The following is a 125,338-nucleotide window of genomic DNA, read 5'->3' as shown; positions in this document are numbered from 1 at the left end:
CATTGCCGCTTGTCGCTGTAGTTTCATCAGGTGGTGACTTGGAATCCACCTTCTGGTCGCACGGCGTACCGCAGGTGACTTTGGTTTGTTTAGGCGCTATTACCTTTCCAGCTGGTACGTCAGTTATCTCGTCACCCTTGTCATCGCTGTTACTACTATGTCTCGAGTTTGAGTCATTGTTAGTGAATGTTTTATTCTTCACCTGCACATCAGTGTCGCCCGTGGACTCTGGACCTGCATGTACGGTAACGCCATTGTGACCTACCTGGTGTCGACCCAAGTCCCCAGGTTGTCTCCAAGTCTCACTCTTGGCAGTATATTTGCCAGTGGGTGTTGCTGGGTCGGATTTGGCGGTTCTTCTTCTCGTGCGTTTTGCGATTGGTTCATTATCCACACTACCACTCATATTGTCGTATTGCGTCCAGGTCAAGGATTCCCAACGTATGACAAACCCGAACAGCCGAGCAACATCCACTTCCTCAGCTGGAATTGTAACGCTAACCACGGATTCGGATTGGCATTCTAATTCACTACACGATTTTGCTTGCTTGCCTGTGTGTGCATGCCCCGGGATGTGTGTGATTCTAATATAAAAACAACATACGTCATCCACTTACTGAGTATATTCAAAATAATATGAATTCAATTATTTTAAAACTCTCACATTTCAAACAAATGTGTCAACACCAATCTTCTTGGAATATATATAGAAATAAAAATATTTTATTGGTTTGAAGAAAAGAACACGAGTCAGAATTCAATTGGAATTGATTTGGACAATGCCATTTGCGCGACCGGTATTCCTTGGTGCGTAAAAATTGCTTTCTGAGTACAATTAACGGTGGGCCCTCCATTGATACCTAATACGCAATGCGCCGTCCGTGACGTAAGTGTAAACGTGCCAATTACGACAAAAGCTATTTCTCTCGAATACGCAACAATCGTGGACCACGGAAAGTACGTAGATTCGTCGTTCACTTTGAGATATCGTTGATACCACCCCTGTGGACCTGAATAAAAGTTCTCTGTTTAATAGGCAAACACAGCAACATTTACACATACATGGCGTCGACATTACGCACTACGCATTGCACAGACGGAGACGCGTGACGTTAACGGACCACGTATAGCGTAATACTGAAACTCACAATTGAGTGATAGGTTTAAAAAACATGTTTATTTATTTACAAATGGGCAGAACCTTGAAAAAATGACAAAATAATTTTAGCATTAATTAATTAATAGATCAATTAATTACACAAAAAAATTACACAAATAAGCTAAAACTAACTTTGGTTACGATTAATTTATAACAAATCATTTCATAGCTCAGCGTTGTCCAAATCTCAGACTAGTAATGTATTACTAGTCTGAGACCAAATTAAGGATAAGCAACCATGTTCTCAAAGTCGAAATGTTTGATATAAACATATCACCACCCCCCCAATAGAAAGTAAGATTAAAGCAAGAAAAACGAGAAATATTTAAAATGTGAACCACCTCGCTATCATCCTAAATATACACGGAAAACCACATTGAAAATGCGTTTTAATGTTCAAACCAGGATATTACTTGAATTTCTTTCTTTAATGTGGCCTGAGATACCCTTACTACATCGTATAACATGTCACTAAGCGTGGAAATATCCCTAAAATTCTTCCCCGTTTTGTGGAATCCCGTGTTTTGACGCAACTATGCCATTGTCTGTTCTGTTTCTATCCAATTTCACGCACTAAGCGGGATCTCGCAGTGATTAAAAACTGGTACTGTTTATTGGACAATGGCACTTCATCGGAGTAGTACCTGATACAACTACTAGGTGGTATATTGCCTTTACTGTAACCTCGACTGTTGTCTGACCTGACCTAAGTATGAATCAACATTTTGATATAGTAACGTTGGCATGTTTGTTTGTACTTTACTCTAATTATATGTAAAAATTATATGTAATGTAAAAAAAACACCTTCAATCACGCTGATCTGTCTACTGTCTAACCCCCCCCCCCAACTTTCATAACATTGGTTACATTGCTGCCTGTCAAGTTTCCGCAGATAAAGTCATTCCGGGGGGGGGGGCAAATACATAGAACTTGCCTAATGGGGACGTGCCCCTGAAATGGGTCTCGCTTTTTAGATTTATCGGTCTTATTTCTGGTCAAGATAGGTATAAATATCGGTAATACTTTTCCGATTTGGTATACTTATGGGTTCGTATATGAGCGAATATCTCGACCTCAGAGACATATATACACCAACCCGGAATTTAAACAAGGCAATCTAGTTGGTGGGAAAAACCTTTTTGAATAAAAGTAATACTAGTAATAATTTTGTTTGATATCTCATCTTGATTAAAGCATTATCTTGTGATTAATCGTAAAAAAAGTAATGTTTTGCTGGTTTGGCTTAGTTCACCATGTTATTGGTGTTTGTAAATGTTTTTTTTTTTTTTTTTTTTTTTTTTTTGCTTCTGCTCGGCTTTCTAAACATTTTTTTGCCAAAAATGAAGGCCAACGTTGACGCGATCGCGACATTGCCACATATGGAACGAAAATCTAATTCCGAGTATTGTTAACACAACTCTGATAGTGCAGGTGTGTGAAAGTATAAAAACAAAATTTTCCAAGCTGCCACCGTTACTACTAACTAGTTATTACCGCGTGTTCAAAAGATTTGAATAGACTAATAGCAAATCACGTGGCTCCATTATTTACATTTTTCTTGAAATTATTCATTTTCCTTCAAAAAATAACATAACAATAACTAGGCCCGGTTTCAGTATCACCACTACGCTATTTTATCGAATTATATGCTTGCAAACTAGCTAAACATTAATATGAATGAATTATTATAGTAATATGGTAATAATTTTCTCAATTTCTGACAACAGATTCTATGATGTCATACTTTACCCATAATCCTTTGCTTGAAAATCAAGATGGCTGACTACGTAATACTGATGAAAAGTGGAATATCTAGAGAATGAAAAGTGATACAACAAAACTGTAAATTTCATTCTCCTACATTTGTTGAGCTTTTTCTTTAGGGGTCAATATGTTGTTTGGATTGAGGTTCCCTTTAAGCTTGTTGCTAGGAATGGATATCTTCCCAACTCTAGCAGGCTTGCGCAATTACTTGCTTTGCTATTTCACTTTTAGAAGGTATGCAGAAATGTATATGTACTTTTTCCACCATTGACAGATTTGCTATGAGACATGATTTGTTGATGTCCCCGCTCGTCTAAATTTCACTGCAGTAAAGCATAATTGGTTTTACAATTGCATCGAACATTTTTAAGTATGTTTTGATTGGAATTAGTTTTTCTGAGAATAGCATTTGTTTTTGAGCTCCGATGGATTTTCCTGATTTGTGTAGTTTAATACCGAGGTATGTGTAGGTTTTTGTATTTTCAAGTTTCCTCCCATCAACGAAAAATTTGAAAATAAACATGACGATATTTGACTTAGAGATATTTATATTGAGTTTCCATTTCTGACAATATGTTTCAAGAGAATTTATGGCATTTTGTAAGCCGGTATGTGATTGGGATAATACTACAAGGTCGTCATAACAGACATGGGAGACTTGTCTTTAAGAAACTTGGTGGGTCATTACGAGCCAAGTCTAATGACGTTTTAATGTCATTTACATGGATGTTGAAAATATGTGGGCCAATCCCTAATGAGCCTAATGCCTCTATTAATTGTGAAACTGTCTGTTAGACCATTTTAGGTTTGAAACGTTCTGTTGAATTCAGATAAATGGATGAATGATGTTGTAGAATTTCCTTGTAATTTCATTTTGGATAAGTTTCCAGAAGAGACCTAGATGAAAGATGGAATCGAAGGCTTTCTGGAAGTCAATGAAACAAGCAAACAAATTCTTTTTGTTGCTTAGGTATTTTGTGGTTTAGTTGTTTGAGGACAAATAAATGGTCTTTGGTGCTACAGTTTGGCATGAATCCTATTTGTTCTCTGATAATTGTGTTGTTTTCCTTTAGATGTTTTAAAGCGCAGTGGTCGTGGCGCAGCGCGTGTTCGAATTTCATGTAAATAAACAATGTATTTTACACGCGTTGTACGTCGCTATGAGTCCCATATCGAACAGGACGCGGCACGACGACTGCCGCCCTTTTACCTTTTTTGAAAATAGGGGGGTTTCTAATTTTGAGATGTGCTTGTCTAAGTTGGCTTTTGGTAGAGAGAGTGATTCATGCTTTTTAAGTTGTAGCTTCAGTGAGTTTTCACTCATTGTATTACTCGTTTCTTTACTCAGGTTCCTGAATTGTATCTGGATAAAAGTGCTTAGAGGGCGCTGTGAAGATTCTCGTGACCTTCGTTTCATCACATGATACATCATGTGATTGCGTCTCCACAAATTAGTGAACATGTACGTCAAAGGAGCGCCCTGTGTTGTCTTCGTTGTCCTGACGTTTTGGTGCGGGTTTCCAGTGTTTTCAGCTGGATTCACCACATTTCGGAATGTAAGTACATGTATTTAGTATCGGAACACGATAGGGTTTATAGTCCGATAGCATAAACGACACGAACCAGCGACTGGAAGCTGAACTGTCTTCGCGTTCTCTTTCTATTTTAGCATGGGCTTGTACCACAGGGGCTAGCCCCGAGTACATTCCTGTAGGTTGGCCTTCTTCCGCTGGTCATTCGGCCCCCACTGTCCTGAGAAGTCCTGGAGTCCAACCTACAGGACTGTACTCGGGGCTACACAGGAGCTAGCTGTGGAATAATAGCCCTATGTTTCCAACTGCATTATTTACGTGACTGAATCTGACCGGCCCATAGGCCCATGTTCTACATACAAGCACACAAGAAGACGTCCAAATAAAATTGTTAGGGCGTGATTCGATTGTAGGTCGCACCAAAGAGCTACGGAACCGCAGCTACACAGGGGCCTGACGTTCTATTCGTGTCAAAACATGGATGTCTATGGGACGGAACGACTATGTCCTGGTACAGGATCCTCCTCCTTATCAAAATAATAAAAAATATAGAATTAAAAAAGACACATGCTTGCTTTACATTACCAAACTGTTTTAATTCTACCGTGACATTGTCGTTCGGTCTCATAGACGTCCATGTATTGACACAAATAGATTGTTTGACCCCTGTAACTTGTATATCACACATATTAATATAACTATGGGAGTAGTTTAATCTGCCAAACGAAACTGCAACTTTGGACATTATTAAGTTCATGGCATTTATTTAAAAGGGAATTTCAACTGTGTCCACCCATGGAGCTAAAAAAAGAGCTTTTTTTTAGCTCCAAGGTCTAACCACTCTACATGTACCTCAAGACCATTCAATGGTTTTCGATATCGTTGGTGTAGAATATTGATGTGTAGTAATCTCTTGAAAATACAATTTTCGTCATACAAATTGTATATACCAAATAATTCAAACTTCGCACCTAGATTGCTTAAATACTTTAGTATGAAGAAAATGCAGCATGCCAAATTTGCGAATTAGTAAACACAGTATTTCCGTGATTCAATATGGCTGTCATGTCAAGTTATTTTTTGATAATTTTGAATTGCGTGTCTTGGCATTAGGTTTAATGGGGCAGGTGTAGGGTATGGCATTAAAATAGTAAATGGAGGAAATTCTCAACATTCAATGTTCCATATCTAACCCTAACCCACTATTTTGTAATATGCATTGCACATTGAACAAAAAGCAAAACAAAGAAATAACACAATCTTGTCGTAAAAGGGTGAAAAACATTTCAACATCATTGTTGCCATATTGTAAATTTTTCTGTGTTCTTGAGAAAATCTGACTCCCATATCTTGATTTTTGATTGTCAGGTGACACCGAAAGTTGTTCAGGAAAAATTGATATGGATCAAAGGTCAAGAAGAGGTGTCACTTTACCGCATTCCTATTATATCGTACACTTCACAAGGTAGCTTGATAGCGGCGAGTGAAGCAAGGAAATATTCTGGTAGCGATCATGGTCCAAAGTTTCTTGCTGTGAAACGATCTACAGACAAAGGTAAGTTGCGTACCATGTGGTTGGTGTACTCCTTGCTGCAATCAGTGGGAAGTGACTGTAGTTCTGTAACCAAGAACAAACTCAACCATTGTATTTGAGAAATGTAGAATTTCTCTGCTGAAAAGTTGCTTTGTTCCCGACTTAATCCGTGGCTCTTTATGATCATCATTATGGATCATCCTTTTTATATTCACTACGAGAAGAATCAACTTACTAAGTTTAGTCCATACTGCTTCACATCACCAGCTGAAATGTTACCCATAATCCTGTGCAGTAAATTCTGTCGCAAAATTAAATCGCTTTACAATATTTTCAGCCAGAACACTGCCACTATATTTTAAAAATCACAAACCCAAATAAATAGATGCTTTGCGATTAAAAAAACACTTACAATACAGCCCAGGAAAAAAACACTAACCATTTATTTTGGGAAATTTACGCACCCATAAACACAATCATGAATTCTTTTATTATTTTCTAGGCTACACATGGGAACCCCAACAATTTGTGTCAGATGACGGAAGCATTGTTAAAGATGGATTAAACTTAGGAGCAATTTTATCAGATGATGAGAAAGGGATTATGTTTATATTTTACACCATGTGTGCGCACTACGACCATTGTGATACATCAACTACTCACGTCATCAGAAGTTACGATGATGGCGTGACATGGACGAATTCATTCAATGTGTCTGAACAGATTGGTACGAGAATGTTTGCGCCAGGTCCTGGGTATGGTATACAGGTGAGAAAACTGCCCACTTTTCCCCATTAAATTTGTATTGTTACTGCTCTCAGTATAATGTGAACATAGATTTTCAACCGTCAAACGTTTGAAAACATTGCAACTATATGTCTTTGAGGTAAGAACTGTGAACTGATTATACTTTGGGAATGATTTCAATATTTTGTACAGACCGACCTATGTCGAGGCAGATGCTCTGTGTCGATCTCTGTGCTGTACATTGAAGGAACGAACGAACGCATGGAATCTACTGCCGTATCTGCATCAAGTACGCATTGCAACCGAATCAAGTGATAGTCTATGTAATAAGCTCGACCAACTGTAGCTGTTGTTCACTACTTAGGCATCATACCAAAGACAATCCTGTCTCGTGTTTAGCCAACCTTGATTGAACACATTCTTTAGGCGCCTCCAATCAGATCTATGAATTTTACCGAATTATCAGTGCAATCCCACACAAGTGCGTGGAAGAGTATTCCAGCGAAAATAAAGTGTTATACAATATTGAAGTTTAGCTGCAAGCTCCCCATTTGAAATGAGAATTCACATTTTTCCACCCTGTAAAAAAAATTACCACCATGTGTGGGTCGTTAGTCGTTAAAATTTGCGCCCTATGTTGGTGTTTCCCATTGACACAAACAATTCATATTATTCACATTGTAGAAAAAGTTACCACCGCATGTTGGTCGTTTAGTGGTTTGTGGACATACCTCAAAAAGAGGAATGGTGTGCGTAATCAGTGACGATCATGGAGAAACATGGAAAAATGGTGGATACATAAAATCTATTCCATTCAAACAACCAACGAAAGCCGGTGACTTCAATCCAAATGAATGCCAGGTAAACTAATCAAATTTTTTAAAAATTCATTCTAGAAAAAATTAAACCCAAACAAAGGAAGACTGGTAGTTTGCGGACACAGCACGCTTTCTGGTGATGGCATGTTCACTGTCATTAGCGACGACCATGGCAACACGTGGCGATATGGCGGGATGGTTAAAAGTATACCGTACAATGCTCCAAAGAAGAGTGGAGATTTTCAACCAGATGAATGTCAGGTGATTGTAACTGACTTTTTGATTGGGTGAATCTGAATCAATGGCTGTCTTGATGGTCTCAACAGCCAATCATCAGCTTGCTAGTTAATAATACATTTCACCACCATAAAAGTGTAGTTCAAAATATTTTATTGTATTCTATAAAAATAGTAATGTAAAACCATTTATTTTTACTGACATTAAATTTCACTATTTAGATGTTTTGAGCATATTCACTGGGTTTTAAATTCACCATCTACAGTATCCATTGCTTTACATGTCCATCAGTGTTAAAATGAGGATACGTCTGTATATGCTGTGCACGCTTGTAATCTAGTAACGTTACAATGACAAAAATGGATTATTATGTTTGTTATTTGGATTATTGTATTCTCTCAAAAATATTTGTTGTCGGATGACTACAAAACCTACCGGTAATCAACCTCAACCCTTCACCCGTTTACATTGACGAATTACTTGGTATCTAGAGGGCGCTTTTTAAAATTTGATGTAGCTATTGACTCTGGTTGCTCTATGCATGTATTGATCATATGATTATATTTTCAGCCAGTGGAACTACCTGATGGATCTATAATGATTAATATGCGTAACCAAGGTCATTATCACTGTAGTTGTCGTATTATAACAAGAAGTTTTGATGGAGCAGAGACGTTTTCATTTGATAATCTGTACTTTGATGAAGCTTTGATTGACCCGGCCTGTGCTGCTTCAACATTGTACCATAATGGTGTACTATTCTTTGTTAATGCAATGAGTACAAATAAGCGTAAGTAATGATTCACAACCAGTACCATAATGGCGTGTAATTCTCTGATATTGAAAGTTCATGTGAGAGATGATTACAAACAGAACTGTAATGATGTGCAAATATCAGTAATTATTGATGACACCCTGTCCAGTTTTTAGTTTCATTCAATTACAAACAGTTAAATCTAGTGATTATAATTTAATATTGTGTATTACATGTTAACATGAGTAAAAACATCTTTCCTGAAAAAAATCAGTCAAAGAAATGGTTAAGGGTATATTAAAATAAAACTAACATGGTCACTAGTCAACTATTTTGAATAAAATCACACAGCAAACTGAGGTCCATCAAAACCATTTGTAATGTGAAAACAAAGTTAGAATAAAATTGCTCAAATATTTATTGGCCTAATATTCCAGCCAATCAGTTAGTCATATGATATTCCGTCAGACCCTTGCTGATGCGCACGATAACACTCAGATTGAACTTGGTAACTGAATGTTTACAGGTCATACATTGTCAAGAACAAAATCAACATGCATATGAAGTACCTATTTTGGGCCAAATCTGTTGAAGCATGTCACGGAATTGATTAAAGTTTTGTTTTTTAGGTACGATTGAATTTCATAGAAATCCCAAAAAGATATTAAAAGAACGTGCATGTCTTGCCTTTGTACTGGATTTAAATTTAAAAAAACCTGTATCTAGAAACATGGAGAAATGCATTTGTATGTCTCCCATCATGACTTTGTTCTAACTTTCAAACAAAATCAGTCCAGGCGTGTCAAAGAAATGATGTTGGTTGGACACATGAAAAAAGAAAAGAAAGAAAGATCTAACAGACGATTGGAACCAAAAATATTCATCAGACAGAAAAAAAAGTGGTGTAGTTTCTGCTAGTGTTTGTAATGATCAACTTTTAAAAGCATTCCTTATTTTACAGGCGAGAACCTAACTTTACAATGGAGTTACAACAACGGTACAACATGGTCTGGCAAACTGAATATCTTCCCTGGCTACAGTGCATACAGCGCTATGACAGCATTCTCAAACAGCCTGAAATACGGAGATGAGTTATATATCCTTTACGAGAAAGGTCAAAACTCGGCTAACAGTATGGATTCATTATCATTTGTAAGAGTCGCTCTCTATGGGTAAAATGTTAATCATGTCATCTACAAATCACACATCCTGATAGGTTTTGATTTTGGAATTTCAGCCTTGTAGAATTAGGTCATAAGTACATACCAGGATGTATGACTCTTAGGGGTCATGAATACATACCAGGATGTATGACCTTTAGGGGTCATGAATACATACCAGGATGTATGACCTTTAGGGGTCATGAATACATACCAGGATGTATGACCTTTAGGGGTCATGAATACATACCAGGATGTATGACCTTTAGGGGTCATGAATACATACCAGGATGTATGACCTTTAGGGGTCTTGAATACATACCAGGATGTATGACCTTTATGGGTCATGAATACATACCAGGATGTATGACCTTTAGGGGTTATGAATACATACCAGGATGTATGGCCTTTAAGGGTCATGAATATGTACCAGGATGTATGTATGACCTTTGGGGGTCATGAATATGTACCAGGATGTATGTATGACCTTTAGGAGTTATGAATACATACCAGGATGTATGACCTTTAGGGGTCATGAAAAAAGACCAGGGTGTATGACCTTCAGGGGTCATGAAAAAAAGACCAGGGTGTATGACCTTCAGGGGTCATGAAAAAAAGACCAGGGTGTATGACCTTCAGGGGTCATGAATACATACCAGGATGTATGACCTTCAGGGGTCATGAATACATACCAGGATGTATGAACTTTAGGGGTTGTAAAAAAAGACCAGGATGTATTTAAGGGGTCATGCAGTGACATTGATTGTCTATAATTTTTGAAAGCGCTGTGTATTTTATTCACATGGCTGAAATCAAACTAACCACAATAATTGTTTGATTAAAAATTAATTTTGTTTATATGCAGATGGTCAGTGACCAATATTTACTTTATTTCATTGTTATTGTAATTGAACAATCAAAAAATTATTATGCAATGCGTTTTGTACATGAATTGAGAATTTATATTTAGTTTTAATGAATCATTTTTGTTGTACAATGTACGTGTCAATATCTGTAGCTGCCAGCAGTTTAATTTCACAGCAACATTTCCATTGTGACAATATTCCTTTTTCTGTTACCGGTATTTGGCGTAGATTAGATTTTCTTCCAACTTTTTATGACAATAATTTTTCAAAAGGTTTCAAAATTGTATGCCAATAAGTCTGTAACTTGCCTCCTATATTAAGTTTATTACTATGTTTTGTGATTATTGAGCACTGAGAAAAATAATATATATTGGTGCTATATTTACCTTTATCAGTTTACTTCATCAACATCCAATCAGGACTAGAGTTACAAACTACATCTGTAAAACTTGTTTTGATTGGCTGACAAATTATACATATACCAAATAGGTAACAATGGCGCTGAACTTAAGATATGAAATTTTTTCAAGAATGACAAATCAGGTTTTATTCAGTAATGAACAATATGATCCACAGTAGGTGGGCTAGCGTTCATAATCATGTATATACAGACACTTCCGATTTATTGAAGTCACTGGTTGTGAATCACTATGTATTTGTATATTTTGAAACAATGTCTGATACCAAGTGGCAATAGACGTTATTTAATTGTGATGCGGCTTTGAGCTTTTTTGAAATTGTTTATATAAATAAAAATCCAATTTTACATTAAATACTGTTCATTTATTTCTTGTCCATTATGTGGTGAACTGTAGTGTTGTAAACTGGAAAAGTAGATGTTGATGTATTTGGCTTGACGTGCCCCAAGGTATGAATTTTTGTGGTTGTTGAAATGCAGGATTGGCTTCAAATTTTCTTCAGACATTGTGCGTGTGTGGTATTTAATAGATTTTACGTACCAGATAATTGACAACACTTCCCCAGCCTCCATGTAAATGAAAACTAAATATATAATTCATGAAGTACTGCAAAACCATTTATTTTTTAATGTTTTGAGCATAGTTTTAATTTCACAAATTTGTTAAGCAACAAGATTTAATCTAATGGATTTTACTTGTCAACGATAGCTAAATTAAAAATCCAGTGAATAAGTAGAATAGAATAAAATCTTTATTGCTATCGTATTACATATTTGAGGTTTTGTACAAATAAACGTATAAATTAATGAACTCGCCAGTGTTCCTCAAATGTGTCAACCCTTGTCAATTCAGTCACATGACAATTGACCCATGACCTTTAACACAAACAATTGATTCAGTAAAATATTTTAAATACGATTTTTTTATATTTAAAGAAAAGTAGTGATTAGTCTGTGTGGTTGTAGGAACAACACAAAAACACACCATGATCAATTTATTAATGTGATAAAAAACAAATACATTAGGCCACACAGTAAAAATATTCCAGCAACAGAGAGCCAATCAAAATAAAATGTGCGTGTTGTAGAGTTTTGTGAAGCTGTTTCCGCCAAAAGTTCCTTGCAAAAATGTTGACATTTGTAAAATTTTAGCTAAATTTCATCATCATTTTGGACCAGACAGTTTTAGATATTGCTTTTAATTTTAGATCAAAAGATTTGTCAATGTTTATCAACATTTCACTTTCGGAAGAGCAGACTATACAAAACCATTTTGAGAATGGCACTCAAAAAGTAAATTATGCGTGTTGCATCAATCACCTTGCAACAAGAATGATGACATATTTCTAACACATTATACAACTAAACCAGACTAGACATTTACACACTGCACTCAGATGTGCACCACCAGGAAAGATGAGAAGAGTCAGACCATAGGGCACCTGGCGAAGGACATGGAAATGTTAGAAATGGGGATAACCTGGAACGAATTTCATTGGCTTGCTCAGGATCGTGAAGGCTGGAGGAGTTATACTGGCGCCTTATGCTCCAGTGGGAGTGAAGAGGATTAAGCTAAAACGACTAAACCTGTCACATTGAACTTGGCAAGCTATTGAAGGTACGGGGGGGGGGGGGGGGGGGGGGCTTACTCACAAAGATAAAATTTGTCTAGTGATTTTGTTAACTTGCATGTAATAAAGTGAAGAGTTTATCTTAATTTATATTGCAACTCTTCTACATCAACACAGAATAGTTAAAAACACCTTTCTTCATTTTTTTTTTTTTATTATAAAATATAAATATATACATTTACCAGTTATTTAAATATAACAGTATGAACAGCTTTATTCTGTCGTCTTAGAGACAGTGGATCTAAAGCAAAATTGAAACCTGAATACTGTAATTATTCACTGGGTTTTAATTTAGCTTATTTGGCTGACTGGAAAATGCACTAAATTATAACCCAGTGAATATGTAAAATTTAGCACAAAACACATTATCTAAATGATAAAACTGTGAATTTAAAACCCTCTGAAAATGCCTGAAATGGTAAATCAGCGAAATTTAAACCCAGTGAAAATTAGCCATTTTACAGTAACTGTGAAAACAATGAAAAAAAAATGATGACATTGGAGGAAGAATGTACAAAACCAATGTTTAGATTATGCCATGCATTGGTCGATGCAATTAGCGCATTGCCTTTGTGGATACTTTGTAGTGAAAGTCTCAAATGCAGACACTGTACAATTTTACCAAAGTATGCTTGAAAAATCATTTTCACAAATAATCTAATATCTCAGTAGTCATTTCGTTTTCACTACTGTCATCATCATCATCATCATCATCACCAACTACTGTATCATCTGCCACTTCATCATCTTCATCGTCATCATCACTGTTATCATTATCACCCTCGTCAGCTTGAGCACTCTGTACATCTGTAACATGGGAATGCACACAAAGTGCTCAAAGTTAAAACTGCACAGTTTTGTTGTTTCTGCAGAACACTTAAGACTGTTTTTACAATCATTTTGTATCCATGACAACTGCACCTTGGACGCAAGATTTAGCAGAGAGTAAGAGAGCCGTAAAACTTGTTTTTACCTAAAATAATTCTTTCCTGCCATCCTGTTCATGTCAACACCTTAATCATGGTACTTGACTATTGATCTGATTTGCATTTCAATCAGTATGTTGTTACAGTATAAATTAATAACATATCAACAAATTCTGATGTTTTTTTCAGTTTAAGCATGGCACTGTCCAAATACAGTAAAAGTGCCATGCTGTAACCCATTTTCCTGCCTCATTGAGGGTGCCAGATTTTAAAGTTTTATTTTATAATTACTTTTTTTAATTTAGGACCAAGTGGACATGATGAACCATCAGCTATCTCAAAGTCTTGAATATATAAAAGAAATTATGCAAATTTATAAATTAACTGAACACCTGGGATAAACACTGGGAATGAACATATTGGATGGACACCTGGGGATGAAAACCAGAGCTAAATCTGGGATGAAAAATGGGGCTGAACAAACATTTGGAATGAATACTGGCGACGAACAACTGTGATGAACACTGGGGAGAAACACTAGGGACAACCACCAGGGATGAACACTGGGGACGAACACCAGGGATGAACACTGGGGATGAACACTGAGACAAACACCTGGATGAACACTAGGGACAAAATCCTGGGAAAAACTCTGGAAATGAGCACGTTGGATGAAAACCAGAGCTAAACACAGGATGAAAAATGAGGCTGAATACCTGGAATGAACAATAGGGATGAACACCTGGTATAAATATTAGGAATGAAAACTGGGGGCGAACACCTGGGGATGAACACTTGGGACAAACACCTGGAACAAACACCTGGAATGAACACTGGGGAAGAAGACTGGGTTGAACACCTGGGATAAACACTAGGGACAAACACCTGGGATAAACACTAGGGACAAACACCTGGGATGAACACTGGGGATAAACACTAGGGACAAACACCTGGGATAAACACTAGGGACAAACACCTGGGATGAACACTGGGGATAAACACTAGGGACAAACACCTGGGATGAACACTGGGGACAAACATTTGGGATAAACACTGGAGACGAACATCTGGAATGAACACTGGGGATGAACACCTGGGACAAACACCTGGGATAAACACTAGGGACAAACACCTGGGATGAACACTGGGGATAAACACTAGGGACAAACACCTGGGATAAACACTAGGGACAAACACCTGGGATGAACACTGGGGATAAACACTAGGGACAAACACCTGGGATAAACACTAGGGACAAACACCTGGGATGAACACTGGGGACAAACATTTGGGATAAACACTGGAGACGAACATCTGGAATGAACACTGGGGATGAACACCTGGGATGAACACTAGGGACGAACACCAGAAATGAACACCAGGGTTAATTTTATTTCCACCAAAATAAAGTACATGTATACCTTTTTCTTGCACATTTGTTTCCTTGTTTTTTGCGGTTTTTCGCACCATATCAGACATGACATCTCTTAGTTTACTGAGGGTTTCTGATCGGCACCACCCCTCTTTTTCATCACAACATTCATCCTGTGAATTGGCCGAGATAATACTCTGCAGTTGGTCATTCTCAAGATCAGCAAACTGGTAAAACATCTGTCGATGTGGTGGCAAAGAGCCTTCCTTGAAAATATACTGTGATTCCTGAGAAACAAATAAAAGAAAATATCATGTCCTTGATGAGGCACTGTGTAGTACCTGCATGCCAAATTGAACTCGATCAGTAATTTTTAAGATACAAGTCGTAGAATGCAAAATATGGCAAGTGTAATTAATACGAGACATTTTCTTTGTCCACTCATGTGAATAACTGAAATCACTGTACCCCACGTTTGTTTCTTTTTGTCGTAGCATCCCCAGAACCGTCAGCGTGTTCACCAGTTTCATCAGTGCAGTCTTTGATGTGTACAACTTGTGGTCCTGGTCGGTGAATACTCAGCGGCAAGGCATAGTTGAATGTGCTACGTTTGGCTTTGACGGGTAAATCAGCAGCAGCAGCACCTAGTGAAAACGTCAAGCATAATTAATACTAAACTGTGCCTAGATTTTTCAGTTTAGCCTAGAATTTTGGCAATGTTCAATTCTACTAGCTACTACCCATAACACTAGTAACATAATCTAAACTGATTTCTTCATTATATTCTCATCCATTTTGAGTCTTGAAAGATCTGGTTTCAGACATAAAAATACATGATTTTATTGTTAGTATTTTCACAACAAAAATGGCCCCCGCAACCATTTTGGATGTTGTTCAGTTACCACCAGGGAGTAATACATATACAGATGGAGGGACAATCTCCCAGGCAGAGTTCTTGTTTTCCAGTAGCAATGAATCAACACGATATCTCTCTCATAACAAAAATACGCAAATGATACGCATAGTAAAAAATCTTGTGGTGTTTCACCACAAAATGGTGGTGGCAGAGATACTTTCGGTGATCTAACCGCAAGGAACTCTGGAAAGGAGAATGATGGAGGGGCACAGAAAAAACATCATCAACTCACAATAACATATACTGTAAAATACTTTATTTTTGCTTGGAATTAATTTTCGCTATTTTCACTGAAGGAATGATTCAGTGCAAATAAAATCCAGCAAATATACTATTTTTTTAGCTCCGCTGTCGACTTTGAGCAGAGCTTATCATATGAGTGATTGTCCGTCGTCCGTGTCAATGTTTTACTTTTTCGACTTCTTCTTGAAAACTACAAGCCTGAATGCTTTGATACTTGGTGTATATGTACCTTTGGTAGACCTCTCTCAGATTTGTTCATTTCATGATGATATCTTCAATTCTCTAATTTTGGTGAATATTTTTGTCATGTTTTGTAAAAAGTGATATTTTCGACTTCTTGTTAAAAACCGCAAGTCCAATTGCTTTGCTATTACATATATAGGTACTACATGTGGACCTCTCTTAGATTTGTTCTTTTTGTAATGATATCTTTAATTCTCTAATTTTGGTGAATATTTTTGTCATTTTTGGTAAAAAGTGATATTTTCGACTTCTTGTTAAAAACCGCAAGTCCAATTGCTTTGATGTTACATATATAGGTACTACATGTGGAACTCTCTCAGATTTGTTCATTTTGTAATGATGTCTTTAATTCTCTAATTTTGGTGAATATTTTTGTCATTTTTGGTAAAAAGTGATATTTTCAACTTCTTGTTGAAAACCGCGAGTCCAATTGCTTTGATATTACATACATAGGTACTACATATGGACCTCTCTCAGATTTGTTCATTTTGTAATGATATCTTCAATTTTAGTGAATATTTTTGTCATTTTTGGTAAAAAGTGATATTTTCGACTTCTTGTTAAAAACCGCAAGTCTGGTTGCTTTTATATTACATATATAGGTATTACATGTGGACCTTGTTAATTTCGTGGTGATATCTTCAATTACTTAATTTTGATGATTATTTTTGTCATTTTTGGTGAAAAGTGATATTTTTGAATTCTTGTTGAAAACAGCAAGGTCCGTTGCTTTGATACTATACATATTGTTCATTTTCTAATGATATCTTCAGTTCTTTAATTGAAATGTGCATTGCTAACAGCGGAGCTATCTCAGCCGACAGGCTACTTGTTTATATATTACATACAACTCATCAAAAATCAGTGAAAAGAAATTCCATACAAAACACCCAAAAGTCATTTCAGCAAAAATTATTTTACACTAGCTGACCCAAAATTAAAACATATTCTAAAATTCGGGAAAGGACCACCTCTAATAACATACTGGAAGTGGTACTTTTATGCAGTATATACCCTAAAAGGATTAATTCTTACTTTGCCTTAATCTGAAGTCCAATACTTGATATGAAATGGCAGCCGGGTCTTTCCTTGGATCGTATCCCAATCTGACCCACAATGACCTCCATGGTCCAGTCACAAAATAATAAGCTACAACAGGTAGAAGTACTTTGAGTTTTTCAATATGGATGTCAATATGACTCTTCAGGGCATTTTTAGACCACACTGGTCGCTTTTTGAACAACTAGATAAAAAAAGAAGAAAAACTGAAATACAATGAATTGTGCAGGTGTGTAATCTATTGGAGATGGAACGTCATGGAACTATTTGTGTGATAAGATAAAATAAATAAATTATCAATTTCTCAAACTTTCTAATCAGATCTTACTGCTAGAAAACACTGATGCAAATTAAGATTTAGGAAGCATGCATACTATATAATGTACAGTATTAACACAATATGAGAGCCCTTCACACCTGAGGTGGGGGAAGGGAGGTTGATGTTGAGTGGAGGGTGTCATCGACTCTCCTGCGAAGCCAAAGCCACTAGCCAAGATTCATTCACTAAGGTATTTGCTTAACCCTTTGAGCAGCAAAGGTATCTTCAGGCACCATCCACCAAATATTTCCAATTATAATCTGCTATTTTCCACATGAACATTTTTTTTCGCCAAAAACTAGAAGCAATGTCATGTTTTGCCTGTTTTGTTTAAAAATCAAGATAGAATTCACTGAAAATTACAGAAACTGTGAACAATTTAGCCAAATATCAGTGAGAAAACACATTTGGTTAATGTTCAATGAGGCCAGGATAATGCATTCATACAATGCCATATATGGGAACATACACATGACACACTAATTTGCATATGCATGTACTAATCTGAAGTGGGCCAAACAAACAGACGATGAGTCGCAATAAAATATGTACATCAAGCATAAAAATGACAGATAAAAAGTAAAACCTCTCTGATTTCGTCTTCTCCTGTGGGTTCTGGCATTTTCTTGAGTGAAACCAACGCAGCATCTAATGGCGTGTCAGGAACATCTTTATCGTCAAAATTCAAGAACCTAGCATTATGAGGACGCCTGGCTCTAGCAATACCAATTAGATGTGACGACCTATTAATGTCTCTGTGCTGATCTGGTCTGTAGTAATAGTCTATTGGAATGTCGATTCTCGAAAAACTTGGCGGTGGAATGAATAGTGATATATTTCTGTTCAGATATTCACAAGATTCTTCTACTTTGGTGATAAAAAGCTTCTGATGAAGTGACTCCATTTTGCCATCTTGTTGCCGAGCAACAGGAAGATACTGGTAATCGGCAAGTCCTATAAATAGTAAACACAGAACAATTGTTTACATTTATTGTCAAATTTTGCATGACTTTCCTTGTGAACAAGTCCTGTGTGATCTTGACATAATTTCATTCTTAAATAAAATGATTGATAATTGTACAAATATATAATAAATGTAAACACAATCTTCTAATCCATCAAATACACAGACCTTTCGAAAATGTCCGGAAATTGAAAAATAGCTCTCCAAAAAAACCCCCAAAACCCTGAGACAAGTTATAGGAATGAATTCAATTTAATTTGTTTGTGTGTTTATTATAAAAAAAAAAATAGTAATTTTTTTGTAGGAGAGTTTAGTTAGCTTCCCTCAGCGAAATTTTATGTGAGCAAACTGCTCAAGAGTGACGCTCACCTTAAAAGGAAAAGTCCATATATAGTATATGTAATTTAGAATAAATTTCCCAGGAGAGTATGCTACATGTACGCAATTTGTGCGTTTTGGGGTGTGAACTGCAAAAACTCATATATATAATTAAGGGTAAAAATGGCTGGGCTAAAACAATAATTACAATGTTTGGAAAATGCATTTTTCTAACTATACTTTATTTCTTTTTTGTAACGATTTAGGAATAATTTCAAAATAAATTTCAAGAGCGTATTTCAAGGATTTATAAGATACGGATAAGCAAATTAAATATTTATATACAGTAATATACGCTGAAAATCTTAGATGTGTTAATCAAACGCATTTCTTACCAAATATAACATCACGCAGAGGATTCTTGAGAAGGTATGAATTTATTTAAAAATGCAAAATGCATGCAAAACACGCTTTGGGATAATTTTCACCTAACTTCATCTTTTGATCTCCACCTCATATCACACCAGTTGCATGAAACTGACCAATACGTGGTTGATCATTACAAACTCTGGGGTAGCATTTGATACAGGGGAAATGATAGAAAAAAATTCTACATAAACAAAAATTACAGCAACTAAATCGAAAAAAAAAATCCGGTTTGATTCACCCAATAGCTTAAATATATGCTTAACTACTTTATATTAAAAAAAGGATTGTTTGTAGTTCAGTGATGGTTTCATTTGGAAATGTAATTTTTGAAAGAATCTCCTTTCGATGGGTTTGGTATTTTAAACATTATGAAAGCAAGTGTATTTCATCTTCTATGTCATGCAATGAACAATGTCTACAAATCATATATTTTAACAGTTTTGTTGGCTTAGGTGTGGTTACTTTTTCAATGGCTAAATTATACTTGGTCTGAAACTATCTATATACAATTGTTTTTGTTTTGTATTCAACAAGTTCCTGACACAAGTCAGAATACCTTGTTCTTACCTTGAAATCGGTACGTCGTGTCCACACTTCCTAAAATCTCACTTTTATATTGAGTCTCTACTGCGCTATCCGTCTGCCCAGCTTTCGGTTTTCGTGTTCTTTTTGTGACTTTCAGGAGTACGCTGGTCGTTGCATATCTGTTTCCACATGCAGGGTGACAGTACGGATCATCTGGACGAAAGCGTAATTCTAATCGCCTGCTTGGATCGCAATGAATCTATCAAAAGTGTTTCATATATTTTAGTACTCTGACATGCATAGGACTGTCAATTCTACAACAATTCTATTTTTAACACTTTTAGACAATTATAGTAATGCTCATGTGATATTTTCTCAGTGTTGAATTACATGACCCAGTATCGTCTGTACCCGGCTCATGCCACCAATTACCCCTGCGTACAGTGCTGTATGTACGGGGACACGTTCGGTTGATAGATGTCCCCACCACAGCCCTGCGTACCTCCATAGACAAAGTCCGGGAGCGTACCGTAATTGGTGCGCAAGTTAAAAATAAGTAGTTTCCCAGCCAAAATCGGTTGAAATGACGATAGTTATCCGTAACAACCATCATAAAGTTATCTGAAACTGAAATGTCTTTAAAAAAACGACTAGTAAAGACGGACAAATTGTAAACGCATACATGTAGGTACCGGAGGAATTATCCACCAAACGCCGCCATTTTTAATTTCATTCACGCGAGAGAATGCGTTTGTTTTTAGGGCAAAGTAGCCGATTTCATCCACAATTGGACTCCGAACTGGGAGTTCTCGATATATCTGATAATCGATCATCATTTTTGGTACCTGGGCATGTTATTCCATTAAAAAAGTTATATTTTTCAAAGTCCCGGACTTTGTCTATGGAAGTTCACAGGGCTGTGGTGGGGACATCTATCAACCGAACGCGTCCCCGTACACACAGCACTGTACGCAGGGCTAGCCACCAATTAGCACTGATTACCGACGGTGACTCCTTCGATACCTTCCAATCCCATGAAAATTGCCTAAAAACGTCTCAGTTCATACTCGTTGATCTGCGCAACAGTCAAAGTCGCCATCTTTGTTTATATAAGACCCATATATCTCGCACATGCGCAGAGCGACGACTACCGCGCTTTAACCGTCTATCAACGAAATATACTAGTACTCAAGTTTAAAAGTACTGCCATCGAATAATTTCTTACCTTTGATATTATGTCTTCACCACCAAGAGTTGACAGCATTTTGTCAACATTTTTCACAAAGCCTGGATATTCAATACAAACAAATCTTTTACGATGGAACGGCACATGCTCATCTTTGTTTTCATCTGCCATTTTGATATATCACCTCGATCGGGAAGAATGTTTGAAATGAATAATAATTATTGCACTCTGTTTTGCATATTATACATATCTGACTACAATATCAGTTTCAAACTAATATATTAGATATTTTTGTAAGTTGTTAGTTTTATGGTTTGTATTACAATTTGTCTATCATCATCCAAGACTATTCACGAACGAGGCTCATTTAACATAGTCTTATTTCAAAATGGCTGCGTCCATGTGAACATATGCGAGAGAAGAATTGTTATAACTTCCGTGGATACATCGATTGTCGTTGACACTTCCCGTTACATATTGCAACCGTAATAACGCAAATGTCGAAGGCACATAAGTCAAGAAAGAAAAAGGGTGATCCGGAAATAGATCCTAAAAGGTGTGAGTTTAAATAATAACGTCGTCGCATCGCATGTCCTGGTTTGTTGACAACATCAACTTCTGTGTCCATAATATAAATCAGCCAGTTGCACTGTACTATATTTTTGCATGACTGCTCGTCTAGACTGTAGGTGTGTCGGAAATTCACTCATATATCGAGTTATTATTCAACCAATACCACAAAATTATATATAGGAGAAGTAAAAAGTAATTTTTTTCCATAACTTGTATTTAATTTTGAAGTATCCGTTCTAAAAAAAGTGGTCTGACATTTCCCAAAACCTTTAATTTTTCTCTCCTATTTGTTATAAATTATTTGCTCTGCTAGTTGTGCTTAGATAAATGGCATTCGTTTATATAGGGCCACAAAGAAAATTAAATTTTATTTTATTTTAATGATTCAATATACAATTTATTGATTTTTTTTTTCTTTTGGAGACACACTTCAAATATAGTATTGAAGATGGTCTAGTTAGTGGCATCATGGACGTACTAATGGTAGTACATCCATGGTGTCATGTACAGCTATGGTTTACAAACAGACATCGGTTCAAGATTATCTCCTGTTTATGCTTTGCACACGCAGGAACCAAAATACCTTTTTGAAATGCCTGGCTACCCCATAGACCCTACCACATATTTACTCTCTCATCCCAATTCCATATGTTCCATAGTGCTCCACTCCTGTATGAAAGTATCTTTCATGTTAATAAAGGTTTTCAATGTGTCAAGATATTAGCAAAATAAATGTGACATAGTATATGATAATAACGCCAATCGATCAAAACAAAATGAAAAAAATAAATTAAAAACATACAGTGACTTAGCAAACTATTTTGCTTTGAAACCTACCTTGTTACCCTGCAAAATATTGAGTTGCGCCAAAATTTAACTAAATTCTGCCTCAGTGACCATAACTTGATAACTGAGACTGGCAGACATCTAATAGATTATGCAACCTTTGTGATCAAAACCAAGTAAAAGATGTGTATCACCTAATGATGTCATGCCAAAGATATACCCCCAAAATAAATTCATTCATAGCCTTGCTAGACAACAGTGGTCTAACACTCCCTGTAGCAAGGTAACAATCCTCTTTCAGTGTTTAAGTTTTGCATTTTGTTTTCTATCTATTGTAGTATTATAATTTAATCCTAATATTTTTTATTCTCTGTAATGTATTTGGTTAGTTTGTTTTATTTTATCTATTTACTTTTTTGTAACCTTTTATTCCTTCTTAAACTTTTGTAACCATTGCCAATCCCTCCGGGGAATGAGTAAGTGTTAATAAATTATTATTATTATTATTAACATATCAAATATTTTTGTTTTTACAAAGTATGGTAATGATATAAAGGTCTTACATTCTGCTTTAAATAACATAATAATTAGGAAATATAATATGACTGGTCATATTTTTTATCAACTCTTTTCTTCCAGGAAGGCATCTTTGGAAGCAAAAATCAGGAAGCAAGTTGCTTGTGAGGAAAGAGCTTTCAGAATTGTGGAAAAACTTCTGGATAATCCAATAACGGAGGAGTATTTAATTGACTGTGTAAGTATGGTTCACAAAGGACCATAGTTAGTGATCTGTTTAATTTTTGGATGACATTCTTCATCAGTTGCATTTATTGGCCGATAGCTGTCCACTATATAAAAATGGAACACATTTATTGGCCAATAGCTGTCCACTATATAAATAAAGGAGCACATTTATTGGCCAATAGCTGTCCACTATATAAAAATGGAACACGTTCATTGGCCGATAGCTGTCCACTATATAAAAATGGAGCACATTTATTGGCCGATAGCTGTCTGCTATATAAATATGGAACACATTTATTGGCCGATAACTGTCCACTATATAAAAATGGAACACATTTATTGGCCAATAGCTGTCCACTATATAAAAATGGAGCATATTTATTGGCCAATAGCTGTTCACTATATAAAAATGGAACACATTCCTTGGCCGATAGCTGTCCACTATATAATGATGGATCACATTTATTGGCCAATAGCTGTCCACTATATAAAGATGGAACACATTTATTTGCCGATAGCTGTCTGCTATATAAAGATGGAACACATTTATTGGCTGATAGCTGTCCACTATATAATGATGGATCACATTTATTGGCCAATAGCTGTCCACTTTATAAAAATGAAGCACATTTATTGGCTGATAGCTGTCCACTATATAATGATGGATCACATTTATTGGCCAATATCTGTCCACTATATAAAAATGGAGCACATTTATTGGTCGATAGCTGTCCACTATATAAAAATGGAGCACATTTATTGGCCGATAGCTGTCTGCTATATAAAGATGGAACACATTTATTGGCCAACAGCTCTCTGCTATATAAAGATGGAACACATTTATTGGCCGATAGCTGTCTGCTATATAAAGATGGAACACATTTATCGGCCAATAGCTGTCTGCTATATAAAAATGGAGCACATTTATTGGCCGATAGCTGTCTGCTATATAAAGATGAATCACATTTATTGGCCGATAGCTGTCTGCTATATAAAGATGGAACACATTTATTGGCTGATAGCTGTCTCCTATATAAAGATAGAACACATTTATTGGCCGATAGCTGTCCACTATATAAAAAATGGAGCACATTTATTGGCCAATAGCTGTCCACTATATAAAAAATGGAGCACATTTATTGGCCAATAGCTGTCCACTATATAATGATGGATCACATTTATTGGCCGATAGCTGTCCACTATATAAAGATGCATCACATTTATTGGCCAATAGCTGTCCACTATATAAAAATGGGTAATATTTATTGGCCGATAGCTGTTCACTATATAAAAATGGAGCACATTTATTGGCCGATAGCTGTCCACTATATAAAGATGGAGCACATTTATTGGCCGATAGCTGTCTGCTATATAAAGATGGAGCACATTTATTGGCCAAAAACTGTCCACTATATAAAAATGGAGCACATTTATTGGCCGATAGCTGTCCACTATATAAAAATGGAGCACATTTATTGGTCGATAGCTGTCCACTATATAAAAATGGAGCACATTTATTGGCCGATAGCTGTCTGCTATATAAAGATGGAACACATTTATTGGCCAACAGCTCTCTGCTATATAAAGATGGAACACATTTATTGGCCGATAGCTGTCTGCTATATAAAAATGGAACACATTTATTGGCTGATAGCTGTCCACTATATAAAAATGGAGCACATTTATTGGCCGATAGCTGTCCACTATATAAAGAAGGAGCACATTTATTGGCCGATAGCTGTCTGCTATATAAAGATGGAGCACATTTATTGGCCGAAAACTGTCCACTATATAAAAATGGAGCACATTTATTGGCCGATAGCTGTCCACTATATAAAGATGGAGCACATTTATTGGCCGATAGCTCTCTGCTATATAAAGATGGAGCACATTTATTGGCCGAAAAGTGTCCACTATATAAAAATGGAGCACATTTATTGGCCGATAGCTGTCTGCTATATAAAGATGGAACACATTTATCGGCCAATAGCTGTCTGCTATATAAAAATGGAGCACATTTATTGGCCGATAGCTGTCTGCTATATAAAGATAGATCACATTTATTGGCCGATAGCTGTCTGCTATATAAAGATGGAACACATTTATTGGCTGATAGCTGTCTGCTATATAAAAATGGAACACATTTATTGGCTGATAGCTGTCCACTATATAATGATGGATCACATTTATTGGCCAATAGCTGTCCACTATATAAAGATGGAACACATTTATTGGCCGATAGCTGTCTGCTATATAAAGATGGAACACATTTATTGGCTGATAGCTGTCCACTATATAATGATGGATCACATTTATTGGCCAATAGCTGTCCACTTTATAAAAATGGAGCACATTTATTGGCTGATAGCTGTCCACTATATAATGATGGATCACATTTATTGGCCAATATCTGTCCACTATATAAAAATGGAGCACATTTATTGGTCGATAGCTGTCCACTATATAAAAATGGAGCACATTTATTGGCCGATAGCTGTCTGCTATATAAAGATGGAACACATTTATTGGCCAACAGCTCTCTGCTATATAAAGATGGAACACATTTATTGGCCGATAGCTGTCTGCTATATAAAGATGGAACACATTTATCGGCCAATAGCTGTCTGCTATATAAAAATGGAGCACATTTATTGGCCGATAGCTGTCTGCTATATAAAGATGGATCACATTTATTGGCCGATAGCTGTCTGCTATATAAAGATGGAACACATTTATTGGCTGATAGCTGTCTGCTATATAAAAATGGAACACAATTATTGGCTGATAGCTGTCCACTATATAATGATGGATCACATTTATTGGCCAATAGCTGTCCACTATATAAAGATGGAACACATTTATTGGCTGATAGCTGTCTGCTATATAAAGATGGAACACATTTATTGGCTGATAGCTGTCCACTATATAATGATGGATCACATTTATTGGCCAATAACTGTCCACTTTATAAAAATGAAGCACATTTATTGGCTGATAGCTGTCCACTATATAATGATGGATCACATTTATTGGCCAATAGCTGTCCACTATATAAAAATGGAACACATTTATTGGCCGATAGCTGTCTGCTATATAAAGATGGAGCACATTTATTGGCCAATAGCTGTCTGCTATATAAAGATGAAGCACATTTATTGGCCGATAGCTGTCTGCTATATAAAGATGGAGCACATTTATTGGCGGATAGCTGTCTGCTATATAAAGATGGAACACATTTATTGGCCGATAGCTGTCTCATATATAATAATGGAACACATTTATTGGCCAATAGCTGTCCACTATATAATGATGGATCACATTTATTGGCCAATAGCTGTCCACTATATAATGATGGATCACATTTATTGGCCAATAGCTGTCCACTATATAAAAATGAAGCACATTTATTGGCTGATAGCTGTCCACTATATAATGATGGATCACATTTATTGGCCAATAGCTGTCCACTATATAAAAATGGAACACATTTATTGGCCGATAGCTGTCTGCTATATAAAGAAAAATAAGATGGAGCACATTTATTGGCCAATAGCTGTCTGCTATATAAAGATGAAGCACATTTATTGGCCGATAGCTGTCTGCTATATAAAGATGGAGCACATTTATTGGCCGATAGCTGTCTGCTATATAAAGATGGAGCACATTTATTGGCCCATAGCTGTCTGCTATATAAAGATGGAACACATTTATTGGCCAATAGCTGTCTGCTATATATAGATGGAGCACATTTATTGGCCGATAACTGTCTGCTATATAAAGATGGAACACATTTATTGGTCGATAGCTGTCCACTATATAAAGATAGAACACATTTATTGGCCGATAGCTGTCTGCTATATAAAAATGGAACACATTTATTGGCCGATAGCTGTCCACTATATAAAGATAGAACACATTTATTGGCCGATAGCTGTCTGCTATATAAAAATGGAACACATTTATTGGCCGATAGCTGTCCACTAAATAAAAATGGAGCACATTTATTGGCCGATAGCTGTTCACTATATAAAAATGGAGCACATTTATTGGCTGATAGCTGTCCACTATATAAAAATGGAGCACATTTATTGGCTGATAGCTGTCCACTATATAAAAATGGAGCACATTTATTGGCCGATAGCTGTCCACTATATAATGATGGATCATATTTATTGGCCGATAGCTGTCCACTATATAAAGATGGAGCACATTTATTGGCCGATAGCTGTCCGCTATATAAAGATGGAACACATTTATAGGCTGATAGCTGTCTGCTATATAAAGATGGAACACATTTATTGGCCAATAGCTGTCCACTATATAAAAATGGATCACATTTATTGGCCAATAGCTGTCCACTATATAAAAATGGAGCACATTTATAGGCTGATAGCTGTCTGCTATATAAAGATGGAACACATTTATTGGCCAATAGCTGTCCACTATATAAAGATGGAACACATTTATTGGCCAATAGCTGTGCACTATATAAAAATGGATCCCATTTATTGGCCGATAGCTGTCTGCTATATAAAGATGGAGCACATTTATTGGCTGATAGCTGTCCACTATATAATGATGGAGCACATTTATTGGCCGATAGCTGTCCACTATATAAAGATGGAGCACATTTATTGGCCGATAGCTGTCTGCTATATAAAGATGGAACACATTTATTGGCCAATAGCTGTCCACTATATAAAAATGGATCACATTTATTGGCCGATAGCTGTCTGCTATATAAAGATGGAGCACATTTATTGGCTGATAGCTGTCCACTATATAATGATGGAACACATTCCTTGGCCGATAGCTGTCCACTATATAAAAATGGATCACATTTATTGGCCGATAGCTGTCCACTATATAAAAATGAAGCACATTTATTGGCTGATAGCTGTCCACTATATAATGATGGATCACATTTATTGGCCAATAGCTGTCCACTATATAAAAATGGAACACATTTATTGGCTGATAGCTGTCCACTATATAAAAATGGAACACATTTATTGGCCGATAGCTGTCTGCTATATAAAGATGGAATACATTTATTGGCCGATAGCTGTCTGCTATATAAAAATGGAACACATTTATTGGCCGATAGCTGTCTGCTATATAAAGATGGAACACATTTATTGGCCGATAGCTGTCTGCTATATAAAGATGGAGCACATTTATTGGCCGATAGCTGTCTGCTATATGAAAATGGAACACATTTATTGGCCGATAGCTGTCCACTATATAAAAATGGAGCACATTTATTGGTCGATAGCTGTCCACTATATAAAAATGGAGCACATTTATTGGCCGATAGCTGTCTGCTATATAAAGATGGAACACATTTATTGGCCGATAGCTGTCTGCTATATAAAGATGGAACACATTTATTGGCCGATAGCTGTCTGCTATATAAAGATGGAATACATTTATTGGCCGATAGCTGTCTGCTATATAAAGATGGAGCACATTTATTGGCCAATAGCTGTCTGCTATATAAAGATGGAGCACATTTATTGGCCGATAGCTGTCCACTATATAAAAATGGAGCACATTTATTGGCTAATGGCTGTTCACTATATAAAGATGGATCACAGTTATTGGCCGATAGCTGTCTGCTATATAAAGATGGAGCACATTTATTGGCCAATAGCTGTCTGCTATATAAAGATGAAGCACATATATTGGCCGATAGCTGTCTGCTATATAAAGATGGAGCACATTTATTGGCCGATAGCTGTCTGCTATATAAAGATGGAACACATTTATTGGCCGATAGCTGTCTCCTATATAAAAATGGAACACATTTATTGGCCAATAGCTGTCCACTATATAAAAATGGAGCACATTTATTGGTCGATAGCTGTCCACTATATAAAAATGGAGCACAATTATTTGCCGATAGCTGTCCACTATATAAAAATGGAGCACATTTTTGGCCGATAGCTGTCTGCTATATAAAAATGGAACACATTTATTGGCCGATAGCTGTCTGCTATATAAAGATGGAGCACATTTATTGGCCAATAGCTGTCTGCTATATAAAGATGAAGCACATTTATTGGCCGATAGCTGTCTGCTATATAAAGATGGAGCACATTTATTGGCCGATAGCTGTCTGCTATATAAAGATGGAGCACATTTATTGGCCCATAGCTGTCTGCTATATAAGGATGGAACACATTTATTGGCCAATAGCTGTCTGCTATATATAGATGGAGCACATTTATTGGCCGATAACTGTCTGCTATATAAAGATAGAACACATTTATTGGTCGATAGCTGTCCACTATATGAAGATAGAACACATTTATTGGCCGATAGCTGTCTGCTATATAAAAATGGAACACATTTATTGGCCGATAGCTGTCCACTATATAAAGATAGAACACATTTATTGGCCGATAGCTGTCTGCTATATAAAAATGGAACACATTTATTGGCCGATAGCTGTCCACTAAATAAAAATGGAGCACATTTATTGGCCGATAGCTGTTCACTATATAAAAATGGAGCACATTTATTGGCTGATAGCTGTCCACTATATAAAAATGGAGCACATTTATTGGCCGATAGCTGTCCACTATATAATGATGGATCATATTTATTGGCCGATAGCTGTCCACTATATAAAGATGGAGCACATTTATTGGCCGATAGCTGTCCGCTATATAAAGATGGAACACATTTATAGGCTGATAGCTGTCTGCTATATAAAGATGGAACACATTTATTGGCCAATAGCTGTCCACTATATAAAAATGGATCACATTTATTGGCCAATAGCTGTCCACTATATAAAAATGGAGCATATTTATAGGCTGATAGCTGTCTGCTATATAAAGATGGAACACATTTATTGGCCAATAGCTGTCCACTATATAAAGATGGAACACATTTATTGGCCAATAGCTGTGCACTATATAAAAATGGATCCCATTTATTGGCCGATAGCTGTCTGCTATATAAAGATGGAGCACATTTATTGGCTGATAGCTGTCCACTATATAAAAATGGATCACATTTATTGGCCAATAGCTGTCCACTATATAAAAATGGAGCACATTTATAGGCTGATAGCTGTCTGCTATATAAAGATGGAACACATTTATTGGCCAATAGCTGTCCACTATATAAAGATGGAACACATTTATTGGCCAATAGCTGTGCACTATATAAAAATGGATCCCATTTATTGGCCGATAGCTGTCTGCTATATAAAGATGGAGCACATTTATTGGCTGATAGCTGTCCACTATATAATGATGGAGCACATTTATTGGCCGATAGCTGTCCACTATATAAAGATGGAGCACATTTATTGGCCGATAGCTGTCTGCTATATAAAGATGGAACACATTTATTGGCCAATAGCTGTCCACTATATAAAAATGGATCACATTTATTGGCCGATAGCTGTCTGCTATATAAAGATGGAGCACATTTATTGGCTGATAGCTGTCCACTATATAATGATGGAACACATTCCTTGGCCGATAGCTGTCCACTATATAAAAATGGATCACATTTATTGGCCGATAGCTGTCCACTATATAAAAATGAAGCACATTTATTGGCTGATAGCTGTCCACTATATAATGATGGATCACATTTATTGGCCAATAGCTGTCCACTATATAAAAATGGAACACATTTATTGGCTGATAGCTGTCCACTATATAAAAATGGAACACATTTATTGGCCGATAGCTGTCTGCTATATAAAGATGGAATACATTTATTGGCCGATAGCTGTCTGCTATATAAAGATGGAACACATTTATTGGCCGATAGCTGTCTGCTATATCAAGACGGAACACATTTATTGGCCGATAGCTGTCTGCTATATAAAGATGGAGCACATTTATTGGCCGATAGCTGTCTGCTATATGAAAATGGAACACATTTATTGGCCGATAGCTGTCCACTATATAAAGATAGAACACATTTATTGGCCGATAGCTGTCTGCTATATAAAAATGGAACACATTTATTGGCCGATAGCTGTCCACTAAATAAAAATGGAGCACATTTATTGGCCGATAGCTGTTCACTATATAAAAATGGAGCACATTTATTGGCTGATAGCTGTCCACTATATAAAAATGGAGCACATTTATTGGCCGATAGCTGTCCACTATATAATGATGGATCATATTTATTGGCCGATAGCTGTCCACTATATAAAGATGGAGCACATTTATTGGCCGATAGCTGTCCGCTATATAAAGATGGAACACATTTATAGGCTGATAGCTGTCTGCTATATAAAGATGGAACACATTTATTGGCCAATAGCTGTCCACTATATAAAAATGGATCACATTTATTGGCCAATAGCTGTCCACTATATAAAAATGGAGCATATTTATAGGCTGATAGCTGTCTGCTATATAAAGATGGAACACATTTATTGGCCAATAGCTGTCCACTATATAAAGATGGAACACATTTATTGGCCAATAGCTGTGCACTATATAAAAATGGATCCCATTTATTGGCCGATAGCTGTCTGCTATATAAAGATGGAGCACATTTATTGGCTGATAGCTGTCCACTATATAATGATGGAGCACATTTATTGGCCGATAGCTGTCCACTATATAAAGATGGAGCACATTTATTGGCCGATAGCTGTCTGCTATATAAAGATGGAACACATTTATTGGCCAATAGCTGTCCACTATATAAAAATGGATCACATTTATTGGCCGATAGCTGTCTGCTATATAAAGATGGAGCACATTTATTGGCTGATAGCTGTCCACTATATAATGATGGATCACATTTATTGGCCAATAGCTGTCCACTATATAAAAATGGATCACATTTATTGGCCGATAGCTGTCCACTATATAAAAATGAAGCACATTTATTGGCTGATAGCTGTCCACTATATAATGATGGATCACATTTATTGGCCAATAGCTGTCCACTATATAAAAATGGAACACATTTATTGGCTGATAGCTGTCCACTATATAAAAATGGAACACATTTATTTGCCGATAGCTGTCTGCTATATAAAGATGGAATACATTTATTGGCCGATAGCTGTCTGCTATATAAAGATGGAACACATTTATTGGCCGATAGCTGTCTGCTATATAAAGATGGAGCACATTTATTGGCCAATAGCTGTCTGCTATATAAAGATGAGACACATTTTTTGGCCGATAGCTGTCTGCTATATAAAGATGGAACACATTTATTGGCCGATAGCTGTCTGCTATATAAAGATGGAACACATTTATTGGCCGATAGCTGTCTGTTATATAAAGATGGAGCACATTTATTGGCCGATAGCTGTCTGCTATATAAAAATGGAACACATTTATTGGCCGATAGCTGTCTGCTATATAAAGATGGAACACATTTATTGGCCGATAGCTGTCTGCTATATAAAAATGGAGCACAATTATTGGCCAATAGGTGTCTGCTATATAAAGATGGGACACATTTATTGGCCGATAGCTGTCTGCTATATAAAGATGGAGCACATTTATTGGCCGATAGCTGTCTGCTATATAAAGATGGAACACATTTATTGGCCGATAGCTGTCCACTATATAAAAATGGAGCACATTTATTGGCTAATGGCTGTTCACTATATAAAGATGGATCACATTTATTGGTCGATAGCTGTCTGCTATATAAAGATGGAGCACATTTATTGGCCAATAGCTGTCTGCTATATAAAGATGGAGCACATTTATTGGCCGATAGCTGTCCACTATATAAAAATGGAGCACATTTATTGGCTAATGGCTGTTCACTATATAAAGATGGATCACATTTATTGGCCGATAGCTGTCTGCTATATAAAGATGGAGCACATTTATTGGCCAATAGCTGTCCACTATATAAAAATGAAGCACATTCATTGGCCGATAGCTGTCTGCTATATAAAGATGGAGCACATTTATTGGCTGATAGCTGTCCACTATATAATGATGGAGCACATTTATTGGCCAATAACTGTCCACTATATAAAAATGAAGCACATTTATTGGCTGATAGCTGTCCACTATATAATGATGGATCACATTTATTGGCCAATAGCTGTACACTATATAAAAATGGAACACATTTATTGGCCGATAACTGTCTGCTATATAAAGATAGAGCACATTTATTGGCCAATAGCTGTCTGCTATATAAAGATGGAGCACATTTATTGGCCGATAGCTGTCTGCTATATAAAGATGGAGCACATTTATTGGCAAATATCTGTCTGCTATATAAAGATGGAGCACATTTATTGGCCGATAGCTGTCTGCTATATAAAGATGGAGCACATTTATTGGCCGATAGCTGTCCACTATATAAAAAATGGAGCACATTTATTGGCCGATAGCTGTCCACTATATAATGATGGATCGCATTTATTGGCCAATAGCTGTACACTATATAAAAATGGAACACATTTATTGGCCGATAACTGTCTGCTATTTAAAGATGGAGCACATTTATTGGCCGATAGCTGTCTGCTATATAAAGATGGAGCACATTTATTGGCCAATAGCTGTCCACTATATAAAAATGGAGCACATTCATTGGCCGATAGCTGTCTGCTATATAAAGATGGAGCACATTTATTGGCTGATAGCTGTCCACTATATAATGATGGATCACATTTATTGGCCAATAGCTGTCCAATATATTAAAATGAAGCACATTTATTGGCTGATAGCTGTCCACTATATAATGATGGATCACATTTATTGGCCAATAGCTGTACACTATATAAAAATGGAACACATTTATTGGCCGATAACTGTCTGCTATATAAAGATGGAGCACATTTATTGGCAAATAGCTGTCTGCTATATAAAGATGGAGCACATTTATCGGCCGATAGCTGTCTGCTATATAAAGATGGAGCACATTTATTGGCCGATAGCTGTCCACTATATAAAAAATGGAGCACATTTATTGGCCGATAGCTGTCCACTTTATAAAAAATGGAGCACATTTATTGGCCAATAGCTGTCCACTATATAAAAAATGGAGCACATTTATTGGCCGATAGCTGTCCACTATATAAAAAATGGAGCACATTTATTGGCCGATAGCTGTCTGCTATATATAAATGTGCTCCATCTTTATATAGCAGACAGCTATTGGCCAATAAATGTGCTCCATCTTTATATAGCAGACAGCTATTGGCCAATAAATGTGCTCCATCTTTTTATAGCTGTCTGCTATATAAAGATGGAACACATTTATTGGCCGATAGCTGTCTGCTATATAAAGATGGAGCACATTTATTGGCCGATAACTGTCCACTATATAAAAAATGGAGCACATTTATTGGCCAATAGCTGTCCACTATATAAAAAATGGAGCACATTTATTGGCCGATAGCTGTCTGCTATATAAAAATGGAGCACATTTATTGGTCGATAGCTGTCCACTATATAAAAATGGAGCACAATTATTTGCCGATAATGGTCTTTTGTTCACAATGCATGAAAAATACATTGTCTTATACAAAATGTGAATGTGTACAACACTGCGACTATCGTTGCATTTTTTGTATGATTTGTAAAAAACCTCCCACTGAATTCTGACCCCTGACCCCTGTAAGCATCATAAGGGCTTCTCGTATTGAAAGATTCATGAAAAATAATATTCAAGAGAATCTCAAAATTGAATTTAGAAGCAACCTTGAGTAATTACAACAATGAAGAATATGTGTGATTAGACACTCCAGTTCAGGCTAGCATCCATGCTCCAATATTTTAAAATTAATTGCCTACTGTGAAATACTTTATTTTAGTTGGAGATAATTTTCGCTGAAAAGTACTTTTTGAGTGTTTTGTATGGAATTTATTTTCACTGGTTATTCACTGGTTCAATGTTAAATATAGGAAAAAGGATATATTCGCTGGATTTTATTTTCACTGAATGACGATAATTAATTCCAAGCGAAAATAAAGTATTTTACAGTAATCAACTGATTAAAGTATTCATATTCATCACGAGAGTGATATTACAGTGTTTCTTTCTTCGTGTTATTTTTCTCTGCAGGCAAAATTTATCACTCCATCACATTATGCAGACATTACCATTGAACGGTCGGTTGCCAAACAGTGTGGGTATCCAGTATGTGAGAATGGTCTGAGTAACATGCCAAAACAGAAATATCACATCTCAACTCATTCCAATAAAATATATGATATATCGGAGAGGAAGGTCAGTGTGTGAGATTTTTCACGTTATTATTTTTTGCTTTATTGTTTTTTCAATAAGAAAATGGAAGTATCTTTGCTTGGATTCATCGCCTCTACATGTATATACGTACTGTATTTGCTATATTAGAAGCACATCGCCAATACAGGTTCCGCTTTCAACAAAGTCGAGCAAAACTTGTTGTATTATTGATTGTCCATCTTTGACCATCATCAACTTTACACTTATTGTCTTGAGCACTGCTGGCATTATTGCTTTGATAACTTATACCTCATAACTTTGATGCATATTTTTGGGAAAAAAGTTATATTTCTGACTTTTTCTTAAAAAGTCATTAATTTTCATGACATAATCATTAATTCTCTATTTTTATTGAAAAGTGTTGACATTTTTGGTATACTTTCAACACTTTCTCAAAAATGATTTGTCTAACTAACATACAATATTAGCTACAGTATGATGTGAGCGTAACTACCTCAGTTTGCTTTCAAAACTGTCACAGCTTTTATATGTAACATACAAAATTATGCGTTTTACCCTGGCACGCAAAATTTACAAAGAATATATAAAGTACTCCAATATTCTCATTATGTTTTTTATTCATTTCTCAGTGTTTTTGTAGCAATTTTTGCTACAAAGCATCCAAGTACTTTGAGAACCAGGTGCCATCGTCTCCAGTCTGGACCAGAGAAGGTGAAATGTGAGTTTATTGTATTATTTAGGGATGGGATCTATTGCGTATACATCCCGGATACATAAGGGACGAAGTCAAAATATCGATGTCAGATAAAAACTTATTTGCTTTAGTTTGGGGGGGGGGGGGGGGGGTTGACCTCAAAAAGTTTCCATCCTGTATAAAGACCACCTGTCTATAGTGACCACCTCTATATAGTGACCACCTCTATATAAAGACCACCTGTCTATAGTGACCACCCCTATATAAAGACCACCTGACTATAGTGACCACCCCTATATAAAGACCACCTGTCTAGAGTGACCACCTCTATATAAAGACCACCTGTCTATAGTGACCACCTCTATATAAAGACCACCTGACTATAGTGACCACCCCTGTATAAAAACCACCTGTCTATAGTGACCACCCTATATAAAGACCACCTGTCTATAGTGACCACCCCTATATAAAGACCACCTGTCTATAGTGATCACCCTTATATAAAGACCACCTGTCTATAGCGACCACCCCTATATAAAGACCACCTGTCTATAGTGATCACCCTTATATAAAGACCACCTGTCTAGAGTGACCATCTCTATATAAAGACCACCTGACTATAGTGACCACCCCTGTATAAAGACCACCTGTCTATAGTGACCACCCCTATATAAAGACCACCTGTCTATAGTGACCACCTCTATATAAAGACCACCTGTCTATAGTGACCACCTCTATATAAAGACCACCTGTCTATAGTGACCACCCCTATATAAAGACCACCTGACTATAGTGACCACCCCTATATAAAGACCACCTGTCTAGAGTGACCACCCCTATATAAAGACCACCTGACTATAGTGACCACCCCTATATAAAGACCACCTGTCTAGAGTGACCATCTCTATATAAAGACCACCTGTCTATAGCGACCATCTCTATATAAAGACCACCTGACTATAGTGACCACCCCTGTATAAAGACCACCTGTCTATAGTGACCACCCCTATATAAAGACCACCTGTCTATAGTGACCACCTCTATATAAAGACCACCTGTCTATAGTGACCACCCTATATAAAGACCACCTGTCTATAGTGACCACCCCTATATAAAGACCACCTGACTATAGTGACCACCCCTATATAAAGACCACCTGTCTAGAGTGACCACCTATATATAAAGACCACCTGTCTATAGTGACCACCTCTATATTAAGACCACCTGTCTATAGCGACCATCTCTATATAAAGACCACCTGTCTATAGTGACCACCTCTATATAAATACCACCCGTCTATAGTGACCACTATCAGGCAGCTCCAAAGCATAACTTATTCGATTTTGATCAGCACAGATGCATTATTTTTTGGACAAATATTATGTCAAAAGTACGAGATGTGATGATTTTAATGAAGTCCCTTGGGTGCTCACTTTACAAAGGTTTGACTGTATTTGGCACTACAGTGGACGTGATAATAGCAGAGAATGAAACAATATTTGGATCAAAAACTGTGGCTCTCTCACTCACAATGTGATCTTGGAGGTAATTTGCAAATAAGTTGTATTCCTGCTTTGTTGTTCCAAGAAACATCAACTTTATCGACGGTCGGCAAGGCAAGTTGTTTTTATTTTCGTAATGATGTAATTTAAATAAATAAAAAACGTAATTTCGTAGACATGGGCAAGGTGTAAAACGTAATTATCTATTTTATTCATCTGTAATTTGTACAAAGATATTATTTTTTGTAAGCATATAAAGCATTTTCCAAATTAAATGTCGTAATTCATACGCAATTTCCAATTTTGATTCTTAAGCACAAATTATCAAAAATATTATAAAAATGTAAAATGTAATTAGGAATTTGCTTTATCTGTATAGTTTCAAACCCATTTTTTACTGTAAATAAAACTTTCATTTTATTTTACATTTATATTTCCTGTAACTGTGCCAGCTACCCGCTTGCCCCCCCCTTATAAAAAACCACATGTAAATCAAAGGCTGTGTGTTTTATTGCAGTCCTCCAGACATTACGTTACTGTCCAAAGACAAGACGACAAAGAAGGATTTTAAAATTGAGGGCGCTGGTCAAGAAGTAGTACTAATATCCCCAAAAGTAAAAAAAGAGGATATTAATCAAGTTACGGTCAATCCTGATGATGTACCGGAAGTTCCCCTTGATGAACTGGCTGATGACTTATCCCAGCTACTCATCACGGATGAGGAGCATATGTCACAGATCAAAGATAGAGCAGATGAGGAAACAAGATTTGAGAATAAATCAGAGATGAATGAAGTGGGGACTAGTTGTCATGGTAATCAATCAAACGCTGGGGGATTATCTGCCAGTGATAAAGTTCCTTCAGAAGAGACACATGAAGATTTGTGCATGGAGCTGCAAAACAAACAGAGGTCGGTTGTGGAGAAAGAGGATACCGCTGCTGATGAGAGTCAGCAACAGAAAGTTGGAGTAGTGGATAATTTGGAGCAAAGAACAAAAGATAGTGTAACTGTTAAACCAAAGACTAAGAAGAGGAAACCTAAGAAATGTTTGGATGTACCAATAAACAAAAGTCTCCCATTAGAAATTGTTAGAAAGACGCTTTTTGAATGGCGAACTGTGGAGGCAATTCGGTTGGTGTTCGGTGATGAGACTGCAAACAAGTTAGCTGCGACACAACAAGAGCTGGTGCAGACATTGCAGCAGCAAAGTAGTCAACCATCGGCAAATACGGAGATAGTAAACAATTTGTCTGATTCGTCTGTAAATGCAGTAGCACAACAACAAACAGAACAGTTAGCGCAACAGTCAGTCAACATGAGTGAGGAAGATCGGGCCAAAAACAAATCTGTTGCTGGGATGCCAGGGGAAAAAGATTATGGTCAGCTGTTGCAGCAACAGAAGAGTAACAAACTTGTTGCTGGCGAGAAAAAAATATCTAGAGAAGAAGCGATTTTTGAAGCCAAAGTTCAGAAATTTTACAGAGGAACTGTTTTGAGCAAAAAAGAAGATGTAAAGAGAGAAGAGAAGGTATTGTGACATAGAACACAGATGATTTAAATTCTGTGCTCTATCTTAGATACTAATATGAGAACAAATATTAAAGCGGGAGGGTGTCCACCTGCGCACACGTGGGAATTGAGTCCTAAGCGATGATAACAACACACACGAAAAACTCAAAGGCTCATGGGTAGGCGCTTGTTTGTAAACAATGACACGCTATGGCCATCTGACGCATGCGCAGGTGACGACTCCCCCGCTTTAAAGTCTTTGATTTATTTCATTCTGAACATAATTGCTTAGAAATTACAGGGTTATGTAGCAAACAATGGATAAAACTCAGAATATACTTTCACAGATTTCCCTAGCCATGGAAAGTATAATTACCCTGTTATCATGTCTGCCGTGGTCTTATAACAATTCATATATCCAAGTCAGGAGCCCTCACTGTTTTCTGTGGGAGAGGCCTATTCGGTGAACTCAGACTGAGAAAGAGGCTTCTAGGTGAAGCTATGTTTTTGCTTCATGCACAGACATAGGAACCTATTTTTTCATGTACATAACATTTTAAATTTCTTGTTTATTTTCAATTCAACCCATCAGTGTATCCAATTATGTTGTCAGTTTCTTAAAGTAGTTTTCTATGGTAAATTAATGTTTACTCAGAAATTTTGAAAATTAGCTACAAGATTTATCATGGGAAAACTTGTTCAATATACTGACATCATAATTTTACCAATAATTATTCCATTTGATCCCAAATTATCAAAAATTCATTAAAAATACAAAAAACGTTCTACAAAATTTTGTCAGAAAAAAATATGGGATGCCCCAAAGTGTTTACAGTATTTAGAAAAAAAACGTCATTACAAAAATTGTTCATTCTACAAAAAAACATCATTCATTATGGTCTATTTCATCTGCAGGATGTGGTTGAATCGCAAGATACCCGTCAAATCATTCTGCCATTCGTCGACTCTCAGTCACAGCTGTCGATCAGACGAAATATAGTTATGCAGAAACTTAACAGAGCGTAAGTAAAACCAGAAGAAACTTTTGAACCCGGAAATAGTTCTATCTTATGGGCTGATTTTTTTATGCAAATCCATGCATACTAATTGATCATTTGCATAACAACCCCATCTCAATACTAGTATTCTGGCAATGTCTAATAAACCCAAAGTGAGATGATTATGAAATTTTGTGTACAGGTGGCGTGGCTTGCTTAGTTCACAATAAATAGATCAATTAAATTTAACAAAGAACTGCATATGAGATTTAAGTATTTGTCAGTATATGTGTAAAAAATCTGCTCACTTCCGATAACATTGTATTTTATTAATCGCAATGAAAAGTTCATTTTAAGTGAAACTTTCACAACATGCATAAACATGAAGCCATTCACAATTTAACAGTGCTCTGTTTTATATTTAAAGTTACCAAAGTCTTCTTGGACCTTTGCGTCTCTCTATGAAGGATATATCAACCAGTCTGAACACTCTGGTGAAGAGCTTTCATCTGAGCAGCACTAATGTAGTCTTGAGACCCGCTGAATTGACACTGATGGCGGTGGTACTCCTGCTCATGTAAGTTAATTTTTCATTCCTATTGACGTCGGTGAAAAAAAACTTGATATGTAGCATTTAGAGAATAGTGTCCAGTCAAATAGTGATGTCACGCTACCAGTTATGTATGCGTATGGTATGTCCGAACAAGGATGTTTGTTTGAGTAATGGGTTTAACATCTTACATGCACCCCATGTCTCACCCAGTGTACCCTCCAACAAGACTGATTTTGTTGGGATCTTGAGTCAGCTTGTTGACTGCTGGAGAAACATAAGTTAGTATTTTGAGATCGCTATATCAAGGTACAGTGCTCTGTTGCGTCATTCGTCCACCAGGAAATTAGTGTCACAACCAATGCATCAGTAGGACATCATAACGACGTAGATGGCACATTGGTCTTGCCCACTGCTGCCATACATCCAAATCCATGGCCTATCATCACACATGACGGGCAGTGCATCACTCTTTTTTTCACTGAAGTCACTTAAAGCATGTTGATATTACTAGTGTAAAAAACACAAAATACATTCACTCCTGTATTTTACATGTGTGGCTGGTTCTAACGAATTACTGATTATCGTTAAGTCTTCTGGCTTCTCTGTCAACAACCCGGTAACGGTTTTCCATCCAGGTGATTAGCTTTATCATCGTTTATAAATACTTTATTTAACCATTATCTTGTACCTGCTAAACTTGATGCAATAGATTTTCTTGCTTTGGAAGTTATTGCATTTTATATTTACACTATTGTCAATACCAATTTTGTGATGTCATCATCACTGCCCAATCCATAATAGACTCCAGCACGCTTTGTGCATCATATATGTTGCACGGAATTATGGGTTGGCAGGTCATAAATACTGCTTGACAATACGACTACCACTTTTTGTTATACTTGAAAACCACCACCAGATGGCACTGTTTAACTTGTAAAAGAATTTTTTTTCTATAATAGAATGTTTTTGTTGATGCCCTACTCAGATAAAATTTACTTAAAAATATTTTCTTCAGTATAGGGGAATTTTTCTTTTTTTGGTAAAAACATGGTAAAATTGTGTGATTCATAGTAGTACATGTATGTCCAGTTCAAATCAAAAATAAGGATATTATATAATAATTTGAAAGATGATTTTTTTTCTGATATTTAATTTTAATTTAAAAATTTCTTTTTTTGTAAACATTTAAAAGAAAATCTAAGCTTTTATTCTTATCCTACCTATACTGCTGTAAAAATTTGTATAAAAACAAAAGAATGTCAGATGTTGTCTCTAGATGGCAGCATATAACCCAACTGCATTGCTCATTTGTTCCCATTGCACTCTCTCAAAATTTCTGTAGAGGGAGCTGTTCAGAGTCACTGTAAATTTTCACTTCATTCTCGGGCAATGCCAGGTGATCGTAATCCATAAACATAAAATTAACGGTTAATTCACTAGTAGCATATTTTTCTCAAAAATTACCAAGTGTTTTTAAAGCCTACTTTCATTTAAAAATCGTGATTTTAGTAACAATAAGTATTCAAACCTTTTGAAGCCATGAATAAAAAAAAACATGGTCAGGGAAAATAGTTGAATAAAAACACCTGTTGAAAGTTGACATAAAAATATTTGCTGCTCAATAAATTTGCTTTTTCCTATTTACACAGCAAATAATGTCGTCACAATAATGTTTTGTAATTATAGCATATTTCGATTGCAATCAGTTCTAAAAAAAAATCATTTTTACAATACGAGTGATTTTTTTTATATATGAATAATACACAACATTATTGGGTTTTTTTATGCTGCTTTTCAGACGTGATTAAATTTCAGTAATCAACGACACAAAACCGCACATATGTCGAAACACTGCTGTATAACAATCTGTCATTAGTTATTACAAAGTTATTTTCCTGACCTACGTATGGTTTCAACGCAAATCACAACTTAATGGCATGGATCGTCATTATTAATTTTTTTCTAACTCGGCATTTTTAATGAGCTTCATAGATTTTTCAATAGTTTTTTCTTTACTTCACAGAAGAACATATTTCAAGCACAAAACAAAATGAAACAACATACGTTTATATATTTTTCTGTAGTGCAACCAATAATGTATCATTGTCAAACAGTAATTCCGTTTCGAAAAACAAATCTGTAACCCAACACCGTTCATTTCTCTAAATCCATGAGTTTTTTTCTGTCCTTTCCTGTCAACAGTCCAGTAAGGGTTTTCTCGCCCTGTGATTCGCTCTGTCATCAATAACCCTCACATGAATTATCGATGTTCTCATAGAAATCTGACATCGATATTTGCGCAATTTGCGTATGATTTTGATTGCTTATACGGAGCAATCAATAACAATATAATGTAGTCCTATATTGAATACTAAGCAGAGCTTCAAATGTGATTCCTTCATTTCTCAAGAGTCTGGCCGATAATTAATAAAAATAGATTGCTGTACATGCCTGAGCTACAAGCAAGGTCACTGTTTATAGACGTATAAATAACATCAAAAATGTTTTAATATTATGATTGTGTTTTTGCAACTAACAGTTTCATTGGCCAACTACTAATTTGGACTTTCTTTTTTTTTTGAAAAAAAAGAGTGGCTGTTGCAATTGCAACTTTCGTATGCAGTTCCTAGAACATAATTGTTTGTTTTCCTGGAGATCTTTACAGCTTCTCTCAGTCCTGTCTACTGTAGCTAAATTTAGAAATTGCTGAGAACTTAAAGTCCTACAGTGATTCAACTTTGGTGTTGTATTTAACACATGTTGTATTCGTCACATGGGACCCATACTGAACGTAACGCAGCACACCGCTATGTTTTAGTGGCAAGAATCAGAAAAGAAACCCTGAAAAGAAAAAAACTGTAGGAAATGTTCTCCAACATTGAATCGCTTTTGACTGAAATAAAAAGATTTTTAATTTGCTTTTGTCTCTCTGTCTGTTCATCCGTCCGTCTGTCCACTTTGTGTGTGTACAACTGAAAATTATGTTGATTTTGTTGAGAGATTTTAGAAGTAAATGTTTGTCGCTGTCACAAGTATCTCTGAAAAACCCTCTTTTTCTGGCGTGATATTTTAGATTGATTCTAATTTAACACGTTGCTAATTCTGCTGAAAGTCAACTCTTACGTGACTTGACTTTGCTGACAATTTGTTCTAAATTAATTCATGAATCAAGCTTAATTCACTAAAATGATGTGTAGCATTTCCATAGTAACACAGTCATAATATACATGTGCATAGGGGAGGCCTACAAAACTATGAATATTTACAACAGTCTGTTTTTAGAGAGCTACTAAAAATTGGACACATTTACAGGTAGGCCAATAAATACAAAAATAAAAACAAAAAACACTTGCATGTGTTAAGCTTGATCATAATTCGTGGCTTTTTTTTGACAATACACAAGTTACGACCATGGGTAATGTTTATCGTATTCCAACCATATTGCGTTTTAGTAATGAACTACATAGTTCATGATGTCGATGAAGTCCAACTTGAGTACAAAACAATAAAAGCATGTTAGAATGTTGACAAGCGCAGTTCTGAAGACAATGACCCTTTAAACTGTTAGCTTGCATCACACGTACGAATATCATCACTTACAAATTTTTAAATTTACAGTCGTGCAAAAATGTCAACAGTTGTGCAGATCAGATTATTTGTAATACAGTGTATCTCTGGGACTATATAATGTTTGCATCATATTTATCAAAGAAAATATTACCACAGTGGAAAAGACCTTTTAATTTCTTCAGCTCACTGTACATTTTTTAATTACAATATATGCTATATTAGTAGCATGTGTGTTCAAAGTCAAAACAGGTTGTATTGTAATAATCCACTATACTAAGAAGTACTATATTGTAGCTGGAATTAATATTCGCTGAAAAGACTTTTGGTGTTTTGTTTTGTATGGATTTTATTTTCACTGATTTTTGACGAGTTAAATGTAAAATATTGTAAAAAAAGAATATTTGCTTGATTTTATTTTCACTGAATCATTCCTTCAGCGAAAATAGCGAAAATTAATTAATATTTGCTTGATTTTATTTTCACTGAATCTTTCCTTCAGCGAAAATAGCGAAAATTTATTCCAAGTGAAAATAAAGTATTTTACAGTACTATAAATGCGATGTTTGGTTTATGTGCTCTTATATTAGAAATGTTTTATTTATTTTATTAAACACATCAACCCCCCCTCCCCCTCCCGTTCATTCTGCTTACCTGGGAATGCTTTCAACAGTACACGTTAACAATTAAACTCACTACAGATACAATATTATTTCCATGGAAACTAGAATACTTTTTATAGTGCAAATCTATATCGTAAATTTTTGTATTTTAATTTCCACAAAAAAAAATGATTTTGTTTCTTTTTATAAATTAGATATCTGCTTGAGTTTGAGAATATCATCAATCTTTTTTTTTTTGAAGAGTAAAAAAAAAAATACGTGAATGCATCAATAATCTGTGCTTCCCATATCAGGTGCAGAGTTTCACACCAACACATTGAAACATCATACAAGTATTATGCCAAACGTTATTTCCTATAAATATATTGATTTCGGTTTTTCATTCATTTGAGCAGATTTTGTAAACCATACATTGTTTGGATATCATATTTTGTAATTCAAATGGTCGATATTTATTGAAATTATTATTGTGGTTTGTAGAGAGATTTTCCTGGGTGACTGTAACATTTGTGCTATATCGTCACATTTTATATTTATAATACTGTCTGTGTTGTTGGTTTTGAATTTGAAAAAATAAAACGATAATGGCAGTTTTTTTAATTTTTTTGTTCTGCTTGTAGAAAGTGAATATACAGATGTACTGTACAACACTTTGAAATAGCTGCATATCATTTTAGCGAATTTGATTCAATTCATGAATTAACTGAATCTTAATTTATCTAAAGTGCCAATACAGTGAGAATATACTGTAAAATCTGTATTAGAAACCGCGGCTTCTATTAAAATGGTACAATCCAATAGAGGGGGTGCGGCTTCTATTAGAGCATCTACACATATGAGAAATGATGATTTTTTGGCTCCCAATTGTTTAAAAAGAATGGGTGCGACTTCTATTAGGGATGCGGCTTCTAATACAGATTTTACGGTACTCTATTCTAATTAGCGACATCTTAATTTAGCGAAAATTGTGGATTAGCTAAATTAGCTCAAATAACGTGCTAGTTCGTATTTATGAAATGGATAAAAAAAGCTTCTGTTTTTCAAATTACAGATCATTTCATGCCTATGTCCTGTCTTAATCTAGGAGACATTTAATCGTGACAAAAATTTGTAGTCACTGATAACCCCCACCCTTGTATATTTGACATGTTTTCATAATCCTAGCTGTAGGGAGATTGACATGCTTGAAACAGAAAGTCAAATTCTACCCACTCGTTCTGAACATAACACCGATTAAAAAACTCTGATACGTTGGTAATAATAAATGCAAGGATTTGTGGAAACCGCAATTTTTTAATTTTAGGGATGTTTTTGAGGATATAATTTTTAAAAACCTGGCAAAGAGTTCACAGGTTCAAAATTTCATGATTTTTCCTTTTTCGTCAAATTTGTAAGAAAAAATTCTGCATAACATCCCTTTTATATGCAACTCCTAAATTAGCGTGATGAACGCTTCCAAAAATCAAAGATGGCTGCCACAAATACTGCCCCCTAGAGTTCACATGACAGTAGAATCTCAGATCAGTACACCTCCTAGTCCATATAAAGGGATCACTTCTTCTCAAGTACCACTTCTCACAAAAAGTAAAGAGGTTTTTTTTTCTGCTTTATTGACAAAAGTGTTAATAAAACGGCACAAAATCAACATATTGATTGCTTTCCACCAAGTAATTGATCAGTGTACTAATTGATGTGTCAAGTACGTGTAAATGAATCTGATTTCTATTGAACAATATTATAATTTGTTGTCAATATTAATTTTTTTTCGTATGTCCCAAATCATTGACATCTTACTCTGTGAAATGAATCTCATTTCCAAGATTTTGAGAATTTAATTATCACCTCAAAAATAATTCTAAAAATTCTTGGTGTTTTGTCATCAGTTTAATAACAGTTTCCAGACAAAAAATGAGGGAGCGTCTATGCATCTTCTACCACTGGGATCTTTCAAATCAAACGTTCATTTCTCTTCGTGACTAGGCACACAAAATGATACACAAGGTCTTACATAAACTCTTATTTAATCCACTTATATAATAAGATTAATCAAATCAACTCTTTTAACCTTTTCACCACCAGTTCCCTCTTTTCATCGCAAATTCACAAAATAGTCCCGTTTATAGTCTACACTTTCCTTTAGAAGATTGGGGCAAATATAAAAAACTGAAAATTGACTCAAATTTTGTCTGTTGGCTCCAATATTAGGGTTCATTTCCAGAAATATTGAAGAATTTAAGAAAAAAGTACAGACAAATTTGGGCGAGGAAATCTAGTGGTGAAAGACAATATGGGACTGGTAAAGATTTAGCATACATGTAGCTTTATCGTGAGTTTGTTTGACCTGTAACTGCATATGTCCTAGTCAACCAACCACCCATCCACCACGTATTTTCACAGCTTTATTCATGCCTATGTCCTAGACAACCAACCACCCATCCACCACGTATTTTCACAGCTTTATTCATGCCTATGTCCTAGACAACCAACCACCCATCCACCACGTATTTTCACAGCTTTATTCATGCCTATGTCCTAGACAACCAACCACCCATCCACCACGTATTTTCACAGCTTTATTCATGCCTATGTCCTAGACAACCAACCACCCATCCACCACGTATTTTCACAGCTTTATTCATGCCTATGTCCTAGACAACCAACCACCCATCCACCACGTATTTTCACAGCTTTATTCATGCCCGTATCACACATATTAGGACATCTGTACGAAATTAAAAAAATATAGAACGAACGAATTCCAGAAGAAAAAAAATGTCAATTATTTTCAACATTTTAACTACTGCAGCAATAATAATATGAACATTTATTCATTTTACAACATAGCTAAAAACCAACTCGTAATTTTATCAGATTCAACAGGTTTTTTTCAAATATTTTCTTGTCCATATTCTAAGTTTGGAACATTTGCGCATTCACCCAGGGTACAGTAGTCTTTACCACTCCATTGAGTCTATAGCACTCTCACTCAGGGTACAGTAGTCTTTACCACTCCATTGAGTCTATAGCACTCTCACCCAGGGTACAGTAGTCTTTACCACTCCATTGAGTCTATAGCACTCTCACCCAGGGTACAGTAGTCTTTACCACTCCATTGAGTCTATAGCACTCTCACCCAGGTTACAATGGTTTTTACACCCCCCCCCCATTAGGTCTGTGGCATACTGACTTAGCATCACATGCAATTAAAAAGAAATGTTTATATACACAGTATCTATCATCATAGAACACTTATCTATTACATGTGATTCATTTTTTTTTTGACTATTTTTCAAGAAAATTTCAAGAGCTTTTGTAATGAGATAGAGGATACCCGCATCAAGGATAACAATGTGTAGCATGTAGGGAAGTTGTTTTTTTCGGCTGGTCTTGCCGACTGGTTTTCAGTTGTTTATTGCAGCTATCCATAGACCCTCCAGTAGAGGGTCTATGAGCTATCACTTCAATATTTCAGGGGTTATTCATAATTTGGGGTCGAACACAAACGGCCAAGAACACATAAAATGACATGCTTGGATGACCTTAATTGACTTTGTGTACATAAACAGGCAATAGAGTATTCTATTGTGTTCCATCAACCCTTCATGAATCTTCATGACACATTTTCGTTAAATCTGTAATGAACAAATGTTGAATGTTCCAGCGGATATGAAATTAAAATAAAAACGTAATACTTATAAACAAACTAATCATAAAGCACATGAAATTTTTATTTACGGTCGAACTGGTATGTCGATAGTGTAGAGCGATTTGTGTGTACATGTTTTAAGTATACTTCGTTCTAACATTGCACACTAGTTTTGTTTTGGATGTGAAACAGTGAAAAGTATGTGGTACACTTGTGCGGCATCAACTTCTCATCGAATATGGTTCTGTGGATCATTCGTTCATTTTCACTACTAGATATTATCACATATGAATGAATTACCCACTTTTCTATATCTTGCTCAAAAAAGCAGTTTGTGGAATAAACGATTCCAGATAAAGAATGTTCAATTTGATTTCTCCAATATAAACTATAACATGCATGTAAATATTTAAATTATGTAAATATTGAAAATATTGAAAATTGTAATCGATCTTATATACTTAAATGATGATGCCATGACCAGAGATGATAATAAACACGTTTTAGGTATCGTAAATCGTATAATTTTCGTCTCTTTATCAAACATTTGAAGACAATAGTGGCATTGAATTTCTATAACTCACTGTTACAAGAATTCTATTGCTACGAAATTTTTTGTGATTTTGTTGACTTAAGAAATAACCAAAATCTGGCTTTGAGAAACTTATATTAAATGTTTTAAATCTTCGTTTTGAAAATAAGAAACAGAACCAACCCAACTACTAATCTCTGTAGCGTCTAAAAACACTATATTGTCATATAAGCCAGGACTATTAATGTAAACTAACCGTGGTAACCGTGGTAAAATTATGTACAGGTACCGGTAGGTATGACAAAATTGCAACTAAGAATACTCTCCTGTCCCGCTAGGTTTTAAAATATCCCCATCAATAATGAATGTCAATGTTTGGGCTGTACTAAACTTCACATCACATTTTAAATTATGCAAATATATGCAAAGTCACTTGCAAAATACTTCTTTTACTAAAAAAACACTTTTGAGTGAACCTTTCACGAAATATATTCCCATATTTTTTTTCATATTATTTCCAAATGTTTAAGAAAATCTGCAGACAGACAGATTATGGTACTGTAGAATAGTTTATTTTAGCTGGAATTAATTTTCGCTGAAAAGACATTTTGGGTGTTTTGTATGGAATTTATTTTCATTGATTAGACAAGTTGAATGTAAAATATAGGAAAAAAGCTATATTCGCTGGAATTTATTTTCACTGAATTATTCCTTCAGCGAAAATTAATTCCAAGCGAAAATAAAGTATTTTACAGTATTATATGAAAATGTACACAATGATGAACTAAAAAAGAAGTTGTGTGTTATCTGGATGTTAGTTATCCTGCATGTGGGGAGGAGTTGAATCAATGTTGATACACTTCCAATTAACATGAATATATAATTTTAGGCATATATGTATGTACCATATCAACTTTACTTTTTTACCAAAGATTATGATTCTGTATTCTGTCACCCAGTAACTTTGCTACCAGGGAATTTGCCTGTGGAACTCTAAACTTTATTAGTATCTATTATTAGACATTTAAACTTGAATTTATTCTTAATATCGTGGGAAACATTCTTTTCATATACCAGTAATATTTTCAATATATTTTCTAAAAATAGTATTTAATTTCCTAACTGATAGCACACAAAATTGATGAAGTGTGTAAACAACGATTTTTAAATGCAATTAATTAAGCTAAATAAAATAGGAGGTTTGCTAATTATTAAACTTAATCAGTTGTATTTGCTGATTGAAACCAAAATACCATTAATATTAGTAGGCCATCCAAATTATGTTCTATGTTTCTCATGTTGTCTCCTTTGAAATTCATGAATGCTTTAAAACATTTTGTTTTATAAAAAAAACAATAAAAAGATATTAAAACGTTAATTTTAAAAAAAATTGCTCTCTAGGTTGTGTAACAAATTATATATATACATACAAAACATTTTTTTTAAATGTTTTGATGAAATTGCCCAAAATGAACTTCTGACATACAACCCTTATTAAAATTTTCCAGTAATTTGTATTTAACTTTTTCACCACCGGTTCCCTCTTCATCACAAATTTACAAAATAGTCCCCTTTTATAGTCAAAAATAGCAAAATTTTTGGAGTGAAAATTGACACAAATTGTGTCTGTTGGCTTCAAAATTAGGATTCATTTCTCGAAAGAATATAAGAAAAAGTGAAGACAAATTTGGGCGAGAAAGTCTGATAGTAACTTGGCTGTATTTGATCCAAAACAGACAAAATACATGTAGTTTCTTTTTTTTCATTTTTAAAAATAAGTGGCTTGTCTGTACTCCCCTTGATCACTTGTTATTACATATTCATAATTTTAATAATAAGTGTTTTTGAATAAGAAACAAATATTTGTTGTGCAGGACACATGTAACTCTAAACAATTATGGACACTTTGTGGTTGTTCCTATGATGGTGTGCCGTAATTAGCTCCTTGGATCATAAACCTCCTCCTCTTTTGTTGTGTGCGATTAATATTGCATTTCCTCATTAGTGTCGTTTTCATATTTTCAAGCTGCACACATCATTCCCCCGTCACCGCATTTTTAACTGATTAAATTTCCGACTCATTTAGCACTTGAGGAGTTTTTGATTGTTTATTTCGCTACGTGATTAATCGCTGATAATTACATTGGAGTGGGAACTCCCGAAAGAGATAACGTCAGTCTATACTGCCTTCCCATAGGTCAACGTACTCATGGAAGATACTTTTAAAAAAAAAAACGAAATGTTAAACAGATTGGTAAAGAATACCAATAGTGCAGCTGTTAGTTTTTTGAGAGACAATTGTGAAATAAACATTAATTACCTTGACAACTGTTATTTGTTTATCCTTAATACATCCAATTCCACTACTTGTTGCTCATACAATAATAGTGGATCTTTATTAAGTTTTATAGTTGACTGATAAACTGGTAGGCAGCATGTGATTGTCGTCATGATGGCAATATACTACCGATAAATACAATGCACTATACTGGTGTTAACCAGGCCTGGTCATAAAAGCACATGTGGTCCTTAACAAAGGTTCACCGAAAGTTGAATCTGGAGGAATCTCAGCTCATGGATTTAATTATTTTCTCCATTGAGTCTTAGGCACACTTACCCAGGTTACAGTGGCTTTGGCCTCCCCATACAGTCTGTGGCACACTCACCCAGGGTACAGTGGCTCTGGCTTTCCCATAGAGTCTGTGGCTCTGGCCTCCCCATAAAGTCTGTGGCACACTCACCCAGGGTACAATGGCTCTGCCCCCCCCTAGAGTCTGTGGCACACTCACCCATGGTACAGGGGCTCTGGCTTCCCCATAGAGTCTGACGCTCTGGCCTCCCCATTAAGTCTGTGGCACACTCACCCAGGGTACAATGGCTCTGCCCCCCTAGAGTCTGTGGCACACTCACCCAGGGTACAGGGGCTCTGGCTTCCCCATAGAGTCTGTGGCACACTCACCCAGGGTACAGTGGCTCTGGCTCCCCATAGAGTCTGAGGCACACTCACCCAGGGTACAGTGGCTCTGGCCTCCCCATAAAGTCTGTGGCACACTCACCTAGGGTACAGTGGCTCTGGCTTCCCCATAGAGTCTGTGGCTCTGGCCTTCCCATCAAGTCTGTGGCACACTCATCCAGGGTACAGTGGCTCTGGCTTCCCCATAAAGTCTGTGGCACACTCACCCAGGGTACAATGGCTCTGCTCTCCCCCCCCCCAGAGTCTGTGGCATACTCACCCAGGGTACAGTGGTTCTGGCTTCCCATAAAGTCTGTGGCACACTCACCCAGGGTACAGTGGCTCTGGCCTCCCCATAAAGTCTGTGGCACACTCACCCAGGGTACAGTGGCTCTGGCTTCCCCATAGAGTCTGTGGCTCTGGCCTTCCCATCAAGTCTGTGGTACACTCACCCAGGGTACAGTGGCTCTGGCTTCCCCATAGAGTCTGTGGCATACTCACCCAGGGTACAGTGGCTCTGGCTCCCCATAGAGTCTGTGGCATACTCACCCAGGGTACAGTGGCTCTGGCCTCCCCATAAAGTCTGTGGCACACTCACCCAGGGTACAGTGGCTCTGGCCTCCCCATAAAGTCTGTGGCACACTCACCCAGGGTACAGTGGCTCTGGCTTCTCCATAGAGTCTGTGGCACACTCACCCAGGGTACAGTGGCTCTGGCTTCCCCATAGAGTCTGTGGCACACTCACCCATGGTACAGTGGCTTTGACCACCCCATAGAGTCTGTGGCACACTCACCCAGGGTACAGTGGCTCTGGCTTCCCCATAAAGTCTGTGGCACTCTCACCCAGGGTACAGTGGCTTTGACCACCCCATAGAGTCTGTGGCACACTCACCCAGGGTACAGTGGCTTTGACCACCCTATTTATTCTGTAGTAATCTCTATATTTAATGTGTAAGACACGCAGCGAGCGTGGTTAATTGATTTAGAGGGCTTTAGTGCTCAAAGAGTTAACAACATTTTGTGACAAAACATTTGGAAACAACTGAGAGAAAATATTTACACTTTTTTCTATTTTCTGGTCAATGGTGATCTGTGATAATTTTATATCTATCTGTTTTAATAATAATTATATACAAGATTCGTGTCCTACTGAAATGGACAGTTATTGATTTTTTTGCTGAAAATGATTACTTGTATCCAAGTAAATTTGAGATATTTCTACATATACATTTATCGGTCAGCGGTTTTTGTTGTTGTCATAGTGTAAATATTCTCATGTTTCCAATCAATCCAAAGGTGCAATGTCAGTGGACAAAAGCTGTAAAAGGAACAAGAAAAGGTTGGAATGGACCTTCTCCTTATAGCGTCATATGTAGTGTCCACTTAACCTCAGAATCTTTTTTCAAAAAACTGTCCTCGTCCATGAAAAAACAACTAGTTTTTAAAGAGAAACGTTAACAACTTAAACCTGGCGCAATACCAACACTTTTGATGTTGGGTAAGTGTTTCAAATGATTTGATTTTTTTTGCGATCCTGAATATCACTTTATAGAGACCGTTTAGTTCGTGTTATGTACTTTTTTAGTAACTGTGGTAAAAGGTAGCAATAATTTTGACTGTGACGCGAAAACGAATCATTGGACAAACAGGAAATTACACAGTGCTAATTGTTTTCGTTTTCGCAGGCTAAAAGTTTCTGAATTGTTCGGTGATTGGTGTTGAATGTTGAATTCACACCTCTGTTACCTTTACTTGCAGCTTGACATGGGCTGTCAATGTGTTTTCCGGGGTCCAGCGACAGTGTACAAACGTGCGCCGGTGACGATTACGATGACCAGCTACACCAGAAAGTTCATATTTTGCATCTAACTCAACCCTATGCGACAAACTTGATACTATGTGTTCATTATGGTCCATTCTTCCTCGACGAACAAGTACATAAGTGGCAATTTAGTCAAAGATGAGAAAACTGCACAAGAAATTTGTCTAATTTACACGTATCGGCAATGCAAGTTTCCCAGCAAGTTCCCCTTCTTACGTCACAAGAGGAATTTCTTTATTCAAATGAGAAGCTAATGAGGAGTCTCGTTTTAAAATTCACAAAAATAAAGTTGCCATAGACTGAGTTTAAAACGCATTTTCTCACTTAAAAAATAATTTATGCTTAAAAACATAAAAATTAATAATATTGATGTACCAGTGAATGATTTTAGGCGTGAAAATAGCAGCCATTTCACAGGCACCTTAAATCTCAAGTAGAATCCAAAGCTGAGCACTTTGTCTCCCATAGCAACATGCTTCTTGTGTCTTCAATGCCGCTGAAACACTACTCCTGTAGATCCCACGTGATTATATTTCTTCCATGCATTCTTCATAAGTATTAGATAAATGGTGAGCCTTGTTGCCGAGGTACTATGAATATTTTATTTGTGCAATAACAATTGTCATGCAGGCAGAATCGTGGACAACAGATCAGAACACAATGGTTAGCGTAGTATGCACATTACCTATGAAACTATCACTCTGTGGTAGTCAAACCCCTCGAGTCTGCTTTGAAAATTCTCATCCCTCACTGGCAATCATTGTTCATACCCGGGATGAAAATGCTTTTAATTAGTACCGAAGCGTGTCCACACTTTGTTGTGAAATAAGCTCTGTATTGTCCGTGCTTTGTAGTTGTTGTTGTGCATGAATGTATGGGAGTGTTAAATGGTTGTTCCGATGATTGATAATCTTATGTAATTATGTCAATGTTGTCTGCCTTTCATCTCCCGAACCACGAGTCTTTGTTTGTACTATTCAGAAAACTTTAACATTCTCGACAACATGTGTCACTTCAAGCAATTTTCATGCTTTCAGATCAACTTAGCTTATAATAATCTTGCCCTCAAGACTTGATTTTTTTCCCCAAATAAGTTTAAAATGCAATTAATTTGAATGTTTTTTCCCTTAAATTAAATTAATTAATTAAATAAATTAAGTCACGTGTAAGAAATAATTTTAAAGAATAAATAAACAAATGCAAAAATGACCTCAAATGCACATGTAACCAAGTTTAGTGCGATTGAAAAGAAAGTTACATGAATGTGCCATGATTCCAAATTTTTTTTTTCACACAGGATGTCTTGAATAATTTGTCAGGTTAGAATTTCCTGACTATACTTCACTATATATATAAACTATATTTCCAGACTCAAAAGAAACTAATTAGCACCAGACCGTGTCTGCTTAAAATGAAAATTGCTGTTCTTTGTAAATACGCGGTTTTTTTATTAGTCTTTATTTTGCAATAAAATTAACCATAAAAAATGTAACAAAATGCGCAGAATTGTTCAGGATCAGATGTTTTGATAGAAACCAAGGGATTTGTTTAGTGTTTTTGTGAAGCAAGATTAAAAATTAATGAATAGGACACAAAACACGCAATGTTTTCTAGATATTTAATTCTTTTTTCACCTATCTCTAAATATTCCATTTAAAATATGATTGTTTTTGCAAAAAAAAGAATGATAAACAGTTTAAAATTTTACTGTTTGGGTGTGTCTTAGTTCTTTAGAATCAGCACTCAACCATGACAACCCCCACCATATTCAAATGTAGCATATTTTTTTCAGGCTAAAAAAACAAACCAAAAATACTGAAATCATTCTCAGTTTTCATCTGCTCCACACTTGAACAATGTTCACTGGCAATTTTTTTTTGTAACTTTCAATTCAAGAAAATATACAAATTTGTGCTCCCAAACCATAGACATCATTAGACATTATTGTATTGCAGAAAAGAAATCTTTAAAAATTTTACAAATTTCATAAAGTACCGGTAGACAAAAAAAAAAAAAAAAACACGATCACAGGTGCTTACATTTTAGGTTATTCTGTGTTATATTTTAGCATAAATATTACAAATCCGTAATAATCAGATTGAAAGGTTGTAAGAGTATAAAATTTCAGTCAAATGTTTACGATGAAGTACACCACAGTATTATGTTACAAGGAAAAAGAAAGTGTCGGCCCTTTTGTTGAAGCATGGGCAGCTTAATAGTTAATTATAAATTATACAAGTCTTAAAAGGCGCTTATTCTACAGGTATAATATTTTAACTGTTTAATGCTCTTATATAATGCTTGCTGCCATCATAAACCTTTTCACCACTAGTTCCCTCTTTTCATCACAAATTCACAAAATAGTCCTGTTTTAGTCTGTATTTTCCTTCAGAATATTTGGACAGAAATAGCCAAATTATTTGAGTAAAAAATTAAAATTTATTTAAATTTTGTCTGTTGGCTCTAATATTAGGGTTCATTTCCAGAAATATTGAAGAATGTAAGAAAAAAGTGTAGACAAATTTAGGTGAGAAAGTCTAGTAAAAAGGTTAAATAATCTTCTATAAATACTGTCATTAATGTCATGGGTTAATGACATCAAAAACAAATCAGGGTCATCAAAAAAATGTTTGGACAAGTCCGAAATGTCATTAAATAATTTCCGTTTTTGCACTGGTTTCCATGGTTATATATGTTCTTCAAATTTTGACATGGTATGAAAAGTTCATATATATAATGATGTGAATCCTGATATTGTTAAAACATTTTTGAAAAATTAACATTTAATTTAGTGAGTTTGCTGATAGTTGTATACAATGGGAGGATATATCCCACAATGCATTGCTTATATCCACATGTACCAGATTACAAACTTATATCCACATGTACCAGACTATAAACTTACATCCACATGTACCAGACTATAAACTTACATCCACATGTACCAGACTACAAACTTACATCCACATGTACCAGACTACAAAATTATATCTACATGTACCAGACTACAAGCTTATATCCACATGTACCAGACTACGAACTTACATCCACATGTACCAAACTACAAACTTACATCCACATGTACCAGACTACAAACTTACATCCACATGTACCAGACTACAAACTTTTATCCACATGTACCAGACTACAAAATTATATCTACATGTATCAGACTACAAACTTACATCCACATGTACCAGACTACAAACTTACATCCACATGTACCAGACTACAAAATTATATCTACATGTACCAGACTACAAAATTATATCTACATATACCAGACTATAAACTTATATCCACATGTACCAGACTACAAGCTTATACCTACATGTACCAGACTACAAGTTTATATCCATATGTACCAGACTACAAACTTATATCCATATGTACCAGACTACAAAATTATATCTACATGTACCAGACTACAAACTTATATCCACATGTACCAGACTACAAGCTTATATCTGCATGTACCAGACTACAAGTTTATATCTACATGTACCAGACTACAAACTTATATCCACATGTACCAGACTACAAACTTATATCTACATGTACCAGACTACAAACTTATATCCACATGTACCAGACTACAAACTTATATCCACATGTACCAGACTACAAGTTTATATCTACATGTACCAGACTACAAGTTTATATCTACATGTACCAGACTACAAGTTTATATCTACATGTACCAGACTACAAACTTATATCCACATGTACCAGACTACAAACTTATATCCATATGTACCAGACTACAAAATTATATCTACATGTACCAGACTACAAACTTATATCCACATGTACCAGACTACAAGTTTATATCTACATGTACCAGACTACAAGTTTATATCTACATGTACCAGACTACAAACTTATATCCACATATACCAGACTACAAGTTTATATCTACATGTACCAGACTACAAACTTATATCCACATGTACCAGACTACAAACTTATATCCACATGTACCAGACTACAAACTTATATCCACATGTACCAGACTACAAACTTACATCCACATGTACCAGACTACAAACTTATATCCACATGTACCAGACTACAAGTTTATATCTACTTGTACCAGACTACAAGCTTATATCCACATGTACCAGACTACAAACTTATATCCTCATGTACCAGACTATAAACATATATCCAATTTTTGTCAAAATATGTACAAATTAGTTTTTTTCTGTTATTCACCAGGAACATTCTTTTTCAATATTTCTCATGATTTTTCTTGGAAAGTGGTGATAGAAATTTTTGTACTTTGTTCTGAGGTTTGGAGAAAGAAAAATAAATACATAAAATGTGAATAAAATCTAATGGTCTGAGTTCAGGTCACGATTTGAGAACATTGAAATAACATTTGAATTTAAACATGTAAATGATTGGTCAAAATTTATCACCATCAAAGCGACAACACTTAGCCATAAATTCGATAGTGATCATTACTGAAAATAGGATCCCAATCAATGAAAAATAATTAGAAGTAATTAAAATATAACTAATTAGCTGACATGAATGTTGTAAATCTGGCGGAGAAAAATTATGGTGGTGTTTATCTCAGATGTTTTTCCCAGAGGATTTGTTACAGCAAACCTGTATATGTGATGGATCTGGTCACAATTATTATGACACTAAAAATGGCCGCTTTTCTTATCGCTTCACGGCTCGCTACTTCCATTGAGACTCTTCTTGTTTAGTGACAATTTATTCTGGATGATACTACCTAAGTGCCTGGAACCAAATCCGCTTTTCACGTCTCCAGCCAACAAAAGTGATTTCCCGGCTGTCATTACTCATTTGTGTCGCCATTTTGAATATGATGGATGCATCTAATGTAGCGGTATCGCATTTAATAGATTTTCGCCTAAGATCGCAAATTTTAACGGCTTTGTCAGTATAATTTTATTCATGGTTTTTAGACAAGCTGCTCTGGGACATTCAGCAATATTTTTAGAGATATGTTTGGGACAGGTACATTTGTAATGATTTGTCTTTTATTTTAATTGGGGACTCAAAATTGTTATCTTAAGGATTGGATAGTGTATGCTAATAAAATAGATCGAATACACAGACGATGATGGCTATTTTGGCGATTGAATTGACATTAAATGTTAGTATGTGTCATAAAAAAGTGCATGGGACTTTAACGAGAATGGATTAAATTTGAATGAAAACTTGTTCATTTCATTCCAAATGTTTATTCCAAGTTCTTCTTTAAAGCTAAAAATTTGAGAGCAAAAACAAAATAATTGCTATAAAAAGAGGAAAAATAATTATTCACCGAATTGAAAAAGTATTTTCTAACCTAGGTACAGTGGGTAATGGTTAATGGGCAGGTGGCTGACTAACCCTTTCTCAGGATTAACGATGATAGGTTTGCACAACTTTTTATAATTCTTATGCTGTGTAATTTTCGCTCCAAATCATAGAATTTTTTGAGTGATTGAAAATTCAAGTATTTTCGCAAATTTTTCTTATAACTAATCTTTTTTTTTTAATTGAAAAAATGACAGGTGAAATGAAATATATACATATACCAGTAACATGCTTTCAAAAAGTTTATTAATAAATATATTTTCTCTTAATTTTAATATTTTAATACTTTTAAGTATTCACAATTAATTATAAATAAAATAATTTCAATTTAAAAGTGGATGACTCTTTATAGTATTATAAACATTATCGTTTATTTTATAATCATATCAATATTTTATGATTATATCAACATCTCACTAAAGCAGTGTTATCAAAAAAAGATCAAAAATTATTCTTAGAAAGTTTCTTTCTAAACTGAATGATAACCCTTTGCCTAATTAGATGTAAAGGCGCCTGATATCCTACCTAGAAAATGCAATTATTTAATTGGACTGCTCAACAAATACAATGTAAAGAAAAAAAATGAGTTGTCTCATTTTTCTTCTATCATGTACTTCATTGTTCTGCTACTTACACAAGACTATTATGTATTGCTTGATGGCTGAATGGTATTTGGCAACAATGTTCTCATTTGACTAATTAAATTTAGCAAATTATCATTAGGTACTGTCTATTATTACCTGGCATTATATCATGTCAAATTATCGGCTTTTAGTTGAATTACACACCTGTAGTAATCAGATTGTGTTTTTTGGGGAAACTTGCAACAACAACAACAACAAACTTATTCTTGGGGTTAATATCTCTTAATGCTAATACAATAAATTATTGTTTATTGGGTTATGTTTATAAATAAGTGAATTCAAGCTTTATTGTCCCTATTGTCTTTCTTGATTTTTTTTGGGTGTAAATTCAGTGGTATACATTAGTGAATGAATGACAGTCAGTGGCTCTGGCCTCCCCATTCAATCTGTGGCACACACACCCAGGGTACAATGGCTTTCCCCTCCCCATTCCACAGTACAGTGGCCTTCGCCTCTCCATTGAGTCTGTGGCACACTTACCCTGGGTACAGTGGTTCTGGCCTCCTCATTGCACAGTACAGTGGCCTTCGCCTCCCCATTGAGTCTGTGGCACACTTACCCTGGGTACAGTGGTTCTGACCTTCCCATTGCACAGTACAGTGGCCTTCGCCTCTCCATTGAGTCTGTGGCACACTTACCCTGGGTACAGTGGCTTTGACCTCTCCATTGAGTCTGTGGCCTTCGCCTCTCCATTGAGTCTGTGGCACACTTACCCTGGGTACAGTGGCTTTGACCTCTCCATTGAGTCTGTGGCACACATACACCTAGGGTACAGTGGCTTTGACCTCCCCATTGCACAGTACAGTGGCCTTGGTCTCTCCATTGAGTCTGTGGCACACTCACCTGGGTACAGACAGTGGCTTTGACCTCCTTGTAGAGTCCGTGGTAGGCTACTGGTAACCAGTAAATAAACATGTAAACATCCCAAATTTTAATTCCCACACATTGAGCTTGTTCTTTAAAAGAATCCCATTTGCCCAAATTGTTTCTTAATACCTTAGTCGACCATAATCACAAAGCAACTATTTGAAAACATGAGTCAGTCAATTATACAGCCTCACAATCAACATTTCTCGAGCCCACCTTTGATGTATATGCTTTCAACTTCAATTTTTCCTCATTAAAAAGTAATATTTTCTCTCCCTAATTTCTATTTTCTGATCACCATCCGAGCACTTGTAACAAATTAGTATCAAATCAGCAATGCACGCACTGCATGCATCAGTCACTTTCGATTCTCTGATGACGGGTAAAAAAATAAATATATTTTTTTAATCTATTAATTGTGTTTGAAGAAGACGATTACTGGTAGGTTGTTTAAACAGTTTTTTAATATTGTATTCTTGCAAAGTATGATTTGTTTCTTTGCAGGATGAGTTTTAAAGATTCTCCCATCTTTATGTTTACGTAGAGTACATAGCATTAAGGAAATTGTCTGCTTCTGTTCAGAGATCACTCATCATGGATGAGGGTTTCCAATTGGTCTGCGTCGGAAGTCAGTCATATCAATTAGATCAATTATTTTCAATTATGTTAATAATAATAACGTTATCCTCCTTGTCATTTACACTGTATAATTGGTACCAGTTATGGACGTAGATACACAACGATTATTTTAAAGTGTTAACAATTATCAACAAGTTGATGGACAGTTAGGATAATACATCAAAAAGTGTCACTCCCAAAACAATCAACTCAAATTTCCTGAAGTAAGATAATTACTTGTTAGCGCAATTTAAATCAATAGTATCATACCCAGATACTGTGCTTTTGACCGAACATGGTTGTGAATCGCACGTCTGTAAGAAAAGATCATTGTGTTTTAAACCGATATTGTGTAATAGACATGTGTAATTTTAGTAATAATATTTATTTTTACTTTTGAAATGATTATACATTTGTATGTATAAGGCATAATTTTCAGTGTTGTTTTATGTTTTATACTTTGACATTGAATTATAACAATACGCATAAAACTGCCAGGTTTCTATATATATATATATATATATATATATATATATATATATATATATATATATATATATATATATATATATATATATATATATACAAAATGTATATCATATCAAACCTAACTTAAGTGATTTTAATAATCTATTAGGCTATTCAAAAAGTGTGGTTAAATGGTACAACTCGTTGTTAACTGTCAAGAAAAACAAAATTTTTTTTTAGCAATATGTATAAGCAACCTAATTTCAAATTTCCTAATATGTGGGATACAAAATGAAATCCATGAAATTTGTCTTCAGATGCATTATGGATGAAATTAAAAAGTATAAAAAGGAAGCAAAAAATGTCTGTTTGAGTGAAAGGGGAGGTCAAAGGTCAACTTGGATTGTATCCTTTTAATAGCATCATAGCTGTTATAATACATAACCGGATTTGGTCATTTGTTTTACACTTCATAACTCCAGTGTTGTTTAAAATTGGCGTTCATTCATATATGCGTTCAGTGAAGTGTGGAGGACATTAGCTACAATAATTTCACATTAACACACGGGGAATCCCAGATGAGGCTGTCATTGTCACCTGGGACTTATTTCTGCTCTGGCAGTCATTTCCCCATCAGCCAATCCTTGCCGCTGGCTGAGAAATTTGAGAAGATTTATATTATGAAATTCCCCAAGAAATTTGTCAGGAAATTTCATTACGGATGGTTTTTCCCTGAGGTGAGTCGTCAAGAGGTGCGTCTCTGTCTAGATAATGTATACAGCCTTATGATTTATTCGTTATTTATTGGCCATGTCCTCCCGGTAATTTCGGCTGCCGCTGAAACAGACACAGAAATCAACAAGCCTGACACTGTGATTAATCAGTGTCGCTATCGGCAACTACTTCACTGATAAATAATGAATGGCTAATTGACGCTGGAATCAATGTTCTATCTCCTAATAGTGCATCATATCTCTCGCCACTGTTCATTTCGGCAATTTGCATGTGAAGATTTGCCGCAAATGAGTGAATGACAGGTGGGAACGCATCATCGAGCAGCACTGTCGGTCCTGTTATCTCTTTTCCGCATACTGCACCCGTAGTGGCGTAGCTTACTGCTAGCACTAAAGTGAATCAAAAATTGATGTTATGTTCGTAAGTTTTTTTTTAATCTTTTTATACATCGTCTAAAAGTGCGACAACAGATTGAATGTAATCATGACGCCATACTGCTTAGATTTCATACACTCCTCATAGATCCTGTTTCCTCCCGGAGGATAAAAAAGGTAAAATTAAAAATAAAATAAAAAGGACCTCAGAGACACACATCAGTAATTTAATATTTTCAAAATTTATCTTTTCGTTGATCAAACACGAGTGCATTTTTATAGTAAAACTATAAAAACAGAATTATACTTGTAATTAATTCTTTTTTTGAGACTTTTTTTTTCTTTGTAGACACATACAGCATGTAAATGATACGTTTTGAGTCCCTTTTGTATGATTAGTCGCCGTTTCTGGGATTACCACGCTTATCCAAGTTAAACTGAAAGGATAATCTTACTGATGCGGCTTAGCGTGATAAGGAGAGCTGTCGTTGAGCTTTAATATTGATGGTTCGTGTGAAGATATTACCCTAGAGAGCGGAGTTCGTTGAAAACAAGGGACTCAAATTAATTAATCATTCACCTAAGCCTTATTGGTTGCAATAATACAACTGCAATGGCGTTGAGATCAAGGGATCTGATAACAAAACTGCTTCTTTCTCCATTTTATCATGTCTTCATATGGAATATATATCATTATAATTATTGACACTGTCTAAATTCATTTTGGTTTTAATATTTTTTAATAATTTGCAACATTTTTTTTTGTTAACATTAAAATGACATTCTTTTTTTTTAGATTTAACATATTAAGATATTGATTTTTTGTCATATCAACTAAAGAAAAATACTTCCAGTCAGTAGCTATAATTTTATTTACGTTTTTTTGTTTGTTAAATAATGAAATATTTGACTCAAATTTAAAATGACATCACTGAAATAATGGATCTTTAACTGAAGTAAATTGGTAAAAGTTAAGTTTGTAGTTGCTATGGAGATTTTCTACTTTTTATAATTATGTATTTTGTTTGTCTTTGTTCTTGTTAATTTTTGACATGTGCCTTAATTATGAGTATTGCACTATTGTCTTTAACTGTGGGAGTAGTGTGAATACAAACAACCAATGTATTGCATGACTGTTATTATTTTTCCCAACTAAAATTTTCTAAGATTTTTATTTTATTCATGAAAGTCTACATTATTATTTGCTATGAAAAAAAAAACATCATATAATTAAATTAACATACTTTTATAAAAATAAAGTTGAAGGAGAAACTTTTTTTTTATTGAAAAAAAAAATTGACAACAACTTTGCACATGGTAACTTATTTTACTGCAGTTTTGGTTCCAAATTCTTCTAATTATATGCCTTAAATCTAAATTTCAGTCATACCTGGCTTATGAGGTAAATGCCAATGTTCATTACACAGTTAATGAATTGTGTAGTTTGATTTTATATTCATACTCAGTCGTTTCAGATTTACTGTCCCTGGGGTTTTATTTTCCCAATTTATAGTGGGACTGTTGGTTCTGTATATATACATATACATATTAAGATTAATATCACTGATAAGAATATGTTGTACAGTGCGACTGCCAATTACCTCAGATTATTTCACTGTATGAGTGTGTCATTCAGGTCTTGTTTCATTTATACTGATCTTATTAAAAGTAAAAAACGTTGTTTAAAATTTTTTTTTGCTTTTATGTTAGTGCTTATGTTGCTCTCAAGAAACTGCTTCAATTTTGGGAGATGAATTTTTTGGCAATTTTGTGAGTCTGGGGAACCGCAGAATTTTTGAAGTACTTTATGTAACTTTTTTGAATTTTCCTTCTGACCAATGTTCTTGAATAGCTAAATCATAAAATTTATCACAGCAAAAAAAAATGTTGTCATATTCAAGGTAAATGAAATGCTTCTTTTATGGAAAGAAAATGTGACCATGTTTCATTTATGTTTTACACCCAAAAAACTGGTTCAAAAAATGTTATCAATGTTTTTTATATTTTCTGACGATTTTAAAACAAACAAAAATGATTAAACTGATTTTGATATATTAATGTTCAGTTTTGATGTTAATTTCAGAATTTTTCCCCAAAATCTTTCTCGTTATATTTTCAGCTTAGAACTATATAAAGAAATAAAAATAGTTTTATATAATACCGGTATAATCAAATTATAAGAAAATTGTCAAACATGCCTGAACATTTTGTTACTTCTCACAGGACAAAAATAAATAAAATTTTATATCCCTTAAAAATTGTTAAAACATTCATGAGGTCACCAGTAGTTAAAAAAAATCACCACATTGTTCCAAAATTGTGGAATTGGAAAAATAACTTAAAACTTGATAAAAAATACTTAAAAAAGAAAGGCACCTCTTTTATTCAGCGCAATAATAAAGGCAATGTGACCCTTGATTAATTCTTCCATTTGTCCTATTCTGTTGTTGTCATCTTTGTTTTAGAGTTTCCCATCTGTCTATCAAAATACTCATCACTACCATAGTCTCCGTTAACAATTTGGCTTTTCCGAAAGATTAAGACCTCTTCACAGTTGAGTTTATTTTTTGCTTCAGGTATTGTAGCCTGTTTTTGTTTGCAGAGACAAAAGAAGCAGTATACAGCAAAAGCATACAGATGTTTTCACCGAGTCTGAAAGAGCCAGTTGCTGATTGAAACATCACAAAATATGGTTCTTGTATATCGTCATTATTTGTTTTGCTATGTGATTTCTGTTAGCTTATCACACAGAGCTCTTGTACATTCAGCGCTGAGCGTTTATTCTCCATCGGCTGTGAATAATTCACTTAACATCATTTTTAAAATATCAAGTAGCTTAATTTTTTTTAATTTGATTAGTTCCACAGAAAAACATGTTGCGCTTGTTTAAAACACACAATTGCTAGTATTTGAAATTGTGCACATATGTTCTCGTTTTTAAACCGTGTTGGATTTCTGTTCATACAATGTTAACATAAGTCAACTGGTTCTTACTTCACAATTGTGACAATCGTAAGTTACTATTTGCTCACCAGTTTGGGGATATAGACATTAGCCTAATTCAAGTACTAAAAATATAGACACACCCGCAGAATATGTAAATTTATTTACGTGAATTATAACAACTGTAAATGTATTATTTATTCACTACCATTGGCTTTTATAAAATAAAGCAACATTTTTTTAATCAAAAATCTGTATATTATAAAAAAAAATAACACAGAAAATAAAATGTTGTCAGTATCTGTTTTAAAGAAAACTACAATATAGCACATTTTGGAATTTCATTCAAAATGAACACTGGTTTTACACACACTATAATCTGCAAGGAACCTGTATGTAACATAACAAGCAACGGGACTCAATGAACACCACCTTTTTAATTCATAAACATGATATATTTTCGTCAAAATTTAAATTTTCTGAAAACCTGTAAAAATTTGCAATATTTGGGGTGGGGGGTGGGGGTCCCGTTCATAATTTTTTTTAATAAATTGTAAAGTTAGGTCAAAAAAAGTAAATGTTGTTGTCAAACTTTTGAACACATAATTTAAGTCCACTTTGTCACAAAATAAACAATTATCATTTTTTTGTATTTTTTTAACAATTTTACTCAAGACCTGAGTAGCCATAAGAAATTGTGTCTGTTTGATTCAAAATTGACAAAAAAAATTCTAGAAAAATACATAAAAATGTACATCATTTTGGTTGGAAAAATAATGTCATTTAAAATTTTAAATGATTTGGTGTCTGAGAAAATATGAAAAGAAATTGTTTTATATTGTACATCAATTTAGAAACATGTCGTAATTGTATCTTTATTGCTTAGTATTTCTTTGTCATTAATTTATTGCCCATTGTTGATATAACATGAACCTCATCATGGGCAAATTACCAAAAAATTAACCATTTATACTATTTTATGTTATGTTATATACAGCAAACCAATTACAAATTTTCATCAGTATCATGTGCCAGGGTAAATTGCAAAATTATTAAAACATTCTGTTCTGTCACAGCCCTTATTTGGAGATGGGAAAAAGGTGGGTGTGGAAACACGTGAAACTGCGGAGAAATGTGCCCTCTAGTGGCTAGATAAAGAAAGTGCATATAGAGTTATAAATAAAAGTCTGTTTCAATTTACTTCAGTAATCCTTAACCAAACTAATTTTCAAATTTTTTTTTAAAATGTCTATTTAAATTGTTATTATATTATATTATATTATAAAAAAAAATAGGATAATATATAGTGATAAATTAGGAATATTGGCCAAAAAAGGTTAAAGAATTAAGTTACCTTACCCTAGTCTTAAAGAACATTTGCAGTTGAAATTGTCTTATTTCTCAAGCTCCCTCAAAAAAGATCCTGGCTCAAAATTTAATTTTTGTTTGCCTTTAAATAAAAAACACACTCTATCTTAATTAAAAGATGACCAAGCCATATACACTTGTGAGACATAAACAGAGAGAGATAACATTTTGTTTACAGATTCCTGCGTTGTATCTAATCTTCATCACTGGATGAGATTCCTTGCAGCTGAGTCCTTCACTATCTCAGATAATTATTTGCTTATTGTTGAAACGTACCATATTTCGATGACACATTCAAAACACAGATAGCGTGCCTTTTTACGTTTATTCTTATCAGTCGACAATAAATCGTAATGCCATGAAGGAGAAAAAAATCAGACTTTATGCGATATTAAATCAAAATGTTATCAGTTTTGATCTGAGAATGATGTGTACTTATTGCCATGGCAATAAATCTATATTACTGTAGACTACGTGTTGCTAATGATTAACCAAACTAAGGAATGTATGAAGAGTTGGTCATGTGATATCAGTCTAGGTCATGTGACATCGCAGGCTTTCTGAATAATTTCCTTTGGTGTTTTTAAGAGTTGGGTGTTGATTTGCTATCACCACTTTGACCAATTTTAGTCAAATTTGCAGCTCTCAGAGTGTTCGACTTAATTAGTTTGATTTTAGGGAATCACAATTTTGTGAAATGTAGACAGAACTATTTTTACACATTTTTGTTTTAAGATCAGCATACCTATGTGCAATGATACCAGTGCAATGTATTATGACCAGAAAGCTTAATATAAACATGTGTGGTAATCGTAACACCACACTGTCGCATGCAATATATACCAATAAAAACACATTGTTTTTTACCAAAACTTAGAAACCACACAGCACAATGACAGTGTCCCATTCTCTTGTGTTCACTGTTACCATGGTTACCCTGTTTGAGGGGCAAAAAAAGTTGCGCTCTCACTTTCAACTAAGGTATTTTTATTGATGAGCTGTGTTTTCTTTGAAGTCTTTGAAAGCCATGAAATGCTGTATTGCCATTTATGCATAAAATTTTCAAAAAACAGATTGACAGTGCACAAAAAGTCCATATATTGTAGACTAACAGTGAAACGATTGATTATAGATTGATTTTGTCACAATATTGTTACTGCAATATGCACTAAAATATGCGCACATATTGAAAAATGTCCTACCATAAGAATTGTTATTAGTTTTTGTTCAAGAGCAGGACATAAGTGTGAACATAGTTTTTATTTGGTTCAGATATGAACCTCCTGTACAAGTGTGAACATAGTTTTTATTTGGTTCAGATATGAACCTCCTGTACAAGTGTGAACATAGTTTTTATTTGGTTCACCACCTGTGTACTACATTTATTTCATAAGGTACTTCATAAGACGAAGCAAAACATATGTTGTGGTGTCATGCTTTAGGCATCTTCACCAAAGTAGCCTGTCATTGAAGCTAAAAGTCAATAGCCTCAGTGAATGTAGTCAATGCATAAACCAATATGTCTGAACAGAGGGTGTTTTCTCTAGCCTTGGGTCATCTCGAAATTGAATTTTTTTTTTTTTTTTTTAACTAATGCAGTTCTGTCATGCCAATACTGACATGATTATGGTTACATTTTTTTTTCTCTAAATATGTATAGTGTATTTTTATTAGTTGTTAATTAATTAGTTAATTTGTTTGTTATTATTAGTTGTTAATGGAACTGTTTTGAGTATATAGCTCTATCTAATTTCTGTGTGAGAATGGAGGGTGGGGGTGGGGGTGGGGGTGGGGGTTTAATTTTTAGCTCACATATAATTCATTCGCTGGTTTCCCAGGTTCACAGCATTCTGATGAGCTATTATATGTTCACATTGTGAACTCAAGCCTCACCTCTCCACTCCTCACCTCCTCTCCCCTCCCCTCCCTCCATGCTGACAAACAATTTACACCAGAATGCACAAGTTTCAAAGGTATAATGGTGGTACTCAAAACTGTTGATTAATGTCCACTGCTGTGTAATAAGTTTGAAAACATTTTTTTTGTTTTTGAACCTGATAAAAATTATCATCTTTTAGACTATTTAGATAAAAGTTAGACATTTATGCAAAGTCAACTGAAAAACTTAATCTGAAAAAATTGTAGGGTTGTGATATTGCCAAAAAGTCATAAGTCTTCATAATTAAGTTCATTGCTAATGAGTTAATTATGATAAAATCACCATTTGGGCTGATAAGATTCAAATGTGTATGAATAATACAATGCATGAGTGAGTTTTGGTCATGACAGTCCATATGGTCTTGTATCTGACACTTAAACTTGTACAATGGCGTGTTATAATAGAAATAATGCACTATGAGTCAGATGCGATATATGTCGTCGTATCATCTACGGTTTTAACAAAATATCAGCATTTGTATTTGAATACATCGTACAGCGAATGTATTGTTTGAGACGTGTCTAAGCGTATGATGTACGAGGACATAAATTGTGGTGTTTTGTTAATGACCTTATCATTATACAACTTTGGAAAGAAAAGTTCGCCTAAACTATCGCTTTTGTAGTTTGGCGCCAGGCGCTGTTGGTGAAATATTTTAAATTTACACAATTGAACGTGCCACACGTGTGCATTCCACTGGCGCAAATTCATTTCGTACATGATTCCCAGACTTGTTCGGGCCCTGAGAACGGCTGTAACTGCTCTCCTATGCTTTCATACAAGGTAGAAAGACTGTGTGGCATATTTATTTGTACAGTTCTCTTGGCAAATATCTTCACTGTACTGTTGCATGTAATACAAGGAGAGGCAATCAATTAGTTAACCACTGCCAGCATTCTCATAAGACATTACGTGAGAGTCAGTCAGCAAATTTAGAGTTTGAATCTTACCCCTAGTTAAATTTGATTACAAAAATATATTTTCTGATTAAAGTTAGCCCAATTAGAGGGTAATTTTGTTTTATATCATATTGACAACGTCAAGAGGTCAAACAGAATACAATAATGTTGTAAATTTGCATAATTATTAGATGCTGATACCAAAAATTATTGTATTTTTAAACTCTATTAGGGTAAACTTGTATAAAAATAGTAATAATGCGAAATAACAGATAGGATGGTCTTGGACCAATGTGTAAACTGCTCAAAGTGGATGATTATTATTGATAAATTGTTATTATTAAACAAATTTCAAAAGATAACCATAGTCTCTTCAACACTATTTAAAGGTTTGTTTTTTTGTTTTTTCCAAAGTATCCAAACAACCAAAATCTTCATAAATTTATCAAAAGTTTTTTCATTAAATCATTTATAGCTAGATATATTTTCCAACAAACTGTTCAAGGTATTGACATATATTACATGCTGCTTCACCACCATATTGTTTCCCGAGAACACGGACAAAAAGAAATTAGTTTTCTAATAAAGCTGATCTCTCGCAGGGTCTTGAGTGTCTGCTGGATGCAGGCATTCATTGTCTGTGTCCATATGCTCTGCGCGTCTTTCAAAATAATCAATCATTCTTAGAAATACAACCTAATCTGATGATATCATTTGAGTACTGGTCACTGGTAGCATAGTGGTTGTCGCATCAGACTCATGACCAGTAGACCAAAGTTCAAATCCTACCTTAGGCGGAACATCAACACAAACTCAATGGGAAGGCCAATTCCACTGGCCGAGATTCATTAACTAACGAATGCGACTTTGGGGGAATCTTGGTTAAGGTCTGCAGGTGCTTGTGTTCGACCGAACCTGGTTGACGCCAGGATAGCGCATTAAAATTGCCATTTTATAGGAAGATGGCAACACAGTCCTGTCATGTAGTCCCAAACATGAATATCACTTCTGTGGCAAAAATGCACTATGTGTCATATTCATAGGACTAGCGCTTGCAATTTGCACATACAAAAAAGAAAAAGTCGGGAGAGACAACAGTGACACTCAATTTCTGTCGCCTGGCACAAAAAATCTTTAAAAAAAAATCATTTGAGTAGAATGATAGATACACTCGTCTACTGCTCATTTAAATCAAGTATGTTTTTTCACTTTTGTAAAATCATCAACTGTTAAAACAATTGTTTTATAAAAACAGACATTACAGATTCTATTCCTACAAGAACAAAAACATGTAACACGTAATTTTTGACTTTTTTAGCATATTCTCATTCAGTTCCAAAATCACTGCGACACAATTTCCGAAGTTCTGTTAGTTGTGTTCTGCACTCTAGTACTGGGTAATATTAAGTACACTCCATATATTTGCATATCGACTAGACCCAGTTGCATTCACACATGGGAGGGACCACCAACTTACGAAGAATTACAAATTTCCAGTCATTTTAACTTTTCTCAGTACAGTAACCATGCAGGGAAGGTTACATTATAGTTATATGGTTACAAAAAATTGCAGAATAACAGAAAATGCTTAGTGACATAAATTTAAAATGCTATGGGACAACCTTTCACCACCAGTTCCCTTTTTTCATCATAAATTCACAAAACAGTCTTTTTTATAGTCTACACTTTCCTTCAGAACATTGAAAAAAATAGCAAAATTTTTTAAGTGAAACCTGAAAATTGACTCAAATTTTGTTTGTTGGTTCCAAAATTAGGGTTCTTTCCATAAATATTGAAGAATATAAGAAAAAAGTGCAGACAAATTTAGGTGAGAATGTCTGGTGGTGAAAAGACTAATACTTCTGTAACACCTGACACTAATATTTTGATGTTTTTTCTTCCTTTCCATGGATGATAATGTGATTTTTAAAAGATGACCATTTCCTATAAAAAAGCAATTAGAAACATTTCGCTTGTGTCCTCATGAGTCAATATTTCTCATCTTTTTTTTTTTTTGTTTTTCAATCAAGACCTGTGGGGAATGGATAATTATGTACATTTGGTGCAAAGTTACCAACAAATTGTAGAAAAGTAAAAAAAAAAAATTGCAAAATGTGGCGGGAAAAGTTGCGACATTTAAATAAGAGTTGAGTTGCAGTGTTCGGATGGTTATAGTGGTAACTTGATAAAATATTTACTTTTTTCAAAGCAAAGAACAAAGTTTCCGTAGAAAGTAGCTCAAACCAATGTACAAGCTGGTGAAACGTGTAGAGACCAGAACGTGATGTTGGTGAAGAGACCAAGGCGGGATGGGAATTCTTCACTATTGTTGTGGTTTTAAATAAAGTCACTGGACAGAAAGTAAACAGAAAACCATATTGTGGAAAAGCATGTCTCATACCCATGTTGCAGTGTCTACCTCTTTACTTACGGTACTCTAGCCATCAATGGGTGCTTGACAACAAGCTTTGTTTGTGAAGATGTCTCACGGTTGATTTGATTTGTTTTTGAAAACCACTCTAAGCATATGTCTGCTTTGTCTGCTGTATGACTTGTTTAATACTTACTTTGAGGTTGGTTGTCAAACTGATTTAATTAAGGTAAATTTAAGCTGTCCTTGGTACTCAGCGAAAAAAAAAAATTATTCTCTTTTATTTTCGTAGTAACATTTATATGAATTATTTCCTATATGTTGCATGCATGTGACTGAGGTGTAACTGTGGTCTGAATACTTTAAAGCCATTTATTTTAACTGGCATTTAATTTCATTATTTTGATGTTTTAAACAATTTCACTGGGTTTTACTTTTAATTTCACAAACTTGCCAAGGAAACAATGAATTCTATTGTTATTTTACCTGTTCATGTGAAATATACTGAACGAATTTTACTTATCAGCAAAAAAGCGAAATTATAATTCAGCGAAAAATGAGTTATATTCTAATGATTCATCATACAATAAAATCAATTTTTGGTTTATTTGAGCTTCTATTAAAGATGTGATTTTTAGTTTTCGGGGGCAGACATCCGTCATTTTCACCACCTGGCAACCATCACGGTGAATACAAAGACCGAAAACTTTCAGAAAACTGTACTTTAGCTAGTAGTTCAACATATATAAATTTGGTTGCTCAGGATTACTTTAAAGTTGAGTTTGTGCTGTTTCCTCGACTAGCTTTTTTCACCCGATCAGCGTTTCACAGCAGCTCACGTAGAGCCCCTTAACATATTTCAGAACTCAGGCATAAAACTGATTCTGTCCAGGCATATTATTCAAATTAAAAAGCCATGTCATTTGCATACTTGATAGCTATGTTTAATGTTTTAAAAAAAAAATTCTATTGTCTATAGAAAATGGTTGCAATTTCAGGCAGCATTTCAGGCAACAAATTGTTAATTCATTCCATTAGATTCCAGAGTTCCAGGTCGGAGTTTGACTTCTTCCACACGTCTAAGCTGATCTTCGTTGATGCTAACCCACAAATTAGTAGACAGTAAATGTTTGGCAAAACAATTTTCCTGCCAACATACAGTGCTCACTATAAAGTGAATATTTTTTTCACTTATATCTCAGTAACTGTACAAAATATATTAATTATTTGAATGCCATTGTCAAGTTTGGCACCATCTACACAATTATTTTGCATAGTCTGCTTCTCCCCACATGAAATATTGATAAAAGTTGACCACCCCCACAAGTTAGACCACCCCCATTTCAAGAGTTGGACCACCCCATTTCAAGAGTTGGACCACCCCATTTCTAGAATTTGACCACCCCCATTTCTAGAATTTGACCACCCCCATTTCTAGAATTTGACCACCCTCATTTCTAGAATTTGACCACCCCCATTTCTAGAATTTGACCACCCCCATTTCTAGAATTTGACCACCCCCATTTCTAGAGTTAGACCACCCACATTTCTAGAGTTAGACCACCCCCATTTCTAGAGTTAGACCACCCCCATTTCTAGAGTTAGACCACCCCCTTTCTGGAGTTAGACCATGGAGGTAATAAGAATTTCTCTTATTACCTCCATGGTTAGACCATCCCCCTTTTCAAAAGTTGGACCAACCCAATTTCCAGAGTTAGACCACTCAATTTCCAGAGTTGAACCACACCTATGTCTTGAGTTGGCCCACCCCCATTTCTAGAGTTAGACCACCCCATTTCAAGAGTTGGACCACCCCCATTTCTATAATTTGACCACCCTTATTTCTAGAATTAGACCACCCCCTTTTCAAGGGTTGGACAACCCTCTTTCCTAGATTTGACCACCCCCATTTCTAGAGTTTGAACACCCCCATTTCTAGAGTTGGCCCACCCCATTTCTAGATTTAGACCACCCCCATTTCAAGAGTTGGACCACCCCCATTTCTATAATTTGACCACCCTTATTTCTAGAGTTTGACCACATCTATTTCTAGAGTTAGACCACCCCATTTCAAGAGTTGGACCACCCCCAATTCTATAATTTGACCACCCCTGTTTCAAGAGTTTGACCACCCCATTTCTAGAGTCTGGTGTGTCATATGTTCTGTAACTAACATGTAAGGGGTATAGAGTAACAATACCAAATCATTGTTGTCATCACATGTGATTTTAATGTAATGTTATGTTGCATATATTGAACAAACATTAATGAACACATTTCAATCAGATTTAAAATAGAATTTGATCAAAAAAATAATAATTCCTTGTACATCCCTGCATCTTGTTGTGTTAATCCCAATCAGATGTGGTCTGTAAGAGGGACTTAATATGTTTTGGGTTCCATCTGTTGATGTCATTACTCATCGCTTTATGCTATTGTTCTAACATTATTGTTATATCATCATATATTGATAAATATGATGTCATCAGTTTATGCCATTATTATGATATCATATTTTAATTGATCAATATGATGTCATCACTTTATGTTATTGTTATATTATCATATCTTGATTAATGCGTCATCACTTTATGCCATTATTATAAAATATTTTAATTGATCAATATTGTGTCATCATTTTCTACTGTCCTCATTCCATTGATAGCAATTCATCAACAAATACAGTACATTTTTTGTCCATTTTATTGTGATTATTCTCGAAGGACTACTCTTGAATATATATTATTTCTTTCAATTAAAGCCATGTCATTATCGCTGTCACCATGATTTGTTCATCACCTGTTTGCAACAACCTGTCCCAGTTCAAACTGTAAATTTTAACATCCGGAATCTGGCTGCATTTCCAGTCATATAGTCTCATAACCATCCCAAATATGTCCCTCCGTGCAGTTCTGTCTCCTGCCTTGTCTCCGACACTTTCCAGTTGAGTCGCATTCTCGTTATCATGCCATAAGAGTTATTATCTGTCGTGCAACGTCTCGCCTTATCCCTTATCTGAACTGGACGATGTTATTAATATGTCGTTTTACTTGGACACGTGCACCCAGTTGTTGGAAGTATTAATCTAGCCAGTTTATAGAGAATCAAGGTCAGGAACAAGTAGCTAATTTTGTCTCGCTAATTAATGCTGTGTGTCCATTTTACTCGTATTATTGTAGCATTTATAAACATGTGGCCTCGAAATCATAATAATCCTCTGTTCTTTACTATGCCGATTGTGATTAAATGTGTCCATTTAATTAACATTCAATGTTTTGTCATTCTTTGGGTAATTGTCCCTTTGTCAATTGCTTGACATTGTCACAAAGCGTAGCATATTGTCCTCATGCCGAGTATTGGCACTCAATAGTGAGTATTCTCAGTCTGTTTGACACTGTTTGGTTTCCTTTTTATTTCACTTGTGATGCAATAAGGGTTTTTTTTGTTTTGTTTTTCCCAGTTTTATGTAAATAATAACCAGAGTCTTGAATTGAGATGAGAGTTTCGAGAGTTTTTTTTTGTGCGGAATTTGAGTGAGTTCAAATATTTTTGAAAAAAAATTGATTGACACACTTCTCATTGAAGAAATATCCTTTCTCTTAATTTGCACGTTTAGCCATATTGTTACCCAGAATACACTGTGTTTGCACCTTGGGGGGGAAACTCATTATAATACATGTTTAACAAAATAAAGTACTTTATTTTCACTTGGAATTTATTTTCGCTATTTTCGCTGAAAGGTTGATTCAGTGAAACTAAAATTCAGTATATATACCTTCTTTCCTATATTTTACATTCAACTCATTAAAAATCAGTAAAAATAAACTTCATACAAAACACCCAAAATGTTATTTCAGCAAAAATTAATTCCAGCTAAAATAAAGTATTCTACAGTATAGGATAGAAATCCCAGGATCTAGTACCCCACACAGTTTATTAAAATGTATTTTTAAAAAATAGCCCTCTAGTGTTGAAAATGAGAAATGAAGGTTTTGTTAACATGATCATGCCTTTCATTGTCATTTAAAAAATATTATAAAAATTATTTTAAAAAAAATTTTTCAACCCCATATTACACATACTTATATCAAGTAAACATTATCAAGGTCATGTACATATAATAAGAGGAAATTATGGCTTGAACAGATACAATTTTGTTGTTTGTTTGTTTGAATTTCTTTCTTCATATATATTCTATCTAATTTATTTCACAACGAGCAAAAAATTAAATACAAAAAAATTACGAATTTTTAAAGAAACAAAAAGAAATTATAGAAACTGAAAATTGATTGAATAAACAGAACATAAATGGTAAACTTATAAAACCCATCGAATAAAATCAATAACCGGAGATGATTTAACACTTTCTTTATAGTACTCATTCAACTAGGTGAATATGTGTTGAATGAAGTTTAAAAAGTTGGAAAGGACCGTAAAATCTTATCAGGGGCATTAAAAACAATTTGGATATAAGGAGTGCCATAGATACCACAACTTCTTAATTTTAGTTAATATATTCGTGCAGTGCAGCTTCATAAATTACACAGCTTATTCTCTAAAATTACATATTAACAGGCGTGGCACTTTTGTCTTTTTCCATATTCTAAAAACCATATGTTTTATAATTTGTTTGTTTTTTCATGAACAGTATATATCTTTTGTTATGAAAAATAGGTTAGATGCATGTGCAGGGAAAAACATAACAGTGAAAGAAAACTATTTTTATTAGATGTTTTCAGTTTTGGAACATTTTTATTTATTTTTTTTTTTTTTTTTGGACATGGCTTGATCATCCTATAAAGTCTGACTTGTAGATTTCAGACGTCCTCACCAAGATACCCACAGTTCCCGTTCTATCTATTAAGAAAATTAATATGTTGGGCCGGCCAGGCATTCACCTCGATTATGACAAGTAAACGGGTTACCCTTCAGTGATCATGGATAATGTGTACGACTGGAGAATGATGGGACACAACTCTGCTTGACTGCTTCTAATATATCCCAGAACAAGTTTTTAATTTTATAATTACTCGCCGCTACAGTGTCTGCCGTGCTGACGCATTATTCTGACCTCGCTTCGCTTCCTCTTCTTTCAAGCGCTTCTTGGGACGCTATAAAAACTTTTCTTTTTTGTAGATTAACAATAAATTAAAAGCAAATAGCTGACAAATTAAAAGGATTAATATTTGGTTATCGATTAAATTGCGTTCTTTTGTCAAAACGGTTTCCGGCATCCTTTGAAATTAACTCATCTATTTAAACTATAGTGTTATTAAAAAAAATTAATGCATGATAATTGCATCACACGTGCTTTGTTTTTTAGCATTTTTGTGGTTTGTTTTCTTTGTCACTTTTATGATATTAATTGTTACAAAACCACATAATGTAAGTAAAATAACGTTTGTTTAACCCTTCGAGCATCATCATTTTTTTCTAGTCAAATTTTGGTGAGACGTTTTACCAGTTTTTATGTGTTTTTCTTGAATATTAATGACAATTTCAGACTAAATGAATGTAATTTCAAATGCCTGCAGATCTTAATCGAAATTTTGTAATAAATATGAAAGAAATGTTGAGGCTTTTATTTTGTAAAACTGTGACAAAAGTTGTTGATTATACTTGTATTTTTAGGACCATCACAGCATATGGCACAATATCTGGGTCTGACGAATAGTTGAACATTACCGTGCATTTCCATAGTTTCAGCTGTAAGTGAGTTCACAGCATCTTAGGGGGTCAGCAAGTCTGTCAAATCACATGTAGAGTTTTAAGTGAATTCACAGCATCTTAGGGAGTCAGTGAGTCTGTCAAATCACATGTAGAATTATAAGTGAGTTCAAAGCATCTTAGGGGGTCAGCAAGTCTGTCAAATCACATGTAGAATTTTAAGTGAGTTCACAGCATCTGAAGGGGTCAGCAAGTCTGTCAAATCACATGTAGAGTTTTAAGTGAATTCACAGCATCTTAGGGAGTCAGTGAGTCTGTCAAATCACTTGTAGAATTATAAGTGAGTTCAAAGCATCTTAGGGGGTCAGCAAGTCTGTCAAATCACATGTAGAGTTTTAAGTGAATTCACAGCATCTTAGGGAGTCGGTGAGTCTGTCAAATCACATGTAGAATTTTAAGTGAGTTCACAGCATCTTAAGGGGTCAGCAAGTCTGTCAAATCACATGTAGAATTTTAAGTGAGTTAACAGCATCTTAGGAAGTCAGCAAATCTGTCAAATCACATTTAGAAATTATAAGTGAGTTCAAAGCATCTTAGGGAGTCAGCACGTCTGTCAAATCACATGTAGAGTTTTAAGTGAATTCACAGCATCTTAGGGAGTCGGTGAGTCTGTCAAATCATATGTAGAATTATAAGTGAGTTCAAAGCATCTTAGGGGGCTGGCAAGTCTGTCAAATCACATGTAGAATTTTAAGTGAGTTCACAGCATCTTATGAAGTCAGCAAATCTGTCAAATCACATGTAGAATTATAAGTGAGTTCAAAGCATCTTAGGGGGTCAGCAAGTTTGTCAAATCACATGTAGAATTTTAAGTGAATTCACAGCATCTTAGGGGGTCAGCAAGTCTGTCAAATCACATGTAGAATTTTAAGTGAATTCACAGCATCTTAGGGGGTCAGCAAGTCTGTCAAATCACATGTAGAATTTTAAGTGAGTTAACAGCATCTTAGGGAGTCAGCAAATCTGTCAAATCACATGTAGAATTATAAGTGAATTCACAGCATCTTAGGGGGTCAGCAAGTCTGTCAAATCACATGTAGAATTTTAAGTGAGTTAACAGCATCTTAGGGAGTCAGCAAGTCTGTCAAATCACATGTAGAATTTTAAGTGAGTTAACAGCATCTTAGGGGGTCAGCAAGTCTGTCAAATCACATGTAGAATTTTAAGTGAATTCACAGCATCTTAGGGGGTCAGCAAGTCTGTCAAATCACATGTAGAATTTTAAGTGAGTTAACAGCATCTTAGGGAGTCAGCAAGTCTGTCAAATCACATGTAGAATTTTAAGTGAGTTAACAGCATCTTAGGGAGTCAGCAAGTCTGTCAAATCACATGTAGAATTTTAAGTGAGTTAACAGCATCTTAGGGAGTCAGCAAGTCTGTCAAATCACATGTAGAATTTTAAGTGAGTTAACAGCATCTTAGGGGGTCAGCAAGTCTGTCAAATCACATGTAGAATTTTAAGTGAGTTAACAGCATCTTAGGGGGTCAGCAAGTCTGTCAAATCACATGTAGAATTTTAAGTGAGTTAACAGCATCTTAGGGAGTCAGCAAGTCTGTCAAATCACATGTAGAATTTTAAGTGAGTTAACAGCATCTTAGGGGGTCAGCAAGTCTGTCAAATCACATGTAGAATTTTAAGTGAGTTAACAGCATCTTAGGGGGTCAGCAAGTCTGTCAAATCACATGTAGAATTTTAAGTGAGTTAACAGCATCTTAGGGGGTCAGCAAGTCTGTCAAATCACATGTAGAATTTTAAGTGAGTTAACAGCATCTTAGGGGGTCAGCAAGTCTGTCAAATCACATGTAGAATTTTAAGTGAGTTAACAGCATCTTAGGGGGTCAGCAAGTCTGTCAAATCACATGTAGAATTTTAAGTGAGTTAACAGCATCTTAGGGAGTCAGCAAGTCTGTCAAATCACATGTAGAATTTTAAGTGAGTTAACAGCATCTTAGGGGGTCAGCAAGTCTGTCAAATCACATGTAGAATTTTTAGTGAGTTAACAGCATCTTAGGGAGTCAGCAAGTCTGTCAAATCACATGTAGAATTTTAAGTGAGTTAACAGCATCTTAGGGGGTCAGCAAGTCTGTCAAATCACATGTAGAATTTTAAGTGAGTTAACAGCATCTTAGGGGGTCAGCAAGTCTGTCAAATCACATGTAGAATTTTTAGTGAGTTAACAGCATCTTAGGGAGTCAGCAAGTCTGTCAAATCACATGTAGAATTTTAAGTGAGTTAACAGCATCTTAGGGGGTCAGCAAGTCTGTCAAATCACATGTAGAATTTTAAGTGAGTTAACAGCATCTTAGGGGTCAGCAAGTCTGTCAAATCACATGTAGAATTTTAAGTGAGTTAACAGCATCTTAGGGAGTCAGCAAGTCTGTCAAATCACATGTAGAATTTTAAGTGAGTTAACAGCATCTTAGGGGGTCAGCAAGTCTGTCAAATCACATGTAGAATTTTTAGTGAGTTAACAGCATCTTAGGGAGTCAGCAAGTCTGTCAAATCACATGTAGAATTTTAAGTGAGTTAACAGCATCTTAGGGGGTCAGCAAGTCTGTCAAATCACATGTAGAATTTTAAGTGAGTTAACAGCATCTTAGGGGGTCAGCAAGTCTGTCAAATCACATGTAGAATTTTTAGTGAGTTAACAGCATCTTAGGGAGTCAGCAAGTCTGTCAAATCACATGTAGAATTTTAAGTGAGTTAACAGCATCTTAGGGGGTCAGCAAGTCTGTCAAATCACATGTAGAATTTTAAGTGAGTTAACAGCATCTTAGGGGGTCAGCAAGTCTGTCAAATCATTTGTAGAATTCAAATGCTGAAAAAGTGTTATATGAAGCATCAATAGAATTGGTTTGTTATACAGTATGTCCATTCCCTCTTTTCTTCACAAAATAGTCCCATTTATAGTCTACACTTTCATTCAGAAGATTGGGACAAAAATATCCAATTTTTATGAGTAAAAACTGCAAATTTTGTCTCTAAAATTAGGGATCATTTCCAGAAATATTGAAGAATATAAGAAAAAGAGCAGACAACTTTGGGCGAGAAAGTCTGGTGGTGAAAAGGTTAACTGATGGGGCTTCATGAAAGCAGACTTCGAACATGGAATATTTTGTACTTTCTTTGTTATAGTTGCTTTGACTGTGCTTCATAGCAGGATTCAAATCAAAACTGCTTTGCATGGAAGGGTTTTTGATTGTCCAGACAAAAATAAATCAGTCAGTTGCCGACATACATACAACTATTGATTTTGTTTAATGGTACATTTTATTAGTAACTACATATGCTTTTTTTCATTCATAAAATTTATGCTAATTGTTAAAGCGGAGGGGTCGTCACCTGCGCATGCGCGGGAATTGAGTCTCAAGTGACGATAACAACGCATGCTTAAAACCCAAAGGCTCATGGGTAGATGCATGTTTATAAACAATGACATGCTATGGCCATCTCACGCATGCATTCTATTCTATTCTATTCTATTCTATTCTATTCTATTCTATTCTATTCTATTCTATTCTATTCTATTCTATTCGACAGAGGGAATATTTTCTTATTGCTTTAAATGAAAAATAGTCTACAGCAATTTGAAGTTTTAAGTTTTGAAAATTGACCTTCTTGCTCATCTGCTTTAAATCTTTCCCCACGAAAATGTTTCTAGCCAAAATAGTCTGTGTAATTGTTTTCTTTGTGCCTTTGTTTTTTCTTTCGTCGCTTTATTAATTTTTAACCAGATGTGCTTAATTTATAACATTCTTGACCAAAATTAGGCAGAAAAAATAAAACAGAAATTGCAGATTAAGTAAAACTAGGTCAAATCTGAAAATGTGAGTGTATAATACTGTAAAATGCTTTATTTTATAGTGAGACGGATTTTCAGGGAAACCGCAACATTAAAATAACATTTCATTGGGATGTTTAAGCCGGTGAGCAAGTCACAGTGACTATTTTCGTCCTACAAATTGTGTCATATATTACGAAAGTTGAATAGTGATGAAAATTATTAAAGTTACTCACAGCAACAATACTTCTAACTGATAATCCTCTTTCATGCATGCATAACACTCATTTTTTATATAAAACACTCGACTTCAACGCTTGTTGGTGCCAGCAAATTTTTAACATTCTATTATTCTCTGTTGCCGCCGGTTTCTGAGCGATTACTAATTGTCTGATGTAAACAATTATTGTAAAACTCTGCATCCTGACCAATCAATGGATTTGTTCTTTTTTTCCCCCTACCAGTATATCTTACAGTGCCTGTTTGTCGGTGGCTAAAATTTGAATTGATTGGTCGGTTAAAAGGAGATATTCATGTGGCCACGTTCACAAATATTTGTTGTTACGTCTGCTTGCTTAATTTAAAATCCATCTGGTCTTGTGGATACATAAACCTCATAGTTGTTGTTTTATCCGTAAAAATAATGGATCTGGTTTACATATTTTAAACTTTTTGTTGTCAAATCCTTGTCAATGGTCTGCAAAAAAGGTGGAAGATCTCATCGTCATCTGAACATCTTTTGTAAGCCGACTTTCTGGAATAATCATTAATTTAAACAAATTACTTGTTTGGGATGGCCTGCTATAAACAATCTGTGTTTTGTCTTGATTATAAAGCTCTTGTAATGTCCTATTTTCTTCTATGAGTTCTCGTCTCGTTCACAATGCTCAAAGTACCAGGACATCTACGGACATAACTTATTTTAAAGAACTCTTGATAGTTTGGGGTATAATACAATAAAAGAAAAATTACAACTGATATAATAGGCTTTTTTTTTTCTTGTAAGGTTTTGTGAAAATAGCAGGTTGATTTTTCACTCAAAATAGATCCATTTCTGCCAGTAACTTCTTTCAATCCACTTGTTAAATTTGGACCTCGCTCAAAAAACAAGATGTATTGCGCATAATATATGTTAATTGTTTACAAGTGCTGCAAAAAATGTACTTCATAATCAACACAGTAACAATGTAAATACAATTGTTACAATAATATTTTTTTTTTGGTATTGTAATGATAGTTTTCACTCAATCCTGTCTGGTACATGCAATAATAATTGTTGCTGTTACCTTGTCTATATCACAATATCATTATTTTAATTTAAAACATCCTTGTTTTTTTTCTTAGATAAGTATATTGTCTCATATAATAATAATAATAATAATAATAACACAGTTTTATTACACTGTAATGAAATTACAATTTCATTTTTGGTTGAAAGTAATAAAAGATAAGGTAAAAAGGTAAGTAAAAAACTGAACGTTAAAATAACATAAGAATAGGTAGTAAAAAATTAATGTAGTTTGTGTTTTTCAAAACACACTTTCAGATACCGTCTCACATGTCTAATTAGTTTAGGATGGTTAGTATTAATAAGGATAATAAACTTGTTGATATTGTTTTCAGACTGGAAAGTGGGGATTTCCTCGGTAAATATATGATTACCCGGTATAAAAGAATCTATTCATCAGTGGTTTTCCAATGAGGCTTCACAAACATTCATGTCTAGATTGAATACAAAAATCATACTAGTGAGACTATCAAATAAAATCTTGGCTGATAAAGATGTAAAAAACATACACTATCTATTTATGAATCAAAAAGTTAATTTCGTCTCCCATTCATAAAATGCTTCTCATAAATTTGTGTAAAGCTGGTATAACCAAACACAGTGATAGCTGGCTAACCTTTTCCGGCTAAAATGTTTCTGCACTTTTTTCTTATATTCTTCAATATTTCTGGAAATGAACCCTAATTTTGGGGCCAAACTGACAAAATTTCAGTCAATTTTCAGTTTTTACTCCAAAAAATTAGCTACTTTTGTCAGGATCTTCGGGAAGAAAAATGCATACTATAAACGGAACTATTTTGTGAATTTTTGATGAAAAGAGGGAACTGGTGGTGAAAGGGCTAAATAAATACTGAGAATACTCACACACGATCATAGACATTATCCTTTAAAGACGAGTACTTAGTATCACTTTAGAATTAATTCATAGAGCAACCTTGATACAGTTTAATGAAGTAATTAGAATAAAATAACACACAAACAACTGAACTGCAGTCATGAATTGAACCTAATTAATATATTAAAAAGATGACAACATTCTGATGAATTGTCTCTTTTGTTTGAAAAGGAAGCAATCTATCAGCGTCTCTTGGCTAAAATTAAACAATAGTGCTGTACGATATGGACTGACATTTTTTCTAGAAAATGTGCAAACCTAATTGGTTGATATCCATGCATATATTTACTAATTTGCATAAATTAGCCAGGACAACTCATTAGATTTCACTGAAACATGTTACATAGATGCTCTGGATTAATGTGCTGACCTGATAATTTGATACCCCTGCATATTGATCTCCTAATTTGCATAAGTTTAACCAGGCCTACTGATCAAATTTCAATGAAATGCAATCATTACAGAGATGTTTCTATTGTCAAAATAAGTAATATTTTGATTATTCAGTTTACAACATGTGATTTTAGTTTTATATACACTTTTATCAGAGATGCGGTTCTAATAGAACAAATATGGTATAGAAATATTTTCACAGTGCGACTTCAACCAATTTAAGTCTAATTATCCACATACACGAATACGGCAAAGTGTTGTGGGAAAAACATCATTTCTAGATTACCCGGTATATTGAAACCCCTAAATAAAATACTAAAAAGAATACTATCCGTAGTTTTACATGCTGCAGTGCGTACACATTCACCACATGTGTGTACAAATATTGTCTTGGGTTTTATATGAATAATATTGGTGATCTTTATAAGTGCTGGTACGTTGGTAAATATTTTTGAGTGAAATTAATATTGATCACTGCTGTTCATGGTGTTAAGTAAATAATTTGACTGTAAAAATCTCCAATGCTTTGATTGTGGTATGACGTCAGCTGTACGCGAATCATGGGTAATCACAGGTCCCGATTGGCGAAAGTTATTAATTGAATTTACGATGCTATAGACTCATGGGTGGGTCATAAGAAAACTATGAACTCCTCATAAACTCTGAGGTACGGTTGGTATCAAATGTAAATGTTGATGATACTACAAGGGTTGATATGGGTACAATGGGTATCAAATGTGATTGTTGATGACACTACAAGGGTATATGGGTACAGAGGGTATCAAATGTGATTGTTGATGACACTACAAGGGTATATGGGTACAGAGGGTATCAAATGTGATTGTTGATGACACTACAAGGGTATATGGGTACAGAGGGTATCAAATGTGATTGTTGATGACACTACAAGGGTATATGGGTACAGAGGGTATCAAATGTGATTGTTGATGACACTACAAGGGTATATGGGTACAGAGGGTATCAAATGTGATTGTTGATGACACTACAAGGGTATATGGGTACAGAGGGTATCAAATGTGATTGTTGATGACACTACAAGGATATATGGGTACAGGGGGTATCAAATGTGATTGTTGATGACACTACAATGGATAATATGGGTACAGAGGGTATCAAATGTGATTGTTGATGACACTACAATGGATAATATGGGTATAGAGGGTATTAAATGTGATTGTTGATGACACTACAAGGGTTAATATGGATACAGAGGGCATGGAATGTGATTGTTGATGACACTACAAGGGTTAATATGGGTACAGAGGGTATGGAATGTGATTGTTGATGACACTACAAGGGTTAATATGGGTACAGAGAGTATCAAATGTGATTGTTGATGACACTACAAGGGTTAATATGGGTACAGAGGGTATGGAATGTGATTGTTGATGACACTACAAGGGTTAATATGGGTACAGAGGGTATGGAATGTGATTGTTGATGACACTACAAGGGTTAATATGGGTACAGAGGGTATGGAATGTAATTGTTGATGACACTACAAGGGTTAATATGGGTACAGAGGGTATTAAATGTGATTGTTGATGACACTGCAAGGGTTAACATGGGTACAGAGGGTATGGAATGTGATTGTTGATGACACTACAAGGGTTAATATGGGTACAGAGAGTATCAAATGTGATTGTTGATGACACTACAAGGGTTAATATGGGTACAGAGCGTATGGAATGTGATTGTTGATGACACTACAAGGGTTAATATGGGTACAGAGGATATGGAATGTGATTGTTGATGACACTACAAGGGTTAATATGGGTACAGAGGGTATGGAAAGTGATTGTTGATGACACTACAAGGGTTAATATGGGTACAGAGGGTATGGAATGTGATTGTTGATGACACTACAAGGGTTAATACGGGTACAGACAGTATGGAATGTGATTGTTGACACTACAAGGGTTAATATGGGTACAGAGAGTATCAAATGTGATTGTTGATGACACTACATGGGTTAATATGGGTACAGATGGTATGGAATGTGATTGTTGACACTACAAGGGTTAATATGGGTACAGAGGGTATGGAATGTGATTGTTGATGACACTACAAGGGTTAATATGGGTACAGAAGGTATCAAATGTGATTGTTGATGAAAATGTACTGTGGGTGCCAAATACAATTACTAATGACATACTAATTACTAAAGGGTAATTCAAGGTCATATTTATGAAATTCTAAATATACACTGCAATGCTTATTAAGAATTTTATTAAAATTCATTGAAAATACAATTTATTTAAAACCAGGGAGATCATTAATCTGAGAGTGATACATGAAATCTAAATCAATTTGCTACATTTTCCTCCAATCCATCAAGTTACTTGATTATTGTAGAAGTGTTGATTTCCCCTGTCTGATGTGATGAGAATCAGAATTTTTTAGTTTTTTCTGTGTATATTTATTTCTTCTGAAATGATATCTAACTTAATATTTGTATGAATGATGTGAAAACAAATTTTCAAATTCAAATTTTGTGTGAAAAAAATGCAATTTTACAGGCATTATGTGTTACTATGACAACTGTTTTAGTTCTTGTTCTTATGAAATCTGTTGTTGTCTCATAAATGAAAAATTAGATGTGTGTAACCATGACAACACCAATTTTTCCTGATCATTTTAGGTGAGACATGGAATCATCTACTGCTGGAATAATAATTAGTAAAAAGATTTTATCAAAAATTAGAAAAATCCACTTTAATCTTAAACATGTCTTTTTAACTTAAAAATTATTTATCTTCAAACTAAGCATGAATTCTGATTGGTTCATGATATATTTTTTTTTTCTACAAACTGCAACTAAATACTATGCCATTATTTTCTTACCACCGTCAGTGAATGACCAATAACCAGTTTGACTCACAAGAATTAGTGAATGTCATTTTAAACGAGTTGTTGATATAGTCCAGTGACATTTGTAAAGATTATTCTTCAGTAACAAGAAGACTCTGACATCTCATCACTCAATTGTAGTGCCAGAGGTCACATTCTCTTTAACGAATCCACGATCACAATTGTCCCCTGTGTGACCTTAACGTGACAAAAGGTCGTTGTGTAATTAGCCAAGTGAGAGAAGTAATTTGAAATTGATATACTTATTAGAGGAAAATAAGGAGAGCGCTTGGTAACCTCCAACTGCATGTTATCATTAAATGCGTTGCCGTGAGTTACCATCGTAGAGTTGCACTTGTGTCCCATGACCTGCAAACAGAGCTTCTTAAATGATGTCTTCTTAAAATGTGATCTATTTTTTATCTGTCAATTTTAACTTTTTTTAATTTTCGTCTGTGAGATTATTTTTATTCAACGTTTTATATTGTTCTCTCGAATATTTAATCAATTGTTGATTTTTTTTTCCTCCCACCTGCGTATTTGCTATGGTCCGTAGTCACCCAGTAAATCATCCAGAAGTGTTTTGGTTTAGAGCACAGATGGCAACCATGGGTCTTTTTTTTTTACCTTCTTTTGTTTTTGTATATTTCAGAAAACCCAGCCAGCCATACCAAACCTGGAAATGAAATTTTTTTTTTAATCATTCTTACAAAAACAAATCTATTATTCAATAATTCCGGGCACAAAGGATCTCTACGTACTTGCAATCCCTACTTGGAAAATTATATAAATTTTCAACCGTAAAATTTGAAAAGGTGTAAAGATAAAATACTCAATGAGAGGTGAAGTACCTTTGTTCCGGTGCTATGTACTTGTCTGTTAAGCAGTTTTTTATTGAGCGTTTATGAGAGGAAACATCCATTGATCAGTAATCAGGCGTGTCCTGCTGTTATCTCTTTACATCTAGGAGTTTCGTCAATACGCACTTCACTGTCGAAACAATCATTATCAACTGCCGTACTTTCATTTTTTTTTCAAGCCAAGCACACACACACACGTGCAATTTAGGCACGATCGAATCAAAAACGATCCAGAACCTTGTTTTGTCAATGTTCATCATGTTTTCGAATTTTACAACCAGCTAAACGAGCAAACTAATTTGGTTTATGGTTTTTACACAGAATTGCAACAAGACGGCATCAAGACTATGATTGGTAATTGTGTTGCAAAATTAAAGCTAAGGATTTTGCCTCAGGGCGTGATTTTGCTTGTCTGCTTGAAAGAATTGTGCGACTTCAAACTATTAATCCTGATCAATATAGAGACATTTTTATTCCAGGATTCACTTAACGAGGATAAATTGAAATAAAGATGTATTTGTTGGAAGTCAGTTGTGATTAAATTTGATTTGATTATTGCTGTAAACGATCTGTTTCAACTAATGATTGTGAAAATTACTGCATGTTTTAGTTCAAATGACTGTAGGTCTGCTGAGCTATAGGAATGTTGCTATGTCCAAAGTCTGGAGTTTTTTGGTAAAATATTTATGTAAAAAAGTCTATTTTCAACTAGTTTGTAAAAACAACTAGCAGAATTGTTTTGATACTTGGTATGTAGGTGCATTGGGTGGACTTCAAATAGTTTTTTTCATTTCATGGCGATTCTCGTTTTTTAGCAAATATTTTTGTCATTTTGGTAAAAAATGCTATTTTTTGAGAACTACCAACTCAAATGCTTTGATACTTGGTATGAAAGTATATATATATATATATATATATATATATATATCACCATACAAAACATTATCATTGTTTTGAGCAATTCAAGGAAACTAACAGTGAAATTGTGAACAAACAGTTACCGACCTCACCTGCACTAAAATAACTGTAAGCTGACAGAATAATGAACTCACAGTAAGTCCTAAATCGCCCACCCCATCCCACCCCTAACGCATAAGAATTGCAAAAATCACAAAACAGACATTCTGAAAAAAAATATTTTCATACAAATATGTTCTTATATTTCAGGTTATCCAAAATGGACAGTCACCTACAAGATCATTTATCTACAGCTGCTGTTACCACTTACCTGTCAACCATTCTTCAACAAGTTGGCACAAACATGGACGATGTGATGCTTATATTGACAAGTCTGCAGTACTAAACAGTTATGATTAGACTCAATGTACGAAAAACAATGAATGTTACATTTTTATTCTGCTCAGACTTTGGCACAACATTTTACACTTTTTATTGTATTTTTCCGTAATTTCTTTGTTAATTTTCAAACAAAAATTGGACAGAATTTTCCATCAATAATCATCATAATTCATATAAAATCATTACTTTTAAATTTGTTCTCTGTGTCAGAGAAAACTTGATCATTGGATTCATTGTCAAAGGATTTTGTGCTGAAGTCATGGGAAATGTTTTCTGTTAAGTTTTATAAAACAGCTTGTTTTACCATGTCAGTCAACCACAATTAAATCAAAGTTGAACAGCTTAAAAGCACAATATTTTTCGTATTTATAAAAACTAGTAAATTGGACATTTTTGTACATGTATCACAATAAATTATAGAAAGTTTAATTTTTGTTTCCGAAAATACAATTTCTTTAAGTGCAGGATGAAATAGTGTGAAATAAAAATCTGAGGGTTTGTGCTGAGAAGCCATATTACCGAGTTTTCTTTCTTTCAAGAAATCACTTCTAGACTGGGACTATTGTATCATTTACAATAACATGTATTAAAATAATAAATAATAGTCAGAGAAGGTCTTCAGAACCAATCAGCTGTTATTACTGAATCACTACTGCATGCTGGGATGGATGTGTGTCTGTATAATAAATAGTGAGATGGGTCCCAAAGAATGAACAGTCACAATAATTTGCACCAACCAGGATCTAGTACATTACCTGGTACATTGTTTGTGCCAACCAGGATCTAGTATATTACCTGGTACATTGTTTGTATCAACCAGGATCTAGTACATTACCTGGTGCATTGTTTGTACCAATCAGGATCTAGTACATGATCTGGTACATTGTTAGTACCAACCAGGATCTAGTACATTACCTGGTGCATTGTTTGTACCAATCAGGATCTAGTACATGATCTGGTACATTGTTTGTACCAACCAGGATTTAGTACATTACCTGGTACAATGTTTGTATCAACCAAGATCTAGTACATTACCTGGTACATTGTTTGTACCAACCAGGATCTAGTACATGATCTGGTACATTGTTAGTACCAACCAGGATCTAGTACATTACCTGGTGCATTGTTTGTACCTTCCAAGATCTAGTACATTACCTGGTGCATTGTTTGTACCAACCAGGATCTAGTACATTACCTGGTACATTGTTTGTACCAACCAAGATCTAGTACATGATCTGGTACATTGTTAGTACCAACCAGGATCTAGTACATTACCTGGTGCATTGTTTGTACCAACCAGGATCTAGTACATTACCTGGTACAATGTTTGTATCAACCAAGATCTAGTACATTACCTGGTGCATTGTTTGTACCAATCAGGATCTAGTACATGATCTGGTACATTGTTCGTACCAACCGGGATCTAGTACATTACCTAGTGCATTGTTTGTACCAACCAAGATCTAGTACATGATCTGGTACATTGTTAGTACCAACCAGGATCTAGTACATTACCTGGTGCATTGTTTGTACCAACCAGGACCTAGTACATGATCTGCTACATTGTTTGTACCAACCAGGATCTAGTACATTACCTGGTGCATTGTTTGTACCAACCAGAATCTAGTACATTACCTGGTGCATTGTTTGTACCAACCAGGATCTAGTACATGATCTGGTGCATTGTTAGTACCAACCAGGATCTAGTACATTATCTGATGCATTGTTTGTACCAACCAGGATCTAGTACATTACCTGGGGCATTGTTTGTACCAACCAGGATCTAGTACATTACCTGGTGCATGGTTTGTACCAACCAGGATCTAGTACATTACCTGGTGCATTGTTTGTACCAACCAGGATCTAGTACATTACCTGGTGCATTGTTAGTACCAACCAGGATCTAGTACATTACCTGGTGCATTGTTTGTACCAACCAGGATCTAGTACATTACCTGGTGCATTGTTTGTACCAACCAGGATCTAGTACATTACCTCGTGCATTGTTTGTACCATCCGGGATGTGGTACATTATCTGGTGCATTGTTTGTACCAACCGGGATCTAGTACATTACCTGGTGCATTGTTTGTACCAACCAGGGTGTAGTACATTACCTGGTGCATTGTTTGTACCAACCAAGATCTAGTACATTACCTGGTGCATTGTTTGTACCAACCAAGATCTAGTACATTACCTGGTGCATTGTTTGTACCAACCAGAATCTAGTACATTACCTGGTGCATTGTTTGTACCAACCAAGATCTAGTACATTACCTGGTGCATTGTTTGTACCAACCAGGATCTAGTACATTACCTGGTGCATTGTTTGTACCAACCAAGATCTAGTACATTACCTGGTGCATTGTTTGTACCAACCAGGATCTAGTACATTACCTGGTGCATTGTTTGTACTAACCTGGATCTAGTACATTACCTGGTGCATTGTTTGTACCAACCAAGATCTAGTACATTACCTGGTGCATTGTTTGTACCAACCAGGATCTAGTACATTACCTGGTGCATTGTTTGTACCAACCAGAATCTAGTACATTACCTGGTGCATTGTTTGTACCAACCAAGATCTAGTACATTACCTGGTGCATTGTTTGTACCAACCAAGATCTAGTACATTACCTGGTACATTGTTTGTACCAACCAGGGTGTAGTACATGATCTGGTACATTGTTAGTACCAACCAGGATCTAGTACATTACCTGGTGCATTGTTTGTACCAACCAGGATCTAGTACTTTACCTGGTGCATTGTTTGTACCAACCAAGATCTAGTACATTACCTGGTACATTGTTTGTACCAACCAAGATCTAGTACATTACCTGGTACATTGTTTGTACCAACCAAGATTTAGTACATTACCTGGTGCATTGTTTGTACCAACCAGGATCTAGTACATTACCTGGTGCATTGTTTGTACCAACCAAGATCTAGTATATTACCTGGTACATTGTTAGTACCAACCAAGATCTAGTACATTACCTGGTGCATTGTTTGTGCCAACCAGGATCTAGTACATTACCTGGTGCATTGTTTGTACCAACCGGGATCTAGTACATTACCTGGTGCATTGTTTGAACCAACCGGGATCTAGTACATTACCTGGTACATTGTTTGTATCAACCAGGATCTAGTATATTACCTGGTACAATGTTTGTATCAACCAAGATCTAGTACATTACCTGGTACATTGTTTGTACCAACCAGGATCTAGTACATGATCTGGTACATTGTTAGTACCAACCAGGATCTAGTACATTACCTGGTGCATTGTTTGTACCTTCCAAGATCTAGTACATTACCTGGTGCATTGTTTGTACCAACCAGGATCTAGTACATTACCTGGTACATTGTTTGTACCAACCAAGATCTAGTACATGATCTGGTACATTGTTAGTACCAACCAGGATCTAGTACATTACCTGGTGCATTGTTTGTACCAACCAGGATCTAGTACATTACCTGGTACAATGTTTGTATCAACCAAGATCTAGTACATTACCTGGTGCATTGTTTGTACCAATCAGGATCTAGTACATGATCTGGTACATTGTTCGTACCAACCGGGATCTAGTACATTACCTAGTGCATTGTTTGTACCAACCAAGATCTAGTACATGATCTGGTACATTGTTAGTACCAACCAGGATCTAGTACATTACCTGGTGCATTGTTTGTACCAACCAGGACCTAGTACATGATCTGCTACATTGTTTGTACCAACCAGGATCTAGTACATTACCTGGTGCATTGTTTGTACCAACCAGAATCTAGTACATTACCTGGTGCATTGTTTGTACCAACCAGGATCTAGTACATGATCTGGTGCATTGTTAGTACCAACCAGGATCTAGTACATTATCTGATGCATTGTTTGTACCAACCAGGATCTAGTACATTACCTGGGGCATTGTTTGTACCAACCAGGATCTAGTACATTACCTGGTGCATGGTTTGTACCAACCAGGATCTAGTACATTACCTGGTGCATTGTTTGTACCAACCAGGATCTAGTACATTACCTGGTGCATTGTTAGTACCAACCAGGATCTAGTACATTACCTGGTGCATTGTTTGTACCAACCAGGATCTAGTACATTACCTGGTGCATTGTTTGTACCAACCAGGATCTAGTACATTACCTCGTGCATTGTTTGTACCATCCGGGATGTGGTACATTATCTGGTGCATTGTTTGTACCAACCGGGATCTAGTACATTACCTGGTGCATTGTTTGTACCAACCAGGGTGTAGTACATTACCTGGTGCATTGTTTGTACCAACCAAGATCTAGTACATTACCTGGTGCATTGTTTGTACCAACCAAGATCTAGTACATTACCTGGTGCATTGTTTGTACCAACCAGAATCTAGTACATTACCTGGTGCATTGTTTGTACCAACCAAGATCTAGTACATTACCTGGTGCATTGTTTGTACCAACCAGGATCTAGTACATTACCTGGTGCATTGTTTGTACCAACCAAGATCTAGTACATTACCTGGTGCATTGTTTGTACCAACCAGGATCTAGTACATTACCTGGTGCATTGTTTGTACTAACCTGGATCTAGTACATTACCTGGTGCATTGTTTGTACCAACCAAGATCTAGTACATTACCTGGTGCATTGTTTGTACCAACCAGGATCTAGTACATTACCTGGTGCATTGTTTGTACCAACCAGAATCTAGTACATTACCTGGTGCATTGTTTGTACCAACCAAGATCTAGTACATTACCTGGTGCATTGTTTGTACCAACCAAGATCTAGTACATTACCTGGTACATTGTTTGTACCAACCAGGGTGTAGTACATGATCTGGTACATTGTTAGTACCAACCAGGATCTAGTACATTACCTGGTGCATTGTTTGTACCAACCAGGATCTAGTACTTTACCTGGTGCATTGTTTGTACCAACCAAGATCTAGTACATTACCTGGTACATTGTTTGTACCAACCAAGATCTAGTACATTACCTGGTACATTGTTTGTACCAACCAAGATTTAGTACATTACCTGGTGCATTGTTTGTACCAACCAGGATCTAGTACATTACCTGGTGCATTGTTTGTACCAACCAAGATCTAGTATATTACCTGGTACATTGTTAGTACCAACCAAGATCTAGTACATTACCTGGTGCATTGTTTGTGCCAACCAGGATCTAGTACATTACCTGGTGCATTGTTTGTACCAACCGGGATCTAGTACATTACCTGGTGCATTGTTTGAACCAACCGGGATCTAGTACATTACCTGGTACATTGTTTGTATCAACCAGGATCTAGTATATTACCTGGTGCATTGTTTGTACCAACCAGGATCTAGTATATTACCTGGTGCATTGTTTGTACCAACCAGGATCTAGTATATTACCTGGTGCATTGTTTGTACCAACCAGGATCTAGTATATTACCTGGTGCATTGTTTGTACCAACCGGGATCTAGTACATTACCTGGTACTTTGTTTGTATCAACCAGGATCTAGTATATTACTTGGTGCATTGTTTGTACCAACCAGGATCTAGTATATTACCTGGTGCATTGTTTGTACCAACCAGGATCTAGTATATTACCTGATGCATTGTTTGTACCAACCAGGATCTAGTATATTACCTGGTGCATTGTTTGTACCAACCATATATACGACAGTTGTATGTGTTTCTGTCACTGTATCAAGGTATGGTGTTTATCATCTAATTATAACATAAACCGAAACAGGGCGTGTGTTGTGTTCACGAGTGGCGATGTCTAACGCACGTGTGTGTGTGTGTGTGTGTGTGTGTGTGTGTGTGTGTGTGTGTGTGTGTGTGTTAGAAGAGCTCCGGTTACAGTCAAGGTTGTTTACAACAAGCTTATTCCTTTTTAAGGTACCATATTACCATAATTATCTACTTTCTAGGTGATTATATCAGATTGATCTTTGTTCCTGAGACAGACCTCTTGGGCTTCTCAGATCCATAGTTGTTATATAAAATAGTTCATTGTTTTGGAGCAATTTTGATTCCATAAAAAAATGGCGAAATTCTCTCTAGAAAACGTCGGAATTATCTGTCGGCATCTCCCGGTGATAGGGCAATAAATATATTAGATAGATACGAGGTTTGTTCTGGGGTTTAAATCCGCGTAAATTGTAAATCCATGTCGTAAACGGTAAGTAGTTAAAGGGTTGGTCATCTGAAATAAACGAGGAACCGTTTGACATACAAATACATAACATGGCTGTGTATTTACACTTTCATTTCCCAAGTATATCCACCCATATGGACAAACAATTATATTCTATTTTAATATTGTTACTCCATAATGTAGTCCAATTCAGGCAATGATATATTATAAACTACAATTAGGCATTTGCAGGAAACAATAGTATTCAAAATCAAAACCACCAATACGCGTGCGCAGTGATTGTTGTTGTACGTACCAAAACAACCAATGCGCATGCGTAGTATTAATGCGTATTAGAGCGTCTCATTGAACGAATACTCAGATGTGTTCGACAAGAATAACGTGTTCAGGTCATGAGAAATCATTATACAGTATCAACCAGCATAATCGCATGTTTTCGCCAACATTGCATCTTTAAACAGCTCACTGACTTGTGCATTGAATGGGATTTGTTAAGCAACATTTTGCTAACTTGCAAAATGGTGCATCAATTTGTACGAAGAGTTGCAATATACTGATCTGGAATCTGGTATCTAGTATCTGGTATCTGGAAGCTTCGTTTGTGTGAAATTACCCACAGGGGATATTTTTGTCGGTATAGTATAAATGAAAATCGAGGTTTTTCAGTGTTTAGCTCCGCTGTCGAATTTTTTGAGCGGAGTTTATAATGAGTGATTGTCCATCATCGTCCGTCGTCGTCGTCCGTCGTCGTCGTCCATCATCGTCCGTCGTCCGCGTCAACTTTTTACCTTTTCGAATTCTTCTTGAAAACTACAAACAAGATTGCTTTGATGATTTGTGTATATGTTCCTTGGGTAGACCTCACTTAGATTTGCTAATTTCATGATGATATCTTTAATTCTCTAATTATGATGAAATTGTGTTTTGTCATGTTTGGTAAAAAGGAATATTTTCGACCCCTTATTTAAAAGGCCAATTGCTTTGATTTTATACATATAGATACTACATATGGACTTCTCCCAGATATGTTCATCGCGTGATGATAACTTCAATACTTTAATTTTGATGAATATTTTTGTCATTATTGGTAATAAGTAATATTTTTGTTAAAAACCGAATGTCCGATTGATTTGATATTATACATATTGTTACTACAGTCGGACCTCTCTCAGATTCGTTCATTTCGTGATGATATCTTCAATTATTTAAATGAAATGTCCATTGCTAACAGCGGAGCTATCTCAGTCGACAGGCTGCTTGTTTGTATGATATAGTATAAGACAAAATGAATACAGTCTTTAAGATTAATTGAAAATATATTTTTGTATTCTGTCTGGACATTGCTGTTTAGCATCTCGGTTTAGCGACTCTGTCGGTACTCATTCAAGACGGGTTTTCGTTAACCATTTAACCTTTAAAAATATTCCGCTCAGTAACAACCCCCCGGCCCCATGCTACCGTGAAACGCAACATGTTATGGACCTTTTCCGAGGACAACCATGGCCGAGAAATCAGTACTTAAATACTTCTAGTGGATCGAAGAGTCCCATTTTATTTTTTTCAATTTTCATGGAGAGCACTGACTCAAGTAAACGTGGACTTTTCTAGCTCCAGAAACTACCTCTAATATTTTTCTAAAAATTCTCCGTAAATTTCTGATATATTGAGCGTATTATTTGACCTTTTAATGCGACCAAATCTGCTTTCTTGGTCTTCTGTATGCAGCCTCCGCGCTCTCGAGACTTTTTATCTGGTCGTTTATCGGCTCGGAAAATCATCACTACTCTACATAAAAGTCGGCAAAAAATTGTTGAATTCTAAAAGCTTCAGCCATGATGGTGTAAGTTCTTCCGGGATAATTTCGGTAGGTGTTTATTATAAAAAGGAACTTGTTTGGTGGATGCGACTCGTCGCGTGTTCACCGTCTTTCTCCGGGTGAATATATTGACTACAAGTATGATTCTAACCGATGTTATTGTATGTGCTGGATTTGAAAGTGCGGTATAGACAGTGAGAGAGTGTTTTGCGCAAACGGTGATCCGTCAGTCATCACAATATGGATTGCGGCCGGCGGATTGACAATGCAACCAGGCTGAATACCTGTCCACACGGGCGATCGCTGTATCACATTGTGCATGTTTATTTGAGTTTCCAGTCAACGAGATAGAACATACGCTGTGTGGCGACGAGTAGGAAAGTCAAGAAGGTAGCCGACGGAGTTGTGGCGAATTAAAACAACAACAGTTTATTTCACTCCCATTAAAAAATCACCTATACAATATTGGGGAAAGCGACCTAAACCGATCTGAACCGGGGTAAGTTCGCTTTCAGCGCAGCGCCCCGCAGTGGCTTTGTTGCTTCAAACCACAACAAATATGTTTTTTCCCCTATTCCCGGTCGATGAGGGTTGGTTTATTAATCATATTCTCTTCTGAAAAGAACGCCGTTTTTGGTGAATACGACCGGATGCTGGATTCCATTCATGACTTCACAGTCAGCAATTTATCACCAATGTAAACACGTCACGCCCTATAACAGGGAGATATGGCCATAAGTTTCAATGCCTGGTTATTTATAGGTCTGTTAACTCGCCAAAAGTCGCTCAAGCCTAAAAGTCACCTTAACAGTACTAACATATGTCTTACGTAACACTGTAATAAATTTCGTCACAAGTAGGGTTTCTCTTCACTGTTTCACGCTGTTTGTTCATGATATTTTTAAATCCACCAGTAATCTAATTATGAGTAACTGCCTGTCCCGAACACCCGAGATCGTGGCACCCCGAGATAAGTTAACTTATTTCGTCATTTTTCCAATGTTCGCCATTTTTGTTGTCACGTGGTACTTATGTAAACAATGACTGTCCAGTTTGCGCGAACTTGTCCGTCTATACTTATGCTTTTGAATCATATACGCTAAGTTCCGGTTCTGAATGAAACAACAGACCGAGAATGCTTTATTTAAAAACGTCATCAAACCCTTCTCGCCACCTTAAATAAAAACATGTCAAGTATCGTATACTAGTATCTACAAAGTGATCCACAGACCCTCATCTTTCGAGAACCAAAGAGAAGGTGGTTGGAGACCTAATCCTCATTTATTTTGTTACTATTCCACGATGTATGGCGTGCTTATTGAGACAAAGCTGAACATAATAAATCGGGCAGAACAAATCCAGCCGCTACAATTGCACTACGTTAAAATCACCCATCGCTTACTATCTGACAAACGTATGGTTCTGACTCAAACACATAATACATATACTGCAAATATGTTACGTATATCGTACGGCCAAATCGTTAATAGCTTTTAAAAAATCAGACAATTACTCTTATTTAACAAAGTCGCTGACTGAATGGCTTTTCTGTCCTGCCCGTCGTCGGCGAGATGATTATTCATTCATTCATTTCAACGTCAGTTGTTGTATGAGCTGTCGCCAGGGCGAGGCTCGGGATTATTTGATGACGTGGATACCGGTCAGGTGACATCGTCCCTGATCTTTGCGACATTAAAGCCACGTTGCTGTAATCTCAATGTTCCCGGAAATAGCCTGGTAGTCACCAATATGATAACTGTATTGGTGGTATTCGTAATTTCATGTGGCTGTTCCTGCTGTTTGCTTCGCGCGGTGATGATAATCATTTTGGAAAACACAATCATGTTTTAGTCCGCCCGTATGATTTGACAGTTTGTCAATTTGATGTCTGTTATCCACCCGTCGTAGACATGTTCCCGTTTTAGCGAATACATCGGCCAGTATCAAAAATAAAAATAATCTTTCTTCGTGATATTACAAAGGGCGGTGATCGTGGCACGACGAGTGTTGGAAATTCGTGCAAACAAGAACGTGTTTTACACGGGTCCCACCCAACTCCGTACAGTTCGATACGCGTTACTTATCATCACTGCACAGAGCAGCTTTGCACATGACTCATTTGCATATTCGTATAAGCTCGAATAACAAGACCCTGTCGGTTAACAAAGTTATATCCCCCGATTACATTGATCAGTTTAATAAAACGTTTTATGATTAATTTGACTAAAACATGCATGATTTACGCCAGGAAAGTGCAGTCTTTTCAAAGTTACCAATGCATTAAGTTATAAATAAATTACTAACCTTATAAACTTACTAGAACCCTAGTTTTCTTTTCCCAACTATATACGTAAAAAGAACGTTGTTTCTTCCCAGTTTTAGTGTATCACGTGCGCCATTTCACTACTATAACATTAACTTGCAAACGTAGTTTGCGATAAAATTGTTTACGTATTTACGTATTTACGTTTTTACTGAAGTCTGACATTAATGAATAGTTCGGCTGTCACATGATGCAATATTTCCGCTTACTGTTGTACGAATTCAGATTGAACTGTGAGAAAATGACCGTGCATAGTGAGATGATTTACCACAAAATTGAAGGCTCCATGTGGCAGTTGTACTTAGCGTAAAGCGTAAAGGCCTATGGGAAGGAGATTGAGTCGTTGTATAGTCACATGGGACGTGATGACCAACGCTCGTAAACCAAATACATACTTGAAATTATACGATAATTAAAATATTGACTTTCAATTATCTTTTATTATAACACCATTGCCCCGCATAATGGCACCTAATTATTTCAATCCAAAATCCAATTTTCCGTTGAAGTATGATTTAAACTGTCTGATAATTTATCTTTAAATCATAGTTATTTTAAATCGCACATGTGTATTCGTCGCTACTGGGTTGCTTATAATAATTTTCTATCAGATTTCAACGGCTTTCCGGTCATCTTTTCTGGGAAATGTTCCATTTTGTGTTTCTAAGAGGGCCTCGTTCACAGATTTCTTTTTGTCGATCTGTTATTCTCTTATCCATAAACCCCCCTTCAAAAATAACGCCGCGTCCCTAAAGTACTTCTTGTTGTGATTATGATTTTTTTTTCTGGCGCTTGACATCGTCTGATTGGACAATTTTAAAATCTCATCACCTTATGTTTTTTTAAATGCATTTATTGAGATGTCATTACCTCTGGAATGTGTGTCGTGAAATTGCTTCCATACCGAGACCGATGCGTCACAGCTACCTGTTACGAGACATAATTAACCTTGCTGGTCTGGGATGTATTTATGTTGCGTTGACATACCCGGAGATTTCATCTCAATCAAGTCACCTAAAAACAACTGCGCAGTTCTTTTGTTGCAGTTTGACGACAAGGTGCCCATATAATAATAATAATAATAATAATAATAATAATAATAATAATAATAATAATAATAATAATAATAATAATAATAATAATAATAATAATAATAATAATTTATTTACCTAGAAAATATTTCATACAATACACAACATTGTACATGCAGTCTAGGCAAAATGGAATCTGAAATAGCTTAAAAGCTAGTCGAGTCAGATCCCTGACATAACTTGAATTTAATGACTTAAGTTAAGACTAACAGTAGGTTACACATCAAAATATTTCAAATATGATAATATAATAATATATATACACATACATTTATAATAAATATTAATTCTATTCTAAATACTCTAACATTAAATCTTCCCGTATAGTGTATTTTTGAATATAAGTTTTTGTTTAGACCATAAAGAAATTGATATGCTGTTCCAAAGTTTGGCCCCTAAATAAGATATTGCAAATGTCCCCGCTACTGTGTTCATTCTAGGTACAAGTAAATTATCTCGACATCTTTGTCGTGCTCTATATTTATGGTGTATATACTGCAAATTGTATGTTGACATTGATTGTGGGAGATTCTCATGAATTATATCATACATAAAACTTAATAGTAAGTAAATAAACTTAAATATAAAGAATTATAGTTCGAAACATGTTCGCAAATACACGGACACATGGCAACCGCTACCCCATACAGGGAGGCGTTTGTTTCTAAAACAACCGGGTTAAATCTTAAGTCAGTCGTGTGAAAAGGTCGTAAAAATAACCCTGAACAAACAAATCTTTCCCTGCTGCACTTTTGACTTCTTCAGCTAAAATTAGAAAAGCTGTGTTTGTTGCTGGTACGATGACACGCCCAGTCAGAATATAGGACAACTGTCCCAGCTCTCTGTTTAGCGGTGTCCTTCAGGGGCAACCCCTTCACACAGTTGATGGGATCAAAAGACCCGCACATTCTGAGGGGGTCTGATACGAAGTGGTTCGCTAATCATTAAATATTAAATATTTAAACAATTATAGAAAGTGATGCTTTTATTCTTGTTTTATTACTTGTGGCGTCGAACATTGAAAGAACATCTACATCGTTGTAATTTCTTAAACCATCGACGACAGCATCTGAACTGAATGAAAATAATATGTGCGCCAGTCGACGTTCCCGACATTGGATGTCGCTGGTTGCCTCTCTCTAATTGTTCTGCAAGTTTCTTAGTTCAAGTGCTTAGAATACAAAGAGAATTTTCCACAGAAATATATTCAATGCTTGTGACAGACTAGGCAGGGGTATGTGTCGAACCTTTTTTGATGGTGTTAAGCCACTGGTCAGAGTCGAACTCGCCGGGGTCTGTCGACATCATGGGTCCCGTGTGTGATTCAATAATGATGGTGATGGTTGATGGTTTCCTCGTCGAAATTCACTGAATTGGTCAGTACTCTTACATAAAGGAATTGTTGGCAATTTGTTTGTCAAAATCGACGTAAATATTTATTTTAGACTCGGTGTTAATTATGCATGAAATCATTTCAGCTGTTTTACATATATACATACAACACATGGTTTTATGTAGCTGTCCCATAATTTAAGCCTCTCTTGGTAAAACAACCCCATTCTTTCTACCTGTTTTAATATATATAATTTCCACAATTCAAATCTATCAAATAAAAGCACAAATTGAGTAATAGTTCAGTTCTGTTCCATGTGTCTCCTGGAAAATGTGTGAAAAATACGAACAGATTTATCTCCCCGTGCACTTTCCCCTACATCCCCTTTGTGTACTAACGGTTACGTTAGTTGCCAGCAATTCAGCGCCCAAATTAGATCTAATTACCAGGTCAAGTGAATTGCAGTGATCTCAACAGGTTGACAGTCCCATTGTCTAAACGCATGTGCCTCGGTGCAAAGATGCAGACACCATCACCAACCCTGGTTTGCATAGTAGTGATGGTACCTCCAACTATACCGGGAGGTGAATTACTACGACCTTTCAATATCAGGGCATCGCAAACCTTTGCCAAAGTTCAACGCAATTCGTGTTTGATTACATCTGACTAGCTTTAAGCTCGACATAAATGGAACCCGAGGTCCGACTTAAAGAATCATCTGGTACGCATGTATGTGAAAGAAAACGCGTTAAATGGGTGTTTTTTTGTTTTTTTTAGAAAAGCACTCAAAATAGACAAAAAGCGTGTCTTTTCCGGTACTGCCAACGTGATAAGGGTGGTTATTTTTTAAATGAGATTATCGTTTTTTTTATTGCTTTAAGGAATTCAATGATTACAAAAACGTGGTTTAAAACTGGTTAACGACCCTCGATCACGGGCAATCACGGCATATAATGACCAACCCGTGCTTACACTGAAGGCCGCTTAGAAAGATCAAATATCGCGAGATCAGGCGCGAGTTCAAGGTGCGTGATCTTTTAGCTTTCTAACAGCGAAAAGGATACGAAATTTTGACCTTTTAAAACGTGTTTAGGGTCATTTTGAAAACCTTTTGCACAGACATGGGTTCCAGGTATTTCCACAAGTCGGACCCCGGGAAATGGAACACCTCGAGTTATTGGCGTTGGTGTTTGCGGAGAAATGTTGTTTAGAAATGAAATCGCTATGAGGCAGATATTTTGAGACATTGGGGATAGGTGGTGAAACAAGTCTGCATTAAAAACAAATTTATATACTAGAGAAAGGCGTAAAAAAAAAACATTTTGGGGGATAGCCCTAAGGGGAAAATCTAGCCTAAAATAGATCTTCGGTTCACGCATTTTTAGACCGAATATTGCGATTGGGACATTCTTTCAAGAACACCCGGATGTTGTCACGTGATCTAGATGTCAGACAAGTTCAACTTGGAGCCACTAATTCTAGGTCACCATGGGAGTGGGGCCGGCACTCAATAAAACGGTTGCACGCCGTCCGCATATCACGCCGTCGGTATTAAACATAATAGACAGAAAGCTCATATATTTTACAATACTTTCAATTTGTTTTATCAATTGAACTAGAGAATGAGAGAGAAAACAGATGGGAACTTTGTATTGTTGAATATTCATAACGCCCGCTGAAGCAATAAAACCTTGTGTGCCGCATCAATAATGCGAAAGGTTTTCTAATTGTTTCAGATTTCCCACTCATTTAGCGTTTTAGATTTTAGAAATCAGGGAAGTGAATGAAAAGAAAAACGACTCTTTTCTTTTACTGCCCTTTGTCTGTTAGCTTTCGCCGAGAAACTTAATACGAAAAGAATTAAATGTTAATTTATTACAGTTAAAAAATTAATTTTGCTATCGAGCATGTCGAGAGAGTAACAGACACGGAACAAAAGATGCGCCTGTGTTAAAAGGACTTTACGATCCACGTCTTTTGGAAAGTTGAGACGATGATGAAGTACCGACTTGCGCGTTCCTCGTACAATACTCGCAATTTACCGGACTCGCGTTCGACCAACTAGAAAACCACAAACAATACACGTGCACATTTAAGACTGGACGCGGTTTTGGGGAGACAGAAGTGACACTTGTTAATATTCCAAATATTGAGATTTTTGAAATGTTCACACGAACGCAAATTTCTGTATACCCGATTCAATAAATTTAAATAAAAACTCAATTATTAGACGATTTAAACCATTATATTAAATTCGAATAGAATCTCACTTTTAACAATCCTTCGTTCAAAATAGAATATTTAAATCCGTGTAGTCTGAAATCCTATTATTTTTACACGTTCGGTATTTCATTGATAATTTATGCAAAAACGAATCTCTTTTAATTCTCTTTCTAGTATTTCTGCGGGCGCATTTAATTATTATTTATAAAAGAGTGGATTTCTGTGAGAAAATGCGTCTCCCCTTTAATACCCTTTGTGTAAAACAAAATATCTGACCCTTGGGACATAAAACAATTCTTAACGCGGCATTTTATTTTTTCTCAGAAACCTGTTATCAATATTAATCCGGAATGACGAAGATTTGGCAATCGTTTTGGAGAATCTCTCATCAACACAGAAACTTATGTTTAAACTCATGTTTCAAATGTATCAGCTAGCAGATGGAGATAAGGTTTTCTGTGTATAATGTGTAAAATTACCCCCTGATTACCTTTCCGAAATGGGTTTTAAAATGAGCCGTGTGCACAATACACTGTCAATGCAACACACAACACAAAGAGTCATTAGTTGAATGAGAACAGCATCGGCATTGATCTAATCTATTACGGGACAATCATACTTCCGTCCGCCCCTCCAGACAGTCGTGAGGTGTATGCATTGGCAAATCCCACAGCTTTCAGATTCAAATGTTTCATTTCATTTTGATTGTGCTTTGTCGCCAGGGAAACACGATTTGTTTGCATAGAACACATCGCTATCTTTGCCCTGTATCACCTGCTCTGTGTACTAAACACTGGTGGTTTGCATAGAACACATCGCTATCTGTGCCATGTATCACCTGCTCTATGTACTAAACACTGGTGGTTTGCATAGAACACACCGCTATTGTTCAATCTGTGCCCTGTATCACCTGCTCCGTGTACTAAACATTGGTGGTTTGCATAGAACACATCGCTATTGTCCAATCTGTGCCCTGTATCACCTGCTCCGTGTACTAAACACTGGTGGTTTGCATAGAACACATCGCTATTGTCCAATCTGTGCCCTGTATCACCTGCCCTGTGTACTAAGCACTGGTGGTTTGCATAGAACACATCGCTATTGTCCAATCTGTGCCCTGTATCACCTGCTCTGTGTACTAAACACTGGTGGTTTGCATAGAACACATCGTTATTGTTCAATCTGTGCCCTGTTTCACCTGCTGTGTGTACTAAACACTGGTGGTTTGCATAGAACACATCGCTATTGTCCAATCTGTGCCCTGTATCACCTGCTCTGTGTACTAAACACTGGTGGTTTGCATAGAACACATCGCTATTGTCCAATCTGTGCCCAGTATCACCTGCTCTGTGTACTAAACACTGGTGGTTTGCATAGAACACATCGTTATTGTCCAATCTGTGCCCTGTATCACCTGCTCTGTGTACTAAACACTGGTGGTTTGCATAGAACACATCGCTATTGTTCAATCTGTGTCCTGTATCACCTGCTCCGTGTACTAAACACTGGTGGTTTGCATAGAACACATCGCTATTGTCCAATCTGTGCCCTGTATCACCTGCTCTGTGTAATAAACACTGGTGGTTTGCATAGATCACATCGCTATTGTCTAATCTGTGCCCTGTATCACCTACCCTGTGTACTAAACACTGGTGGTTTGCATAGAACACATCGCTATTGTCCAATCTGTGCCCTGTATCACCTACCCTGTGTACTAAACACTGGTGGTTTGCATAGAACACATCGCTATTGTGCAATCTGTGCCCTGTATCACCTGCTCCGTGTACTAAATACTGGTGGTTTGCATAGATCACATCGCTATTGTCCAATCTGTGCCCTGTATCACCTACTCTGTGTACTAAACACTGGTGGTTTGCATAGAACACATCGCTATTGTCCAATCTGTGCTCTGTATCACCTGCTCTGCGCACTAAACACTGGTGGTTTGCATAGAACACATCGCTATTGTTCAATCTGTGCCCTGTATCACCTGCTCCGTGTACTAAATACTGGTGGTTTGCATAGATCACATCGCCATTGTCTAATCTGTGCCCTGTATCACCTACTCTGTGTACTAAATACTGGTGGTTTGCATAGAACACATCGCTATTGTCCAATCTGTGCCCTGTATCACCTGCTCCGTGTACTAAACACTGGTGGTTTGCATAGAACACATCGCTATTGTTTAATCTGTGCCTTGTACCACCTGCTCCGTGTACTAAACACTGGTGGTTTGCATAGAACACATCGCTATTGTTCAATCTGTGCCCTGTATCACCTACTCCGTGTACTAAACACTAGTGGTTTGCATAGAACACATCGCTATTGTTCAATCTGTGCCCTGTATCACCTGCTCCGTGTACTAAACACTGGTGGTTTGCATAGAACACATCGCTATTGTTCAATCTGTGCCCTGTATCACCTGCTCTGTGTACTAAACACAGTTTGTTTGCATAGAACACATCGCTATTGTTCAATCTGTACCCTGTATCACCTGCTCTGTGTACTAAACACAGTTTGTTTGCATAGAACACATCGCTATTGTTCAATCTGTGCCCTGTATCACCTGCTCTGTGTACTAAACACAGTTTGTTTGCATAGAACACATCACTATTGTTCAATCTGTGCCCTGTATCACCTGCTCTGTGTACTAAACACAGTTTGTTTGCATAGAACACATCGCTATTGTCCAATCTGTGCCCTGTATCACCTGCTCTGTGTACTAAACACAGTTTGTTTGCATAGAACACATCGCTATTGTTCAATCTGTGCCCTGTATCACCTGCTATGTGTACTAAACACAGTTTGTTTGCATAGAACACATCGCTATTGTCCAATCTGTGCCCTGTATCACCAGCTCTGTGTACTAAACACTGGTGGTTTGCATAGAACACATCGCTATTGTTCAATCTGTGCCCTGTATCACCTGCTCTGTGTACTAAACACTGGTGGTTTGTATAGAACACATCGCTATTGTTCAATCTGTGCCCTGTATCACCTGCTCTGTGTACTAAACACTGGTGGTTTGCATAGAACACATCGCTATTGTTCAATCTGTGCCCTGTATCACCTGCTCCGTGTACTAAACACTGGTGGTTTGCATAGAACACATCGCTATTGTTCAATCTGTGCCCTGTATCACCTGCTCCTTGTACTAAACACTGTTGGTTTGCATAGAACACATCGCTATTGTTCAATCTGTGCCCTGTATCACCTACTCTGTGTACTAAACATTGGGGGTTTGCATAGAACACATCGCTATTGTCCAATCTGTGCCCTGTATCACTTGTTCTGAGTACTAAACACTGGTGGTTTGCATAGAACACATCGCTATTGTCCAATCTGTGATCTGTATCACCTGCTCTGCACACTAAACACTGGTGGTTTGCATAGAACACATCGCTATTGTACAATCTGTGCCCTGTATCACCTGCTCCGTGTACTAAATACTGGTGGTTTGCATAGATCACATCCCTATTGTCTAATCTGTGCCCTGTATCACTGACTCTGTGTACTAAATACTGGTGGTTTGCATAGAACACATCGCTATTGTCTAATCTGTGCCCTGTATCACCGACTCTGTGTACTAAATACTGGTGGTTTGCATAGAACACATTGCTATTGTCCAATCTGTGCCCTGTATCACCTGCTCCGTGTACTAAACACTTGTGGTTTGCATAGAACACATCGCTATTGTCTAATCTGTGCCCTGTATCACCTGCTCTGTGTACTAAACACTGGTGGTTTGCATAGAACACATCGCTATTGTTCAATCTGTGCCCTGTATTACCTGTTCCGTGTACTAAACACTGGTGGTTTGCATAGAACACATCGCTATTGTTCAATCTGTGCCCTGTATCACCTGCTCCGTGTACTAAACACTAGTGGTTTGCATAGAACACATCGCTATTGTTCAATCTGTGCTCTGTATCACCTGCTCCGTGTAATAAACACTGGTGGTTTGCATAGAACACATCGCTATTGTTCAATCTGAGCCCTGTATTACCTGCTCTGTGTACTAAACATTGGGGGTTTGCATAGAACACATCGCTATTGTTCAATCTGTGCCCTGTATCACCTGCTCTGTGTACTAAACACAGTTTGTTTGCATAGAACCCATCGCTATTGTCCAATCTGTGCCATGTATCACCTGCTCTGTGTACTAAACACAGTTTGTTTGCATAGAACACATCGCTATTGTTCAATCTGTGCTCTGTATCGCCTGCTCTGTGTACTAAACACAGTTTGTTTGCATAGAACACATCGCTATTGTCCAATCTGTGCCCTGTATCACCTGCTCTGTGTACTAAACACAGTTTGTTTGCATAGAACACATCGCTATTGTTCAATCTGTGCCCTGTATCACCTGCTAAGTGTACTAAACACAGTTTGTTTGCATAGCACACATCGCTATTGTCCAATCTGTGCCCTGTATCACCAGCTCTGTGTACTAAACACTGGTGGTTTGCATAGAACACATCGCTATTGTTCAATCTGTGCCCTGTATCACCTGCTCTGTGTACTAAACACTGGTGGTTTGCATAGAACACATCGCTATTGTTCAATCTGTGCCCTGTATCACCTGCTCTGTGTACTAAACACTGGTGGTTTGCATAGAACACATCGCTATTGTTCAATCTGTGCCCTGTATCACCTGCTCCGTGTACTAAACACTGGTGGTTTGCATAGAACACATCGCTATTGTTCAATCTGTGCCCTGTATCACCTGCTCCGTGTACTAAACACTGTTGGTTTGCATAGAACACATCGCTATTGTTCAATCTGTGCCCTGTATCACCTACTCTGTGTACTAAACATTGGGGGTTTGCATAGAACACATCGCTATTGTCCAATCTGTGCCCTGTATCACTTGTTCTGAGTACTAAACACTGGTGGTTTGCATAGAACACATCGCTATTGTCCAATCTGTGATCTGTATCACCTGCTCTGCACACTAAACACTGGTGGTTTGCATAGAACACATCGCTATTGTACAATCTGTGCCCTGTATCACCTGCTCCGTGTACTAAATACTGGTGGTTTGCATAGATCACATCGCTATTGTCTAATCTGTGCCCTGTATCACTGACTCTGTGTACTAAATACTGGTGGTTTGCATAGAACACATCGCTATTGTCTAATCTGTGCCCTGTATCACCGACTCTGTGTACTAAATACTGGTGGTTTGCATAGAACACATTGCTATTGTCCAATCTGTGCCCTGTATCACCTGCTCCGTGTACTAAACACTGGTGGTTTGCATAGAACACATCGCTATTGTCTAATCTGTGCCCTGTATCACCGACTCTGTGTACTAAACACTGGTGGTTTGCATAGAACACATCGCTATTGTTCAATCTGTGCCCTGTATCACCTGCTCCGTGTACTAAACACTAGTGGTTTGCATAGAACACATCGCTATTGTTCAATCTGTGCTCTGTATCACCTGCTCCGTGTACTAAACACTGGTGGTTTGCATAGAACACATCGCTATTGTTCAATCTGAGCCCTGTATTACCTGCTCTGTGTACTAAACATTGGGGGTTTGAATAGAACACATCGCTATTGTTCAATCTGTGCCCTGTATCACCTGCTCTGTGTACTAAACACAGTTTGTTTGCATAGAACCCATCGCTATTGTCCAATCTGTGCCATGTATCACCTGCTCTGTGTACTAAACACAGTTTGTTTGCATAGAACACATCGCTATTGTTCAATCTGTGCCCTGTATCGCCTGCTCTATGTACTAAACACAGTTTGTTTGCATAGAACACATCGCTATTGTTCAATCTGTGCCCTGTATCACCTGCTCTGTGTACTAAACACAGTTTGTTTGCATAGAACACATCGCTATTGTTCAATATGTGCCCTGTATCACCTGCTCTGTGTACTAAACACAGTTTGTTTGCATAGAACACATCGCTATTGTTCAATTTGTGCCCTGTATCACCTGCTCTGTGTACTAAACACTGGTGGTTTGCATAGAACACATCGCTATTGTTCAATCTGTGCCCTGTATCACCTGCTCTGTGTACTAAACACTGGTGGTTTGCATAGAACACATCGCTATTGTTCAATCTGTGCCCTGTATCACCTACTCTGTGTACTAAACACTGGTGGTTTGCATAGAACACATCGCTATTGTTCAATCTGTGCCCTGTATCACCTGCTCTGTGTATTAAACACTGGTGATTTGCATAGAACACATCGCTATTGTTCAATCTGTGCCCTGTATCACCTGCTCCGTGTACTAAACACTGGTGGTTTGCATAGAACACATCGCTAATGTCCAATATGTGCCCTGTATCACCTGCTCTGTGTACTAAACATTGGTGGTTTGCATAGAACACATCGCTATTGTTCAATCTGTGCCCTGTATCACCTGCTCTGTGTACTAAACACTGGTGGTTTGCATAGAACACATCGCTATTGTTCAATCTGTGCCCTGTATCACCTACTCTGTGTACTAAACACTGGTGGTTTGCATAGAACACATCGCTATTGTTCAATCTGTGCCCTGTATCACCTGCTCTGTGTATTAAACACTGGTGATTTGCATAGAACACATCGCTATTGTTCAATCTGTGCCCTGTATCACCTGCTCCGTGTACTAAACACTGTTGGTTTGCATAGAACACATCGCTATTGTTCAATCTGTGCCCTGTATCACCTACTCTGTGTACTAAACATTGGGGGTTTGCATAGAACACATCGCTATTGTCCAATCTGTGCCCTGTATCACTTGTTCTGAGTACTAAACACTGGTGGTTTGCATAGAACACATCGCTATTGTCCAATCTGTGATCTGTATCACCTGCTCTGCACACTAAACACTGGTGGTTTGCATAGAACACATCGCTATTGTACAATCTGTGCCCTGTATCACCTGCTCCGTGTACTAAATACTGGTGGTTTGCATAGATCACATCGCTATTGTCTAATCTGTGCCCTGTATCACTGACTCTGTGTACTAAATACTGGTGGTTTGCATAGAACACATCGCTATTGTCTAATCTGTGCCCTGTATCACCGACTCTGTGTACTAAATACTGGTGGTTTGCATAGAACACATTGCTATTGTCCAATCTGTGCCCTGTATCACCTGCTCCGTGTACTAAACACTGGTGGTTTGCATAGAACACATCGCTATTGTCTAATCTGTGCCCTGTATCACCGACTCTGTGTACTAAACACTGGTGGTTTGCATAGAACACATCGCTATTGTTCAATCTGTGCCCTGTATCACCTGCTCCGTGTACTAAACACTAGTGGTTTGCATAGAACACATCGCTATTGTTCAATCTGTGCTCTGTATCACCTGCTCCGTGTACTAAACACTGGTGGTTTGCATAGAACACATCGCTATTGTTCAATCTGAGCCCTGTATTACCTGCTCTGTGTACTAAACATTGGGGGTTTGCATAGAACACATCGCTATTGTTCAATCTGTGCCCTGTATCACCTGCTCTGTGTACTAAACACAGTTTGTTTGCATAGAACCCATCGCTATTGTCCAATCTGTGCCATGTATCACCTGCTCTGTGTACTAAACACAGTTTGTTTGCATAGAACACATCGCTATTGTTCAATCTGTGCCCTGTATCGCCTGCTCTATGTACTAAACACAGTTTGTTTGCATAGAACACATCGCTATTGTTCAATCTGTGCCCTGTATCACCTGCTCTGTGTACTAAACACAGTTTGTTTGCATAGAACACATCGCTATTGTTCAATATGTGCCCTGTATCACCTGCTCTGTGTACTAAACACAGTTTGTTTGCATAGAACACATCGCTATTGTTCAATTTGTGCCCTGTATCACCTGCTCTGTGTACTAAACACTGGTGGTTTGCATAGAACACATCGCTATTGTTCAATCTGTGCCCTGTATCACCTGCTCTGTGTACTAAACACTGGTGGTTTGCATAGAACACATCGCTATTGTTCAATCTGTGCCCTGTATCACCTACTCTGTGTACTAAACACTGGTGGTTTGCATAGAACACATCGCTATTGTTCAATCTGTGCCCTGTATCACCTGCTCTGTGTATTAAACACTGGTGATTTGCATAGAACACATCGCTATTGTTCAATCTGTGCCCTGTATCACCTGCTCCGTGTACTAAACACTGGTGGTTTGCACAGAACACATCGCTAATGTCCAATATGTGCCCTGTATCACCTGCTCTGTGTACTAAACATTGGTGGTTTGCATAGAACACATCGCTATTGTTCAATCTGTGCCCTGTATCACCTGCTCTGTGTACTAAACACTGGTGGTTTGCATAGAACACATCGCTATTGTCCAATCTGTGCCCTGTATCACCTGCTGCGTGTACTAAACACTGGTGGTTTGCATAGAACACATCGCTATTGTCCAATCTGTGCCCTATATCACCAGCTCTGTGTACTAAACAGTGGTGGTTTGCATAGAACACATCGCTATTATTCGATCTGTGCCCTGTATCACCTGCTCTGTGTACTAAACACTGGTGGTTTGCATAGAACACATCGCTATTGTCCAATCTGTGCCCTGTATCACCTACTCTGTGTACTAAACACTGGTGGTTTGCATAGAACACATCGCTATTTTCCAATCTGTGCCCTGTATCACCTGCTCTGTGTACTAAACACTTGTGGTTTGCATAGAACACATCGCTATTGTTCAATCTGTGCCCTGTATCACCTGCTCCGTGTACTAAATACTGGTGGTTTGCATAGAACACATCGCTATTTTCCAATCTGTGCCCTGTATCACCTGCTCTGTGTACTAAACACAGTTTGTTTGCATAGAACACATCGCTATTGTCCAATCTGTGCCCTGTATCACCTGCTCTGTGTACTAAACACAGTTTGTTTGCATAGAACACATCGCTATTGTCCAATCTGTGCCCTGTATCACCTGCTCTGTGTACTAAACATTGGTGGTTTGCATAGAACACATCGCTATTGTTCAATCTGTGCCCTGTATCACCTGCTCTGTGTACTAAACACTGGTGGTTTGCATAGAACACATCGCTATTGTCCAATCTGTGCCCTGTATCACCTGCTGCGTGTACTAAACACTGGTGGTTTGCATAGAACACATCGCTATTATCCAATCTGTGCCCTATATCACCAGCTCTGTGTACTAAACAGTGGTGGTTTGCATAGAACACATCGCTATTATTCGATCTGTGCCCTGTATCACCTGCTCTGTGTACTAAACACTGGTGGTTTGCATAGAACACATCGCTATTGTCCAATCTGTGCCCTGTATCACCTACTCTGTGTACTAAACACTGGTGGTTTGCATAGAACACATCGCTATTTTCCAATCTGTGCCCTGTATCACCTGCTCTGTGTACTAAACACTTGTGGTTTGCATAGAACACATCGCTATTGTTCAATCCGTGCCCTGTATCACCTGCTCCGTGTACTAAATACTGGTGGTTTGCATAGAACACATCGCTATTTTCCAATCTGTGCCCTGTATCACCTGCTCTGTGTACTAAACACAGTTTGTTTGCATAGAACACATCGCTATTGTCCAATCTGTGCCCTGTATCACCTGCTCTGTGTACTAAACACAGTTTGTTTGCATAGAACACATCGCTATTGTCCAATCTGTGCCCTGTATCACCTGCTCTGTGTACTAAACTCTTGTGGTTTGCATAGAACACATCGCTATTGTTCAATCTGTGCCCTGTATCACCTGCTCTGTGTACTAAACACAGTTTGTTTGCATAGAACACATCGCTATTGTCCAATCTGTGCCCTGTATCACCTGCTCTGTGTACTAAACACAGTTTGTTTGCATAGAACACATCGCTATTGTCCAATCTGTGCCCTGTATCACCTGCTCTGTGTACTAAACATTGGTGGTTTGCATAGAACACATCGCTATTGTTCAATCTGTGCCCTGTATCACCTGCTCTGTGTACTAAACACTGGTGGTTTGCATAGAACACATCGCTATTGTTCAATATTTGCCTTGTGTCACCTCCGCTAAACATTTGTTGTTTGCATTGAACATGTTTCTATTGAATCTTTGCCCAATATCACCTGTTCTACGTGCTACACATGTTTGTTTATTCATGTATCTAGTATTAATCGGATCGAAGATGCAAATCATTTCTTTTCAACAGGCCCAGGGCCCACTCGAAATGCGAGACAGTACAACTCAAGGAAGAGTACACGAGACCGACAGCTTCATGTTCCTTGAAAAAACACGCAATTCTCCCCCAAAACGAATGCCACTAGCCTGGCAAATAGGCAAGAACTTATTCTTTTTTTCTCCGCTATTTAGTATGGAGCCGACCACGAGGTCGAACGTACTGTTTTCCTTGACATGCTAACCACATCGGGTGTAATATTGAACGTATTTCTATTTTTAAATCTCTGGCCTTTGCGCGCTAAACACTGGTTGAATGCAGTAACATATCGTTATTAGAGAGTGGGGGATCTACCTACGCATGCGTCAGATGGCCATAGCGTGTCGTTGTTTACAAACAAGCGCCTGTCCATGAGCCTTCGCGTTTTCAGCATGCGTTGGTATCGTTTGCTTAATTAAATCTTCCCTATCGCCTTCTTTACACTAGTTGATTGCAGTGAATATATCAATATTGCTCGTCATTCGCCTTGTATTACCTCATCATATTCTAAGAATCCTGCCCCACCTATAGCTCCCGCCATATACCTCTCTGAGTCACAGCCGCCACCTCTGTACGTATAGTAGTGGACGCAGTGCTACAACAGAAAAGAAAAAAAAGTACACTGCATGGTATCTTCCACATGACAATCACTTCTGGGTTACCGTTTACATTGAAAACATGAAAAACGTGACATTTTATAAAACAGCATGCAACAAGTGCGTAATGTTTTGGAGAATACTAAATGATTACACTGTATAATCACTCGATAGATCAATGGGACGATGATTATCTTGGTGAGTAATCAATGCAGCCAGGCCAGGCAGCGATTTACGTTGTATTGTACGGCAGTTCAGGCACTTTTGTTGGGAATTGTATAATACATACGATACATGTATAATCCCATGATATGCTTTGTTGGTGTGACGTCATGTCACACGTTATACGTGTTAGCCCCTGGATTGGATTGATTAGCCTAAATAAATGATAAACGTATAGTCATTGCGTCTCTCAGCATCATTCTCTCACGTCTCCATCGTCGTCCATAATGTTACTCGGTTTTGTTTGTCGTCAATGTCAATGCCACTACTACCAGCCTTGTCATTCTTGCATTGATTTGAAAATGGCCGCCTGGCGTCCGTTCCGGTTTTTGTTGTTGGGTTGTTTCCGGCCTACTACCTACAACAGCTTTCACTGATTTTGTTTAAATTGTGCACGGAGGAAAGGCGTAATAGTGTGAAATATTCTCTTGTTTTGTTTTTGTGCGACGGCGTTGATGAAACCGGACAATTTTATTCTAACTTGGTATGAATAACACCCATGTTTTGTTTTGTGGTTTGATGTCTCAATATCGAACTGGTGGCCATGTTAATTTTATTTATTTTTTTGTCCTTAACCATTTTCCTAACAAACCAAAACAGATTTTACTCAAAGTTGCGACAGAGACAAGATATTTAGTGTCCACAAACCAAATACGAACAGGTACTATATGTCACAGAAAATGACTTGTTAGCCAAGTACGATTTTGGTATGTCTCACATGTATTTTTATCTGACTATCTTCAAACTTAGTAATCGTATACATTATTATAAAATATCAATTAGTGTGACTAGCATGTCATTTTTCAAGATATACGTGACATACTGCTGGTCCTGGGAACCAGATGTAATATTGTCGTCAATATTTGTTACTAAGATAGTGCAGATATGTGACCGTCCCTATGAAGTACAACACATTTTTCAAGCTAAAATTCGTGCTAGTATTTTCAACGCCAAATTTTGCTTCCGTGTGTATATATATATAACTGTACTCTCTGGGATTTTTCATACAATTAATTCGATTGAGATTAATACAGTACATAAAGTATTAATTGCGGAACAACAAAAAGATTTTTTTTTTCAAGCTAAAATTCGTGCTAGTATTTTCAACACCAAATTTTGCTTCCGTGTGTATATATATATATAACTGTACTCTCTGGGATTTTTCATACAATTAATTCGATTGAGATTAATACAGTACATAAAGTATTAATTGCGGAACAACAAAAAGATTGATTCAATTTGCGATTAATTATACATACTATAGGTACATGTACCAAGCTTGGGGCAGTTTGTCTGTATTTGAGTAAGTACAAAGGGAGGCAGTATTTCATTTTCTGCCCTTGGCAATGGAGGATATGAATGAACAAATACTTCGAATGAGATTTCCTGCACCTCCTTGCGAGTGTTTGTGGTACAAGCCTAAACACTGTTTTTTTTTTACATTTAATCTCATATTGCCATTGTTTCAGACAATACGAATTGGTATATCTCAACTTGCTATGTGATTGAAAGAGTATGTTGGCGACCATGTGTTTTCACTCTATTGTACGAAATCATAGAAATGTAGGAGGATTTTTGTTTGTTTATGGAATGCACAGAATTATTCATGAGTCCAGTTCATCCTCTATGCACACAGCACAAATCCACTACGCACATAGCAAGAAGCCACTACGCACCCGCCACGCACACAGCACGAAACCATTACACACCTACCCTGTACACACCGCGAATCCACTACACACACACCCCGAATTTACGCACACACCACGAATCCACTACGCACACACCACGGATCCACTACACACACATCACGAATCCACTACGCACACATCACGAATCCACTACGCATACATCACGGATCCACTACACACCCAGCACGCGCACACCACGAATCCACTACACACCCAGCACGCACACACCACGAATCCACTACGCACCCAGCACGCACACACCACAAATTCACTACGCACATACAATGCAAACAGCACGAATACACTACGCATCCGCCGCGCACACAGCACAAATCCACTACACACCCAGCACGCACACACCACGAATCCACTACGCACCCACCACGCACACAGCACGGATCAATTACGCACCCACCACGCACACAGCACGGATCCACCAAGCACCCACCACGCACACAACACGGATCCACTACGCACCCAGCACGCACACAGCACAAATCCACTACGCACCCAGCACGCACACAGCACAAATCCACTACGCACCCAGCACGCACACAGCACAAATCCACTACGCACCCACCACGCACACACCACGAATCCACTATGCACCCACCACGCACACAGCACGGATCCACCACGCACACAGCAAGAATCAATTACGCACCCACCACGCACACACCACGAATCCACTACACACCCACCACGCACACAGCAAGAATCCACTACGCACCCACAACGCACACAGCACGGATCCACCACGCACACACCACGGATCCACTACACACACATCACGAATCCACTACGCACACATCACGAATCCACTACGCACACATCACGAATCCACTACGCACACACCACGAATCCACTACGCATACATCACGGATCCACTACACACCCAGCACGCGCACACCACGAATCCACTACACACCCAGCACGCACACACCACGAATCCACTACGCACCCAGCACGCACACACCACAAATTCACTACGCACACACAATGCAAACAGCACAGATCAATTACGCACCCACCACGCACACAGCACGAATCAATTACGCACCCACCACGCACACAGCACGGATCCACCAAGCACCCACCACGCACACAACACGGATCCACTACGCACCCAGCACGCACACAGCACAAATCCACTACGCACCCAGCACGCACACAGCACAAATCCACTACGCACCCAGCACGCACACAGCACAAATCCACTACGCACCCACCACGCACACACCACGAATCCACTATGCACCCACCACGCACACAGCACGGATCCACCACGCACCCACCACGCACACAGCAAGAATCAATTACGCACCCACCACGCACACAGAACGAATCCACTACACACCCACCACGCACACAGCAAGAATCCACTACGCACCCACAACGCACACAGCACGGATCCACCACGCACACACCACGCACACCACGAATCAATTACGCACCCGCTTGTCTATCGGACAATATGTATTTGCCTGGAATTGACCATTTTCTACGAGCAAAAACATTATTTAGTGAACCACAACATAAACTAAGTTTACTAGTTGGAACACGTGAACAGTTCGTGCGCACAGATTCGGAATGACTGTGTTGTTTCATACCGGTTTTCTGATTTGCTGGTACGCACCTCAAATGCCATACACGTGTCGATATTTCATTTATGGAACCAGGGGCATGTATCGCGTTTTGTCAACAACTTGTAGCATATTTTAAAGTTCGTCCACGACGCACGCTGTCGTGGTCAGATCATGCAAATACGCATTTACATTAATGACCGCTAAGGTCTCGTTATACACGAGAAAGCACGAGACTTGATTTGATTGTCCATCAAATAGTGTTCCATCTCTCTCCTGCCATCGCGTTCTCCTGACCTAAGTACCCATGGGTTTTGGAACAGTGGAAAAAATATCATGTCTTTCTCGCTGTTAGTGAGACTTCGATGACCACTAGTGTCTAGCTGCAAACTAGAAGGAACAAAATGGTCGATTTGATGACATACTCGGACAGACGTGACACAGAGACCCGTAAATGACTTTTTTTTTGTCAATTGGTTTCCTTGGTTAAGACATATTTCATATCTCATAAATTGTTGGCGACATAGGATGAAAAAAACTTCTATTGACTGCCAGGGGAACAGTTTTACATTAAATATATACATTAAAGCGCTGTCGTATATAAATAACTTTAAATTTTACACACGTTGTACACATTACATCGTGGGAGTTACATCGGAGAAGATGCGATGTTACGAATATGGCGCTTTAAATTTGGTCTTGTTTTTTTGTAAAATTATTATTATTATTATTATTATTATTTTGTAAATAATTGTATATGTTCTATTTGTCCCTTTAAACGCCAAAGTCAACTTTAAAATTCGAATGTTGTTAACAGTTACAAGAAAGTACATCAAAATAGGCAAAATAGTTTACCAAAACAAAATATGGAACCCAAAAGGTTGCGAAAGATTATGTACAGTTGTACTTTAATGGTGGGCGCGTGCAAAGGAACTACAGCCTTGCAAGATGGCAAATTAGCTACCTAATTAGTAAACTAGCTAACTGATTTGAAGAAAAAAAATGTTACGTATGTACGCTTGGAACCAATGGTTTGGGTGTGCGGGCGATTTTGACCGTGTCATTATCTCAGAGACGGGTGGGATGGAAACACGCGTAAATAAACGTAATAGATACAAAAATAATTGTGACGTATTAAGGTACGGAATCAATCTAGTAAGTCACATAATAAACAATTTATTTAAAATGAAAATTGATTGTAATGCCAAGTTGTAGTTAAAATACAAATCGCGAGTTTCTTGAACCTGTGCCCCCTGTACCAGAAATGGAGCAAATCCACTATCACAAGGATCCACCGGAATTCAAAAGATAAACTTCTATTCAGTGGTTCTAGTTAGGCTTCTCGCTGTAAAGCGCCACAAAACCACGGCTATACCACTAATTTCGTATATGTTGAACCAAATGCATATTTCTGACAAAAATGCGAGAAACATGTCCTAGAGTTTGTTTAGGATTTTCGCTCTACTAAGAATCTAGGCTGGACATACCGTTGAAAAGGCACATGGTTGAAAGACGCAATTGTATGTAAATATGAGAATTACTTAATGTTTGGACTTATTGCCAAAGTAATTAATAACTGTCGACTTAGACGGAATTTCTGTACATTTTTTCTTACTTTGATAAATATATTAATTAAGGTGAGAGGTGGGGTGAACTCAAGTTCTACTGATAAATGGCACACCTTAAACTGTTTAGATTAACGTCTCAGTTGGCCACGCCTCTGTATTATGGTATGCTTGGGTGTCAGTTAGCTGTTTTGCAATTTAGGTACTATATTTGATAGCTATCTTGCAAAACTGCAGTTCCATGCGCATGTACCCCCACCAGTAGTGGCACAAAATGTCGCGATATTTTACAGTATAATTAATCTTTTGTTCAAATCCAGTGATTTTAAACAAATACAATAATGATCATTATCATTATTATTTCCAAATTCCAAATATGGAACGATTACGCGATATTTCCGGTAATGTCTCGAAAGGAAGTTCATTGTGAAAAAGTTTCACTAGTTTTCACCACTCTGGCGGAAGTCGTGTTGGTAATACGTTTTAAAAAGTAATTACTTATTTGAAGAATATTTCCTTTCAGTTTTGGTTTCCACCTTTTTTTCCTCTTTTCTACTAGAGTGTGAGACAAAATGTCGTAAATACTCACCGACGCACACACAATGCACGAGGCCCGAAGAGTATTCTAGAACGCAAGCGTATTCCAGACCAATTTTAATAGTTAGGCCAACAGTAGATTCAACTTGTCAGATTTGATGTGCGATAATTAAATTAAAATAACAATTTATGACATTTCCCCTTTTTCAAGTGCAATTTAAAATTACCCCAATTATTTTTTTTCAATTGGCCACCAAGTTGATGAATATTTAATGTTTCCGTTGCCTATTCAGATTTGATTTTTATCTCAACGGATAACACGAGAATAATTCCTCACGACAGAAAGGCTTCCAATTTAGGTGAATTATTTCATTTCCGTTTAACAATGTTTTGAGTTCCCGGGGGATATTTTCTCCTTTGTTGAAAAGGAATCCCTCGCAATGTTGATATGTCTACATGCCGATTCTCTCAGAACTCTGCAACATGGTTGGTTTTATCATTTTAAAATTTAAATGGAATCAGTTGGAAGAAGTTTTCGTCGAAATTTAAAATGTCATGTTTTTCGTATGTTCAATAATCAAATGACAAAAATTTGAAATTTAACATTTCTACACGTAACAGCTTTATTTGGTGTATAACACTTGCACAACACCAGTTTCCAATCTTTTGCACAGACATTGGTCATCGAGAAACGTTAGTCTGATTTCTAAGGGGGGAGGGGTCATTTTTATTGTATCTTTGTTTTGAAATTTATAGAATCGGTACATAGACTGTCGTATAATGTTATTTAATTCTATGAGTTTCAAACAGATGTGATATATCGATACATTCAAGGGGAATCGTTTTGCCATTATAAGGTAACGACAAATGTCAAGCTTGGAATTCAGCTCAAAATCGCGGAAAACAGGAAATAGTATTCAATGTATTTCGCAGAGAAATGAAGTGTGTACGATTTATCTAATAACAAAAACCGATATTGGTGTCGTATGCTTCAATAGCACCGAAAACAAAAGAATGAAAACAAAGATAACACTATAACAGACAAGACAATAGCATAACGGATAAAACCAATAAAATATTATATACAATAACGATCTAAGTAGAATAGTAGAAACAACAATAAAATAACAAACTGATGAAATAGAATAACAGACAAAACACTAGATTGTCAAACAAAAACAACAGAATGACAGACAATAAAATAAAAAAAACTGAATAATTGACAGAACTATGGAATAACAGACAAAACAATGAAATAACAGACAAAACAATGGAATAACATAGTAAACAATGGAATAACAGAGTAAACAATGGAATAACATAGTAAACAATGGAATAACTTAGTAAACAATGGAATAACATAGTAAACAATCGAATAACAGAGTAAACAATCGAATAACGGACAAAACACTAGATTGTCAAACAAAAACAACAGAATGACAGACAATAAAATAAAAAAACTGAATAATTGACAGAACTATGGAATAACAGACAAAACAATGAAATAACAGACAAAACAATGGAATAACAGACAAAACAATGGAATAACAGAGTAAATAATGGAATAACAGAGTAAACAATGGAATAACAGAGTAAACAATAGAATAACAGAGTAAACAATGGAATAACAGAGTAAACAATAGAATAACAGACAACAAATAGAATAACAGACAAAACAATGGAATAACATAGTAAATAATGGAACAACAGACAAAACAATAGAATAACAGACAAAACAATGGGATAACAGAGTAAATAATGGAATAACAGAGTAAACAATGGAATAACAGAGTAAACAATAGAATAACAGAGTAAACAATGGAATAACAGAGTAAACAATTGAATAACAGACAACAAATAGAATAACAGACAAAACAATGGAATAACATAGTAAATAATGGAATAACAGAGTAAACAATGGAATAACAGACAACAAATAGAATAACAGACAAGACAATGGAACAACAGACAAAACAATATAATAACAGACAAAACAATGGAATAACAGAGTAAACAATGTAATAACAGAGTAAGCAATAGAATAACAGACAAAACAATAGAATAACAGACAAAACAATAGAATAACAGAGTAAGCAATGGAATAACAGAGTAAGCAATAGAATAACAGACAAAACAATAGAATAACAGACAAAACAATAGAATAACAGAGTAAACAATGGAATAACAGAGTAAACAATGTAATAACAGAGTAAGCAATAGAATAACAGACAAAACAATAGAATAACAGACAAAACAATAGAATACAGAAGCACTAGAATGACAAACTAGAACAAACAAATAAGAGATGAAACAACAGTATTACAGATGAAACAATATAATAACTGGAGAAAACAAGAGAAATACTCTAAAAACAGAAATACAATAGAATAACGTGTGTATACCATAGACCCTATAAAAGAGCCTAAACAGTCCATGCACAAAAAGGGGAATAAATAGATATATAAATAGATACAATTACCCAATTTATTATGGTAGTTGAATGTAATAATTAATAGCAGCGTTTCTATATTTCCATATTATGTAATACGAATCCTGGTAATCTGGTTGGTTCGTGCAAGCAGATTGAACTTTTGAAATCATGACTATCCCAAAATACATCAGTAACTGAATATATTACACAATATTTCTTGACTTATTATTAGGAATTATATCGATTCGAACATTTTTGGTAGTTTCGGGTACCAATTAAAACACGTATGTGACATAAAGTAGCATATATTCTGAGTTGAGACGCCATTTAAGTTATCACAACCTCAACCATCCAGCATTTTATTTCACCCATGTCTAGTGGCGATTTTTCGCCAAATTCTCGGAGTAAGTGAAAATAACCACAATAAATGTGACATTGCAGGGCCATTCATACCCACTACTTACTCCATCTTTGAAAGAATCAGACTGAACAGACTTTCTGCGTAATCCCTTCAGTAACACGTCTCATAAAATCGCACCCCTCCTATATTCCAACCTGTCGGTTATGACCATTTTAGGCACTAAGATTTAATAGCGGAATCTTTAATAGTGAATCTTGATTTTATTCTTATGGGTTTGTATGTTGATAATTCACTAAAATATAACAATCATTGGTGCGGATATAATGAATTTATTTCTGTTACGTCATCTGTAAACAGTTTGCGAATTTGACCAATATTTTGCTTAGGGCGGCCAATGAATGTTTTAGGGTAGATCAAATTTATGTACTTGTTTCACAGATGCTTTTTTCTGCAAATGTTTCTGTTTATTTTTAGAAAGCCACCCATCCTCTACATACGGAAGTATTGGTGACTACATTTTTACGTAAGGACACCAAAGTTACCTTCTCTCTCTGAAATGATCCACCCCTTAACAACGCATAACAGCTAAAGAAAACACCTGGGTTTGTGGTATGGAGTGAATTTTGTTGAATAATTTTTGTTTTGTTCAACTCCACCTCTGACTGAGTTGGCACGTACAGACCAAACCCTCTCTGATTGTCACGTGACCCGTGGCCATTGGAGCGGTGGAGGGCAATTCATATCCACTGTCTATCCATTCGGTTAACCTTTTTTATCACCAATTCCCTCTTTTCATCATAAATTAATAAAATGGTCCTATTAATAGTCTGCACTTTTCTTTCAGAAATAGTCAATTTTTTTGAGTAAAAACTGAAAATTTACTCAATTTTATTCTGTTAGCTCCAAAATTACGGTTCATTGAAGAATAGAAGAAGAAAAAATGACAGATAAATTTAGATTGAGAAAGTCTGGTGGTGAAAAGGTTAGTCTCTAATATTTTACACAATAAAATAGATTTCAATTTGCCGATGAGCGTGTCAGACCATCCTGCCTAGTATGTGGAACTGTAAGTTTTACCGCGTTCATACCTGAGTATGAACCGAGTACCTACTCTTGTAACTTGTAGCAGTTTGCGATATGCGAATATTTTATTTGCTGTGTTCTGGTACATGTGATAAGCTGATCGATGACGTCACAGCAACTTGTCGTAAACTCAAACATTTAGCTACCAAGTCGTAACGTGTTTGTTTGTTTAGGTCACTATTTTAGTCACGTCCAGTTTTGAGCCCTGGTGAACAAAATGGAGCCCGGATGAACAAAATGAAGAAGCTGGTGACGTACTCAGACAAAAATTAACGTGACACTGAAATCTACATAGTCCGCCGTGGGATGAACAAAATGGTGGATTTGATGACTTACAGGGACTGAAATCTCACACCGCACTTAATAATATATTGCTAACAACGTCCCCGTTTTCAAGTAATATTTGATTGGAGAACTGAGATATACAACTTTTTTACGAGGCCGCTATTGACTTTGAAAAGATTTTCCTCGCCACGTGTTAAGCCCACTTCAATTGGTAACAGTGATTTGTGCGATTTTTCATATTCAATCGTAGCCAGGCAACAAGTTAGAATTATGTATATTGACTTAATGCTGCTTCATTGGAACGATCCAAGGGTGTTTTTAAGTGTCACTGAGTGCGTTTAATGCTAGGTTTGATTTATATTCCATGTAATACTGACTCCATCGCACGTCTTCTTTATGGGAGGAGGGGGTGCATGGCGTGTCTCAAATTATTATGAC

The 125,338-nt window shown here is 36.3% G+C and overlaps 3 protein-coding genes across 4 annotated transcripts; 2 read left to right on the top strand and 1 right to left on the bottom strand.

Annotated features, from left to right (window-relative positions):
• Positions 1–4,316: 4,316 nt before the first annotated feature.
• LOC100367083 (neuraminidase 1-like) lies at positions 4,317–12,561 on the top strand. 2 transcript variants are annotated; one of them, NM_001290089.1, is made up of 7 exons: positions 4,372–4,480; positions 5,825–6,011; positions 6,493–6,758; positions 7,422–7,598; positions 8,363–8,582; positions 9,508–9,698; positions 12,388–12,561. In NM_001290089.1, exons 1-7 carry the CDS (start codon positions 4,385–4,387, stop codon positions 12,559–12,561), a joined length of 1,311 nt encoding a protein of 436 aa, NP_001277018.1. In that variant the 5' UTR covers positions 4,372–4,384. The 2 variants fall into 2 exon arrangements, with proteins under 2 accessions (XP_085347885.1, NP_001277018.1); XM_085491759.1 differs by lacking the exons at positions 7,422–7,598; positions 12,388–12,561 and adding an exon at positions 7,634–7,816 and having other exon boundaries at positions 4,317–4,480; positions 9,508–11,345.
• Positions 12,562–12,754: 193 nt separating this feature from the next.
• LOC100366930 (general transcription factor 3C polypeptide 5-like) lies at positions 12,755–21,293 on the bottom strand. Its single transcript, XM_002738682.4, has 7 exons — positions 21,161–21,293; positions 19,978–20,194; positions 18,286–18,653; positions 17,357–17,564; positions 15,388–15,563; positions 14,969–15,206; positions 12,755–13,428 (listed from the first exon to the last, which is right to left on the bottom strand). Exons 1-7 carry the CDS (start codon positions 21,290–21,292, stop codon positions 13,268–13,270), a joined length of 1,500 nt encoding a protein of 499 aa, XP_002738728.1. The 5' UTR covers position 21,293; the 3' UTR covers positions 12,755–13,267.
• Positions 21,294–21,502: 209 nt separating this feature from the next.
• On the top strand, positions 21,503–90,107 carry LOC102805738 (putative RNA polymerase II subunit B1 CTD phosphatase RPAP2). Its single transcript, XM_006821399.3, has 8 exons — positions 21,503–21,677; positions 23,120–23,234; positions 35,258–35,422; positions 36,031–36,119; positions 38,115–39,126; positions 40,023–40,129; positions 40,533–40,682; positions 89,348–90,107. The coding sequence occupies exons 1-8, from the start codon at positions 21,619–21,621 to the stop codon at positions 89,481–89,483; spliced, it is 1,833 nt and encodes a 610-aa protein (XP_006821462.2). The 5' UTR covers positions 21,503–21,618; the 3' UTR covers positions 89,484–90,107.
• The last annotated feature ends 35,231 nt before the right edge of the window (positions 90,108–125,338 follow it).

Source organism: Saccoglossus kowalevskii, chromosome 17 (assembly GCF_978046115.1).
Source record: "Saccoglossus kowalevskii chromosome 17, keSacKowa6.1, whole genome shotgun sequence".
NCBI classification, from domain to species: Eukaryota; Metazoa; Hemichordata; class Enteropneusta; family Harrimaniidae; genus Saccoglossus; species Saccoglossus kowalevskii.
This window is presented reverse-complemented; position numbering and strand designations above follow the sequence as displayed.

Coding starts and splice junctions, on each gene's coding strand:
- LOC100367083 (NM_001290089.1), top strand. CDS start 4,385: ATGTACGTCAAAGGAGCGCCCTGTGTTGTCTTCGTTGTCCTGACGTTT. Junction 8,583..9,507: donor TGCAATGAGTACAAATAAGC/GTAAGTAATGAT, acceptor CTTATTTTACAG/GCGAGAACCTAACTTTACAA. Junction 9,699..12,387: donor GTATGGATTCATTATCATTT/GTAAGAGTCGCT, acceptor CACTGCACTCAG/ATGTGCACCACCAGGAAAGA.
- LOC102805738 (XM_006821399.3), top strand. CDS start 21,619: ATGTCGAAGGCACATAAGTCAAGAAAGAAAAAGGGTGATCCGGAAATA. Junction 35,423..36,030: donor ATGATATATCGGAGAGGAAG/GTCAGTGTGTGA, acceptor TTCATTTCTCAG/TGTTTTTGTAGCAATTTTTG. Junction 39,127..40,022: donor ATGTAAAGAGAGAAGAGAAG/GTATTGTGACAT, acceptor TTTCATCTGCAG/GATGTGGTTGAATCGCAAGA.
- LOC100366930 (XM_002738682.4), bottom strand. CDS start 21,292: ATGGCAGATGAAAACAAAGATGAGCATGTGCCGTTCCATCGTAAAAGA. Junction 17,565..18,285: donor GAGAAGACGAAATCAGAGAG/GTTTTACTTTTT, acceptor TTTTTTATCTAG/TTGTTCAAAAAGCGACCAGT. Junction 13,429..14,968: donor AACAAATGTGCAAGAAAAAG/GTATACATGTAC, acceptor CCCATGTTACAG/ATGTACAGAGTGCTCAAGCT.